Here is a 125,477-nt window from a genome sequence, read left to right as displayed (position 1 = left end):
CTAGACCATCACCGTGTTCCTGGGTGTGTGACTGCCCTTAAATCTAAATTCCTCCACACAGCGCATCTGTGTTGCAACATTGAGTGGATTTCTTTGACCCCTGGCAGACAAAGCTATGTTCTTTGATGAAGGTAGGCTTCTTCCCCTCGTATGTAGAGATGTGCCGGTCCCAATTCACTGGGCGAGGAGCACTGGTCTGCCAGAAACCCTGGGGGCTCTGCGAGGGGAGGATCTCTTAACACATGTGTGCTGGTTTTGGCTGGGCTAATTTTCATCATAGTAGCTAGCAGGGGGCTATGTTTTGGATTTCTGCTGGAAACAGTGTGGATAATTCAGGGATGTTTTTGTTATTGCTGAGCAGTGCTTACACAGAGTCAAGGCTTTTTCTGCTTCTCACCCCACCCCACCAGCGAGTAGGCTGGGGGTACACAAGAAGTTGGGAGGGGACAGCTGACCCTAACTGACCAAAGAGATACCCCATACCATATGATGTCATGCTCAGCACATGAAGCTGGGGGAAGAAGAAGGAAGGGGGGGATGTCCGGGGTGATGAAGTGTATTTTCCCAAGTCACCATCATGCGTGATGGAGCCCTGCTTTCCTGGAGATGGCTGAACACCTGCTGGCCCATGGGAAGTGGTGAATGAATTCCTTGTTTTGCTTTGCTTGCGTGAGTGGCTTTTGCTTTACTTATTAAACTGTCTTTATCTCAACCCACGAATTTTCTCACTTTTACGCTTCTGAGTCTCCCCCCCACCCCACTGGCGGGGAGTGAATGAGTGGCTGTGTGGTGCTTAGTTGCCAGCTGGGTTTAAAACCACGTCAGCATGCGGTATTCTTTCTCAGCACCCTTTGACCATCCTTTTCTAGCCACTTTGGGTTGTGATTCCCCAAGCAGCCGAACCACTGGTTTTTTACCACCAAACGGAGAAGTGCACTTAGATCCTGTTCAGCTGGAGATGACTCCTAATGGCACAGACTCTGACCTTGTCGGAATTATTGTGACATCCCACTGAGGTCCCATATTATTTCTATCTGAAGAGGTTACTGTATCTCTAGCAAAAAATATGTAGTTCCTACAAGAAAATATAGAACATTATGAAAAGTGCAATTTTGCTGGAAATATTTCTGTGTTGCTTTTTTTTTTTTTTTTAAATTGAGAAAATCATGCACAATTTTAGATGGATTTAAATCTGAAAAATTTGGCTATCATTTCATTTTTGGCTTTCGTTTATTGGTTTTGGTTTTGTTGTTTTTTAAAACCTCTCCTTGCCCTTCAATTCCCTTCTCTTTTTCCCCACAAACCCCCCAATAATTTTAAATAAGAAAAGCATTGTCTCATTTAGTTGGAATTTATTTGGAAATTCCCCCCTCTCCCCAGTATATAATAGAGCAGAAGTTTGTCACGAATTATCCAGTTTTCAAATTGAAAATAGCTTTTTAAGCCTCAACCTGTTCTACTTTACAGTTGGAAATACAAGGAGGAGTTCAGGTACCTAAAGAAAGGTGCCCAGTGCCCTGTTAAACATCCACGGGTACGGGACACCTCTACACAGAGCTGACAGATGAGAATGTGAGCCATGAGACCTGCATCCTTCTGAAGCAGCAGCTGGAGGCCGGGCTTGACACCCTTCCACATCTAAACCAGCACTAGAGACCTGAATTGCATCCACAGGGGTTAAGGTAGGATTCATCTCTCTGCCCCGTAGATGTCTATGCTGAGCTTGTCCTTTGTGCTTCATGGGGAGAGGGAGGCTTCGGCTCATCTCTCAGGGATGAGTTATCTCAGCTTAAAGCATCTGGGTTAAGGCAGGGGGGAAATATGACCCTGCCAATGCCTGTTTCTCTGCATTCACCACAATGATCTGATTTAGACAACTAAATTTAGGTGAGATGAATCTTACCTCAGGTGATGTAATTTTTCCTTTTCAGATGATATGCATAAAGACAGCCCAGGGATGACGCTATGCAAAACATGTAGGAAATATGTACAGAAAATTGTTTTGCTGAATAGCATGGAAGATATTTTCATTTTCTTGTGTCCCTTCCTACTTTTGCTGTCAGGAGAAGCTGGTTCAAATACAAATGAGTTCATCCCATAACTTTTTCTTAGCTAAATCTCATGGTAAGCACAATGGTCACCTGTCTTTTTCACACAGCTATGATGGCTTCCTGGGAAGGCTGGAGGAGATGTTTCTTATCTCTGTTGACCTCACCATCCTCACCAGCACATGAACAACTTGCAGAGGCCAGAGTCCCATAAGCAATGTATTTCCTCACCTAGGTATGGTACCATGCTGAGAACAGTAACAACATGTTAGCCTAACAATACTGAGGAAACTCCCAGTGAAGCAGGAACATTGCTTCTGAGTTTCTGAGTTACAAATGACCACTTTTTGTGGAGGAGCATTGTCTTCAGATGAACTACAAATTGGCTGTTTTTTGAGCAAGAACACTGCTTTCAGTTGAGTTTCAAGTCATCATTTTTTGTCCCAGGAAATAGAAATATTGGCCATTTTTAAGTTGCTGTATTGGTCTGCACTGCAGATACCTAACCAGCCAATTGGTCTTTTCTCCTCTTAACTCTCCTTCTTTAGTAGTCATTTATCTTTTAAATCACTAGGAGAGTGTGAGGAATTCAGCTCACCACTGAAGCCCTCCATGTCATGGATCTTGCTCTTTTCCAGTCCCGTAACCTTGGGCTTTGGACAGTTGTGCTCTCTGAAGCACAAGTGCAGGCAGCCCTCCTGCCCATCCCTGGCGCTTCGCATGAGTATTTCAGTGGTTGTATTCTGCTGTTGTCTCTGAATCTCTGAAGGCAACATGCTCAGCTGGGGTGTCCCCGAGTTATGGCATGCAGTGCTCCAGTATATGCTTTGATTTCTATTAACAGGCTAAGAGCATTTCTGCATCCAGCTTTGTGGACTGGAGGCTCCACCTTTTCTCCACTGGGCACCAGCAGTCTGGGAAGAGCCCTTAGTGCCTTGCTGACAGAGAGGATGGCCCATACACTTTGGGTTGAGCTGGCCGGGTCAGCGCGTTAGCTCACCTGAGCCTGCCCATGGTCTCTGCAGGCTCTGCTGTTTATGTGTTCATTGCTCCCAGAATCCCTTCCAGCAGCTGAGCCGCCTGGGCCAAAGCAGTGTGGGGTCAAGTGTGCATTTTGGAGGGTAGGTGTAGGAGGCAGCAGGAAACCATTCAATCAGCAAAGTTGCTTGCAAGGGGAGAGTCTGACCAGAATTATTGGGAGCATTAGACGATGTTTGCTGTTGCTAAGTTTTCCTTGGTTTTTGTTTGTGTGTAAGGTAAAGGACTGCTGTGGCTTCAGCCTGTGTTTTCATTCAGTGAACTGAGAGAAAGCCAAGCCCAAAGGTGGTTTCCCAGGTCTCCTAAGCATGCTGTTTGGTGCCTGGCCAAAAAGCCCAGGTACTGCCAAACTCTTGTTCATAGGTGGGAAAAAGCTCAAACATCCAATATCCTGTTCATATTGGAGGAGGCAAATAATATTAAAATTAAATTTATTATTATTAAAAGCAAACATTTAAAATAACATATGACAGGATAGATGGGAGTATGTTTTTGTGTGGTGTGGCTGTAGTTAGTTTTTGCACCGGGAGAGGGAAGTGTTTGCCCAGGAAATGAAGGTACAGAGTGAGGGACAGCTTGGCCTGCTCTGGGGCTGGCACCGATGCTGCTCCGCTAATGGGGAGCTGGGAGCGTGCCGCCAGCCCCGAATTTGTCACTTCATCTATTATTGAAACCATTGTTTGACACTGCCTAAAAAACGCGGGATATGTCAGTGTCATGCCAATTCATTTCAAATCGTGGGGAAAGGGACTTCATAACATTGAAAATAAACTCCTCATGATTTGTCATTTTGAATGCCTCACCTGCATATACTATGAGACATGCTGAATATTATTCAGTCAGGCTTGGAAGAAAGTTTGCTTGTTTTTTTTACAAGTCTTTTTCACTATTTCTCGTCTCTTATTTTGACAAATTAAACCATATTATCAGCTGAATAAAGGGCCATTCTAAATAAATCATGTGAGCTTATTCTAGCCCCACCTCTTGCTGTATGAAAGAAAAACAGAGAAGAGCTCTCTGAATAGGTTAAAAAAAAGGCTTTTAAACTTTAGTTTAGTAGAAAGTTTAGTTTAGTAGAAAGCCAATTACAAGTGTCCTAAGGAGATAATGCCAAAGTAAATGAAGTCTTTTTAGAATACAAATATTCCTTAAGCAAGACTGATGTTGTATGTGAACAGAGAGTAGGACTGCAAACATGATGAAAAGCAGTACAGTATAATCGTTAGTGAGTATAGCATCGACAAAGACATTTTTTTCCTGGGGTAGGAACAGATAAAGAGGAAGAACAATGTTGCCACTGTGATTCAATAACATTTTATAGCCACCTCTTGCTTGATACTGAGTATGTCCTCTGTATTTAGAACAGTGTTTGTTACTTTCTCATAGGTCTCTTGCCCAGGGGGGGTCAATGCTGAGCTGTTAGTGCTTGTGTTGGGGTATCAACAAATGAGCCTAGCAAGCTGGCTGCAGTGACTGAAGAAGTTAGCACCCCAGCAGTTGCTGTGCACCCCCGGCAGAGATTATTATTCTACAGCAATGCCAGCAGCATGTCACTTCTGCTTGCCACTTGGTGTTGCCACAGTGCAAAAGCTGACAATGTTGCTTAAAGCCATCTTCATCAACTATTTAACAGAGATGCCAAACTGTGCACTGGACTGGCAGACAAAAACTGCTCTCTGTTTTGGGGATCAGAAAGTCAATCAGAGGAGTAATGCTGCATATCTGGAAGGCAGTAATAAATTAAAATGCCACAATTGTTCTGGATGTGAAGAGGAGTCATGTTAGAAAAGTACAGCATCGATTAGGCTATGTCTTCTAGTATGTACTAGGTGGGAAGCTAAGGGAGGAACAAACGAGTTAGTATTACTTTCTTTGAAACTATTGTAAGCAAAATCAGTTTTCAGCCCAGATTTAAACACTATCACCAGCTGAAAGCCCAGATGGATGAAAGCAATTAACCACAACAGTATCTCAGAACATCTCTGTGCTCAGGGGGCAGTTGACAGTACAGAGATCCTATTACCTTATGTCAATAGGTTGTGTAGTTAGAATTAAAAAAAACTTCACCTAATCTGGATGCTATCTTTCTGAATAAAATCCTGTCCCAAGACCAAATTGAGTTTCCATTTTAACTTCTACCATTCCTACAGAAGAGTATACCTGGAGCTCTGATAGCCTCCCATCTGTAATGGCATTAGTGCTTGGCGCTTCTTTCTCCTTCCTTTGTTGCCCTCCCTTGTGGCCAAGGGCTCTTCTTTTCAACCCTCTTCCTGCCTGGACAAGGTTGCACAACATTCACTGTAGAAGGACTGGCATGAAAGGTGGGTAAATTGCCTTATTAGCCTAGTTTAAGTAGCTTACCTGTTATTTCCAAACCAGTCATGGGAAGTTGCACAGGATACTTTCATCTTTTAAACAATTATGAATACAAGCTGTACTACCTTTGGTACTTAATTTTTAGGTGGCATCCCGCCAGCCACTTTAGGTTGTTTCTGACTGTGAGATACAATTAATAATGTGTGGACTGATGAAGGAGAAATTTGATTAACACAAAAAATAGCCCCTCAGGAAAATTTAAATTACATTTTTTAAAAGTGTATAACAGAGACCCTTTCTACCTTTTATGAGTATGTTACACTTTTCACCAGAGCATACATATAACTTTTAGGTTTGTTACATCTCATGATGATTTTCTGCTGCATTTAATACTTTCTGGTTTCTTCTTGATTTTCTGAATAAATTGCTGGGGAATATATGATCCCATTCTGTCATGCCAGTTACAGCAGAAACGTTTCACCAATATTTTTTGGTGGCGTTTTTCAAATAACTTGGTAAGGGTACCTAGAAAGGGTTCATTTACCCGTATTCACCTAGAAGACTGTTTCACAGATAAATCTGAGAATAGCTGATTTTTCTACTCCTCACCTTGCATCTGGGACATGGGACTTACTAGCACAGTTGTCCTAGAATACTGCCACTCTGCATATAGATGGAAATATGGTCACAAATGGCAATGGGTGTGTGACGGTCCGATGAAACTATAGTTAATGTCTCAACTATCTGGTAGAGAACTTTAGCAAAAGAAATTATTTCTATGGAAATGCTGAGGCTGGGCAGGTAATGGCATGGAAGCATGGCTGTCCTGCAGAGGTGGGACCACACTTTTCAGAGGTGGAACTTCCCTATTTTGAGCAACTCCGTAAAGAGCCAATACAGAAGCTGTTTTCATGACACCTGTGCCAAAAGGAAAGGTCAAACAACGGTCACACCTGCAGGGAGGGGGGAGTAACTCCCCAATGACCCCCAAGCCCACTGACTCATTTCCAGAAGAATCTGAAGGTACTGTACATGTACCAAAAGCAAGGAGAATTCTAGAAGTATAAACTATGCATGTTGCCTAACTAGCCTAATGAGTCCAAGTGCCCACCCAGAGAAGGGGCAAGGAATTATAAAAGGACGCAAGTCAAAGCCCTGGGTGACTACGCCCCACTGGGCTGGCTGGACCAACGATGGAACCAGGACTGGTGAAATCTTCCTTTTTGTCTTTCTCTCTTTTCCTCTCTCCCCCTTTCTCTCCCATTCTTATTCTGTATGCCCACATATATGGCAAGGCTTGTCGGGTCATGTTTAAGGCTTATCAGGGCATGTTATAAGGTCTGCCACTAGTTGGTATAAGTTTAATGCCTATTGCAGAGGTTGCAAAGATTACTGACAAAGTTTCATGCCAATTATCTGTTGTGAGCAAATAAAAATTGAGTTTTTTGAATTGAAGTATTGGTAGTGTCGTTTCACCTTAATCCTGACCTGGGAATTGGCGAATCTGAGTTGTCATCCCGAGAAATTGGGATGTGACAGGGTCACCCACTAATGACTTTAATGATCAAGATTTAATGATCAAGACCAGGGTTTTGACCTTAGAATAGAATAAAAATGGGAGCTGAGAGCATGAAGTATGCTCTTGCAGCATGCTAAAGACACTTAATGGGCTGATTCTGCCCAAACTAGAATCCATTGTCTCCATCTACATTGAGCCAAAAAAACTGTACTATTCTAACAAGAGAGGATGATCAGACAACACACTGCAGCTGAATACCTGAAAAGGCCCAAAACCCAGGAGCTGAATGAATCCCTTTTTCGTCATTGTTTCTGCGTGGTGAGCTAGGAAAAAGGACTTTTTTTGGCCCGTGTCTAAAACTTTGCACTATTTCTATATGTTTTATTGTTATCATCATAGTTATCAACATACACAATTTTTGTATGCAAATATTAATATTCCATAGAAATAAAAGTTCATGAAATGTTTTCAAATAGTATTATTTGCTACCTTTATATATCTCTTTTGTATTTGGCTAATTTATCATCAAGATATGGGTGTCTTGAGTATCAGTTTACAAAAGTGGTTACCATATATTGTTTGTTTTATCCCAATGCAGAGAACATGTGTCATTTTTGTTGCCAAAAGAATTTATTAAATTCATATCTCTGTGCCACTAATACTGCAGAAATCTGGCTTTTTTCAAAAGCAGAGTGTCACATGTCTGTCTGCTATTTGCAATAATTGTGCTATCAACAGCTCCCTCCCTCAATCAGTAATATTTTTTGGATTATAACCTAATAACATTACTGTGAGTTCAGCAGAGAACTTGGCTTAGTTAGACATTTTTTAGCTAGAATTTCCTTGCAACATACCTCTCATTTTGAGCATACTCTGATATGGAACCCCTTTAATTTTATTCACAAGTGCTTTATAATGTCAGGCTTAGTTATTAAAGAAAGCAGGAAGGCATTTTCTGGACCACATACCTATGTTTCTATACCACAAGTGCCTGGGGTTACTTCTTTACTTTCACATCTGCCATTGGTATGAATTCTGAAGTATTCTGTTGTTCTGTGATTATGCTGCTGAAAAATGATACCATTTTTGCAGATTCAGTTCTTGTGGATTGCACTACTGAAGCTCATTCTTTCCTCGTCATCCTCTTTTTGACCTTCATTGTTAATATTCAGGTAAAATACAGCTCTGCCCAGAGAACTTGAAGTCTAGTTCAAACATACACATAAAAAATTACAAATGCCAGTGGCAGAGGTAGGCAACTAGTGCCAATTGTAAGATTTTGCAAATGAGCTTTTCTTTGAGGATAAATTTGAAGTGAGAGAACAAAGCCACTCAGCACTCCAGGCTTGGGGTGGGATGGAAGAAGACAGAAAAGTGAGAATCCCAGGAAGAAGAGAGTGGGAGTTAGTAAGATGTAACAAGGAAGCAGTGTCAGAGCCATGAAGACCTGGAAGATGAGCTTGGCCTCAATGGAGAGGGAGAGAAGGAACCCTTGGAGGAATAGAAGAGAAGCTAAAAGCAGGGAGAGCCCATCTTAGCTCGACCATTCAGCCTGCTTTGCCCTGAAATGGAAGAAAACCACCATGCTGTAAATGTTTATCCTTTGGCTGCCCAGTAGCTCTGTGTGGGGTGCTTGGTTAATGAGGAAATGATCCCTAACCGGTGTTTAGTCCAGTCCAAACAACCTCTTACTGTCACATGCATAGGCAAAAGGAAAAGAAGGAATCACCTCTTGTAGTTCAAGCTACAGAAATACAATCTGGAAGAGCCCTGCTGAGGCTGTGTAGCAGGAATTCATCCAAACATCTTCCCAAACCAAGGCAAACTATCTGGGCAAAGTCTTTAGATCAGAAGCTGTTGCTCTGTCAGCTGCTGCTTCTCTTCTGTGCTTTAGCACAGGACACAATTTAGGAGAAGGATCCTCTAGCTTAGGTGCTGCATCATCTCTATGTGCTGGTCTCATGTGTTGGTTTTCCCCAGCAAAGAATGAAGAAAAGAAAGAATGGAAAAACATGATTTTGAAGACAGACTCTGTTAAATATGTTAAAATAGGTAAGGTCTACAGCTAACAATTTTATTAAGATACACCAAAAAAACCCATGGGGAGGGCCAGAAGAGGAATTATCAAACTGTGAGTCACATCTCCTGGCTCACTTCACTAGTATGTCTCTTTCTACTTCATCTGTTTTTCTTATATTGTAAAAAACGTAAGGTCTCCATGCCTAAATGGAGGTTTGTAAAGTACCTTGCACTTTGTGGACCTGTGTTTCACCTCAGCCTGCTGCTCTCCAAATGTCATTCTAGATTGTTTGTGTGGGGGGGTCTTGTGTCACCCTCTCGATGGATTGTGGCTGGAAACTGCCAGCTTACAGCAACTGATGACATTCTTTAAGAGCCGGCTGAAGACAAAGTGGAAAATCCAGTTGTGTCCATGTGTAAATTCTAACTAGGGCATGTGTCATTGATAAACTTTGCTATCAGGGCTCTCTGTTATACTTTATTTATATCAACTTAAAGCCTGAAAGAATGTCGCCTTGGCTGCCTTTCAAAACATGAAAGCTGAGCATATGTGGATTCATTGAAAGGGAAATTAGTCACTCTTATTGCTTTAGAGAATCCAATCACTTTAAAATCCCTGCAACATCAATATGCCTCCCCATGAAATAAACGCCCCAGAGGATTTCTTGTTTTGAACATTGTCTTAGTGCAACTGACTGTCTAACTACTAAAGCACAGTTCCCCTACTGAAGTATGGAGAAGTGTCTGGAAGTATGGCTTGTTCAATCAAAACATCTGAACAGACTTGGAATCAGCACAGTGTTTACATTTTTGTCAGTTATCTCCAAGTGCTCACTGCTAGTAGAAGCCGCCTTTTTCCAGGCAGCCTCACATGTCATGCAGTACTGGAAAGAGCTGAAGGAGAGACCCACTTTCTTTTAACACTGCAATTAGTAGCAAACCTGAAGCTGTTTACTCTCACCCTCACATGCACATGCATCCACACATTCTTTCCTTAGCTTCGCTAAGGTGAGATGTTTCTCTAGATGTAAGAAGTCATTACAGGCCCAGAAGATCAAGTGTTATTGCCGTGGTGCAACCCACTATGGTGATGCAACCCAGCTCCTTTCTAAGGGCTCCTCATACTCCGTATAACCATGACGTGACAAGCAGGTTGCTGGGACTCTGTTTTGGAAAGTCTTCCCAGTCTCCCAGCAGGTGAATCAGACTAAGTGATGACAAATGACCAAAGAGAACAGCGTAACACCCACAATGGCAAAATGGCTTTGGTTGATAGCAGAGGTCTCTCTGGCTCTGAGGCTGCTCCAGAGATCTCCCTAGTCTCCACTGGGGAGAGTGGCAAACTCTCTTCCCAGTGGGGAAACTCTGCCCAGTGGGGAGGGACCTCTGGGGTCCCTCCTAGATGAAGAGCCTTGAATCTAAGCTCTTGGGCATCACTCCTATGAAAGATGTGGGAATGGCAGGCTCAGACGTATTGAGAGGAAAGAACGTGAGGGGTAAAAGACCTACGAAGTTGTGTTCCCTTGTATATCTCATAACTAGCTCTGTTCCTTCAGTAAGGCCCAGATCTTAGGAGCCTAGGCGAGAAGCACAGCCTTCCTGAGTACCTCATCTGATAAAGCCAAGGGTGATTCAGGTTTTGGGTGGGATGAGTGATGCTGTGGTGATCTGTTGTCCTTACAGAGAACCTAGCCTAAGTAGGCTTCTCTCTTAGGCACTCAGTTAAGTACCCTAAATTAGGTGGGATGGATCTGGATAACAGAAATAACTTAATGATATTCTCTATTTCTCTCATGCTGTGTTCCTAACTGGCAAGTGGAGCAGACTAGCATACTGGCAGGATGATTTTCATTCATTGCACACACCCACACTTCCTTCAAGCTGCAGCCTAGGAATAATGGTTAAATTGACTTGCTCAAGATAATCTCAGATCTGCTGCTTTTCCAGATGGCTGCTTGCTTTAGATGATTCTTACAAAAGTAAAGAAAAATCTGATCAGTCTACTCACTTTCTCTGGGACTTGGTCCTGGTCTTGAGACAGAGAATTTCTCATGAAAACTGATAGAAAACTGCATGTATCAAGAGATATATCTAGCACTGTAGTACCTGGTGTGTCACTGTGATTTCTCTCCTTGGTTAGGTGGTTCCCCAGAGTCTCTCACAAGTGTGGGTTCTTTGTGTATTCACAATCATATTACTCACAATTTCAGTTTCCTCACAACATTTGGTATTGGCTTCTTACTTTTCTTCATAATGAGACTTTAATTCTCTAACTATTCTAATATTTCAGCATAGTTACCAGCCACTGGATTTTTTATTGTTGAGGAATTTCACAATTGTGTAATTAAAATGAGAGGGTTTGTGTGGCAGCATAAGAAGCTCTGAGTCACTGAGCTGTTGTTTTGGATTTTAAACCAATCGTTTGAGCTTGTGCTCAGGGCTGTGATAGCAACAGCTTCATAAAAGCAATTCAGGAACAAGGTTTCACTAGGTCACTGTTACAGTCTGCTGAGGTTTTTGCTTTGCTCAGAGAAAGCCCCCAGTTGAGGAAGCTGAAAAGTTAATGCCTGCAACTAAGAGTCTGAAGCAAACCAGCAAACATTTAAGTAGCATCTGAGGCATGCAGGCAGCTCCAAAGAACAATTCCTAGACAAGTTCCTGTGCATTGCTGGACCTGGTAGCTGGGTAAGCAGCTGAAGGAGAGCACGTGGAAGAGTTCCCCTGGCTCCTGGGGGAAGAACAAGTTGGAGAGGGACTGGAAGTAGTTTCACTTTCTTTACTTGCCCTTTACTCTAACTGCCAATTTAAATGATACTGTGGCACATTTCCTTCTTGTTTTCAAGTTGTTTTTCTCTCACTTCAGAGTAGGTAGAAGAAAATGAGGATCTCATTACATGGAGAAATACATGCAAAGAGCCACCAAATACACAGTCCACTGAAAAAAAGTGAAAAATACGTTTCTCCCTGATTTCTTTAAAGTAGGATTAGTAACCTGAGGTGCCCCTATGCTTCACAGCAGCAGGGATGCTCAGATAACAGCGTGGTTTCTAACCTGAAGATAAAATATCCAAATGACAAAAAGTAAAATCTGACTACAGCTTTCTATCAATCACATCTTTTCTTGTTATATATAACTTACTTACTTAAATTTCACATGCAAATTACTTCTCTGGGGTACCCAAGGGAATGGTAATAACTTACCAAAGTATTCACCTGAAGGTTCCTAAGATTATTCAGCTATCTATTACACTCTAGGTAGACTATGTAGAGCCACAGGGGGCCTTTCTTTAAAACTGAGGGCTGGAAGAGTAATTTCAGTTTCAGCAGCAGCCAGCAGGGCCACCCTTTTGCAGCAGCTCTGGATCTAAAAATTTTTAAAACCTCTGTGTCTCCTTCACATGAGACAAGGGTAAATCAGAGAGAGAGGTGTTGCAGGAAAGGCCATCTGAAGCAGAGCAAAGAGGACACACAAGTCTTATCCCCGCTTTTTAAGCGGGGAGCATTTGGCACAGGGGAACCCAAGAGGTGCTGGTAAGATCTTCCTGGAGTAGTGGTGATGCTGTTGCAGCTAGTCAGTGTTGCCATATCTCACTACTCCTGCGCCCCTGTTTTCACAGATAAAGGCCAGTAGATCCTGCCTTAGTTCTACAGCGTACATGGCAATAATGAATGTTCATGGTTTTCTCTACAGATAGCATAACATTTTTGCAGAAGGGGGGGGGGTAAGGTCTATCGCAAAGAGTTCTTCTCCTAAATCCAACCCCATTACTTCTGTCTACCCACTCAGGATAGGCTCTTCATTCATTGCCTTATTTAAGGAGAAGCCGTAATTGGCTTGGTCAGCTGCTGTCTGTTTGGTAAATGAGGCAAACGGGAGTTTGAGTTAGTTGATTACAAATATCTGGTAAACTAGTGGAATTTTCTGGGTGTTTGTATTTCTAGGCCATCTTCCAGCTCACTTTCTCAAAGTATTTTGCAGGTGTTCTTGCGGGAATACTCACAAAACCTTCCTTTGGTTGGCAAATTTCATCAGCATCTGTGTGGTGAATAGTGAGAGAAACAGGGGTAAAAAGTCATTTAGACATTGATCAATGGGACCAGTGATCTGTTTAAAGCCAAGCAGAAATTTAAGTGATTTACCACACTGGGCCTTCAAATCTTTGCCAAATGTCATCCAGAAATTTGATGATAGTACCCATATCTCCTACATCTCTGCCAAGCTCAGGCTTTAACTATTATAGCAAACTACTGTTTAATTTAATAAAAAAAAATCAATAAGCTTGGAAGAAAAATGAACTGGTTTTGTGATAAACTGCTGCACACAGAAATCTTGTGTGACAGCACTACAAGATGGGACTCAATCTGGTTGACTCCCCTGGAGAAAGGACCCTAGAGACTGAGTGTGTTTGCAGAGAATCTGTGAAATAGAGGGATGGATGTCTTCTGGGTAAATTCTCTGTTGTCAGGCTACAGAATTTTTAAAATAAGAGGCAAATTTCACCTGATTTCCTGAAAGGTGAAAAACATTAAGATATCTCTAGCTTCTGTTCCCTAAACCGCAATGGCATTCAGTAATTCCCTATTAGGCATGGTACAGCCTATTTTAAAATCAGTACTTTGTTAACATTAAAGTATGTGTTCTGATGCAAGGTTGTTCTACACTAGTTTGGAAGAAAGTAGAAGGTAAATGTCAATGAGCAGGACAAAAGAAGCCAATATTCTTGGCAAGTTTTGTTTCCTGGGGCAGCCAGGCTGTCTGCCCTACAGAGTGTAATGCAAACCTCAGAGTGACCATGCTGTCTTCAGCTAGATCAACCTGAATTACCCCTAACAATGCCCTTAAATACCACAGTGTCTTTAGGTTTTTGAATGTTCAGGAAGAAGAGTACTTGTTGTGAGGCTGGTTCATCAAGAACCGATGGCCTAGGAGTCGGTCTGCTGGGTCTAAGTTGGGGTGCCTTTCCTTCCACCTACATCTCTCTAGTTACAAGGGTAACCTGATTTCTCAATTTGCTAGTGAAATGAATATAATTCTGAATTGCCCCCCTTTTCTTCTTCCCAAAAGGAAGAAAGATGCTTTCCTTGCTCACCCCATAGTGTCTATTAAGAGTCCTGGAACACATTTTACCACTGCCATTTTTCCTGTACTGCTGCATGGTGACACTCAGAGTTGCTCACAACCACAGTATGAGCACCACTAAAAAAAACTGCTTCTCCAGCAAATTCAAGAGCTGAAGAGCTACACTCACCACAATGCTCTTCTCTAAGTTTTTTCTTCCCTCTCTGGTTGGCATGTAAATGATATAATTTGGCCTGCTATATTAATTGCAAGATTAGAAGCCAACTTGAAAATCCTTTAGCTGATGTTTTAATTAATATTTTTTCAAGTGCACAGTCTTCATGCTCTAGAATTTAATCTATTTATGCCATTATACTCTCATTATTATCAGAACAAAACTAAACCAGGCCATGGTTGTCTATGGTGCTGCATGGCACTAGTAGTGTGTTTGCCAGGCACTCTCTGATGTCACCTAAACACAGGTACTGGATGCTGTGGGGTAGCTGAGATGTTCACACAAGGGTGGCATATATGACACAGCCCAAGACCATACACTTGGCAGCAGGAGAAGATGGCCCTGAGCACTAAGCACCTATGAGTAAGTGCCTGAATAAATCTCTCGTTCTCTGGGTTTGTTTTCTCAGTCATCAATCTCTTTTGAACAGAAGCAGTGACTCTGATTTTGCCCTTCCACTGGTATTACACTGTTGTGACCCCTCAGATGTGTCATCTCACATGGAGGAGAAGCACATGGTGCGTGCTCCTTTCCAGTGCCTGTACAGCCCTGATCACATTGACAATAAATAACAACAAATAATATATTTTCCTTAAATTCTACTTGTCACATATTTTGGCTAATGATCAAGGAATTAACCTGCTCTATGTTTGTTTTTTTGGTTTTTTTTTTTTTTTTTTCAGCAGTTCATATCCTTCACCTGGTTTCTTCATCTTCCTTTTAATATGTTCAAAAATTAAGGCTGAACCTTGCAAGCTACCACATGTGCATTGGGAAGTGGCTGACCCAGTGCTTGCTGGGGTCCCTGGATATGAAAACACCTCTAGCTGCAGCATCAGCCATGGTGGGGGAGCTCCCCCCAACAACTATGGTGCAAGAGCCATGCACTTCTCAGCCAGCGGTTAAACTGTCTTGCTTTGGCTCTGGGAAGCTTTTTCTTGGCTCTCCACCAGTGGAAGGGCTGTCATCCCTCATCCCTTACCCACGGTGTGAGGAGCACGGGGCCCAGAGCGTGGCCAGAGTGCTGTGGGCGTCAGCTCCAGATGTAACAGTGCAGCCTGTTACATGGTGTAAGCTCTTTTTCACTCTCTCTCTGTGCTTGGAAAGAGAGCAATATTCCTGGCTTTTTTGCCTGGTTTCACAGCCATATATTCGTACAGGGTTTTTACCCTGGCTAGTGTGATTACAAAGGAAATGGTGCAGTAGCCCCTCAAATTGAGGGAAAAGAGCAAATCAAAACACACATAAGTCTCCTTAGCCAGAATTCCAACTACCACAGAGTTGGCAAAAATGCCATGCACGTGATTTTGCTGCATGTGAAAATGAAGGGAAGGGAAATGAAGAAATATACCACCATGTCATTTAAAAATGTGTACCTACAGAGTTGAAGCAACCACGAGTGATGCTGTGCAGATGGTTTTTCTTTTGCCAGGGAGAAGTGTAGTGGGACCAGACTCTTTTAATCTGTCATATATATAACCTAAGATTTACAGTTGGAATCAGACTTGAAAATGTAAATGGGTTTTCAATTGCAGAGTCTGCTCCATCATAATGGCTTTCATTCAAAGCTTTGTCTGGGTAGAACAACAGCTGTTCTGCCTGTGTTTTTTCTTGTTTTATTCTATTTTTAGACTTTTCTCATATGTAAAATGCCAGGAGATGGATGCAGACTGGGAGACCTCATGGTCATGTCTGCTAAATAAATAAAGTGTTCCCAGTGATACTTAAGTGAAACTGTTTAAGGAGTGTTCCTCTTTATCTAACATTGCAAAACACAGATGGAGAGGGCTGATTTCAGCTAATGAAGAGTTCTGACCAGGACTTTTGACCACCTTCCCACTCCTGACATGGCTAATCTGGATAAAATGGGATGCAGAGATCCGATCTGCCTTTGAAATTAGTTTTTTGCTTGAAATCACCTGCTGGTGACTGTTGAGAGTCCCCTAGAGGCTCCGAGATTTGCCCCTTGAAGTTAAAAACCGGGGAAAGCCAGTGGTCACTCATTTAAAAATTTAAAACCAGTTCAAGCTCTTGGATATTTGAAATTGAACTGTCTCTGTTGTTCATATTCCACAATTGTCTATGTGTTTTTTAAAACTAAACTAAATCCTTTTTGTTTCAATAATTCCTCTTTTTCAACATCTGTACATTTCTGCTGATGTTTATTATGATTATTAAAGATGCATGTTTGATTGTTCATAAAGTGCACCTGTTGAAATGTAGATACCAATGAGAGTTTAGTACGGAAGTAGGAGTTACAAGCCCAAATACTGTTGTGGACCTGTTTTCCACTGCAGACATTGTTTTGTTGCTTAGAGACCTTCTGTATATTCTTGCTTTAATCTTTCTTCCAAAGTCAAGCTCTGTACTTCTAATACAGCTGGAAAACTAGAAAATATTCTGTGTTTCAAAACTTGTGTAGGAGGAAAAGGACATGTAGGAAAAAACAACCAACCACCAAAACAAAAGCCCCAACCCAACTCCCTGGAGACCTGGAGCCACCAGGAATTTTTTTTTGTGCTGGGAAAGTAGTACATGACTTCAGGCACCAACTGAATGACACGCTTCTCTTGCAAGGCAAGGATGTATTCTTTTCATAACCGAGAGTGGGAATTGCAAGAACCATGACAGTGCCCTGTTGTATTGTTTCTGAGAAGAGAGCTCCTCTGTGGTTGATCTTACTAGAAACCACGATGAGAACATCAGCGTTCATTTTCCTCCTCAATTACTCTCCATCTGTTTATCTTCTCTCTATTTGTCCCTTTCTCTTTTTCTCTGCTCCCTTTCTGTTCTCAACTCTTCTCTCTTTACCTTTTTTTCTCTCTTATCTCCCACAGTTTCTTTGAAACACCACAGGCATGCAGGGTTGCCCCTGCCCATCAGAAGATGGACTAGTGACAAGGCTGTACCTGTAGCTGTTTGCTTGCACAAGCAGATAGCACTAAGCTGTCTGCTGTTCAAATATCAGTTCATGCTGTTCTCACAGGCATTAATCCAGGAACACTATTTGCCTGCTAGAGTGGGATATTGCAATGCCAAGGGATGTTTGTCTGATTTCCACTTCCAGGCTTTTATTTTGACAATAAAAGAAAGTGGACAAAAACACATTCTTGTCATTCAGAAAAATAATTCATCATCTGTTTTATATGAGCGTGGGTAATAGAGCTGGAATTAAGGAAATGTCATCTTTGCAATATGCCCAGACTTCTGAATGAGAGGGATTCCCGGACAAACTTCTTCCAAAGTTACATTTCAGACTTGCAACTTCCACCATCAGGACCTCTGGCAAGGCTGGCATGAGCATGACTGTGAATGCGGGGAGTTTGGAAGCAGTTCTCAGAACCTGGAACACACCAATGTCTGAGCTGCAGATTTTGCCTCAGGAAGACAGATAGATCAGAAAAAGTCAAAGTCACATGTTAATCTCTGAATTGGAGATTTTAATCTCCTGAAGATCAAGGGCCTACATCTGACCTGCACTTAGATACTGCTCTGGCATAAAACTAGAATAAGTGTGTTTAAGCTCAGACCTACAGACTAATTTCTCAAGTGCCTTATAAAACGGGCCACTACCTTATAAAAAGCCAAGCACTTCTAACCTACTCTAATTCAGCAGGAAACCATCCTCTACACCAGTTTTGTTGTTCCCTGCCCTCTAGCAGTACTAGCAAGAAAAGAATATGAAAACTTCCACCATTCAGCCAGAAGCCTGGCGTGTCTTCAGATAATCCCTTGTGGGGCTGGACAGTGGGACCAGAGCCAGACTCTGTCATCAGGGCTCCCCAGCTGGTCAGAGGGATATGTTTGTTCCCAACCATCCCTTACTGCCTCTCAAGATGAATGGCTCCACACTGACCACTGCAATTGCATGACGGTCCCAGGAGAGATGCTATTTAAGCTAAAGCATGCCACTGGAATGAGTAGAAATGTGTCTAAACTGGACACTGGTTCCTAATAGTTTTTGAAGAGCAGACAAAATGATTAATGTGGCAAAGAAACCCCAGTTATTTTTAGAGTAGAACTTGGTACATTTTTTTGAGGATTTATTTGAGTCAGTAGTCTCAGCAGCCCTCTAACCTGCTTTCCTCTGATCAAGGGGTCTCTCGGTAACTCTCGGTGTCATTTGTTAACTCTTATCTACATAGGACATTGCTCTGTACTGGGCTGATGTTTCTCTGCTGTGATCACACTGAGCTCTGCTCTCCAAAACAGCAGCAGAAACAGATGCCTCCTGTATGCACGGTGATGTGGGAGAGACATCATTCTGTCTAATTTAGCACTGAAAAGACCTGCGTCTTTCCTGAACTGAGGTGTTTGAAACTTAATTTGCTCTATGCCAATGTTGGTTTCATTGGAAAAAAACACCTCTAAAAATCACCTCCCCAGTTTACGAAAACAGACCCCCAAACCTGAGACATCAAAATGAATCGCACTTTTGAAAATCTTCTTTTTCCTCCAGTCACAAAGTGAGGCTGGCAATACTTACATTCCTCTGGGAAGCCCTTTGGATAAGAAAATCTCACTGCATGCAAGATCTCTGAAAAGAACATTATTTGCCTAGTGATTTGCTTTTATTGTCCTGGTATTAAAAAAAAAATCTCTACACAAATTTTGGAGTGTTACACTGAGTTTATTTTGAAGAAGAAATCAAAGAATTTTTTTTTCATCTCTGAGCCAGATGGAAAGAAAAAACAAACGTATTCCACCCTAAGAAAGAAAACACATGAGAACTTTCAAAAAATATTTTAGCCAAGTTTTTTTTTTTTTTTTTCCTTTTCACTAAACAGCATGGAAAAAGTGAGGTGGAGATGGTAAATGAACAAACAGGCTCCGGTTTTAGGAAGGCCTGGTTTCTGGGGAACAAGAGTTTTGTCTGTAAGGCACTGTGCTTTCCCATCCCTAGATCCACAAATTACCTCTGAGTGAGTGTGGGTAAGTGCAGAGCCTGCTCCAGGGGCCACTGGGCGTTCACAGAGGAGCAAACATCTCCAGGGTGCACAGAGACGCCCGCAGAAGTGAGGGGGAAAGAAAAGCAATGCAAGTCTGGAGGCTGGGGCTGGAGACGTTCTGTTCCCTTTGGATGCTACATCTGCGTGAGCTGCTCTGCTTTTAACCAAGGAAGCTGCACTGGGGAAAAGTGGTTTTGTTTTCACACACGTGAATTGACTCAGCCGCCCTTCTCCTGCTCACTGCAGAGCCATTTCCTCCAACAGCCAGCGGCTGCCCTCGGATCGGCTCCTTGCCTTGCCAGTAATCAGAGACCAGTTCCTGCTACTTGCAAAAAACAGAGGAGCTACTTGCCAGGAACAGAAAATTAAAAGAGGAGGTCAGCCATCTGAGAGACAGAGAAATAGTGAGATCAGATTAGCCCATATAAACAGCCGATTTAAGTTAGATGCAATAATGGCTAATCTAGGGACTGACACTGCTCTACCTGAGTCAAGACATCCTTCACTTAGGGGCCCATCTGAGGTGCTATGCATGCTAGGACAGTGAACTGCAAGAGGGAATTATTGCTTCTTAAAACCTTCTTAAAGATCTTGTTCAGCTCAGACCTTTAAAACCAAGTTTCTAGCACCTAGGTGGTGCAAGAACAATACACTAAAACTGCAACTAAGGGATAAAATAGCCACAGTCATGCTTAGGACTAGGATGGTGTGAGAGGGAAGGCTTTAATGAAAATAATTTTCATCAGTTTGATTTTTAATACTGATGAATGCTTCTGGCTCCACATCTCTCTGATCTCCATGTCTTTCTTGGTTACATAAGCACGAACAGAGTAAACAACATGCACTTCCATGTCTCTGCTTACTGCTTCCTTTATTGGAACATTTGCACACATCAAAGGGGATGAGAGTTTGAGATTTATAAACTCTAATCAGCTGAAGGTGTTTCCAAATAAATTAATGAAACAAGTCAGAAATGACATTAAGAAATCCAGCACTGGATGTAAATCACAATGACCTTGCACCCTCTCTGCCTTGCCCCCCGCTTTCTTGCAACAGTCCCAGTGCTTGCCAGGGTATATGAACTTGCATTTAGTTTGATGTAAAACAAGAAAAAGGATGATGGAAACATGTACTCAGTATGCTAAGTTACAGTATTTGTGCATAACAAGGAAAGCCAAAACTTGAGCTGGGACAAAATAATTTCCTATCACTTAAAACTTTCCATACAACCTGCATTATTGCTCAAACCATACAGAAAGCAGATTTAGTGGGGATGTTTTCCAGACCCCATGTGGCAGCTCTGACTTTCATGACAACTTCTTGGCCCTCTCTGGTGTCCTGCTTGCCTGCCTGCCAACCTCTCCTTTCTGTGACAGGTTCCTGAGCTGTCTTAATGCTCTCCCGCTCCTCTCAGGGATTTCAATCTTTGTTGCCATTTGACACCTCTGTTTCTCTCCTGCAGGAATACTGGGTCAGAAGGATGGTCTGTCTCAGCCTGCCTGGCTGCTCAGGCCAGATTTTAAGGATGACTGGACACGCCAGGCACGCAACTGCAGCACCCCTCTGCAGCCAGTTTTGTCCAACAGCTACGGTCTGCTTCAAACGTGCGAACAGAGAGCTTGAGCCCAGCCACGTTTCGTTTCTCAGTTAAAGGTGGATAATTAGAGCATTATTACAGATAATTACAACCCAGCATTGAAATTCATTTTGAAATGAGTATTTAATTCATAAACATGTTGCATCCTTAAGTTGTCCTAGTTCAATGGTTATTTCCTTGCTCAGGCCACCCAACTGCCTGTAGTGTGGCACAACTGCTGTGCTAGTTTTCAACGAACAAAGCAGCTACCACTGATAAACAGCCATTTCTGTAACCTTATGCAGGCATAAGTGCAGCTATAGCTGTTGATCATCACTGTGCAGAAAACCTCTTTGGAGGGACTGGAGGACACTGGATGACTCTTGGATCATCTCATCTCTATATGTACCATCACTGCTATTACTCAAGGAAGAGAAGGATGAAATCAGGGCAAGGAAACAGTACAGCTGGGGCTTACACAGAGGTTTCTCATTAAATTATTTTGTTGACAGAAGTCTATCACATCAGTGAAAAGCAGGAGGAATGTCATTTAACATGGCAGATGCTCAGAATGGGCTTATTTCACCTAAATAAGCCAACATTCAAAACAAAGGTAGCAGTGCTTCTAATTCAGTGTGGCTTTGCAAAGCTCCACTCACCAGGGTTTGTGAAGCGCTCAGGGCAAAGTAATAGTTTTGTACCTCATTATCCAAAAATAGTAGTTTAACATTATCTCTACAGACACTGTGTATATATATGTAAACACTACAGTGTGTATCTACACACAACTCCTAGGTACAGCATGACAGGGTGTATGGCAGAATCATGTTGTATTCCAGACCTGATGAAAAAGTCAAAAGAAAAGTCTCAGGAAATCCAGATCATCTGAAGAAAAGCTCTGCCTCCAAGATGGTGACACATGGTTTCTGCAGCTGTAATACACAGACCTTTCACTTTTAATTAAACATACGCAATTTTCATGTTGTTCCTGTCTCATATCTAATATGTACCACAGGACAGATTCCCAAATGTAACATTTTGTGTATTTTCTTTAAGAAAATTATAGTTAAAATGAAAAAGCCACGGCCCCTGAATGAACACTGGAGGGACTGTGGGATGGAGGAAAGCAGCAGTCTTTAATTGGTTGGTCTTAGGAGCAATATTTGAAAATCTGAAGTACAAAATCTTGTCTCTTTCCAATAGAGCTGGAGTACTTCAATAAACTTATTTGCATTCAGCCAAGGTAAACGGCAGGTCAGGAGGCAAAGGAAAAACAACTTTCCTTCCCAAGAAGCCAAAACAACTTCCTTCGTGGTGTAGCGTGTGGCCATGCAAAGAGTATAAGAACTGGGAACTGAAACAAGGGTTTCTGCTAATGAACTTTAAGTGGTTGCTAATTTTTAAAATTCCTGATAAGCAGCGCTGCTGCCTAGACAACAGCTCATGGGACTGTGGAGGAAACTGGCTGGGTGATGATATCATCTCATTAGCTACACTGCTTTGTTTTGCAGCATATTTTATTTTCTAGTTTGTTTGGGAGAGAAGTACTGGTCCAAGAAAACAGAGAGATCGATTTACAAAGCACTTGGGAGAAGTGCAAGTTGATTAGACTTTTCTGAGTATGGCATGTTTTTCATACCAATTTTTAAAATTTGTCTTAAAAAGAAACATATTCAAGTGTGGGCAGCTCCTTTGTTTCTATTTTCATAAAATCCTTCATCTGTGCTTGACTTGCAATATGGGTAGCATCTACTGGGGTAGAATTCCTCATGAGAACAGAGAAGGAATGAAAACATTTCAAAATCATTCTTAAAAGTTGGTGATTTACTTCTGTGGCATCTTCTCATGAGTAGAAGGGAGGCAGGATGGCAGGATGCAGGCAGGCGGGAAAGAAGGCAGGCTGGAAAGAAGGAAGGTAGGCAGGCAGGAAGCCAGGCAGGCAGAAAGGAAAAAAGGAAGGCAGGCAGAAAAGGCAGGCAGGCAGGCAGACAGGAAGAAAAGAAGGAAGGCAGGCAGGTAGGCAGGAAGGAAGGAAGGAAAAGCTTTTACTAACATGGTCTTTGCATAGTACCCTGATGGAACACTGGCTGTGATCAGAGCTATAATGAGTATCTAGTCCTTAGCCAACTTAATTGTTACACATGCAGACTAGACTGCATATAATAAGGAAAACACTATCTAAAATCTGCTTTAAAAGTTATTTAACCAGAACAAATCATCTGGGAAAGTACAAATATTTCTAACTGGAAAAATATTTCTATAGCTGAGCTAGGCCTGACAGCAAACCTTAATGAATTATTAGTACCTTTATTGTTTTCTTTGGCCCCTGTGCACTATATTTGTAAAAAAAGTCAGTAAAAAAGAGAACAATTGTAAAAAGCAAATATTTTGTACAAAAATACAAAGTTTTAAAAGCTCTTAAAAGTATATTCCATATTATTGATAAGAGTTGGACTATATATATATATTTATATAAAATCTATATATTCGTGTATCTGTATAATTTTCCTACATTTGGGATTTTAGCAAATGAAACATACTGTTTACACAGTTGCTTTATATGTTTTTCTATATGAGTGGCCAACAGTCTTACTCAGATTGACAGAATGTCTTTTCTCAGAAGAAACAAGTTGCTTATGTATGTGGTTACCAGTTGGGAAGAAAATCTGTGACAGAATTATCCAGCAGTATTTCCTGATGCTGTGGGTTGAAAGGCCTTGAATAATTGCAGGATGCTGGAGAAGAGTTGCTGCTGAATTCCTTTATGCATTTAAACCAGTTTTCAGTGCTTGCTTTTGTTTGTTTTTTTTTTTTTTTTTTCCAATTTTGGTAGGCAATGTTGCTCTCTCCCAGGATTTTCTTCTTCTTTAAGCAAATTTCCATAATATGTAGGTATCTGTAAAGTCACAGCCTATTACACTCCAAATATTTGCCCTACAAGATGAGAGAAAAAAGAAAAACAAAGAGGAAAAAATAATGTAAAAACCCTGTAAAGATTAAATGCATTTCCAAAAAGAAAACTTACAGAGATCGAGGTACATAAAAAATTTAAGTGGACTCATATTCAGATCCTGTAAGTCCCGGAGAATAAATATTTGTAGACCATGAATTTTTCTTAAAATAACAAATGTATGTAGGAAAACGAGGGCAAATTACATTGTTACTTACCCACGTTCCTTCACTCTGGACATCCAAACAGAGTTATACACACACAAAGCTTGTTCAGCACTTTGTTTTGTTTTGTTTTAGGGGGGCATTTCTGTGGATGGGATGTAACTTTGGCTCTAGCTGACATGTCCGTCTGCCTTCCCTGAAATTCAGCCTAAGGGTTCAACTGGAGCAGCCAGGCACCCTTGGCAAAGCAGTGTTTAAACAGGTTGTATGGAGGAGATACCTGCAGAGCCCCACCATGAAAACAAATACCCCCTAGCTCTGTGATGATGGGGCTGGGCTCTAAGCAGCTTTGTGAACCACCTGCCCTCTGCCATTGCAGAAATGCCTGTATAACCAGAAAGAGATGCCCCATGACAATCACCTGGGTGACTGCTGGGCCACACTGGCAGTTTATGAGTCCTCACTCCGACTGCAACAGACGAGTTGCTTGTGGCCTGTGGAACCAGCCTCTCAGCCCTATGGGACATCTCCTGGCAGTGGTGGGAATTCTAAGACCTCCTTAGCAGTCACCAAGTGCCTCCTGTTGCACAGTCTCTCAAAACAGAGTCTTTCCGGTTTTTGAAGGCTGGCCCTCGAACCATCCTAAGGCCAGCTTTCCCCCTTGTGTGGCCATTGAGTCTATAAAAACAGCTTCCACTGTGGCTAGGGTCTGGAGCACATGCCAAATCATGCCTGAAATTTTAGGCATGTTTAAAGTCTACAGGAGGTGGTCAAGATGGACAGCACGCCATGACTATATCCAGCTTGGAGGCTGCTCTGGCTGAGTGCAGTACATCCAGCACCTGAGCACTGGAAAAGTGCATGTTGGGCTGGATCTGAGTAGAAGTGCTCCACGTGTGATTCCCCCTCTTCCTCAACAAGGCACTGCCATAGCATCTAGCCTGGATCTTCTCCCCGCTAGCTGTGCAAAATTTACTATGGGTAGGGTGAAATAATCAAGCCAAGCACCTTGCTTACCTTTGTCCATGTCTTTTTCACAAATGAAATTGTTAACATCTTCACAGTAGAAGTCATTCCAGAGCCCAGCATAGATCAACCCGGCGCAATCTTCCCCTGCCTCGTGCCCATGGCTCCAGTTATCAGGTTGCCCGGTTTTCCAGTTTCTTTCAATCAAAAAGCAAGAGATATGATTGCACAACACAGCACACATGGCAGTTTTTCACCACAAGAAATTAACAAAAACATCATGAGATCTGTTCTGAACGGGAAATACACGTTGAAACAAACAATACATGACTCTTGCTGAAAATGGAAAACAGATGTATTACAGAGAAGGGAATCTATTCAGCCTCAAGCTGCCAAAACTCAGGGACCTAAAATTAGACCAATGAACTTTATTTTAGTTTCTGAATGTACATGCACATACAGTGGGAGTGCTCCATGCTCCATGTGAATTACTCCAAGCCTGCAAAGCCTGCGTACTGCATTCCTGCCGGCTGATGGGATCAAGAAGAGCTGGCAGGCTCACAAGCGCTGCCAAGATGGCAGCACCCTGCCATCGCACACTGCAAAGGCACTCAACCCTCTGACTGCACCGAGGCGGGCCTCTTGGGAGGAACAGCAAGGATTTATGTGTTTTATGGACACATGCTTGGATGGGATGTGAATTTTTGGACTTAAAAGGAATGTACAAAGTATACATGTATCTTTTGAGATCGTTAGCTTTGATGGTGAAACTTAACACAGCATGTAAAAAGCTTGCAGCAAGTGTTTCCTCATCCTGTTTTTGTTTAACAAGTGAGAAAGGCTTCCAACCTCAGGATTTAAAAGCTCCATTTTCCTGAAGAAACAGGTTGTTGAAGGGAGCTTGTGATTGCTGGCTGATATGGTCCATGTTCAGCTAAAAAACTTGCCTGCCTGATACAGAGCATCTGACCAGGCACCTGGGAGGACACACAGCTTTCCAGAAGTAATGAAATACTTTGAAAGACAGTAACTGACAGCCCTGAGGTTACAACAGGGCATCTAAACCACGGTGTAGTGGAAACCTATTGAAAGCAGTGGCTGAAGTGGGAATCAGTCATAGTGAGAGAAACATAAAGAGAAACAAAGATGAAAAAGGGGAGGGAGAAAAAGGGAAAAATATTACAACTCATTTGAAATACATCTGACTTTTTCCATGTTTCTCATCAAAATGAACACCAGTGAGATCACAGCTAATAATTTCGTAACATCTGACTGACTGTAGCCTATTCTGGAGCACAGCATGCTCAACTCTATAAACTTTTTAGTCCGCTCCTCAGTATTAAAAATTTGGGTGGTTTTGCAATCTGTTCCATTTAGGACAAATTAGGTGTAGCCCTAGGATTCCTGGAAAGCTGCCAATTCAGTGCTCAGCTGGCCAAAGCGTAGACATCCTCATTTCATGCATTTTCCTTATGTTTAATGTTTTTCACTCAGATTTGGGCTTTATCTAAAGGCTGGTCATTTTTTATCAGAACGAGCACTCTATTTATAGCCAGTTGTAATGCAAATAAGGAAAATTCAAACCAAGACAGCAAAACTGTCTGTGCTTTCCATCTCAACTTTGTAATAAAAGTCAGAAGCAAATGTTTTGGCAAAGAACACTGAGCTGTGTAGTTATGTGATTCTTTCATTCAACATTCAGTTTTCTTCCTGGCAAGGAAAGAAAGCCTTGTGCATGGAGAAGAGAGAGACAAAAAAACGGTTCAACAGCACCCTCAGTAACAAATTATTTCATTGGCACCTACAACCGTCTGCATCCACTGGATAATTTCTAGATGCTGCTTTTAGAAGTGTCAGCAAGAGTGGTGGCATCTGCAGAAAATAAACACCATTGTTTTTTATTTACGTACGTGTAAACTGGTAGGGATCCATCCACCCATCTCCATTCATTTTCCTTCTCTGAATCCGTTAGTCCAATCCAGAAGCTGCCTTTCCCAAAAATCTGCTTTTTTATCCATTGCTGAGGAAGAAAGATCTTAGTCCATAACAAACACACACAATTGTCTTTGGAGTCAATAAGCTACTCCGGTTTCAAGAGCATCATTGTTATCAGAATAGGAAGGGCCAGAGAATTTTTCTATGCTGAATATATGTTTCAGGAGTTGGCCTTGTGAATCCCCTTGCCCACACTAGAATTCATCACAGTGTTTGCATGTGAAGTAGAGAGAGCTAGGCATGAAAATTAGGTTGCATAAAGTCACAGACAATGTCTTATAGATGCAAATTGAAAAAAAACCCCAAAGACTAAGCAGTTGTATCTTGATGTCCCCACTGTTATGTACACACCAAATAATATGTTGAACAGTAGTAAAAGTATAGATAAATTTATAGTTAAATTAAAAATATTTTTGGGTCACAGTAGTTTTAGGCTGCATGCATTAAATCAGACAATTTAAAATTAAATTATATTCACCACTGCAAAGAGTACATTTTGGATAATATGCAAGGCATAATGGACTCCATCTTTAAAGGTTCAAAACTCCTACAACTCTCTCCAGCCTTTCTGGCTGCTCTGTGCTCACCACCTTCAGGGTCAGCACCAGCTCTGCTCACATGGCCCTTCTGCACATGGAGAAGCTGCTGAGCAGGCAGAGGGTGGACAAAATGCTAACTGGAGTCAATCACTGTGTCTATTTCACTATAGGAATTCACGATGCTCTCAGCTTCCTACTTACCTTGTGGCTTCCACATGTTAAATAACTTCAAACTCTCTTCTTGAAAAACAAAAAGAGAAGGTAATTACCTGCTCCTCTTTGTTGTTTATGATAACCAAGTGTGATGCCTTCTTCTCACAGAATAACTTTGCCTCTTCAAAAAATTCTCTTTCACTTGAAAAGTAGTAGCACTTTTCTGTATAGTTCATCCAACGGGGAGAACAACCTGTGATGTGAATTTTTTGTGTTAAGCCTGTTACTGGTAACTCAATGGGCCAGTGGTAACTTTCTGCATAGGGCCAATAAAAAGTGGGGGATCCTGTACCCATCTACAGAATGCTGCCACCTAAAGTACTTACATACAGTTTGGGAATTTCCTTATTAGGATCCTGACTCTGTGAAATCAAGGCTAAACTGTGTGGTCAAGAGGATTATTTATTAATCATGCTACTGCTGCCTTTTCTTTAGCCATAAACATTAACTTAAAGCAGTTTCAGGTCATCAGAAGGAAGACCAACTGGTATGGCTTCACTTAACAGGGCTTTTTGTGATAAATCCCAGAGATATAGTCTAAGGTAGCAGAGGTTATTTGAACCAGTAACTAAAAGTGGTGAGCACCCTCCACTACACATATCTCAGTAGAAGATGCACGCGATGTGTTGATAGCTTACCGTTAGCCTCCGGCACTGATGTAGGTTCACTTTGTAGTGCCATTGGCATCCCTGGACCTGGTGGCCCTGGTGGGCCAGGCGGGCCCTTTGGACCAGGCAGCCCAGGGACTCCAGGTAGCCCAGGTAGTCCTCGAGGTCCTGGTACCCCTGGCTCTCCCACAGTTCCTTGCAGGCCTTGAAATCCTGGTGGGCCTTGTGGCCCAGGTGGACCATCTTTTCCTTGTGGGCCTGGTGGCCCTGGGTCTCCGCTTGGTCCAGGCAGACCCGTCTTGCCAGGAGAACCCCTCTGACCTTTGGAGCCAGGCGATCCTCTTGAACCTTTCCCTCCTTTTTCTCCTGGTGGCCCAGTTGGCCCGGGTGGGCCCTTCTCACCTGCAGGTCCTGGTGGTCCAGGCTCTCCTTTCTCTCCTTTTTGTCCTTTTAAGCCAGCGGGGCCAAGAGGACCTTGAGGGCCTCTGTCACCTTTAGGTCCCCTTGGACCAGGAGGGCCTGAAACAATGTAAGCATGCAAAGTGGGGATATGGACAGAAAACAAAACCAAAAGCCCCACATGGGGTCCTTGTTTATGTATCTCAGACCAGCAACACTGGATACTCAGTACTGTGAAAACTGGGATAATAGCTACTTTGAGCAGTGCTTGTAAAAGCACATCTTCTCAGGTGCTATCTACCTGAGCTATCTGCTCAGGTGCATTGCTCTTTCCTCAGCCTCCATGAAATACAGGATACAGAAGGAAATAATCTGATGCACCTTGTCTTGTGAACAAGACAATGATACCATGCCCCAGGTGACCAGCCAAGGCACCAGTCCCTGGCAAGACACTCTGTGCTGTTGATACATGCGGTCTTGTGTGTTGATGCTCCTGCTCCCTCACTTTGTTACGCTCCCTTTTCCTTCTAGCCCCATCTCTCTGCTCTTAGACTACAGGACTCTCTTCTGCAATGACCCTGTTTGCTGGCCTGTCAATAATGGGTTGTCAAAAAGAGACAAAACAATGGATAGTGAGCAATAGGCCAACTGTGGGAGAGACCAGAAGTACTAGTTGCTAACTGATTGGCTGTAACAGGAAAGAGAACAATACCCAGAATAGGAAATGGCAATACTGTGACGGTGATGAACAACAAAATAATTTTGGATTCTGATCCTGATCATGGATGAGCAAATGCCTTGCCAATACCCCCTCCCTCAATCTACATAATTTAAACTCCTCCAGAGATAAAGTCCTAAACTGGAGTCACTTAGGCCCAGTTGAAATGAGAAAGGTTAAGGTTACTGTAACCTTGGCTCTAATTCAGCCTTAGTTTATTTGGAGCAATGAATTTATATTTGTGATTAGAGTTTTAGGCCTGACTGGTTCACATCAGGTTGGAAATATGAGTGTTCTTTTCATTTGGGATAATACTTGGCTGGGAGAAACCTCCTGAACTTGATGCTATTTATTTCTGGAGAAAATAAAATATCCTAGGATTAAAACCTAAGCAAAGTAGGATGTTTTCTGGCAGACTAACAACTGGCTTAAAGTGAAATAGCAACTTGTTTTTCAGTAAGGGTGGACCTTTCTGGGAATAGCCATTTCCTCCTTAGCAAGGATTGGTTTCTTGAGGTTCCACACCTTCACTAGCTTATTTTAGAAACTAAATCAAAAGCAGATCCAGTCAGTCAGAATAAAATTTTGCTAAGTCAGAACCTTCTTTCCTATCATCCCCATTCTAACTATGTAAAGAAAGCATAGGAAAATCAGTAAGGAAAATTCAAGCTACATTTACATTTCCAAAGTTTAGGATTAGCTAATGGAAAACCCCAGGACTCTGTACCAGCATGTACTAACTTTCACAGAGCTGAAGAAGTAATGCAAGCAGGAATTCGACATAGACCATTATAAGCATCCTTAGGGAACCTGCATACCTTGTAGGATAGTGAAGTTCTTGATGAGCTGGCCATGTTTAGAATCTACCAGCTTCATTTCTTCCATGATTACTGACAAATTGGCAACTTCAACATCTAATCTTGATCTCATCAAATCCTGTTGCATCTTGAGAGATGCAGAGTCTAAGCGAATATTGGCTAGTGTGCTGTTCATAAAAATCAGCTCATCTGAATGTTTACTTAAGGTGTCTGTGCAAGTTGTCCTGACCTCATTAAGATTGCTAGTCAGTGTCCGTAGATGATGAGCGGTATAGCTGATGTTGCTAATGATATTGACTATATCAGTTTCGAAGACCTGGAACCTCTCTTCTAGCTGGTTGAATTTAGCAGATGTTCTGTTTTCATATTCTTTATGCTGTTCCTGGAGATCCTTTAGATTTTGTTCATTGGCTTGGGCTATTGTGGTGATGTTCTCCATTTGCCCACTGAAGGAGCTGAGCTGATTGTTCATGTCTTCAAGTGTATCATTGTTAGCTTTTGCCAATGCTGAGTTGTTGGCGGCCAAAGTCTGTAAATTTTGTACTTTCTCTTTAAGCCAATCAGTGTCCTTCCTGGCTTGAAGGACAACCTGCTGCAGATTTTGAAAGTCATTCTTGATTCTTAGAATAGCCAAGCTTGTATCTTCCATTGACTTCTGCAGGACACTGATAAGATTTCTTTGCTGTATTTGTGTCAGGTTTAAGTTGTTCAGGTTCATGATGACCACATTATGAGAATGCACTTGGTTTTGTAAGTTCGTTTGGATATTACTTGTGTCTTGTTGAAGATTGTTGATATAGCCAGTATATGCCTGAAGAGTCTTATTGACACTGATGATCATGAAAGAGTTACTATCTAAGGCACTTCTCATTTGGCTCTGTCTATCATCTAATACATTTCCAGACTCTTGTAGCTTCTCCAGTGTATCTTTGTTTCTGGTAGTTTTCTCTGCAATGTCATGAAGCTGCTGACGAAGAGCCAGAATGTCAGATCTGAAGCTAGACAGTTCAGTGTTAGTATTCATGGCTTTTTGTCCAGCTTGGTCATCTGTCGTACAGGAAAAAGATTGAAAGACTTTAGGATGAATTTTTGAAAACACAGTATAAATACACACAGTGTATTTTAAGTACAGTCAGGTTGCCAAAATGTTCTGTCAATAGAACTTCTATGTTATCTTTTCCAGAAAAGAAACCACTAAGCAAAGTTCTGCCACTAGACAGAGAAAAAATCAAAGAGGAATCAATGAAGATCAGAGGAATCAATGAAGACCTTGTATCTTGCTGAGAACAAAATGGTGATTCTGTCATCGTATATGGGAAAAACTACCATTAGAAACTGATGAGTATACGCAGTCAAGTAGTGTTGTATTCTGAATGAAAACTGAATGATAAACAGAATTCAAACTATTAAAGAGGTGTCAGTAAGTGTATGTTTTGAAGTTACAACTAGATTTTGATGAAAGCTCAGAAGTAAATTTTAGCTGTCCATATTTTCTTCCTCCTTCTCCTGGCAGGTGGAATATTTTTGTTGTGATTTAGTACATATAGTTCAATTTTTTAAAATCTTGGGTTTAGTTTTTAAAAAGTTCTAATACCTGTTTTAAAACAATCTGGGTTAGAGAAAAAAGCATTGCCAGCAGGCTACTCCAGATATGACAGGATATGATGTATTTATGTTTTTCTCTCTAATATATTACTATCGTTTTTAATGACATTTATTTTGCTGTTATTGTTTCCTTATGTTCTGAGTTTCAGCAAGGCAAAAGCTTTAATCTTTGAGGAACATCTTTGCTCTTGCTTACACTGCCCTACAGAATAGTTCTGGAAGCTTGTCTGCATATGATTAAGCTTTTGAGGCTGCACAGCTCATCAGCCAGGACATAGAAACCAAGGAAATAAGCAGTCAACACTCACTTTCAGGGAAGATTCCCTTTCTCGACCTCAGTCACTTCTCTCTCTTACATGCAGTCCATATATTTTTGTCCTCATCTAAACATAGCTATATTTATGAATTACACAGTCTGAAGTCCATCATTTCAGATGACTCCAAGAGAAAGCAGGATGGTTTTCATAAACTACAGTGAATACAGCTGTGTATGGAGCTTTCTTCTGGTGTGTTTGAATGAGTCATGATGGTGAACATCAAATGGTGGCTTGTGAGACTTCAGTCTCAAGTGTTTACGGAGTCTTTCATGGAGGGACATCTTCCTGACTACAGTTCCTCTCCCTGCCACTTGTCTTACTCCAGGATCTTCTGAGCTCTGACTCTATGTTTACCCCTCGTTATAGCTCAAATTACACTGTGTTCCTCATATAGCTCTGACAACTGCCAGGTCCACATACATAATCCCTGAAGGCCTATCTTTCATTCACCACATTGTGTTATCCTTCTGACTCTACAGCAGTTCTGTTATCTTTATGCCTCCCACACACATTGCCCTATAACTTTTTTAACTTCCTCCATGGCAAGTCCACTTAAATGGGAAATGATGGTCCTGCGTATCTCACTGGCCATCCATCCAGCAGCGTGTAAAAACGTGTGGTTGTGAATGAATCAAAGGTGCTCCAAGTTGTGAAAATATAATCAGCATAATATAATAACCCAAATATAACCCAAAAGGTTGCATGTGCTTTAAGGTATCTGCAAAAGTACATGCCTTTCAATTACCCCATGTCTTTGAACTAAACACAGTGTGCAAATACTTCAGAATCCAGCTATTTTTGAGGGAAAAAGTTGTAAAAATTTATGATCAAGCTGCAAGCAATTAATTTTTCCTAGAAATACATGTCTCAATAATGGTTTATGAAGCGAAACAAAATTTATTTCAAGAAGCACATACATGTATGTGCATATTAATATTTACATAAAAACGAATTATACAAACTATAAGTGTATGTATATATAAATTGATAATAAACAGCTCTGCTTCCTTTCCAGACAAGGAAGAAAGGTAAAAATGTACATTTAGTGAGTAGAATCCTTATCCATGATCTTTTTCTGTCTTCCTGTAAATTTAGAACTGTGATAGCACTTGGGACACCTGAACTCATAACAACCTTGTGTCCTGTATTCCCTGAGATGATTAAGAAATATTTTATGGAAGTAATCAACTTGCCTCAGACATAAGAGGTTTGAACAGCTGATTATTTGGGCACCCCTTAAAATGGCCTTCAGTTTTTAATATTAATTGCTAGAACAGCATCAAGATGACTGGGTGACAGATTTTCATTTTATCTAGAATCTCTTGTGCTGTGGAACAGCTTCTGTTATGTTTTACATCTCTGCCTCAGAGAAGACTCTCTCCTGAGGACAACCTTCAAGTGTCTGTTTATTTTAGTATAAATGATTTCAGAGTGACTTCAGTGGGAACTGTAAATATTGAACTATGCTTAAAATGCTGTCCTAAGTAGATCTGATCTTAACTATTTTTAAGCGCTTTCCCAAATACTTGAGAAATTGGAATAGAAGTAAGTGCTGTATCTTGTCATAGCCAGAGATTTTTCAGACAAATTCCTGATGCTATCTGCCAGGAGAACACCCCAAAGCCATAATACAAAGGGGCTTTGCTTGTGTGTAGATTACCTAATTTCTTCAGACCACTCTCCACCTCTGTAAGCTTTTCTGTATACCTTCTGTGGGATGTTTCCAGACCACCTGTCACATTGTCCATTTTTTCTACAACTAGGGGAAAGAAAACAGTATGTTATGGAAAGAAGAAAAGTGAAATTATGAAAAAAGTCTATAAACAATAAAGCAAACCAAGAAAACACCACTACCATTAAACAAAAAAAAGAAACCACCTTAAAACTGCCTTGCTTGTCACTAAACTCTGCTGTTGCTCTGTGAAATGTTGGAAGGATGAGCTCCTATCTGCTGGTGGGACCCAGCATTCTTCCAGTTTTTCCATCTCTCAAGTCCCCAAACATTTCTTTGCTCATGAGCAATCTCCCTCCTGAACAAGGAAATCTGTCTCTGTGGATCTTCCTTGTGTACTAAGTCCTTTTCTTTTAACAGTATTTCCATGCTCCAAGCACAGTGCTGTGTGGCAAAGGCAGACTGATTGCTAAAGGCTCAGATGCATGAGAGAAGACTTCCTTTTATTTTGTTATGAGCCATTTCTCCTTTAAAAGAAACTTTTTTTTTTTTTTTTTTTTTTTTCCCCTCGCTGTGCCTTTGAATCATTAAAAATTGCCAACTGGATAGCAAACTTTGGACTGAGATAGCAATTTGAAGATGCAATTACTAAATGTTTTGGGGATCAACTTTTAAACATTTTGATAATGGTACGGATCACTTAAAAGTTTTGAAACCATTCTGCCTCATTAAGACTGAAAGCACGGTCATTCAGCAAGTGCAGATTTATGGCTGATGTGCTATTTATTTTTCAATGTCTGAGTCATTTTCTTATCACTGAGACAATATCATTATTTGATGGAATTGATATGGAAATGGAAAAAGCAGAGCAACAAATAAAGAGTCTGAGGTGGCTTCAAGTGGCAAAAATATGAAATGCTTGCAAGGTTAGAGGCAGCCTTCAGCTTCCACACCAAACCTTGCCTAATAGGCTTTTGCATTCAAGCCACAACCAGGGGCAGAAATGCCTTCTCCTCAGAAGATTATTTAGCCCTTTTCCTACACTGGGAGCAGAATGGATCTGAACAACCCTAGGAGAGGCTACACAAGTTACTGTCCCAGCTCCCTCTTTCAAACACAAGAAATAAAGTGCTTCCTATGTCTTGAGATAGTGAAGCCAGTTCTGTAAACCTGTGTGGGGTAATGGGTACTGCTAATTCATAACCTGCAGCTAGGAAATAGCCTCATAGAAGTTGCTGTTATGTAAAGATTTGGTTTTTTATTAGAGGTGGAAATTTAGGGGATCTTTTGCTGCTCATGAGCAACCATAAGAATCCCAGACCTTTAAAGTGTAGTCCACCAAGTGCTCCTTCTTCATTAACTTTTGCCCTTGTTCTTCTGACTCCGGGTATAGCAGTTACACAGTAGGCTTTTAATTGCTTCCCCAAAACCAACAGAAGAAAAAGCAGACCAAGATTATCTCTGGTGCAATTGCACTGAGGTGAATGGAGTTACAACAGAGAAAAAGTCTCAAGGTTTTCAGAGATACCTCTGGTGAATTACCTGCCTGCTCCTTTCTATACTGCTAAGAAGTCAGTAAAACAGAGACTCTACTGTGCATGCAAAGATAGAGTCAGAGTGTGGCTTTCTGTATTTGAGAAGATGGCAGATTGCTTCCTAAACACCAGATCCAGGCTACAGTGATGGCTTTGCTTTTTCAGGGGGACCATTGCTCAGTACCTTCTGCTATAGAAAGAATTTCCTTCCCCCCAATATTTTTCACCGGTTCTTCTGCCCATTAAAGTTACTTAGCAAAATGCTGTATGCCATTTTTCCTAAATGAAGCCAGAGTTGATTCCCTGTTTGTCCTGCCCAACTGTCTTCCAGTCTGGAATGCAGATCAGCAAAGGTCCTTCAGTTACTTCTGACACTCCACTGATGTATGTATATGCCTATGCATCACATGCAGTAAGCGTGGGGACCATATTTGGCTTTTCCTTCTGGCTAGCTCTAGGCAGCTCCTTGTTCAACCTGTGGTGTTCTGCTTTGTTTATGGATAGTCAATGTGAAGGACGTGGTTCACTCTGGGCACTCAGAGAGGACCTCGTGAAAGCATCTGGATTTAGAAAGCAGGCCTACTCCAAGTGTTTCTGACGGACCTGTGCTGGACTAGCAATGTCACATCACCTATGGGTCTTGTTAATTCAGATTTAGTGTAATATTCACCTGTTTTATCCAGTCATGCAATACGCTTGGCAAATAAATATCTATTATCAATAATGAAAAGAAAATGTAGTTTCTTCCCTTTGCTATTCAAATGAATGCCAGTTTGTACTTCAGGTCTGAAGTTTGTAAAACTGAGATTTTATACTGTCCACAACAAGAAGAATGTTTTTATGGTTGAATGAAATCTAACACTGGAAACTTGGGTTAAAATATTCCCCTGAAGAGTCCAAAGCAAATGGAAACAGTAGAAATCCTATCACTATGTAGTAGCCTGTACTGGCTACTACTGCAGATGAGACTGGATGGAATTAAAGATACAACAGCATATGGTATTTTCATGGCCAAAAGTAAAAAAAAAACCAAACACCCACCCCACACTAAAAAAACTGAAGCTGGTCTGTAACTATGGACATTCTTTGTGTGGAACACCCCAAAAATTTATTGAAGCAAGACTTTAATCAGAAGCCTTACCGGTATTATTGACAATTAGCCATGATATGTGGGAAGGCCGTGCCTGGACTGTGTCTGAAAGATCACTAATGAGCACTGTTAAAAGGTCTTGCAGTCCCCAGCAGCTTGTCTCCTACAGAACATAACAGCTTTTTATTCTAGTGTGTAACTGGATGCCAGACAGCAGCCCTGGATCGGGAAGGTTCATATAACACTTAGCTGGAAGATGCTGGTTTAGAGTGGCTGGAAAAAGAAGGCCACTTTCAAATACACAAGGTACTGATTTTTGTCTATTTATTTGACTCTCAACTGGTGATGACTTACCCAGATTAACTGATATGAAGTGCAGAATTAGCTATATCAGGCAAACCATTTCCTTTATTTTAATTCTGTTTCCCCTCAGAGGGCAAGTCAGTCCTGTCATGTGAAGTGTAGAGGAGAGAAGCCAGAGCCAAGTTCAAACCACCTAGCTCCAGCAGCAGAAACAATAGAGGTCTCTGCAAACATGAACTACAGGGTTAGCTCAAGGATTCCCAGTGATGCAGGCTAAGATGAATTTTGTCATTCCATAGACAAACCAATGCGTGTATTTGCTTTATACAGGGGCAGGATCTTAGCCTCCATGGTCAAACAAATCATGGGCCTGGGGGAGTTGATGTCCTGCCCAAACTCCTTCCCCAGGCAAGTTGTAGCTTATTTTCTTTTTTGCTACTGCCCTGCAAGTGGAAAGGAGGAACTCTGGGGAGAATGAGTAGAGCAACATGGACAAAGTAGGTTTTGCTCCTCTTGTCAAAAGGGGTCATATGAATGGATATCTTATTATTGGGAATGCCTTTCTTTCCCTGGCAGTAGCTCCCACCACCATCTCTAGATGGAACCTTCAGTGGTAGGTGAGCATGTGGAGCACTCAGGAGTGGAAGTCAACCTCTGTGGAGTGCCCCGGGCTTGAACAGCCAATTCCCATCTCCTCCAGAAAAAGGCAAAAGCAAAACAGGCAGACCAACTATAATATCCCTTATGAAGGCCACTCTGCTGCTCCCAACAGTCTCTGCTCTCAAAAATGCAAAGTCTGTCTATGCCTTAAGCTTGGTTTTGGACAGCTTCACCTTAAATCTCAGCTTGGTCAGATCCCTCTAGATTGTAATCTCATTTTCTGACAAGGTCACTGTGGAAAATGTGGTAAAGACCCTCCAAAAGAAGCCAAAATTTCAAGTAGTTGCTGACCAGAACAGTGAGGACTGCATCTGAGCCACAATTTCAGAAGCAGGGAGAATATGTGCCATCTCACCAGGATGTGTTGGCCCTAGGTAATGGCAGGCAAACTGTCTAGGAGACAGATAAAAAGAAGTAGATGAAAGTCATGGTGGGCATTAGAAACTTAAAAAGAAGGACAGACCAGAGAATGAGAACTACTAGAAATTCAAGCTGAAAGCATGTTAGCTTTCCTCACTGGAGTGACTCACAGGAAGATCATTCACCTTCAATAAACTAATCCGACACTGGCTGGTGCCAGAGAAATTATAACTTAGTATTTTGCATTTAATTTAAGAAAGTATGTGTAAAAAACTACAGATTGCTTTATTAATGTTTTTAACAATAATTTAATATGTCTTCTCAAAGCAAACTAATAGTAAACTCAGCTTGTTATTCCTTCATGATCTTGATGTTTAATTCATGTTTTGGTTTCAGGTTTCTCCAACCTACTATGTAATTTTTACCACCAGTTTGGAGGTTTGTTCTATATTGACTTTGCCTCCCATTGAGCTATTTTTTTGCCTGCCACATTTAATCCACTGATTAGTAGTTTTAACGTTTTAAATCACACAGGATATCTAAATACCACGTAGGAAATTAAAGTTTTAAAAGTAGTTTTGGGCTTTATAAACATAAGTGTGGGAGGCAAATTTAATGGAAACTTAGCTAAGAGACTGAAAGAATCCCTGATGCCAGCAGAATTCCTTCTTTCAGTGTAATACTGCAATAAAAAAGACAAGCCAAACTGATGCAGAGAGGAGAGTTCAAGAGCTCTATAAAATTTTATTTTGAGTTTTGTTCTTCCTTTAAGGCCTAATTCCTTCTCAACGATCAAAAATATTGCAATAATTCCTTTGAATATGTACCGTCAGCTGGGGTTTTATCTAACTCATGTTTTCCCAGCAAATTAGCGCTTAGGCACTGTGGAGACGAAGCTCTTAAGATGCAGGTACAAAGGGCGAAATTAATGCCTGACATATGACCATTTGCTGCTTGGCATTACAGAAGGGATACCTTGGACTAAACAAGACTTTTCTCCAGTGTATGCCTCTTTTCCTTGGCATTCAGATGGAGCAGTTACCAAGTCGGTGAGTGGTGGAGCAGTGGTCACCAACATGTCTTAAGGTCTGTGAGGAGGATGTTCATTATCCACCTTCCTATGATTTTTCTGCCACTTTTTTGTGGGAGAGGAAATTCTTTTGTGCTTGCCCTGGATAGATGTGGCTTGGTACTGCTATGACAGAAAGCCTAGTCCCTGGTCAGGCACCAATAACTACTCAGTACAAGAAGGAGGTTTAGAAATGAGTGTAGCAAGAATGGGACTTCAAGATGAGAGCAAAGCCTGAGGAAAAGATGGGGCTAGAGGCCCTCATGGAGAAAGAAGCTTGAAAACTGTGGATTGAAACGAGGAAGAGAAATGCCCTCTCCCACAGAGATCTTTTGGACAGTTTCCTTATTGCTATTGCTTCCTACACACACATGAACAAATATTTGCCAAAGTAAGATACAGAGCAATGGTCCCTCCAACTTGACACACTGTTTCTGATGCCAAGTGAGGTCTGAGTCTTCTGGTGAGCCCCAGAACTGACAGCCTTGTATAAAACTCTGTTGAGGAAAATTCTGCTAAATCCCAGGTGTTTAGTGGGTGGTTTATAGCCTGGAAGGATCCCATCCTCATCTGCTGTAAGCAGATCTCTTCAGATTTATATCTGCAGAAGGCCTAAGTTTGTCCTTCCCTAGTCCATATAACCAAATGATTTTATCTTTATAGATCAAGTTTTTGAATCCTGGAAAGTGTTTTTTTTTCCTCAGAATCTGACTTCCAGAGACCAGTTACATATTCTTCAGGAGAATGTCTGACCAATTATATATGTACTGCATTTCTTTACATTGATTTCAATTTCCGACACTCTGCTTTATCATGAAAAAGGAATAGCTGCGTGTCTATATCTGTCCTTCACATTCTCTCATCTTCCTGGCTAAATCTTCCATCTAAACCAAGAAGTTTTAATTTTCTTCCCACTCAAAACTGTACCAAATGCTCTTAAATAAGTATTTATCCCTTTCTATTTTTACAATTTCCTTTTCTTTTGCTGGCAAAGGACCAGAGGTGATGTCAGCTCTGCTATGAGCGCAGCTGTTGGCGGCACAGGACGCACTGCATGCTAATCACATGAATATTTACCCAGCTTCTTGGAGGGGTTTTGAAGCTACTCTCAGAGCCATACTCAAGCAGCTAATTTAAAGCTAGTTTGGTTTTCTCCGCAACATGCTGCCATGTCCTGTTAGAATACTCACAATGATGTTATTCACTTTCTTTTTCTTATCAGAAACTCACATCTTATTTATTTAACTTATAGCTGTGACTGCACAACAAGCAGACACATCAAAATATTCATAAGAGTGCCTCAGTGGCTATAGTTAATTAGTGCTGAGGATGTATGGAAATTTTAAGCCATGCTTTCTAATGTGCCCTACCAATGACTTGCACAAATGAAATTTTCTCCATTACTGGTTGCCCAACTACCAGAATCTTTGAAATTACTGTCAAAAACACCTAAGCATCTTTGTTCATCAAAATAATTGTAGATAACTCAATACATTGGCACCTCCTGGTTCAATCTTTCTTCCATATATTTCAAAGGAATATTGATCCTACACTTTGTTTCTGTGCTAAATATTATATTAGTAAGACTATTCCTGGCTCTCCCCCTAAGAAGGACATTTATTCTGGAAAGGTGCAATATATGTAAAAGAGCTGAGTGAAATCAAGGTATAGCACATGTTACAGAGCGTTGAGTCTGAAGGAAGAACGATCATTTTGTTCTAACTTTTTTCTTTTCTTTCAAATGTCTAATCTAGTTTCAAAACTTCATAACTGTTTGAAAGTGAAAATCTAAAGTTGCAGTTTGGTTATGCGTGTTGTTATGTGTGTATGCCAAGGTATTGATATTTAAGGTGGAATGTGATAAACTGCCTGTCTATCTAATAAGTGGAAACACACTTGGATGGTTGGCTGAAAGTGAAATGTTGGGCTCGATGCATACATACCTTTGTATCCCAGAATGGCTACTGTGATTGTTAACAGGGCACATAAAATATATAATAAGATGATGGAAAACTTCAGTGCCCAGTTATTTTTACATTTGGTACATTGAGTCCCCTCCTGAATACCTGCAAAAGAAGATTTTAAGAATTTTAAAACAATGGCAAAGAACACATTGCAGGTTTTATCTCCACATTTCCCCTCCTCTATTTTCTACAGAACAAATTATTTATGTAAGCAGATGATATATGGGTGCCTGTCTGCCTATTTTGCCAGAATAGCCTCCACGGTGGTTAAAGCATCAGCTTAGTGATACAATCACTTTGGGACTTTAGCATATAGAAGAGAAGTAGGTTCTGCTTCACTGGAAAACCTGTAGCTTTCCTGAGAGACAGGACTATTTTCTGATTGTGCTAACAAGACTATGTTGAGCTTTGGAAGTCAAATGTTTATTAGCATCTCCTCTGCCAAGCATCACACTGCAGCACCTCTTTCTTAGCATTCAGTCACCCTACAGGGGCAATAGGAGACAGTAAATGCTCCATCAGAAGGAAAATACATAAATAAAACAGCATTGTGAAAACCTGATAGGAGTACAGGTCCTGCTTTGTAACCACTACCATAAATGGTGTGAACACTTTCTTTCCATAATGAGAGCGCCTTTTTTCTTTTTTTCAGAGAATGCTATTTCCACAGAAAAAAAAGGGGTGCTATACTGGTAAAGCTAGTGGTACATCTATACCAACAGAAAAATGCTGGTGAATTTCCCCTTGTGGACAAGTTTAAGAAAAAGGGCCTTAAGTTGATGACAGAAAAGAGGCCTTTACTATTTTATATTTGAGCATTTTGCAGAATGGTTTGGTATCTTTGAGTCTATTAGGGAAGCAATATTCCTCTTTTTTCTACGTGCTCCTCAGCAACAGCTCAACAGTGTTGGAAGCATTGACTAAGTTACCAAGATATTCATCAGAAACACAAATGTGTAAAAAAATGAAAACTGGACCACTATGCTTGAATGAATGCATGGGATTTATTCGTCCTTCCGATGTGCGTTAAGGCCAGGATTAATGTAGCTTTCTGTGTCTGTCAGAAAATGCATTTCTTTGATATTTTACTCTGTTTGTGTACTATTAGGGGAGTCCCACAGGAAAGCTTTAAGCTCTAATAAATTCTACGTACCAGATTACTTAACTAATCAAAACTTGCTCCATAGCTTTTTATGAGTAACTTATATTTCCCCCAAGGCCTAACCCACAGCTGATTTTGCTTTTCCCAACTCATGACCTTCTGCTGAGTGGTTTTTTATTTTTCATTTTTTAAGAGAAAAGCATGGGCCACCTCCCCTGGGTTCATGGAGGATGGGTGACTGACATATCAAGTTAAGTCAACTGTATTTCTCTGTCAAAGAACAGCATTTTCCAGTGACTTCCTTAAGCCCGCAGTACTTGAAGGAGGGATTATCATATTGGAGCAACTCAGGAAGAGGATTTATACAAAGTTTATTTGACAAGGCATTTTCCTTAATTCCCTCTGCACATCTACTAGCCGTGACTAAGGCAGAAATGCACCTCTCACAGGTCAGCCCACTTTCCACATTATGTCATCTCATGTTTTTTCTAAACTTTTCAGCAGTGACATCATGTTCTGTTGCCATGTGATGAAAGCGGTGTAATAGATTTGAGTTCCTTAGGGTATAGGCATAAGATCAGTTCGTTTTTCAGGAACAGGAACATTAGGGGAAAATGAAATGAAGACTTGTAAGCATAATCCAAGAACAGATCATATCCAAGAACAGAAACTCCAGAGGAGAAAGGCTTCTCTCCTGCCTGTGTAGGTGGGGAGGAAGGGAGCTGGCACAGAGACAGGCAGTTGCATAGCCCATTTATTGGTGACTTGGGTTTGGAGAGCAGATAACTCCTGCACCACAAAAGAAAAGGTGAAGGGTCCATAATTCATAGCCAAGTTTGCTTATGGATCCTGATGTGTGGGCTGGTTTTCTTTGTTTGGTTGACAGTCTCAAGGAGTTTGCTAATGGGGAAGCTCTGCTTGCTGAAAAAGCTGGACAGGAAAAGTGCAATTTTCTAAAGGTTTGCAGTAGGTATTCAGAAACTGATATTCACAGAATCACAGAATCATTCAGATTGGAAAAGACCCTTTGGATCATCGAGTCCAACCATCAGCCCTACTCTGCAAAGTTCTCCCCTACACCATATCCCTGAGCATCTCATCCAAATGACCCTTAAACACATCCAGGGATGGTGACTCCACCCCCTCCCTGGGCAGCGTATTCCACTGTCTGACCACTCTTTCTGTGAAAAATTTTTTCCTAATGTCCAGTCTAAACCTCCCCTGTTGCAGTTTAAAGCCATTCCCTCTTGTTTTAGTGCTAATTACCTGTGAGAAGAGACCAGCACCAACCTCTCTACAGTGTCCTTTCAGGTAGTTGTAGAGAGTGATGAGGTCTCCCCTCAGCCTTCTCCTCCTCAAACTAAACAGTCCCAGCTCCTTCAATCGCTCCTCATAGGATTTGTTCTCCAGGTCCTTCACCAGCTTCGTTGCCCTCCTCTGCACTCGCTCCAGCACCTCGATATCTCTCTCGTATTGAGGTGCCCAAAACTGGACACAATACTCAAGGTGTGGCCTCACCGCTGCAGAGTACAGGGGGACTATCACCTCCCTACTTCTGCTGGTCACACTATTTCTAATACAAGCCAGGATGCCCTTGGCTTTCTTGGCCACCTGGGCACACTGCTGGCTCATGTTCAGCTGCTTGTCCATTAGAACCCCCAGATCCTTTTCTTCCAGACAGCTCTCCAGCCACACCTCCCCAAGCCTGTAGCGATGCATGGGGTTGTTGTGGCCCAAGTGCAGGACCTGGCACTTGGCCTTGTTTAAGCTCATCCCGTTAACGTTGGCCCACCAATCCAGTCTATCCAAGTCTCTCTGTAGAGCCTCCCTATCTTCATGCAGATTGACACTCCCGCTTAACTTGGTGTTATCTGTGAACTTACTGATAATACACTCTATGTCCTTATATTGTTACACAGTGGGAACTTGTAGTGTCTGGAACACCATCTTGCTGCTGTTAGCTGGTACTAATGGGCTCAATGAGTCCCTGTGCACTGAATGCAAAGTACCTCCTCCAAAGTGTTTAAAATTCAGATTCCAATCCTGTAAGTCTTTGAACAACTCACATATCAAAAAACACAGGAAGCTTGGGGCAAAAAGCACATCACATTCACCTTCTAAATACACAAATACCAGAAAGTTTGATCCTCTCTATTTTAATGTTAATGGAAGCAGGACCAGATCCATAACTGGGAAGACTGATAGACTGCAGAGGTACAAAGCACAGAGAAAGGCAGAAATAAAAACAAAACCTTTGACAGCAACTGCACATAGAAAAGTTTCACTTGATTACAGTCTCATATTAAGATTAGTCATTTTATGACATGACCTGCTTTCTGTCACCATACTCTGGCTTCCTGTGTAGTGTAATGAGCTGAAACCTCACCGATGTCACTGGATATATTGCAGTTCAGCATCTAGCATCATGTACGTTCCAGTGCTTCACAAGGATCTTGTTTCACTTGTCTCAGTCCTCTCTATCGCTGGTTCAATAAAACAGCACTTTGGCTTTTCGGAACTTTTACTTCCAGCGTATTTCAAACTGACATCAGAACAGCACCCCAACAAAAGCCAGACCTTCCCATCCTTTAACAGTCCAGCGCTGTTGGTATCAATAACATAAACACAGTGTACTAAAGCGATCATACAGGCTAGAGTGATTCCATTAACTAAGCTGGGCTGGAAGTGTGTATCGCATTGCCTGCCGGCGCTTTCTGCCTGTCAGCTTAAAACTGCATCTGACTGCCATCGAACGCCCGCTGCCCTCATCTAACATGTCCCAGGTCCAGGGCTGGAGTAAAAAGCTCTAACAGGCTCTTTTGTTTTCCTTTGCCTAGAGATGGACACAGTAAAGTCTTTCAGAGCTATTAAATCTACTTTTTATTGCAAATACATAGCTCTTAACTCTGTTGCTACTAACAGCTGACTTTCTAGTTCACTAACCATATAAAAATTACTAAAGATAGAGGTACTTGGAAGTAAAGGTCTGGAAGACTCATTCTGATGTCTTTTTGTGCAGCTAAATAATCCAGGCTATGAGCAAAGGTAAAATCCAGGAATGCAACCCTCTCTGTATAAGGATGAATCACAGTGTAATTGGGGCTCCACAACCTCCTCAAGTATGGAGCCTGACTTCAACTTGCCCTGTTGCTCTTACCCACTACTCTGTTTAAGGACCAAGCCCAAATAAGATTGCTCTGATAGAGGAGATGCATTTAGTCTGCACTGTGTGGACATTTATTTTTATTGAAGGGTTGCTCTGAAAGGATGTGATAGCCAAAACATTAAGCAACAACAGATGGGAGATGATTTCAAACGCTCATTGTGATTACACAAAACCCAGCAGGCTGGCATAAAATCATACAGGTTTATCACAAAAGCTGAGTCAGTGCTTGAAGAAGACCGTGCTTGGGTTTTAATTTGACAAAATTTCCCCAATTTTACCCACTCGACTGCTTGCTTTCATGGTTTACATAAAATGCAGTGTTCTTCCAGGAGATGTGTAACCTCTCATCTAGAAAGCTGTAGAGTGTATGTACAGGGAAAGACCCTACATGCCCATTCCATCAATAGAACATATGTAAAAACTGCAAAAGGGGGTTCTCAGCTGAAGTCAGCTCTTCTCCGTTTGTTATTGTTGCTCCTAGTGCAGCACGCTCCTCTCTGTGTACACGTGTTTTCAATGTTGGTCTGCTCCCAGACATTTGTCACTAACTTCCAAACCCAGGGAGCCAGGGTCACTTCCGCATGATGTGCATTTCTCATTGCTGATTTGATCAATGTTTAATAAATATCAGATGGGACACAATGTGCCTCGTTTCGCTGGACACATGCTTTTTTCCATTCCTTTCCCTGACTTATTTTAATAAGAGGTCTGGTTTTTCTATCTCACTGTTGGGAAGACATCTGGCCAAACAGACAGAGACCTAGTACAAAGAGATCCTGCTGGCTCACATGCTTTGGGGACCCCCTTCTCTGCAAACCAAGATGGTCACAAAAAAATATGCAAGTGAGACATCCCCCTGTTACCAGGCTTTGTAGTATTTGTTTTTATAGCATTGCATTCCAGTGACTGAAGACTTTGTTCTCACACAGGGGGTATACATCTGCAGATTCCTTTTGGGCTCCAGATAAGCAGAGGTTTTGCTGGGGGAGGAGCTGGGGTTTTTTGTTGTTTTGTTGTTGTTGTTGTTCTGTGTTTTTTAATGGGAGGCTAAATATCTTTGCTCTTTGACATGGACTAACCACCTTACAAAATGCTTGATTCCTCATCTATATTACGCTTCAGGAGCATGTCTTAGAACACTCGAATATGACATGCACACATATTTTTTTTGCTGAATAATTTCTTTAAAAGTATTTGCCTTTGTGTCCTTTTCTTGGCTCTTGCTGCAGGATCTTAGGTGGCTTCATAATATTTCTGCTAGCAGATCAGTTTTAACATAGATGCAAGGTTCTCTTTGTAACCCAGACAAAAAATGTACTGACAAGATGACTGAAGAAATGTAGTACAGGAAACGAAAATACATATATTAGTTAAGAGGGGTTTTCCTCAGTGTGATTCATTGAAAAGAGATAACATACCTTGAATTTCAGAAGGAAGACTGCAAACCTAGTTTACAGCCTTCAAATGATAAATTTCTCATAGCTAATGTTTTCAAAATTGATGAACAGTAGATCTAATACTTATATTTAAAGGGGCCTAGGCAAACTACATCCACCTAATTCCAACCCCGTGGTCATGGGAAGGTCCCCGCATGGAAGCGGGGTTGGAACTAAATGATCTTTAAGGTCTCTTCTGACCCAAACCATTCTATGATTCTATAATTCAAGATATAGGTAGGAATCAAATACTGAGAGGTACTTAATCATGTAGAATTACAACAAGCTCCCAGTGGGTGCCTATCTTACTAAGCAAAAGTAGATGATCCCATGAGGAACCCACCTCTAGGTTTAAATAACGAAATACCTTGAACAACCTGGCTGTAAGTGCTTAAATTAAGGCACCCAAGTGTAAAATGGTAGTTGCACGCCTAGCCATTAGGAAAGTAAGTCTGTCTCTTAGGACAGAGAGGATTTTAAAATTCAGGCATATAAGCATACACACACACATATTTATGTTCAAATATATAGAAAAATACGTGTGTATATATTTTTTACAGAGAAGCTTTTGTACTGACACAAAAGCACAATTAGCACACTCAAATCAAAAGCAGACATATCTTTGCCAATAATAAACTTTGTATAGCTTTGAGATTTCTAGATCCATCCAGCCACAAAATTCAAAGTGAAATTTTTGTCTTCTCTTCTGTGTCACAGGTTATTAACCTTCATGAAAACAATTCCTCTGATCCTCCATGAATGGTTTCATTGCAATCAGCAAAACACGATTTGATGGCTCCATATGACTAACCCCACCTCAGAAAGCAATCATTCTTTATAATGGTTATAAATGACAAAAACTGAGACTGGATCATGCTTTTTTAAAGTTACTGTTTTGAGATAAATCTCCTTCCTTCAGTTTAGAGTATATTCTTACATTATAAAGGCTATTACTTGAGCTAAGTGCAAATAGACGCCCTACATTTTTCCTAGCTAATGCATAAAGGTCCATGCCCATCCCCAAGTAATTGGATGGACATTTAGCATGAGGCTGCAGCCGTGAGAAGCACAGCATGTACCAGGGCTGCTCTGAGCAGCTGCCCCTCCAGCCGCTGCACAGTGCCACAGCCCCTCTCTGGCTCTGTGACCTAAATGCTACTGGACAACCATTCCTGAGGGTAAGTGTGGTTAAAAGAGCAAACGTCATGGTTATTGCATGACCGGTCTGCAGGAGAGCACCGAGCCCTTAGGTTGCAGTTGTGAAGTGCCTGGTTTGGGAGAGCCATGCTCCTGCCTTCATTCAAACTGAGCAGTTCCTCATGTCACAGCTCCCTCACGTGTGCCCATCCATCCCCAGGGCTTTGTGGGGAAGAGCTCTTGACCAGGCAAACCAAGGCCGTTTATTGTACATTATAAAACAGGGGTGATACTACCAAATTGTGTCCGCTGTCACCCCCTTCTTCACTCCTCGCTCAGTCTCTTGCCATGATTTCCCTTTCACTTGGCCCTAGGGGGAACGTGAGTGCAAGGCTTCCTCCCACATCCACAGTCTTCGCAAGCCCTGTCTCTGCTATGGCAGTGGTCCTGCTTGCCCAGGTGGTGCAGTGCTGGCTTGTGGGCAGGTGGATTGCAACAGCCGGCTTAACTTCATTCTCAGATTTTTACAATGCCATTGGAAAAAAAATTTAGCGCAAAACCGCTGTCATTTGTTCTAGAATTTACTAGTTTTGCTTCTGGTTTTGTAATCAAATGGGGATAAATGCAAGCTATGCTTACTTTGAAAAAGTTTCTGTTTATTTACTAGGAAGCAATTAAAGCAGCGAAACTTGAAATCTAAGCGGTAGGTATGTACTCACCTAACTTGTGCCAGTTTTCCTATGCCAGGTGGAAAATCATGAAACATGGCAGCAAGACAGAGGACGGAACAGCCACTATATATTTCAAGTAAACACTGCAAGACACAGAGCTTCTTTCTTCATAATTTAATAAATAAATGGACCAACCCCAAGCCACTCCATCCTCACAGATTTCTGCAGTGTCCTGCATAACCTGATCGCCCCGTTACATAGCAAGCAGCTTGTATGAATAACCTCCAGGGAGGAAAAAACACACCTCAAAAGCCTGTTCTGAGAATTTATGCCTCAAAAGATCTGTGTGACTCCTGCCAGTGATGCCAGTACCTGTAATTTTATCCTAAGCGTCACACTGTGGGATTTCTTCTTCATGTTGGTGCCCCTTTCTTTCCAAGTGCACGGTCCTGCACCTGGGCTGGGTCAATCCCCGGTATCAATACAGGCTGGGAGATGAAGGGATTGAGAGCAGCCCTGCAGGGAAGGACTTGAGGTGCTGATGTATGAAAAGCTGGACATGAGCTGGAAATGGTGTGCTTGCAGCCCAGAAAGCCAACCATATCCTGGGCTGCACCAGAAGTGTGGCCAGTAGGTTGAGAAGGGTGATTCTTCTCCTCTGCTCTGCTCTGGTGAGACCCCACCCATAGTACTGCATCCAGCTCTGGGGCTCCCAGTACAGGAAAGACATGGATCTGCTCGAGCAGGTCCAGAGGAGGACCATGAAGATGAGCAGACGGATGAAACACCTCTCCTATAAAGACAGCCTGAGACAGTTGGGGTTGTTCAGCCTGGAGAAAAGAAGGCTCCAGGGAGACCTTACTGCAACCTTACAGTACTTAAAGGGGACCTATAAGAAAGATGGGGACAAACTTTTGAGCAGGGCCTGTTGCGATAGGACAAGAGGTAATAGTTTTAAACCAAAGTAGGGTAGATTCAGACTAGATATAAGGAAGAAATTTTTTATGATGCCGGTTGTGAAACACTGGAACAGGTTGCCCAGAGAGGTGGTAGATGCCCCCTCCCTGGAAACATTCAAGATCGGGTTGGACTGGGCTCTGAGCAACCTGATCTAGTTGGAGATGTCCCTGCTCATTGCCGGAGGGTTGGACTAGATGACCTTTAAAGGTCCCTTCCAACCCAAACTATTCTATGATTCTGTGATTCTTGCAGCTATCTAATTACAAGAGACTTTCAGTTTGCATTTTAGGAGAACAGCATATTCCTAGACTGTTAAAAAAAGAGAAGTGTGGAGGAGTTGTTCCTTAAGACTTAAGACAATAGAATAATCCAGCATTTACATGATTATTCATAATCCTGCCCCCGAAAAGCTGTTCTCACCACTGAGGGGGCAATGCTGGGGCTGGGGCAGGGGCTGGTAGGGGTCACCATGTCCCTCGTCCCTGAAGCTGGAGGGAGGCACTTTGTCCCAAAAGTCCAGGGGATTTCTGTGGAAATGGGGGCTTTCCTTCTTTGGGACACCTTGGAAAAACCCCACCCTTGATGATCTGCAGGTTGCAGCCTAAAGCTCTCCATGCAGAGGAGGCCGGGCAAATTCTTCTCCACCAGACTGAGTCTGTCGGAGGCAGCAGCCGCTTCCTGTAAATCCAAATCCCACATCTGACATAATAAAGAGCCTCAGAGGGCCAACACTATTATCTCTGGAAAGCTTTCAGCTTAAGAAATACTTTATTCTATGTAATGTACACAAACCCTTTCATTATAGGAGGGGAGAACCCTCATTTTCAGCCTGACCATCATCTCTCACTTATTTATATAACCCAGCCAGCATTTTCTCTCTGGCTTTGTTCTTCTTCACAGTAGACCAGAGATTCACAATGACTTGTCAGAAATCCTAATTATACACTTCAACAACCATCACCGTTTAATTATATAGTATTACCAAACAATGTCCTACTGTGATTAAACACTAAATATCTTAATTGAAAGGATACAAAAAGCCCAACCACAACACAGGCTAAGCAAAGACTGCTGAGTATCTGAACTGTATGTTAGGCAAATATTATGAACAGGACTGAAGGACCAGTGTGGTAAATTTTAAGAAAAATAATGGATTTGCAACAGTTTAAGGTGCAGCCATAGCAATGTGGTAAGAATATCACACTACCAGAGGGTCCAACATCCCACAGACTATTAGATTTAAAGACATGTCTAGATCTTAACTCAAACCAGAACAAAAAACAGTAAGTGCTGGTGCTTTTAAATAACTGTCTGGAACAAGCGAGATGTGTCTATCCTCAGTTACTGAAAATCAAGCAAGGGATCACTCAGTGCACGTCTCTGGAACTAAACTCAAAAATCTAATTAGGCTGTTCAGAAGATGAGAGGAAAACTAGAACAGTTAAAAGAAGATAAAAGTTATGTATGAATTAAAGACCTGTTCAATGACAGGCAAGACAGCCATGATACATCACAGCAAAGAGCGTCTCTCAAACTGTATCCCAATAGAGAAGAATTTAGACTGACTCACACGAAGGTATATAGCCAGATCTATAGGGAGATCAAAGCTAGATCTTTGGTTTGTGCAACAGCCTCCTAAGACAACCTGAGGATATTCCATTCAATGACCTAATTAAAACTAGAGTGATCAAAGCATTAGCAAAGTCACAGAAGGGATCTGTCCTTCAGAGTTATGCCAGCTGGTGAAGTAATGCCATTTCTGTCTAAGTCCAGGCACTCCATTCTGAAATAAACAAGCTTCCCAAGGAAACATAGCTCCTAATTAAGATGGTGTAATTTAATGATTAATGTACACAATTTTTAGTCTTAATTCAAACTACATTCAACTGCAAGGATCAAAAAGGTAACACACTTAAAGTGTGTATTTGCCTTAACATTCTCTGTTTTTATAACACAGTATTTAGGTGTTAGTGACCCTAGTAATGGTGTTACATTAACTGGTAGGTAGGAAAAATAGTAACTCCATGCTTTGTGGATTTTGATATATATTTCTTTAAGAGGGCAACATGATCTCGTCCAGGGCTGTGAGCGTGGTAGGTGCCGATACTGCCGGCAGCAACACCTGTACTGCAGAGTGACTCACCGCGGACGTGGTGAAGTCATCCAGAGCACAGGTGGAAAACCCATTCTCTTCATGGGAAGCTTTCAACCTTTGTTTTACTAACTTCTGCAATTTTTAACATTATGTTAAGGACAATGCTAAAAACATCGGATCACTGTTTTACAACACAAGAAAAGCTCGTCCTAGCCAAATGAAGACTCCAGCCACGCACAATGAGGCAACATTTCTGTATTCACTGATGCTGCAGCAAATGTTATTCCAGCTACCTACAGAAATTAAACTTTTTTTATGTGCCTTCACAAGTTAAATGGGAATACTCGGCAACCATCTGTTCTGCTTAAGTTTCTGTGCGGGTACATACGTGCGCACATGCACCCCTAATGTGGTTGAGACAGGTCATTCGTTTAAGCACATTATAAAATCCCATGACTCTGCAAAGTGTGCTTTTAAACTCTTGTAACTCATATGAATCTAAAACATTTTTCACTAGGCAGTCAGGAGCATACCGCATGCCCTTCTCATTCATCAGGTATTTTTGTCTCCTCCACTACCTAGTGGAGAAGAACAAAATAAAGTTTCAACCATATTTGATGGCATAAAAACTGTATTTATCCTTTTCCGTTAGGGAAAAATACAGAGCTACTTTTGATGAGGCTTTCAGCAGGAAAAAAATAATTGCCTACAGGCTATGAACAAGTATGCCCAACAGGTATGCTCAACTTCATGTGGAAAAGCAAAGTTTGAGAAAGGACTGTGATTTGTTAGCATTAAAATGCAGATGTATCTGTATCTACAGGCTTTGTTACATGTTCCAGCTGGAAAGCTGCAATGAAATGCTGACATTTACAGATTTGAAAAAAGTTAATCAAGATTTGATGTCTCAAATTAATATATAGACCTTTATCCACCCTTCACTGGATTTAGTGGTAAGGATTCTTTTGCCTTTGTTAAGAAGCATTCTAATAAAAATTGCCTCTTTTCCAACTGAAAAGTCTATCTGAGGACATTATTTGTAATTTAAAAGACTTGTGTGCACATAAAAGAAGAGGTGAAGGTGTTTCTATTTGTGCTGGGTACTTAGCAGTTACATAGGCTCCTTATTTGGAACGTGACTCCAAAAATGAAGATGGCCATGGGGAAGAACATAGTAGGACCTCACAGAAAAAAATGAGTGCAGAAAACATAGTATGGATATGGAAGCCTGCTCTACTAATTTAATTATGTCTGTGAGTGCAAATTGCCACTTCTGACTAGCTTTTTCCATGATGATATCAAGACTGCCTGGCTGAGATACCAACACCGAACAGAGAAGAAAGGATCCCTGCAGGCACCGCATCGAACATAGCTCACAGTCACAAATCCACTGGCTGTAAATGCATTCCTAGTCTCCTGAGGCTACCCGTTCAACTACAGGAGAGAAATTATGTCCAGGTATAAACACTGCTCCTCTGGAAGTGTGCTGCCTTACTCCCCTTGGCCAAATGGAGACACAGCATTAAATTACCTCCAAAGGAGAGGGACTGGCAGGGCTATGATTTATTTTTTACTTCACTGCCCTTCTAAAACCACTTTCTAAAAGTAGGGCTTTTTCCTCAGAAATATTGCAGACTTGATGGCAGAGACAATAAATTCTGTTTCCATCCTCCAACATAACCAACCTCCCCCAACCCACCTCAGTGTCTGCCTCCTTTTCCTGAATCTTATCTTTTCAAAATGGATGTTTTCCTCTGTGAAGCTGGATCTCTAGGCTAAGAGGAAGGACCGTGACTCAACGCAGCTACCATCTTCCAGTTTTCTCATTCTGTTTTCCCATTTTCCCTCTCTCCTGTCTTCTCTGTGTCCTGCAGTATCTCCAACTCCTGAGCTCTTCCCATACCCTGGCTTATAAAAACCTCACCAGCATCCAATTTCCTGGATAAAAAGCAGACTTAGAATGAATTCCTCAGGCAATCAGAACATTTTTCACATGGTTGTGCCAATGCGCAATGGCTGTATAATGTAAGGAGCAAACAGCCCTGATAGATGGACTTTTTCCACCTAATACCACCACAATTTCTGCGATTTTCCCCTGCTTAATATTCACCTGTATCTAGAGAGGAAATTTTTATTCCATAAAATAGTACGAGAAGTTTCCTGCATAGAGGTGGAAGTGTGGTTGATGAAGGCATTTTGTGTTTTCCCTCCTAATAAAACAATAAGCAAATTTACACTGTCTTGACAAACACTGGAAACTGCTGAATCAAATCTGCTTGTTACAAGTGAGGAAAGGCTATGCAGAAGGACATCCAGAGCACTGTAGTCACAGACAGGGTAAGTGACTAGCCAGGAGTATAACACACAGACATACTACCTACCTACATAGCACCTACACTGCCTTCCTAGTGTCAATGCAATCACTGTGTTAAGTAGGTGAAAACTGTACTACAATCATGGAAATACAGCAGTTGACAAATCCATTAAAAGCATTAACCTACTAAATCTGTAAGGTGTACATATGCCTTGTATCAACCTGCCATTTTTTTATGTCTTGGAAATTTATTAGACCACCCCCTAACAAAGCATTAAACATGTTGGTACGGTTACAATAATAATAGCAGTAATAATGCCTGCAATAATAAGAATCTTCCTGAAACTCCTTGCTATAATCCTTTTCTTGATATCTTACAAAATCATGGAAAACTAAATATTTGGAAAATATTTTTTAATGGAGCCATAGAGTTTTAGGGTCTCTGGCTGCAGATCAGCACATAGGGGAGGGAGTTGCCATGAGGCCAGGGGCTCCTCAGATTCCACATCTACAGACGGAGGACTCAAGTCATACCAGGCATTTCAGGCTCATTGCTACAAGTCTTGTCAGGGCATTGAGGTTTACAGTGAGAGGCTTGAATTGCTGTTCTTATCCAGAAGAATAAATTAAAAAATCAGAAGGTTTCACAACAAACTTTATGTGCTTTGATGGAGAGAAAATCCCAGGTAGTAAAAGACATTTTAATTAAGAGGCAGAAGGCATAATATAAATCTATAGCTACAAGTGGAAATTTGTAAATTTTATTTCAGACGACAAGTTGTAAGGGAGACCTGTGTTTCTTCCCTAATTGCTATATAAACATATTATTTAAAGTTCTTGAGAAAGTTACAATCCTGTGTAACAAAAAAACCCAAACCCAAATCTTTGCTTGTGTTTCAGTGAAGGCAATCCCAAGGTAATTCAAAATAATGTTTACTTCTCTGAAGGGCAACAGTTCAGGAAAGAAGGAAGAAGGGAACTGAGTGAACTCAGACAGATGTGTAAATTTTTTTATTTTGAAAAATTGTTCTTCCTGACATTAATGACAAACACTATCTGCCTTATAACTTTTTCATGGGTTTCCAATGTTCTTCTAGACTTGTAACTTTATGATATCTCTAGCTTTCTGAACAATGTTGAAGTCCTCAAATAATGGCTGTAATAATCAGGTTTCCCTATTTTGATATGATATACCACTGAAAATAAGAGGCAAAAGGTCCTTTTCTGTACTTATTGTAAAAGGTGGCAAACACTTAGTTAATAGTATTGCACACATTTGTGTCAAGCCTGAATTTGCTTTTCTACTCTTATTTTTTGCCAAATACTGAGATGTATTGGTCCTTGAAGCAAAAAAAAAAAAAAAAAAAAACCCCAAGCAAATCTGGGGTCAATATTTAACTTCAGGGTCAATACATCTTGCTTTTTCACTCCCACACAAGTCAATATCGGCTGTTATTTATGCCATACTCTGCAGCTGCTCTTTTGAACTCCAACAGAGAAATACATCACACCCCTGACCCACAGTCTTTCAACCTAAGTGTGGAGACACTATAATTTATTTGCTCAATGCAAGTGTCAAATGTTTTCAGCACTAAACTGCACTAAACACTCTTGTTCCTTATCACAATTTCAGTTACAGAACTGTAACCTCTCTGGCTTCCACCCTGTTACACGCAATTTATACCAGCGTAGGTGTATCCCTCAACCAGGGAGCTGGAAAATGTCTTATATTCCATGTCAAGCTAAAAGCCTAGAACAGAAGAGCAGGTGAAGCAGCCAAAGTAGCAGCTCAGTAGAAACTTTGGATTACAAAAATGAACACATAGCACTATAACCTATTTAAGCAAAATCCAATAAACTTCAGAATAACTCTTCCTTGTGTCTTGAGTCCACAGGCACTGAGTCCCTGTACTGCTCTAAGACTTATAAATAATAGGCTGAAAAATAATTTTCATGTATTAAGAGTAAAAATATTCCATAAAAATGTCTGTTTCTCAGCAGTTTAATTTGACTTAGAACATTTATTTCTTGGCTGGTTCCTTGTATGCCAAATTTCAGCCCAGGATGAATTTTTCCATGTCTGAACTATATACTCCTGAAAAGCGGAGTTGGAAATGCTGAAAACCATAAACTATAGCTAAAGGCACACACCACAAACAAGACCATGAAAAGCAGAGGTTTCAGTCTGAGCAGAACCTTCTTTTTAAATGAAAGATGTATTTTGTTTGCCAAGTATACTTCATGCATCACATCCTGGTACTCTGACTGAATCTTACTTGAGCCTTTCCAAGGAAGAAATGTTTGGACACATAAGATGTAGCCTTTGCACATAAGAGACTACTGTTTTTCACTACTTTGCACGCTCTTGTTGTTCTGCACTTCTGGCTTGATCCACAAGAAAAGTGGTGTCCTGTTTGCTCATTTGAATGACACACTACTCTAAACAGCTTAAATAAGACTTTCTTTAGTGCTGCGAAAAAAACTTTCCAAAACATTCTTAAAGTGAATGAATGGATTCAGCTCCTTCGTATCCTATTACATGAATACTGTTTTTTACCAGCAAGATCAACATCTGTACAATTTTAGAAGTTGTTGTTGCACAGTTGTGCACATAATACAAATGCAACCCTAGAAGCGAGTAAACCGCTCGATAAATGTCGTGGTAGCTCTTTATCAAAAGATGAGAGAGGATATGCCCAGCAAAAGTGTTACACTCCTGTAGAAATTGTAAGGGTAGTCCAATTTGTTATGCAGGTTCTTCTCTCTTCCACTCCTTGTTTTGTTGAGAGCTTTGTTAAAGAAAAGTTAAAGGTACTAATGGAAATTTCCTCCAAGTGTTCTGCCAAGGTGCATGAGCAAACTCAGGTCAAAATTTTGCTGTACATGGACAGAAGCCAGAGGACAGAAGAGCACTTCATTTTTAATCATTATTTCATTAGTTACTGCTTAGCTGCTCCATAATATTTTGTACTGTCTGAAAATGGCATCCAGGTTTGTGGGAGATCCTTCTTTGGCCTCTCTGAGTCGTGGACATAAACTTTGTAAGGTTTCCAAAGGAACACAAAACTTAAAGCATAGCTAATGGTGAGTACAGGGCAGGCATTCAAGCAAGTTGAATCACAGGATAAGCTGGGACCATTTACAGAAAAGTGAACATCAATGTAGCTAAGAGTATGGTGGGAACAAAAAGCATAAACCCTGTGTGCTGTGCTTGGAGAGCAGTGGCTCCAAAAAGCATAACAGGCGTGAGATGACAAGAAAGCTACCAAAGACTAGATGTTAGGGCAATAAAGGGGAGATCCAACTTCCTGTCTTGCTGCAATGAGCTGGCAGTTGGACAGGTCTTGGGCATTGCAGCATTGATGGGCACCCAGTTTGACACAGGGACCCCAAAAGCCCAACTCACAGCCTTCTCATGTTGGAGACAGACCTGGAACCTGGACAACCTTGGACAAACTCAGTGTCTCTGGGCCAGGCTGGTCATGTAGAGGTCAAGAGAAAAGGTCTCCTGGGGCTGGTGAACAAGGGCAGCTCCTGCTGGGGTGAGAAGTTTCGAGGGCCAGCAGCTGCAAGGTAGCACATACGGGAGGGAGCTGCTCTTGAGCTTCTCATGTCTGTAGGGGCAAGGCTGCAAGTCTTACCAGCCATTTTGCCCACTACAGGTCTTACAAGGGGACTGGGGTTTACAGAGCAAGGCATAAATTGAACCAAATGCTTTTCTTACTTGAAGAAAACATTTAAAAAAAGGAAAATAGAAGACTTGGCTGCAGACCCTAGGTGCTTTAATGGAGCACTGGCACTAAAGGACACTTTTATTAAGAGGCAGAAGGAGTAACTTACACCCCTGGCTACAAGTTGGAGGTAGAAAGATGGCTCTTGGAAATGAAGCAAAAATTCAAGCAGTGGGGGTGATTACAACTGGAACAAATTACGATCACAGGGGATTCCCTGTATTTTAACATCTTCAGATCAAGCTTGACTCCTCATTTAAAAGATATGCTTTAGCCAAAAACAAAGTCATTGGACTTCATACAGGAGTAACTGGATAGAATTGTACAGCCTATCATACACAAGAGGTCAAAGTATTTAAGTGTTTTGGCTCTAATCCCTACAAATGGAAATAGGTGTGTCTCTGCTCTGGCCTGCTGCACAGAAAATACATGTCTTTAGGGGAAATTAATGGTGATGACAAGGCATCTTACTGCCCTGAAGGGGACATGCTTTTCAGTTCCAGCTGCGCTCAGAATTAAGACAGGGAGTGAGCAGATAACCCTCCCAGATGTTTTATGGCACTGGATGGGGACAGCAGATGATAAGGGTCAGCATAGCTCTGTATGCTGGAACACCAGAGATTTTTTTTTTTTTTCTTATAAAACATGTAGTAAGTCTGTTTGTTCAAGAAACACAATAGAGTGAATCAAAAGGAATAAAGGCTGGAGGCTAATTAAAAACTTGTTTCTATTAATACAATGGGAGAAACTGCTCAGGGACAGTCCATTATGTTGAATCATGGCCCTGTAACGCTGCCAGAAAATGCTAAGAGCTTTGGTGACTTATCTTCAGTCCTGTTTGTGAAACACTACCACTGAGAAATCACTCTGTTGCTTTCCCTGAGAGTGGGCACTATCTCCAGTGTGCAACCTGGCTATCCTCAGCCAGGGTCTCCTGTCATTCGGGTACTCATCTGGAGAGGCAACAACCAAGGCAAGTATATGTCTCTTACCTAGGGGTGAAAGGACACATTTCTCATCTTGACCTTCTTTTTTTTTTTTTTCCCCCTTTAAATAAACGTACTGAATCAAAGTCCTAAAGAAGGTCTGCAGGAATTCTGGAGGTAAGCTCTTTTTAACAAAGTGCCACTTTTTCCTTAAAGTGTAGAGAAAGCATATGGAAAAGTATGAGGGAAGAACGTTTCAGTCAATTAATACAGATTGGGAAAAGATAATAGTACTAAACCTCACGTATCGTGATTACACAAATCAATGAAAATTTGATGACAATGCTAGTGACTACTAAAAGGTACAGTATGGAAAGTAAAGTTTTAGGACCAGAATCTGAAACAGGAGCATTCTCTAGGACACTGGAAAGTGCTAAATTTGACAGGCTTGTAGAAGCTATTTACTGAAGTACTTTTTTAACATGGACCTCACTTGATATTCACAGAAAACTACTGAGACCCATCTGGTCCCTACAGTCCCTATTCTGAGCATACTTTCTGCTGTATTTGCATCCCTTCCTTATGGCAATAAAATTAAATGCTGCATTTCAGGATTGTTTGAAGCAATCAAAAAATATAATGAATGATATAATAAATGATATACTAGAAGATTGTTAGAAGTACTGCACAACTGTGCATGAAGGCTTAAGTAAGTTTTCTTGTAAACTTTCCTTTATCTGCATCTGTTGGGATGGTTCCTGCAACTTGCAAGAGAACAGAGACAAAAATTATTTTTTTTGTCAGCTTTACATGGCATAATGGATAATCAACCCATCAGTCTTTTACAGACAAGAAACCTGCCTCCCTGTGAGCTTTAACTTGAAGCATTCACCACATTAGTCACAGCCAGGGGCGGCTGTGCTCTGCTTGCAGCCACGACTCTGCCACGCGGGGAGAAGGGGTAAGGGCACGTTTGGGAATCTGCAGCACGGCAGTGACTCTGTCATCGAAGGGGGACAGTCGCTGCAGAGAGTGTGGGGCAACCTCCGCTTCAGGGCTACACACTCGAGGGACGTTCACATTCATGCTGAGTTTTTCTGCAGCCTGTAGGTCTATTACTGTTTTTTCACCTTTTTCATCTAGCAGGCAGCAGAATGTGGAAAGCTGAGTGCCCAGACATACTATGTTATCCAGTCTGACACCTATTAACAGATAAAATGCCACTGTAGTATTGAAGGTGTCCTAAATTAACAGTGTTGCATTTCAACAAGGATGCTTAATGTGTTGCAAAAAGAAAGACTGAGGGCCTGTGTCTTCTTAACTCAGCTGAATAGTAGCTGGCAATTTTACAAAGTGAAAAACATTGCCTTGAATTTTCATTAAGGCTCAGTGTTCAGGTTCAGTGCCAGTTCCCATTGGCTCACTCTGTCTTCAAGATAAATTGCAGATTAATCTGTGTTACTTTGTTACAGTAGCGAGGCCAAGTTATCTTTGTACCTGCTCCAGTGGAGCCTCACAGAGTCAATGTCATCACACAGACAAAGATTGGACCAAAATTTGGTATGCTGACTGTTGCCCGTTCCCTGCTTTTCAACTCTTTTTCAAAAAAAGAGGGCAGCCCATCCTTCAGTTGTGTGGGACAAAGAATGGTACCAAACATAATGCTTCTAAAATTTGTATTTTTACTTTGCTTGATCAAGACTTTATTTTGTGAATGTACATTTATTTAAGCAGATTGAATTTGCTTAGAGCTATTACAGACTGAAACTCAGCTCTAAAATATTACTACCATGAATTAAGGTAATTTTCTGTAGTGTAAATTCACCTCATAAATCAAGTCTGGTATTCATATGGTCTTGCAGATGCGCCAACTCACTTGCAGCTGTAGGCACTCAGAAATCGGCAGAATTTGTCTCTAAATCTGCAATTGTTTGATGAAACAATTAATGTTTTATGACTTTAAAGAGAACAGATTATTTAAAGATTTTTTATAATACAGTTTCAGGATATCTAGCACAAAACACCACTGCTGGTAAAAATGAGGAGAAGGTGGAAATTATTGGGTTTTTCTAGTTCTATCCTCACTGCAGTTTTCAAATAGATATTCCTCTGCCTCTGACATGCTAGTCAGCAGAGCAAGCATTTCTTCAGTATTGATACACCATTTAGCTCTATGTTGAATATGAAAAAGAGATGGTCTTGCGCCACAAGAATGTAAAGCACTTCCAGGTTCAGGGGAGTTACTAAATAAACAGCCTACATTTCAAAATCACCTGGCAACTCCTACTGAAATTGGGACCATTCATCAAAGAAACAGTTTAACATTAAATACATGAGTAGGAGGTTAACTGAAGTTGCTGGTGGTTCAGCTCTTTTGAAATTTGGTCTATTATTACTACTTAGCAAGGGCCTCTGTGGCCAAGGTCCCTGTTTTGAAGACTCCGGACTAATCCCACTTCCTTACTCATTTTTGTCAATCAAAAAGTGACTGGAGTTCCTGATATTGACTGAGCAGACAGAGTGAAACAAAAGCTCTAGGAAAAGAAACCTACATGTTTGAAACAAACATTGAAGTGTAAGGTCTTGCACCTGGAAAAACAATCCAGGAGTGCAGCACAGGCTGGGATCTACCCAGCTGGGCAGGAGCAGTGTGGAAAGGGACCTGAGGGTCCTGGTGGACAAGCTCAACATGAGTGAACAGTGTGCTGCAGTGGCAAAGCAAGCCAACAGGATGCTGGATTGCCTCAACAAGGGCATCACCAGCAGAGATAAAGCAGTCATTATCCTACTCTACTCAGCGCTTGTCAGGCCACACCTGGAATACTGTGTTCAGTTTTGGTCCCTGCTATACAAAAAAGATGTGAACGGGCTGGAGACAGTACAGAGGAGGGCCACAAAGATGATCAAGGGACTGGGAAGCCGACTGTATGAGGAAAGGCTGAGAGAATTGGGTCTGTTCGGTCTTGAGAAGAGAAAAGCATAGAGGAGACCCTTATCACCATGTTCCAGTATTCAGTGGGTGGCTACTCTTTTTACAAGGAGTCACATGGAAAAGATGAGGGATAGTGGGTACAAGTTACACCTGGGGGCATCCCAATTGGACACAAGAGGAAAATTTTTCACAATGAGAATGATCAGCCACTGGAATAATCTCCCCAGGGAAGTGGTGGATTCCCCAACATCGGACACTTAAGATTCAGCTGACAGGGTGCTGGGCCATCTTGTCTAGACCGTGCTTTTACCAAGACAGGTTGGACCAGATGATCCTTGAAGTCCCTTGCAACCTGGTATTCTATGATTCTATGAATTCATCAGAAAAAATATCTATGATTCAGCAACCACAGAACAGAAACAGAAGAAATTATTTTTTCTATAATTTTGACATCTTTCCATTAGAAAATCCTTTAGTCACAAAAATTTTGTCTCAAATTTAGATTTTTAGCATAACCCAATTTTCAGCCCTAAAATATGCCACATTCACTAGTTCTACAGCATTCTGTTACATTTGTTGGAGAAATTTTGACTATGCTTTTCAGCATTTACACCTTTGTCCTTTAAATACAGACTGCCAGTCATGCTGTTCACCTTAAATACCTAGAAGGTAGTATTTTGAAATATCTGGTCCCTCTACTACTGAGATACACCAAACAAAGTCATAATCACAGGTTCTCCACGAAATTTTCTACCTTCCTGAGGATATTTTTTCTTCTGAATCTAATTCTTAACTCTTACATCAATGCAAATCCAGGATAACTCCAGGGTAGTAATTCTAGATTTAAATTGGTACAAGTGAAAACAGAACAGCATGAAGTATTTAAGATATTACTTGTTGAAATAAATTGTAGAAGCCATTACCAAAAGCTCTGGTCTTGTTTTTTAAGATATTTTCTGGGATATCCAAAAAGACTTCCAACGAGGGGTCATCAATTCAGAACAAAAATTGTGTTCAAAATCAACTTATATCTTCCCAGGACCAAATCTTTCTGTAGTCCCTCCTGGTTCCCTGTCAAGTCACTGTTTCCATGAACACCACTGGGGACTCTAAAAATATACAATATAAAGTCTGGTCTGTAGGGAATAATATCACTAGGACAAATAAATGCAAAGTAGAGTTTCTCTGCAAGATCACCATGCATGGTTGTAACACCTCCTGTACTTAAATTATCTTCCTTCTTTATGCAAGTTGTACAGGTGAAAAATCTAAAGGCTCACTTAACAGGTTTAGCAAGAGATCTGCATTCAGAATGCCTCGTCATTAACAGCACATCATTTAGCCAAGTGAGTTCTTATGAAAGCGTGAGGTTGAAGAATAATGTGATCCCAGCTCACATGCCTCCATTCTGACCTAGCTTCCTCGCTACTCCAGTCCCAGGCCTCTCTTTTAATTTAGCTAGTTACTTCAGTAGATACCAGAGAAATAGGATTCAGGATGGGATAAATTAGCCCTCTGAAATCAGGCTTTGAATTTTAGCCAGATGAGGTAAAAACTGAGTGACTCACATGTGGTGCAATAACTCACTATTCAGTTATCTTCAGTCTTCTTCACATATCCCTATCTCCCCTCTCATAAACACTGAGAGCTCTGCAGGTCTCTGACACTTTACTGACTACCTATCACACAGCTAATTTCCCCTGTATGAACATATATATACAGCTAGATATTATACACCACTTCTGTTGGTATCCTGCCTGCCTGTGCAGGATATTTCTCACCCGCTTAGCAACTCCAGCTCTCCCTGTGATAGCTAAAGCCTTGTGCAACACGAGATTAGAACTGCCAGAAAGCCTTCCTATAGGTATTTACAACGTGTTAATTTTCCATGTTGTTTCAAAGGGGTGCATATCAACAGTTCATTCCTTGCTGGTTTTTGAATAAATCTCAGATGTTTAACTCAGGCTGAAGCTGCAATTAAGTCATACATGCTCCTTCTTTAAAAATTTCTACAATGAGCTTTCTCCAAGTTCTTTCTGCTAAAATTTGGGACCCTGGGTTGCCCACACCTTGATTCAATGAATCCCCTTGCCACCCGATTCTTTACATTTCTTTCTGACCTCTTCCAGAAGAGCTCTGAGGCAGTTGCTACTTCCCTTTCGCCCCTCTTACTTCGTCGTATTTCTTGCATCCCTCTGCTACGTCCCCCTTCTCCATCTCCACAATACACACATGGGCCTGCCAGTCACTGCAGAGGTCCGTTCCTAGCCATCCTCCCACTCTTAATGTCTCTCTTCTGACACCCTGGCCTTTCTCTCCCCCTTTAACTTGTAAAACTTCAGACAAGCAGCAGGAAGCTGGGTCTGCTTTCCATCTCCCATGAGCAGAGCAGCACTGGGACCTTGTGCACAGAGCCCCAGCCCTGCTCCATCACCTCCTCCTCCCCGCTCCTCTCCTGCAGAAGTCCCTGGTGCCCTAAGATCCAGCAGCTGCACTGCACACGCGTCTGCTGCCTTCTGGGTTTGCTCATGTCATCTACGTCCCTGTCTTTAACCTGGAAGCAATTCTGGGCAGGGACTCTACTGATTATCTTGCAGTTTGGACAGTGCAACCTAAAGTGTATTATAAATGTCTTGGTGAATATAGTATTATAGCTACTCCACCAGGTGTCTTGATGGTGAGGGCTTTTGAAACACCACAGAACAAAATTCATTTAAGAAATCCCCTGAACTCTCTAACATCTCCCCTACCGCCCACGAAAGAGCAGCATAGAAAGAAATCCACCCGTTTCCACGGCAACCACTTCAACAAAGGCTGAGAAGAATATCTGCTTTCCCCAAATCACATCATGCCATGTAAAGAGGCTGCCAGAGAAACAGATGTTGATGGTATATCAAAAGACAGTTACCACTGTGCTGATAAACTTTTTATCTGAAGGCTGCAGTTGCCAGAAGGGCTTTTGTACTGACCTCAAGCCCACCTGGTTGTTGAAAGAGGACACATCAAAGAGGCACCAAGTCAGAAACAGCCTGATGCAAAACCCATATTCAGCATCACATCCTTTCAAATGGCAATATAATCTCCAACAAGATATGTGAGGAAATGGAGAATATGTCTGCACAACATAAAATATCTGGCAACTGCAGTGGGTACTTAGCAGGGTTCAGCACAGTCTGTGGGTCATGGCTGAAAACCCCACCAGAGGACACAAACTTTGGAAAATACAGATGAGTCAGGTCTACAAAGCAGCTCAATTGTGAGGCAATTGACTTAACTCGGCCAACATTGTCTATTTTTAAAATATTGCTAACTAAATATAAAAACCAAGAGTCTCATCACGTAGGAGGGATTGGTGACTGTGTTTCAGCAAGCGGTGAAGGCAGTGCGGGTAACCATCAGAGCCTGACAGTAGGGAACCCTGTAACTGAGGAGAGAGCACATGCAATGGCTGGGTATATAAGCAAGATTACTCATGGCGTAACTGTGTCTGGTGATGCTGCTGGAATAACGTACGCCATTTTTGCATGCACTCGTTGAAAAACTGAAATGCAGCAATGGGCTGGACAGTACAGATAAAAGGATGATAAAAACCTGCTTAAAAATGAGGGGCTAAAGAACCTCATTTTACTGAGTTTATCAAAGATGAGGCTAAGCTGACTTATTCATGTTTTGTGCATAAAAGAAACCTTTTCTGATAATACAGGGCTTTTTAGTAAACAAAGTCATGATAAGAGTCAGTGCAGTGGAGAGTGAAGTTAAACATATTCCTAGTAGACACAAGCTGATTCTTATCAGAGAAGATGATTAACAATGGGAAACCACGGAAAAGGCATTTAATGGATTCTCTCTGTCTCATTAAGTTCTAAAATTAAGACTGGATGTCTTTTTAAAAGATATGCCTTAGGTCCAGAAAAAAAATTATGGGCATCATTCAGCAATTACTCTGTCTTGTACTATGCAAAAGGTCAGGTTGCATGATCAGAATGGTACCCTCTAGTTGTAAAGTTATGAGTCTATGCGTTTTTAAAGCACTCCAAGCTCTTGAAAACAGTTAATTGCACCAAACTATGTGATTATAAAAATGAATCACTGTCTAGATGGAGAGGCTGAAGAGGGTATCTCGCAACAGCTAGTAACCAGCTGCTACGCTTATAGGAAACGGACTCAACTGCAAAAACAAACATATAGATACCACATGGATGTCTGCGCAAAAGATTCCCTGAGGGCACAGCGTCTGCCTGAGCCATGCTGGGTTCTTCTTTGGGTTGAAGGAGATCATAAAGGAAAATATTAATAATATATTATGCTTGTTCCCTTTGTGCATTTGAAGAGATTTTTATCTGAACTCAGTTTTCCTGTTGCACTAGTAGTCACCCTGGCTATCTCTCTCTCATATTTAGTAACTGTTCTTGAGTTGGGACTCGTGCTTGCAAAGCAGGTTGGTCAGGCCAGTCACATTCAGACTGGCTGGGCACGCAGGACTCAAGTGTTGCCAGAGCCCCGTAGTGCTGGGGCCTCCCAGCCTGAAGACTTGACTGGCTCCTTCCACCATCAAACCAGTGGTGAGCTCCCACAGTGTGTATAACCACAGCACTGGCAGGTGCAGCCTTCAGATAGGTTGCTAGTGTCACAGTACAGACTGGCAGGCATTGCTCAGGAGGAATCAGTGCATTTCTGTTGGGAAATCTGGGACAAAGCAGAAACTGAAGAAGCACCAGACACATATGGCAACTGATGAGCCCCAGTGCGGTTTGGTGATGTCTTCTCATTTCTCTTCCCCTCTGGCCCCTCAAAAGAGGATGGGGAGAAACTTTTCCTCTTCCTTTGCTGTTTTAGGAAAAAGGTTTTTTAAAGTACTCTGAGGCATCAGGGTAAGACATTTAAAAGAGAACTTCTTAACAACATACAGAAAAATTGTTTTTTAAAAAAAATCCATCCCCACAACTATTCCAGAGAGTTTCAGAGGAGTCACTGTGAATAAGTGAGGTCTGCAGTCACTTTTCTTACTATATAGTTCACTCTCTCCTTGAACAATGAAACAGCTTTCACCTCACCTGTCAGTTTGCTGGGAACTCTTGTAATTGAGAAAAATATTGACATGTTCTTTGTTTTTTTAAATAATGCCAAAAGATGCAGTTTCTTTACTTTACTCCACTTGTGCAGTATTAGCAAAACTCCAAACCTCCCTGAGAAAGAATGGGTGACCTTTGGTAAGAACCTTTGACTCAGGAGACTAACAGATTTCCTTTGAGACCTTGCAAACGTACCATCCTACAGGACTGCTTGTGTATCTATCTTGCTATCTTGTGAAACGCAGTGCTGAGAGCCTCAAGTTAACACTGACCCCATCCCTGGACTACCCCTGGGACATATCCAAGGACATATCCCTAGACTCAGCTATGCCACTAAGCAGCACTGCTGCACCAGTATGGGCACAGTAGTTTAGCACCCTTGTTTTGTAACCTGCTGTCTGGTATGATGAAATGCATCCTTCAACAATTAGGCACCATTTAAATAAAAAAAGGACTTACACATACGCAAGTTTTGAGAAAGCTTTTGGAAAGACACTGGCATAACGTAAAATGGATTTTGAAATGATACAATATTCCTAATCTTGCAAAATAATGTTCTGCTTTTGCCTTTAGGTTCAAACTCACAGAAAGTTTTGCCTACAGTATCTCACTAGCCCTCACAAGAACTGGTTTAAAACAGTATAACCTTCATTGAATACAACTGAGTCACTCCCCTGCAAAAAAAAAAAAAAAAGCAGCTTTAATGATCTTCGAGTATCAGGCTTTCTAAGAGGACCATAAGCCAAAATCTACTTGACTTTCCCCCTCAGCCTCCCTGTCTTGAAAAGCAAACTTCACATCTGCTTGTTATCAGTAGTTATCTCACAGCACGCCTCTGAATCATTTAGAAAACTGAAAGCACATGTTTATCCCTGCTGAGGAACCAGTCATTATGATGCTATTTACAGGCCCTTGGTGACCCAAGCTCACTACATGGTGTAGAAAACTGCCAAAGATTTTGTCTCAGGGGTTCTTGCTGCTGCTAGGTTTAATTACTTACCATCAGCTTTTCAGCCATAAGGCCGCACTCCCTCCTTTCAAGCAGCATTGAGGCATGCCTGTGTGAGGACATGTGGGAAAGCTAAGATAAATCAATTAGACATATGAAGCACGTTGGATGTGAATTAAAGCAACTTAAGCCCTCATGTGGTTACTCTTATTCAGGAGAATAAAAAGGCTTTCACTTTCCTGCGTAGACAACTTCAAAGGTGTGCCATTTTACAATTGTAATGTGTTGTGAAAAGCAATAAGGGGCCAGGAAGAGATGCCAGTGGTCTCAGGCAAATGCCTTCACATCTAAAAATGAAAATGTGGATTGATTAGTAATGTGGAAGGATGATATGTCCTCCTGAGATCAAAGTCTGCTTCTCACAAAGCATGGTGCACACAAAGTCCTCTAGGGCCTTTCTGCTTAGATGGCCAGACGAGCCTTTTATTCCTCTTAGCACAAGGATAAATAGCTACATCACTACAGGATGCTCAAAGTAAGCCTACTTTTTCTGCGACATGAAGTTTGATGCAGGACCAAGCCACCAGTGATGTTCAGAGCCTCAGATCCAGCTCAGGCCATGTGATAACTGTGCTGAGACAGCAGCTTTGCTCAGTATTTTCAGTGTTCAGGAAAGCCATTTAAATGTCTGATCTTACAGCCAGTATCCAGCTTGCAACTGCTTCTTACTATACCAAAGAGAAAATTCCCAGTATCAAATCCAGACCTTTGCCATTCTTGAACAAAAGGCTAAGGATATTTATTGATTTCTTCTTGCGTAAAGAGAGGAAATCTCTTCATATTGTTCTTCTTAACCCTCTTGAAAATCTGTGCAGGGCTAACCCTGCATTTAATTTTTCATAATTTTGAGTCAAAAGAGAGCCCTATGTTTTTTGCTTTCCAGTGAATACTTTCAGCAGTGATCTATTTCTACCTTTTTTTTTTTTTTTACCTAAAAGTGTTTCAACAAGTTAAAAAGTTCTTTTAAAGTCTCTGTGAAGATGAAGATGAAACATCAAGAATCCCAAGACTGCCTCCTTGTCTCATTTTGATAAAGAATATTTTAAAAAGGTGGCATCATATGGGGATGTTGTAGCTCTCACTGCATTCAGAGAATGTCTCTGTGAGGGGACATACAGAGAAGGGACCTACAATTCCAGACTCCAAGTCTTACAGTATGCATGTGAAAACTCATCTGAAGCTACTTACTGCAGCATATCTGCGTGATGTACCAATTACAGACAGAAACATCCACTATAAATTCTATAGAGAAGTTATAAGGTGTCTGGCATCTTTCTAATTTAACCAAAACCCCAAAAGAATTAAAAAAAACCCCCAACAAACCAAAATACTTCAGCAGATTGAAAACAGCTGAATGTCACCGAGATTTCCATTTCTTCATGTGGAGAAGTATCTGTAGCTGACAACTTCAACCACACGTTCTGCACGCCACCTCATTTCACACTGTTTATATAGCCACTCACAAGCGGTATGTTCTTTAATAACATAATATAGAGAACTAAAAAAGTTTAAAGAGAAAGCACTTGGGTACAGATAGGTCAAAACCAAAACTAAGTCTAACTTAACTATGCCTCAATTCTCATGTTCCTGTTACCAAACTAGTATAAAATTTGACTACAGTTAACATTTCTGGCTTTATCTTGAGAAAACCATGGAAACTTGGGGTTGGATTAAAAAAATGTTTCAACTGTATCACAATGTGACACTGGGAAAAAAGTCTAGAGGCAATACAAAATATCTGTCATGTAAATAGATATTAAAAGTTTAGTGGTTTATCATTCCACAGTGGTTTGATGGAACAGACTTTGAAGAAATCAAATTAGAAATTAAAAATGTGTATGCAATTTATTTTGCACTTCCTAGTGCCACTGGTCCAGTTCAGTAAGTGCTGTGGGGCTGCCACATTACTCAGAAGTGAAATGTGTAGTTTAAGTCTGCCTTCATTAAAGCAGTGCAGTACAGTTTTCTTTACTTCTCCAGCTTCTGGCTTGCACAGGGACTTCGACTGGACTGATTGATTCTTTTTGCTGAAGCTTGATCTGGGATGAAATGCCGGAGGTGTACATCACTGACATACAGGAGGGAAAGAGAGTGATGGACTGGAAGGGGTGGTTTCTGCTGCTGTTGAAGACCGTCATTCTCCTTTCATGCAAGAAGCTCATGATTTGGAAGTGGCACCATCCTCCTGGTTAGGTCCCTATATAGTATTTGCTTCACTGAAAGCTTTAATTCACTGAAGGCTTTACAACCTGTACTTCAGGCCCAGGTCCTGCCATAGTTAACCAAAGCTCCACGCCCATTTAGTTTTTCTTCAAGATGTAATTACTGCAATGCACTCAAGCTTCGAGCTACCCCTGAAGATCACTCAGAGGCAACAGCTGGCACACACTGTGGCTTCCCACTTGCGAGGAATTGCTCACCACAGACGACATGTCACAACAACTCTTTCAACACACTGTACAGATTTGCATCTCTCATGTTCAAAGCTGCATTAATCTAGACTAGCTGAGATGCGGGGAAGCTGGTATCTTTACACTAGCTTGCTGAGCTTGTAAAACCAAGGGCCTGACCCACACAAAGCTTAGGCAGCATCTCACTTTTGCAAACAGTGAATTTCCAAGCCTTTTAGAGATGAACCTTGCTGCTTCTGCCCTCTCCTTTGCTGCTTCTTTACTCCAGGATCATTCTGGTGCCTCCTTCTGCACAGACCTCATCAGCAGGCTCCTCCGGTGCTCCTCTGCCTTCCCACTGTCTCTCCTTGCTGGGCCCCTGTCACACGAGGATGAAATGCAAGCTAACGTCTCTGCAGAGCTGGCTGCCTGCACTGCGCTCTGCTCAGTGTTGTGCCTTGTTGGACTGAGCAGGAGCTGGTGAACTGTAACTGAGGCTGCATGTACCTTGCTCACCTTGGGAAATCAGGATACTACTCAGAGAAGGCACCAGGTTGACCAGGGATGCAGATGTGATTGCATGAAGTTGCCACCTTAAAAGGTGGAAGGTGTGTACCAGGTGGTGGTTACTGGGGAGGTATCATGCTGGAAATCGGAGAGCCAAAGCTGAGGGACAGCTTCTCAGGGCTGTACTCTAATCTCCAGTTCACCTAACTGCATCTCCTAACAGTAAACACCATAATGGAAAGCCTGACATAACTAAGCAGGAACAGGGTCTTTCAGACTACAACCAACCTCTTTTGCATAAGAATGCAACCACAACTGTTTGAATTTAGCTAGTCCTTGTTTTGATCTGGACACAGCCTGTTTATACCGCCTAATTGTAGGCATTCCTGTGGCTTTGTTTGTTTGTTTACAACAGTACTTGGGAGTTTGGGAAAATGTTGCAAAAGATTCAAACAGCAAAAATGGTAGTCATTCTTTAACCTAATGTTTATAGTTTATAGGAGGGCTTTAACATGCATTACAACATTGCAAAACTCCAGAATGCATAGTTTGTCAGTATAAATCTGGGGACAATTTATGCAGTGCTGAGAAACAGCTATTTCTGGTACAGTTGTGAGCTCTTGCAGTATCAGGCACACAAGAAAAATCACCTATTCAGAGATGATGCGAACACTACCAAGAGATTCAAATAAGTTCACTATTAATTAACTTCTACCATTGTGAAAAAACTGTATAAGTTCTGAGGTCATGAAAAAGAAAAGGAGGTGGCACCACCCTCCCATTATGTCCCCACACAGTATTTGTATCAATGAAGGATTTACAGCAGTATTATATATTTCCTTTTTTCCAGACTCAAATGGGCTTTCTGAAGATGTCCTGAGCTGAGTTTGTATGCTACATTTCCCATACTTTAGTACATATATTCCAAAATTGTCCCTTTTTCCAGGATTTGTTAATCTTACTGGAGTCTCGACCTTCTCAGGATGGTTGGAGATGGTACAGTTCACCTGAAGCAAAGGTCTGGCCTCTTATTTACCAAGAATCAACGGTCCAGCTCAGGAAGGGGGAATTTGAAGAGCTCTATGATACTTACGAGCTGCCGTCCAATAGACTTTTATAGAGGATATTTTGTTTCTACATTCATTAGATATGTACACTTGAAAATTTTCCTTGCCTTCCAATGCCAGGCCCTAAAATCTCCAGTTCTGGTACCATGAGACTGAAACAGTTCTTGAGGTGGGACATCAACAGCCTTCTTTCTTTTAACAGCAGTTAAGTGCTCTGACACATCCAAAACCACAGGAAATTTCTAACCTACCTCCTTGTGGACACTGTCAGGTGAAATGCTCTCTTCACATCCTTTGCTTCTCCTCCAGCCCTCGCCTACATTAATAGATTTACACAGTGCAGTATAACTTTTTGTTGTGATGCTGATGACATTCACTTATTGTGCATGGTGTATTTTCTGGAAGACATGAATATTTAATTCAAGATGTCTGTTCTCTGTTGCCGGAACCTGAAATTTTTGCTCAGAGTTACCCAGGGTTTTGCTTTGCTTCCTTTTGTCCTTTATTTTGTTGAACCTCAGTGTGTTGAGATTTGCAACCTCATGTTCTCCCTCAGAATCGAGGATTACTCTGGCTTGTGGTGAAATATCCATTTTACATATTCTTCCCTCTTTGTTCACATCTGGAGCAAGGCATGATGTCATCAGTATGGTATGTCATCTGCCTCATCTCCCCTGGTAAAAATGAGGAAATTTGCTTGATGCTCAGCATTCATTCATGAGTCCTAATGCAACATGAAGCTGCTCGGAGCAGCTTACCCGCTCTGGCTGGTCTGATTTATCTGCGCCATCACACAGCTCTCTGGGAGGATTTTAACAGCCATTGCCTTGCCCTCTGAAAAAAATAACTCATCTCATTCACGAATTCTCATTCCTCTCTGCCCTTCCCCTGGCCTCGAATCCCATTTCTGTGCCTTTAAAGGTGAATTATTTTTTTGTTTCCCTTTCATTCCAGCAGAGAGATGGCCCCTTTTCTGTTTCAGTGGGATCCGGGCCTTCCTGCTGCAGCTGCTCCCTCCTGGCTGGCGGCCGACTCTCTCATCCGAGCTCACTCTTAATGAAGTTTATTTTTCTCTGTCTTGCTTGTTTCATTCTTTGCCTTTTCTTCAGGCTGGACCTCTCTTAATCAATCTCAGTCTTAGCCCTTTTCCCTTTCAGTTCAGCCTTTTCTGCTCTGCTGGGTTTGGGGTAAGGGAAACAAGGCTTCCTTGAAGTGATTTGCTTACTCTCTTTTTTTCCGATTTCCTTACTCTTCTCTTCCTCTGCCAGGGAGGTCAGGCGAGCTCTGACCTTGGGTAACAGTGCAAACTGGAACATTTGTGGGTGCAACAGAAACAATTCTTTAATTAATTAAATGATCCAGAAGTTGCAGTATGAAGCCAGCAGAGCTCTCCTGCCCACTGAGACCCATGGTACTGCATCTTACAGCACCTTCCAGGCTGAAGCTCACACTCAGGGAATAAAACCATGACACTGATACCATCTCTCCTTGTCAGTCAGCAGCAATACAAGTCAGACATATTTATTTATGTGTATTTATTTTTACCTTTACTTTTTTTAAAAAAAATTAACCCTTAAAACTTAAGTTGTGTTGTTGTGAACCCTTTTGTTGCTTCATGTGGCTTTTGTTTATATGACTGAAGAGTCACAAAGTTGATAGACTGGAAATATCTGAAGGATTCTATAAGAAATGATGATATCAAATCTTTATTGGAAAGAAGTAGTGCCTATGTTTGCTCCTATGGATGGCAGTAGGCACACAGCATTGAATCCCATGGAAATAGAACGCAGCCCTACAGTTTCCATCTGAAATGTTTTAAAACCATATTGGCCTGAATGGGGTCTTAGAATTTGTCCTATATGTAAGAGAAAGAAATATTCTTTAGTCCCTTACAGGAGACTTTTTCATCTGCTTAACATGTGTTCATAGAGATCGAGCCACATTCTCTAGGAGTGCTGGGGTCACTGAACCAAGTGAATGATTTAGGGAAAATAGGGGGCAATGGCAAAACACCATTTGCTTCCATGGAGGAGGGTTATCTGACCAGCTCTCAAGCATCTAAGTTTTAGCAGTGTCAGCTGGCATAAAATCTAGGGCTGACCATTCGGATATAATACCATAGTGACTGGAAATCATGAATAATCCATGGAGAAACTATCCTTAATTAATAATCACATTTCTTTAGAGCCTCAAGTTTGCCATGTAGTGTTCAGTAGCCTCCTTTTATGAGAAGCCACACTTTACTATGCCATCTGCTGAAGAAAATAACTGCATTTAACAGAAGTCTCTCCTTATTTAGAGCTGCAGGGGGAACTAATTAAAGGTAACTGAAACCACAGCTGCTAAAATAATTATATGGCATCTAAACTATTTTGGAAAACTCTCATTGTTTCTCAGTGTGACATATGCAGAACGACTGGAAACCTACCATCACCTTAAACAACATAATTGTGGCAAACGATGTACCTAGAACTCTATAGGATACTACTTAACATAGATATGTGTAACATTCAAGTATGTTTTATTTGTATGTACGTACAAACACATGCTGTATACATGGACCTTTTTTAGTACTCTTACTAGCTGCATATACTCTTCAAGACAGGAAAGAGAAAGATGTATTGGCATTATAAAACTGTAATAAAGAGATGCCCACTTTTTTGCAAAGCAAAGCATTTTATCATCACACATGGAACTGATTGTTTTGAATTAAATACATTAAACATTACTCAACCAGTCTTCAGTTAAGAAAAAATTTCTTTCAATCATTTTCATGTAACAAAAAGGCTTGCACTTCATATATATACAAAGACTGGCAGTACTGAAGCTTGGAAAAAGAGTTTCAGATGAGGTTTGAATTATTCCAATCTCAGCGCTCAGTGGGGAGCTCAGATTTTACATCTGCACAGGGATGCAGCTGTCAAAAAGAGGTAAAATCAATTGACAGAAAGCACTAATCTGATTTTGTCATTTGGACCTTATTCAAAATAAGTTATTTAAAATGAAGAAGAGGAAGGATGTGCAGTTGAACTCCCTTGCACTTTAACTGTTTCCCTCCAAATGATGTTCATCATCACAGCATTTCAGTCTCTTTTTAAATTGATTAATACAGTCATGTCTGCAAAAGGCAGGCATTATCACAGACTGATCCAAAGTTGGATCTGGCTTTAATTTTACAAGCACATTCTTCTCCTTACATCCTATCCAATGTTTGTTATTAATCACACTAAATATTTTGGGGTAACACTGTTTCCCCAATAAAGCCATGACAAACTTGTGCGGGAGTGCAGGGCACTCGCCCAGGGGTGCGCACCCTCCTTAGCCGTTCCAAGACCAGCACCTTGGGCCTTTCTGGAGCAATATCCCCATATCCTTCTTCATTAGTTGACTTGCACTTCACTCTTGGGGAAAGAGAAGTGTGGCAGGCTATAATACACTTATCACAAAGTTTATGAACTGTAAGCTCAGTTTTGCTGATAGTCCTGCTCTTCTAAGTGACAGCCCAGCCAACATGCAAATATCTAAGGAGCATTCCACATCACAAAAACAAAGTATTAATAGTTTGTTATTAAAAAAATCTAATTAGAACCTTCATGACATCTTAGTACAAATATTACTTGCAAATAAGAATGAATACCAGAAATTAAATCAATTCCATACTTTGAAAACAACATACTGTCCCCCTGCAGATGGAGGAAAGGAGATGAGGCCACAAATTGGCAGGACAAGAGCTGCATTTACCATTTTAAACAATATATGGTCAGCAAACATCTGTTGCTAAAACACCAAAGAAAAAATCTCCAACTCAGATATTACTTTTGTCATCATATGTGGATGTGAAAGATGGAAATCTGTCAAAGAGTCTGAATGCTTTTGAAAATAAACACTTGGGAAAAATACTAGGCACTAAATGGACTTCAGGGACTTCTGGTATATACCAAGATATACCAGAGCATCCAACAACTTGTTGTCTAAAGTGAATTAGAAAAACACCTTAATGAACAAATGACAGGCAAATGGTGAGGAAATATGTAAAGAATGAAGCTGATTTGTTTGCCATAACAGGCATTGAATAGGGCAGTGGATAAACCCTCAGAAGGCCTGACTAAAAGAATTCTCTCTTTCAAGCCTGCTGGGAGGAGGAGAGGGATAGCACTTAACAACATGCTCAGCATGAAAGCAGGAGTTCCAGTTAGTCAGGGGCTGCAATGACTCTTAAGTGCCCTAAGAAATGCCAGGTGGCTTAAAGAAGGATTCAGACCCAGACATGATGATTTTCACAAAGAAGTCATTGGCCTCATTAGTATTTTTTTGTAAATAGTTTAATTTAAATTTTCCCCATTGCCCTCTTGTGCCTCACACATTTTCCTTGGTACAGCCAAGGAAAACCAGCCCAGGAGTCTGGATGTTGGCTTGGAATGGACAATGCCCTTCCACTGGCTTCTGCTGGGGTTCAGAGTAAGTCATGCAGGCACAGTCTCTTAAAAGCACTATATAATCTAAAGATGCAGATGCAAACCTTCTGCAACTTTAAAAAGTGCCTTAACAACTAAATCCTGCTGAAATCAAAGAAGCATTAAAAGACAAGCAAAAACATCACCTTGCGACATTGAAAGCAACCATGAATTAAAAATGCAAAATTTCTGCAGGATCATTTAGTCAAATAGTCTGACAAAGCAAAATATATTCTGTACAGTTTCTATTTTTTCCCAGAGTTGTTTCTCATTGTTGTTCTAATGGACCCTGTATGAAACCAGGAAGCACACAGGCCTAAAAGAGGTATATGAAAGCTATAGATAGACTGTATGAGGCCTGCTCTCAATTACAGCAGATCTGGAAGGAGTGCAAATGAAAACCAGACTGACAGTCTGGGTATTTTATGTCTCAACGAGACCTGCAAATTTAGATAGTTTCAAGAATATCACATCTGAAGTTTGATCGATAAAAGGCTCAGAGACTGGATGGTCTCAACTTGTGGTCATCTTCATTTTGACTTGATTGAAAACATCATTCCCCAGCTCAGATGGTATGTGGGTCACATCAGTGGAAGGAGATTAAGTTCACCCTGTTGGTGCCCTTTCAGATCAAATGTGTTAAGAATGACCTTGACATGCCAGAAGTGTTGACTGACAGTCTCTTTCCCTCAGATGCTGAAGAGGTTATGCAAATCACAGTGTTTATGAGCTGCTACACAAGACCTGAGCCAAGTTTGGTAGAAACCACCCCTCCATTTCACTGGCTTATGAGCCCACCCAGAGGAGCTGGAAACCTAAGAGAGTGTTCCTTTCTTACAGAATGAGAAAATGCCACACTGAATTTGAGAAACTAAAAAATAGATTGACTTGGACTTCCGTGCCAAGATATTTATGTTTCAAATGCCTTTTTAAAGTAACAGCAGATAGTAGTTTCCATTTTCCTTGAAGCCATTTTCAAACAGGAGAAAGGTTCTGAAGAGTGAGTTACAGCTTGTGCCAGCAGAGAGGATTAAGGTTGTCAAGATACTATGATAAGAATTATGGTACTTTCACATCAGGATTTGGGATTGGAAGTATTGAAAGAGGGCCCTTGCAGAGAAACTTGGAGGCTGTCCTCATTTTCCCTGCTACACGCTGCTCATAGCTGCCCCCCTTCATACTACAATAGCCCTTAGAATACAGAAGCTGCAGATTTTAGTTTGGAAATCAGCTCTAAGGCAAACCAATATCAAAAAAAACCAAGATGTAGTTGAATACATTCTCCAAATTCCTAAATGTGGAGAAAAATTTCCAGTAGAGTGTTAGCACTGAAATGAATGCATGCCCTCTTCTGCAGAGGTAAGGACTGGCTTTGCTCAGAAAACGGCTGGCAGAGGACACACATTTGTTGTACAAAATAAAGCCATATCTCATCACTCAGCCCTGCACTCTCTTCATCTCAAACTCATCTCATTTTTCCTTGTACTTCACCTACAGCCATACAATGCTTGATCAGTGTAATGTCTTACTTTAAGTGATAGAGTGATAACCAACAGTCCTGTTTATTTGTCTTTGTGTGAGACTGAGGTGGTTCACTACAACGCTATGGAAACGTCTGGGCATCCTCCATGCCACTTAGCCATGCACACAGGGAATAATCAGTCTCTCCATCAGTCTCAGGGCAGCACGCTATGAAAAGCAATGTTCTTATTCTGGAAGTTCTAACCCATGAGCTCCCATGTATCTGCTTAAATATTGAAATGCATAACCAAAAGAGGAAGTAAGAGGAAGACAAATCACACTTAGTTATTCAAGGCTTCATCTTTACAGCAAAGAAAAATGGGCATGAATAAAGCAGGAGGCTGAACTTGCTCCCACATGGACAGTCTGTGGGTTGCTTGTAGGCTCTACGTGAAGAGTGTGTTGGAGTGTGTTGGTCAGCATCTAGCTGGCTCCACGAACAGAGACACTGCAACAGACTCAGGCCTCAACCAAACTCAAACCCTATGAATTACCGCAGGCAAGGATGATGCTCCAAAACTTTCATCTACATGAAAAGAACAACATTCTAAGTCTCCAGAAAATAATCTACAAACAAAAGGATGTTCTCTTGTTGAATGTCAAACTGAAGCTGGGACCCTGCATGTGTGGGTAAATTATTAAAACAATCAAAAGAATTGAACAATTCAATTATGAAGTCAGTCATACAGTTGTATGTTTGAATACCACATGCATTCAGAGGGAAATATTTCTGAGTAAAGAGTAAAAATATTGCCAATATTTCTCAGTAAATAATTTCTAATTACTAACTTGACCTGTAAATTAATTCCATAAAAAAAGTGATTTGGATAAGCTTGGAAGTCAAAGGATGAAAAAGAAGCATGCAAAAGCTTGGCATTTAAACAGACTCATAAATACTCATAAAGACATGTGGCTGTAGATGAACAACAAATTCCTTTAATGTGCTGATTTTCTAAAGAGAAAATAGCTGCAGATATTTTAGATGTTTTCAGGACAGGTTGCTATGGTTAGGGTCTTCATTTTTGCAAAGTAAAAGAAAAGGAAGACATTGTCTAGAAACACAGCATTATTCGGATGAAGCAGATTTAAGAGTGGAAATTCCTCTTGCTATTGAAATTATTAGTGTCTTACACACAGAAGAGAATATAAACTCGAAAAGCATAACTTCCCATCAATGCACTAAGTGTAAAACAGCTGGCAGGATGCGCCAGGCTTATTTGCCCTGAACCATCTCCCCTGGGTCTCCCACCCCGCACCCTCACCTGTGGGCCAGAAGCACCAATAAGGTGAGTCCTGGGACCCCTGTCATGACCAGGGCTATGGCATCTCCTTGCACCCAGTCCGCACTGATGACTTACAGGCTGGCTGCTCCCAGCACTTTGTCTGTAGCCATGGGCTTGCTAGAGGGCACAGGCTTGGTACATTAACTGCCCACATGTGTACTGCACCTCATGGGCATGAGAGAGTGGGGTCTTGCCCACCCAGATGAGTGGTAGGGCTAGAAAGGGGCTCTTGAAAACTTGGTCTTTCCCAGCTTAAATAAGAAAGCTAATTAAAAAAGCAATAGAGACTCTAATATATGATAATAATTAAAACATATTCAGATGGTGACAAATGAAAAGGGATGTTGAAGGTTAGAGAAGAAGCATAATTGTAAGGCAGTAGCTGAGCTTCCGCTTACAAAAACAAGAGAGACACTATGAAGGATGCCATATTGCACTTGGCTCCTGTCCTAAAATAATTCCACATTATAAATATTTGACGCAGCACTTAAGACTATTGCCTCCACAGGATTTAATGTACTATAATGTAATACATCTGTTTGCTACCCACATGCTATGAAGAGAGTGAATGGGTAAGATGTGAACAAAAAATGCAAAACCATATTGTATACTATTACTTCCACGTTGATCATGCTGCGCTCATTACCTGTTGAATTAAGATGATGGAAAATGTTTCATAATACCTGAACAACGTGATCTCATTGGTTGTTTTTTGATCTACAAGACTACATCAACCCTGTTCCTACCTTAGCTTTCTGTACTCATGAAAAGTACCACGAAAAGTTGTGACTTGCTTGGGCACTGCATTTAATGTGAAAAGTTGGAGGACCTGTATGAAAATGCAGTAGCATAAGACAGATAGGGTCAAGTAACTTGGGGAAATATGCCTGATTTTTATGTCTTCAATTTGAGTACCAAAAATCTATCATCACCAGCTTACACTACCTGAAAAATTGTATATTGAAGATACATGTGTTAGCCAAGTTAATAAACCTTTCCATCAACCACATTGCAGCCAAGTGACACTTTCTTACTTTGAAGAGTTGCAGGTTTGCCCTACTTTGACAGTTATCTCCTGTGTGAGTTCCTCTGCTCAGCATCCTTCTCGCTTACAGGGGAATCTTTCTTAAGGGTATTTTTTTAAGAGAATCTTACAGTGTATCTTCCTTAAATTGTAAGTGCTATAGTCAAACAAAAATATTAAAAGCCACAAGTCACATTAACAAGTAAACAAACTAATATGTGGACAACACATAGGGGGTGACACACACTTTCATGACTGCAGGTCTGTCAGTCTTGTGATAACAAACTCCACGCCAGCTTTTTGATTATCTTCTGATGGCAGCTTAGACTGTTTTGAAAAGAAGGCTACACTGAGAAGTAATTACAGCACAAATTTTTGGTTTCCACATGGTGCCATGATCAACACGTGCCAATCTGTGATGCACCCAAGCTTGACAGAGTTTAAAAAAGTTTTTAAAAAAAGAAAGAAATTCTTACTGTGGGACTTTTCCAGCCCCAGAAGGTGGAGTCTCTCTTCACTCATGTTTTACTTTCATCAAAGCATTTTCATGTGGAGGTAGACCCAATCAGCATTTTCAAAGGTGCAAACCAGCTTAGATGTCCTTTGTCCCTTTGGAAATGTTAGCACTGATCTCTGGAGAGACCACGCACGGTCTGTGAAGGGGCACAGTTCTATGTGCCTATGCTCCAGCACTACCTGCCTGGGCAGCCAGAAAGTAGGAGGTGTCCAGGAGACATAGTTTGGCCGTGAGCTACAGCTGTGCCAGGCCAGGAGACATGGTTCAGCCAGGAGCTACAGCTGTGCCAGGCTCCCAGGTCCCACCAACACTGACTGACCCATTACTGAGACTTGTGGGAATTCATTACTTTGGTAAGCTCAGTATCTCTGTGACAATCTTTTCCTATGTCTGCACCACAACATCTTGTTTTCTCTGAAAGATGCCAATGAAGCAAACACTAGTTTTTTGGGAAACTGCTTTGGCATCTCTCAGAATATCAAAATGGGTATATCATTTAGCAGAGAAAAACAGATTTAGGCTCAGTTTGGCACGCCATTATTTTGACTCCTTTACTATGTAACTTTTCATAACTGTGCCTCATCTGGGAAAAGACACAAATCCATCTTTTGTGGGAAGCTAGATAATTAGTCACTCTAAATAACAACTTATGAACTACAGACTGGTAAACAGGAATTACAAGACTGTGATTTTTGCTTCTTTACCCAGAGTTTCATACAGATGAAATAAATGTTCAATTCAGCCCTTTTCTAGCAGCGGTTCACAAACCAGAGGTGGTTAGTGAAAACACACAGCTTACTATGGAACCATATTAAATCATAACATTTCTCAGTTCTGTTTGCCTGAACTGGTCATCCTCCCTCAAATTTGGTATTTACTAGTTCATTCGTCCACAGCTTGGAGATCTATAGGTTTCAGTCAGGTCAACCTAACAACCAGAAATATAGCCAACTGTTTATAAACAATTTTGGGCTCAAGTGCACAAGAGTCTGATTCGGCAGCCCCTTAAGCCAACAGCACTCCTCCTGCAAGAGCCAAGAAACCAAGGTAACAGCATCTTGCATAAAGTGTTAATTTTTTTACACTGGACAATGTTTACATTTTTCCTTGGCAAATAACCCATCCATATGTACTTGGTTATGGACGAATTTCTGATTTCACACACACTGTGGGCAAACACTGTGGTCAGAGGTTGCTAGGAACATATATGTGTATAGCTGTTAGTCATCAGGTTCTCCTATCTTTGTAGAGGACATAATTAAGGGTATATCATTCACCTCTCTTGTTTGCATTATGGATGGACCTGGCTGAGAGCGGCAGGAATGAACTCAAAACCTGGGTCATGAATGTGGATCATTACAAGAAGGATCTCAGCTAGCATATTTGATCTCTTGAGCTTGGAGGACAACTAGAGCAAAACTGAACAGCTTAAGTTTTTCTTTAATTAGTCTCCAGTCTGCAATGTATGGGGGTTCAGAGCTTAAATCAATTCTTACATAACTCACAGTACTCTTTTCTTTTTCCATCAATATTACTATTTCCATTGAAAAATATTTAGTTTTTAGAAAGGAGGGAAATGTGATAGTCATTTATTGCCCCCACACTGCTAAGAAATTCCATGCTTTTATGTGCAGGAAGCATTGTGTTGATGTTGGCTTCCCCATGAGTTAAAAATCTTGTTTAAATGTTGCAGAATCTAAATGCTCTTTGAGGTTTTTCTGTGTTGTTTTATGGAAAGGCTTCTGCCTGATTATTTACAGATGCTGTCTCTGAGAAAGCCAAAAATAGTCCTTTACTAATTCAAAATTTAAACTAGAAATTTTTATTATTTTATTGTGTAACCAAGAAACTCTGCTCTGGGGTCCTCAGTTCAAAGAGAAAAACGGAGCACTTCAGCTCACTGTTGGCATCACAGGCAGCAACATTCCCGTTTAGCTAACAGCAGCACCAAGCCTTGGCAGACTGTAGGGTGCTCTCCAGCAGAAGTGCAGCCTCCAAAGCATCTTGCAGCACAGACTCCCCAAGTTACATGATCATGAAGGACTTGAATTGTTTCAAAGGTTACTTCTCCCACAGTAGCGCAGGGTGTTTAAAACAATTTTAGGAATTACAACAGCCCTTCAAGCCATGCTGCTTTTCTGTGGCCACCTTGGTTGAGCATCAGTAAGGGATTTTTTTTCAACAGTTCATGTAATGATAAGATATATCTTGAGCTCAATAAGCAAGAAATGTTTCTCAGCCAGCTCAGCAAGCAAGCGTTTCATCAGATGAAACACTCCTGCAAAGTTTCTCTTCACTTCTCCAAGGTTAAGGAGAGTAGTGCACACTAACAAACAGGGGGACTAGCCTTGTTAAAGAGGAGCCAAAGAGCTTGGATCTCATCCTTGTCAGTCTCAAGACAGATTTTACTCTTTATTCTTTCAGCAACCAGCAGCAGAAGAGTTGCACTTCCCTTGATGCCTCAAGTGACTGCTCTTCCATCCTAGGTCCTGTATATACCTGGTCCAGGGATTGTTCCACTAATCCGGAGACCATGTGTTAGACTACTTCCATCCCATGGATATGGCAGCTTCAGCGATCCCAGGAAGGAGCTGGGGAACAGCACAAACTAGCAATATGGGAGGTGGGTTACCAGAACATTATTTCTGCCTCACCAATAGCTACAGTAAGTACATGGCTCATAAAAGCCTTCCTGACCCAGATGAACTCATCAACCTCTCCAAATCCCTGCGTTGTGCGATGGTTAGGAGGGAAAGAGATGTATCAAAAACTCAGCATTGAAGTAAACAAGAATATACACTACTGTTATCATTACAAAATGTTCCACATAAAATACTGTTGATAAAACATTTACAAATGTAATTTTCTGCCTGCCAGCAGGTATTAATACCAGCTGAAAGCTGCTCCTCAGTCTGCACAAACACACACTTCCCTACTACAATGTGGCCTGGAAACAAAACAGGAGCTGTTCATGAATCACCATTAATTGTTTCAATCCACAAGTGAAGTAACACACAGGTACAGGACAAAGTCTGTGGGCCTACATGCTAGACCTAACTGTCTTCTAACAGACCGGCCTACAATCTGGATGATATCTTTCAAACACAGGGCTTGGGAGGTGTGTGTTTATTTCTTCCAGTCTAACTTCTTATCTGAAAATAGCATTATGGATTTTCTGAAAAGAACAGCAAACCCCTCTCAGCTGATTTCTTCACAGACTTTTTTAGTTGGTGCAGAATGTGTAGTTGTTCTGCAGCTTCATTTAAAAAAAAAAAAAAGTAAACTGGGCTACCCCTACTTCCTGCAGTTGAAAATTTCCTTCACCTCAGATAGACACAGCTACCACAGATGATTGGAGAAGTTGGTATGCTGACAAATAAATTAGGTTCTTATTTGGATGCAACAAAATATTATCACTTATTCTGAATGGCAGAAACCTCTCTAGAACAATTAACATTTTAAGGTTTTAACTTTTTGCAAACTGTAGATTTTTCCTAGATATGAAACCACTTGAGAACCAAGATCACAAAGTCAAATTTGATCTAAAATTGAGCTCTGATCTTTCCTTCCTGAAACACAGTGAAGCTTGGATTCCTACAGTTCTGGCTGGATGCAGCTCATCTCTAGCACTGGTACAACTAGCATCTGCTCCTTCTGAATGTGCTGTCAGCTGAGACATGGGGCTGAACTTACGGATTAAATACAATATGTTGAAGAGGGAAGAATTCCTTAAGGACATATTCCAGAGAAGCTGTTACATATTTATTTAAAATACATTGTTCTGCATGATATAATTAAAGTACAACCAAGAAACTCTGATCTGCGGCCTAGGACCTTTTGGGTCATACTAAGGGTCATACACTGGAAAGACCTGTACGATATGTTTAGTTCTGTAAAGTTTCTTAGCCACAGCACAAGCTGGCCATATAGTTATTTCTCTTATTTCTTGTAACTACATTTTGAAATTTAATGTTCATGAAAGATAATTTGCACTACTATGCTACTTTTCATCCAAGGATTTTACAAGCTTTAGACATATGTATAAATTTCTTCAACAGTGCCATTCCCCACCATTGCTGCAATTTAAGAACCTCCCAAAGCAACACTAAACTAGTAAGTGTCCCAAAACTTCTCACACTTATCTCTTAGGGTACAAGTTCATTGTTCAATGTGTTTTGTGTTTTATTTCAATACTGGGATCATGGATCTGAGATATATTTGGGTAAAGGTAACTAGATGACCTCCACCAGCCTTGCTTTGTCTCCAGCTCCCTTGCTTTCTCCTGAGCTCTGTGGTCTGCTGTTCTCAGAGATGGAGAACCACACAAACTCTGTAAAGTGTGTTTTCTCCTCCTTACCTTTTCAGATGGACATTTAGTGAATTTTCCAACACAACATAGGTATTCCCACTAGAGCTAGAAGACCATCAGGATGTCCTGACTCTCCTCCTGCCCTGTATCAGAGCTCAAATTAATTACTCCACAGGTTCCTCAGGAACACTGATCTGCCATGACTGCAAGTAAATTCCTTGCCTCGGTTTCGGTCTCCTCTCATGTACCAAATGGATGATGACACATATTTCCCTTGTTGAAAAGATCAGTGATCACTGCAAGATGGCCAGTGAATTCTACTGTTGTTGAGGAAAAGATTTTCATGAAAACTCTTCATCTTTCCTCACCTTGTTGATGAATATGCAGTTTATCAATGACATGACATACAAGAAACCAAAAGATTTGTGATGAAGACAGAGTGATTTCTCTTTTTCTAATAAAAAAGAAGAGTGTCTAGCAAAAATTTCCTTTGGCTTCAGATATCTTTAATAAGTCAAATGGATGTGCAAGATGTAACTGAGCATCTTCCTCTGTGAGTATATGCTGTGAGAACGGCGTTTTCTGAAATATGACTGGGTAAAGAAAATCCCCTAATCAATTCTGAAATCCAGTCCTGAAAGAAAAAGTGTAGGATAATGGCCTCTGATGAAACAGTAATAACAAAAATAATAACAATAATCAGGATATTTCCCTAATTCTACTAGTATTATTTTCATCATCATTGCATTCAGTACTTGTGCCTGTTGGCCCTAACTCCTATGCTGTTTCACTCTGTTGGAACATGTGAGGTATAAAAGTAAACTCCACAGCTATTTCGTTTCTTGCTTATTAAAAAATCAGGAAGCTTCTTTTAACAACCATATCAACAAGGAAAGCTTGCACAATTGATAGAAAATTTGATCATTTTTATGGTGGAATAAAACTGCTACAGTTGGCCCACAGTATTACACTGACATCAAGAACATTAAGTGGCAAATCAAGTGCTTCTCTTTTGAGGATTTTCTCCCCTAACCTTTCAGCTTACACATTTATAGGTCTCCAAGTGCTAAGAGGAAATTTGTGCAAAATTAGGTACTTGAGCACAGTTACACTGGCAAGACTCACATCTAGCCAGAGCCTAAAACTGCTCCCTTATAAGAGCACCTCAGCAGTCTGAATTTATTAGCAATCTGAGCCTGGGTGAAAACTGCACATTGGATGCAAGTCAGTCAGACAATGGGCTCCGTGCTTGGTCAGGTTGGGTTGGAGATTAACCAGCCTGCCTTGGACACTACTGCAGAAACTGAGCAGCACTACCTTGGATGCTGTTGGTACTAATTAATGTGTGTTTGTGTGCCCCTGCATTCCACTGCCATTACACAAAGCAGACTTGTGAGTGCAGTGCGGGCCACCTGCATGATGAGCAGTCCCTGTTGGGGTCTGCTGATAGTGATCTGGCTGGCTCCTACTGCTTTGTCACACAGGGCCAGAGGATTCCCCAGGACCTTCACACCCATTCCTGTGACAAAGCAGAGGCACCAGCCTGAAATATATTTTGTCTCCTTTTTAGCACGTGCTCACTAGAGACCACAAAAGTCTCCTGTTCTGTGCTAGACCAGGTTTTATTTGTCATTAGTCAACTTCTGTGTAATCTCAGTGTTTCTCTCTCATACCTGGAGAGAACATTAAGCCAAAATTAATGACCCATGGCTAACATGCATCATGGCTAATATGTCATCAGGCCTGTATCTCCACAAGCAGCAGTCTCTGCTGAGCATCAGTCCTCGTCTTCCTGACTCTGCCATACTCATCCGTGTAGCCTACTAACTTGGATTACGTATAACATCTTTTGTTGTTTAACACTAATAGGATCCAGTTGAACTATGCATAATTACACCCAGGTCTCCTTCAACGGATGGCTTGTTCCCTCTGTCAATGACCTAATAAGTAGAGAGACATACCATAAAATGGAGAATGAGTAATGCACACGGAGGTGATTATTATGCTGTGGTGCTCATGCTAACAGCTGGAAGAGATCATGGATTACTGAAGCTACATGGGCTTTGGGATAGCCCCTGCAAAACATTTTCAAGAATCCAGAGTTTCTTTCAGTGCCCAGGTTAACATATCTTTCCACGCTGCTTTATCCTTCTTCCAAATGACTGTTTCCTTCACCCCATTTCCTGCATCCTGAGGAAAGTTATTTAATCTCATCAAGGAGATATCCTTGTGAAAACTGGGGAAAAGTGGAAAAAGTCTGCAGCTCACAGTCATCCTTAAATGATAGTTAATGGAGGATCCAGAACACAAAATTCTCTCTCATCAATGCCTCAAGTTCAGTTAGCAGTGATAAAACTAATCAATAGGCATAAGAGCCTGATGCTGGAAAAGTTAGATTGGTGAGATGGATCAAGTGAAAATTCCCCAGTTTGACAGGGTTAGGGGTCAAATGTGGGGGTAGACCCAGAAGCAGGGCTCCAGGACCCCCACTGCTGACTGCAGGCATGGGGTCGAGCTGGAGGCGGTTAATCTGCCACCCACCCTGTCAGCACATTGTCCAGAGCTGTAGAGGTCCATGCACTGAACGCTGCCTGGGGTATACACTGCGCAAGTCTCAGAAGTGCTATCACCACCCCAAAAGTGCTCTGAATAGAAAAGGAAATGGTGCATGCCACCTCCTCCCCACCCCAGCCCCCCCTGCCTCCGATTCCATGGGGAGGCAACAAGGGTTTAATTTACATGGAATTGGGCCATGGGCTAAATAACTTGGTATTATGCCTCTAAAAAAAGAAGGAGCCATCACAGGAACAGGGTGATGCAAGGGGCACTCTGCCAGTCACAAGAGCCAGAAAGTGAGTTTCCATGAAAAAGCCTGTTGCGAGCAGGGGAGATGGAATGGAGCGAGAAGAGCAAGCCCCAAGGTTGGAGAGAGCTATGAGTGCTCACACTGGGTAGGGAGATTTCTCACTCACTGGCACAAACCTGCAGCACATCTGTGGGCAGAAACCAGGGCGCAAAGGCTCAAGCAGCACCATCGCCCCAGGGTAGCTCTTCTTCCCTGAAGAGCTCCATCCCCCCAAGTTATCCAAGGGTGAATCAGCCCCTCTTTTACTACCACATGCACAGCCAAGGACAGCTACACTTCATTAGCCCTCAGCAGTGAGCACACTCTAAACTGACTCTAAAAACCTTACTTGCAATTTAATCCCTGGCCACCCTGGCAATTCCCTAGCTCCTCTAAGTCATCCAAAAGCTTTTGGAGAGGAATACAGCAAGTCAGACTCCTTCCAGACTTCACCAGAAAAACCAGAACATTCATCCTGTTCACATTTTGGGAGCTGGGGCACACAACACCTCAGCCATAATGCTGCAGCTCACCAACGGATTTGCGGCTGATTCCTGGACTGCTCTGTAATGTGCCACAGGAGCCTTCGAAGCTGAGCTCCCTCTGTGGAGCCGAAGCTCTCACAGCAGCCTCTCCCAGAAAGCAAATGCAGTCAGCATCCACCTGCAAACACCCATCAGGATGGGCTGCAAGTCTCCAAAAACCTGCTGAATATCAGTATAGTAAGTTATGCCATCATACAGAAGCATGATCTGTCCAGCTTGCTTTATTACACCTGGCTACATTGCGATCAACCTAATTCAGACAAAAAAACCCAGACAGAGCTGATGGACTCAGCTGCCTGAATAATCCAAGGGAAGACTTTCATTGGGTTCAGTGGGCACCCTGTCTGTCTCCACAGTTGCAAAACAAAGATATAGTTGAATATCATGAATTTCTGTCAGGAAGAACTGCATGAGGGTCAGATCTCACTAGCTGATCTCTTCATTCATAATAAATTTCATTTTTTTTATTTCTGCTGAAAACAGTCTAACCACACGAAATTTGTTTTTTGATGTGAACACATATCACAGTAATAAAAAGTGGCCCATGCCATCATTTCAGATGACAAACAGAGTAAGTTAAATATCAGAAGGTGCCGTTAACTTCACGGTTGGTTTTTCTTCAGAGTAAAAATGTGTTTTCAGCAGGTTCCATCTTCTCTGCCTTTAGAGCCTTTCAGGGAAAACACTATCCCTCTTTTCTGGACAGGTCACACTCCTGCTTTGCCACAGCTGTGTGCACCGGTACCACCCCTGGAATTTGTACAACCTGAACTGGTTTGTTTATATTTGCTTATAAAGAGCCGAGTTAGCTCTCACAAATGCTGATGTGGAAGCACAGTGATACCACAGAAGCCTCAAACTTGCCTAACCCCTGCCAGAGACATGCTGAATTAGCTGTAATACCTTCCATGATGCTGCTGCAGCAAGGAGTCTGTCAACAAGTTCTTTTGCAGCATACAACACTCTGGGCAAATACGGCCCTGATCTGTGTGGGAAGCTGAGCAGTTTTGTAGCCACAACCACATCAGTCAATGCTAAACCTTTGCTGAACTGATCAGAAGAAATCGGAATGCTACATCCCTCCCCATCCTCCATCCCTGTGCCCTGTTCTCCAAGATTTAGAGAGGTTTTTATTCTCCAAAGCATATTTTGGATGCACCTAGAAACAACACTTTGAGCTCTACTACATATTCTCTTGGTGATTTTTTGACTGCGCATAATAAACTCACATTGTATTATGATACTCAAACCAAAAAAACCCCCCAAAAAACCCAGCTGAAAACCTCTAAGTAAAATGTCCCTGGTTTACAGAATCACAGAATCGTCTAGGTTGGAAAAGACCTTGAAGATCATCTAGTCCAACTATTAACCTAACATTGACAGTTCCCAACTACACCATATCCCTAAGCGCTATGTCGACCCTACTCTTAAACACCTCCAGGGATGGGGACTCCACCACCTCCCTGGGCAGCCCATTCCAACACCTAACAACCCATTCTGTAAAGAAATGCTTCCTAATATCCAGTCTAAACCTTCCCTGGTGCAACTTGAGGCCATTCCCTCTTGGCCTATCGCTTATTACTTGGTTAAAGAGACTCATCCCCAGCTCTCAGCAACCTCCTTTCAGGTAGCTGTAGAGGGCGATGAGGTCTCCCCTCAGCCTCCTCTTCTCCAGACTAAACAACCCCAGTTCCCTCAGCCGCTCCTCGTACAACATGTGCTCCAGACCCTTCACCAGCTTCGTTGCCCTTCTCTGGACACGCTCGAGTAATTCAATGTCCTTTTTGTAGTGAGGGGCCCAAAACTGAACACAGTAATCGAGGTGCGGCCTCACCAGTGCCGAGTACAGGGGTAAGATCTCTTCCCTGTCCCTGCTGGCCATGCTATTTCTGATACAGGCCAGGATGCCATTGGCCTTCTTGGCCACCTGGGCACACTGCTGGCTCATGTTCAGCCAGCTGTCAATCAACACCTCCAGGTCCCTCTCTGACTGGCAGCTCTCCAGCCACTCCTCCCCAAGCCTGTAGCGCTGCTGGGGGTTGTTGTGGCCCAAGTGCAGAACCCGGCATTTGGCCTTATTGAAACTCCTACAGTTGGCCTTAGCCCATCGCTCCAGCCTGTCCAGGTCTCTCTGCAGAGCCTCCCTACCCTCGAGCAGATCAACACTCCCACCCAACTTGGTGTCATCTGCAAACTTACTGAGGGTGCACTCGATCCCCTCGTCTAGATCATCAATAAAGATGTTAAACAGGAGTGGCCCCAAAACCGAGCCCTGGGGGACACCACTCGTGACCGGCCGCCAACTGGATTTAACTCCATTCACCACCACTCTTTGGGCCCGGCCATCCAGCCAGTTTTTTACCCAGCAGAGCGTGTGCCCATCCAAGCCACGAGCAGCCAGTTTTGCCAGGAGAATGCTGTGGGAAATGGTGTCAAAGGCCTTACTGAAGTCAAGGTAGACAACATCTACAGCCTTTCCCTCATCCAATAAGCAGGTCGCCCTGTCGTAGTAGGAGATCAGGTTTGTGAAGCAGGACCTGCCTTTCATAAACCCATGCTGACTGGGCCTGATCATCTGGTTGTCCCACATGTGTTGTATGATGGTACTCGGGATGAGCTGCTCCATCAGTTTCCCGGGCACCGAAGTCAAGCTGACAGGCCTGTAATTTCCCGGATCATCCTTTCGACCCTTCTTATAGATGGGCGTCACATTGGCCAATTTCCAATTTGTTGGGACCTCCCTGGTCAGCCAGGACTGCTGGTAGATGATGGAAAGTGGCTTGGTGAGCACCCCAGCCAGCTCCTTCAGCACCCTCGGGTGTATCTCATCCGGTCCCACAGACTTGTGTGTGTCTATGTGATGCAGTAGATCACTGACTATCTCCTCCTGGAATGCAGGGGGGTCATTCTCCCAGTCTCTGTCCTCTGGCTGAGGAGGCTGGATTCCCTCAATACAACTAGTCTTGTTATTAAAGACTGAGGCAAAGAAGGCATTAAGCACCTCAGCCTTTTCCTCATCACTTGTTACCATGTTTCCTCCTGCGTCTAGCAGGGGATGGAGGTTCTCCCTGGTCTTTCTTTTGCTGCTGACATACTTATAGAAACATTTCTGGTTGTCCTTCATTGCTGAAGCCAGATTAATTTCCAGCTGGGCTTTAGACCTCCTGGTTTCTGCCCTGCATAGCCTCACAGCATCTTTGTAATCATTGTGAGTGGCCAGCCCTTTCTTTCAAAAGCTGTAAACTCTCGTTTTCTCCCTGAGTTGCAGCCGTGTTTGTTCTAGATGCTGAAGTTTAAATGAGATGAAGGTGATCAACACATAAAGACCCTCCTTGGCTTGTAGCAACAGACCTAGATGTGTTAGATGAAACAACCCAAACAAGTAAAATAAGTGTGTATGAATGTGCTTGGATAATACTTCAACCTCCTGTTTACAAACAGGCCTAGAAGCAACTGCCTGTTCACAATAATTTTTGTGGAAAGCAATATAGATGAAAATATGTGTTTATATGAGAACTAACAAAAGAATTAATTTATTTATTGCTCATAAAGACTTGAGGATTCAGTCATTCAATGGGGAGGCTCTCCTGGAATCATGGATGCTGCTGAAGTGCTACCTCAACATTCACTGAACTGTACTGTCTTTGCTTCTCACTCTGTTCAGATCTCAAGCCTAGAAACCTGCAGAGCGGACACGCTAATTGCTGCTATCACATCCTTCCCTTGCCTTGCAGGTTATTACCCACTCCTTGCTTATCTCAGCTGCTGAGACCACAAGCTCTTTGGTACAGTTCTTAGCATGGTTAGCAGCAGATGCTACGGAAATAAGCACCATGAGTACCAGCAACAGCCCATCATTTAGACACTGGAAAGAGAACACTTGTTCACTGCAAGCACGAAACATTTCAGTCGCTTCTCAGATTTTCTGCACATATGAAATATATAGTTTCTATAAATGGAGGGGCAGTCTGTAACATTTTTTAGAGCAGGGCGCTGCTGATTAAACCATAGTGAAGAATGTGACACTTTTTTTTTGGAAATTAAACTCAGTGGAAGTTTTCAATAGAATATTGTGCCTAGGGGATAAGGCAGTTCCATCTGAAAGATTTAATTTTACAAACATTTTCAGATTTTTCTTTAAGGAAAGCTAAAATAAACCGTAGATAATGTTTAGATTCTGGACAAATTGTAATGAACAAGCTTCAAAACATTCTGTAAAACTGAAAAATTGCATTACTCAGTTGAAATGTGCTTATTTTGAGGTACAAAAAAAGGAAACAACTGGATAGTATTTCTAAATAAATCACTGTGATCCCCATGCATTGATGGTTATGGAGCCCAGGTCCTGGTGAAAACTGAGACATTTATCTAATCTGTTTTTCCCATGAAACAAAGAAACAAAGTTTAAAATCAAACTGGAATAAAGTGGAATAGATCAGTTGTTTAGGAATTCTGAAATTGCACTTCAACTGAAGACCTCAAAGTAAAGCAGTCTAGGCTTTTCCAGGATGATCCTTTCTACAACTGCCCCTTGTTGGTGGGGGAGGCGGGGAGCAAATCATATATTGTCTTTATTCAGAGCAACAAAACAAAAAGTTAAAATACCAGAGTTTTCTCTGGGAAATGGTCAAAAGTTTTTTACAAACTCTAATATTAGAGCAATACATCAGCATTGCATTCTCTCTGAACAGAGGTATTTCTGTATAAAACAAACTAATATACTTGGAATTTAAGATGAAATTCAGCCCTGTACAATGCAGTCATATTTGCAGTATGTAATCCTCCAAATGAGATCTAAATGACAGAAGTATCTGGTGCTTAGAAACTTCCATATCACAAATATATGGGACATAAATCATGGTGAAAATAGACTGAAGAAATATCTTTTCCACCCAGTCTTTCACTAAGTTCCTGAATTCGCTGCTAAAAGTGATGACGTACCAAATAAAAAGTCTACAGGTGAAGCACCTACTTGTACCAATCAGTACAGAAGCTCTGTATCTTCACCTTTTTGTGTTGAGGTCAATATCTAAGTCACAGCAGCCCAAAGGGGCAAGTTATTTCATGTTTCACTGATGCAAAGTATCTTATACCTTAACGTACTTGGTCACTCGGTGACAGCGACACTCAGCAAAAGGATGCTGCCCTGGATGGAAAGGCTTTGGTCTGCTCCAGCAACTTTTGCACTGAGTGAACAAGGGGAGCAGCACCCACAGAATAAAGCCCACATGTCAGCACTTTGTGCACTGACATGAAAGAAGTGTAGAAGAACATGTATCCTCCCCAGGTAAATAGGACAGAAGAACTAGAGACAACAGACATGGGGAAGGATGAAGTATTCAACAATTATTTTGCCTCAGTTTTCAATGGTAACTACTCTTCCCACATCTCTCAAGTCCCTGAACCTTAAGGCAGGGACTGGGGAAATGAAGTCTGTCCCATTATAAAAGAAGATTAGGTTCAAGACCACCTGAGGAACCTGAATATACACAAGTCTATGGGACCAATGAGATGCATCCCAGGATCCTGAGGGAATTGTCTGACATGGTCACTAAGCCACTCTCCATCACATTTGAAAAGTCGTGCAGCAAGGTGAAGTTCTCAGTGACTGGAAAAAGGGAATATTGCACCCATTTTTTAAAAGGGCAATAAGGAGAACCCTGGGAACTACCAACCAGTCAGTCTCACCTCCATGCCTGGTAAGATCATGGAACAGATCATCCTGGAAGTTATGTTGAAACATATGGAAGACAGGGAGGTGATTCAAGACAGCCAACATGTCTTCACCAAGGGCACATCATGCCTGATTAATCTAGTGACCTTCTACAATGGAGTGACTGCATCAGCAGACAAGGGAAGAGTTACTGATGTCATCTACCTGGACTTCTGTAAGGCCTTTGATACAGTCCCCCACAACATTCTGGCCACTAAACTAGAGAGAGATGGGTTTCACTGTTAGATGAATAAGAAATTGGCAGAATGGCCATGTTCAAAGAATTACACTCAACTGCTCAATGTTCAAGTGGAAACCAGCAATGAGTGGTGTCCCTCAAGGGTCCATGCTGGGACCAATACTATTTAATATCTTCATCAGTGACAGAGCTGGATTGAGTGCACCCTCAGCAAGTTGGTAGATGACACCAAGCTGAGTGGTATAGCTGATATGCTTGAGGGAAGGGATGACATCCAGAAGGACCTTGACAGGCTTAAGGAGTGGGCCCGTGTGATCCTCATGAAGTTCAACAAGGCAAAGTGCAAGGTCCTGCACCTGGATGGGGTAGTCCTCAGTACCAGTACAGACTGGAGGATAATGGATTGGGAGTAGCCCTGCAGATAAAGACTTGGCGGTACTGGTGGATGAAAAATTGGATATGAGCAGGCAATGTGCGCTTGCAGCCCAGAAAGCCAACTGTATCCTGGGCCGCATAAAAAGAAGTGTGGTCAGCAGGTCGAGGGAGATGATTCTCCCCATCTACTGTGCTCTCATGAGAACCATCTGGATATTGTCCATCCAGTGTCCATAGTACAAAAAAGACATGGACCTGTTAGAGTGGGTCCAGAAGAGGGCCACGAAAATGCTCAGAGGGCTGGAACGCATCTCCAGTGAAGACAGGCTGAGAGAGTTGGGGATGTTCATCCTGGAGAAGAAAAGACTCAGGGGAGAAGTTACTGCGGCCTTTCAATACTTATAAGAAAGATGGAGAGAGACTTTTTACCAGGGCCTGTAGTGACAGGACAAGGGGCAACAGTTCTAAACTGAAAGAGGGTTTAGATTCGACATAAGGAATAAATTTTTTACAATGAGGGTGGTGAGACACTAGGAGAGGTTGCCGAGAGAGGCTGTGGCTTTCTCATTATTAGAAGTGTTCAAGGTCAGGTTGGACGGGGCTTTGAGCAACCTGATCTAGTGAAAGATGTCCCTGCTCACGGCACAGGGGTTGGAACAGATGATCACTGAAGGTCCCTTCTGACCCAAACCATTCTATGTTCCTGTGTTTCTATGATTCTAGATACCCCAAAAGGTACCCAAGCACTGAGAGAGTGGGGATCTGGTAGGATTCCCATTACTTGGATGTTCTGTGGCATCATGGCTACAGGTTTAGCTTTTGGGAACAAACTTGCTTTAAACCATCAATTACTGTCCAGTTAAACCTTTTCTCATTTATTTGATACATCAGCCAAGGAAAATCTCTGATTTTTCCAGTTTTACAGGGAGCCACAGGGCTGGATTAATCAGGCTTTGGAAAATCAAATTCAGAGCATGTAATGAACGTGTACACAAAGATGAGGGTTACTGCACAGATGACAGGAATAATGCAAATCAACATCTGGGTGAGGCAGGTGGTTCATAAGAAGGAAGAACAGGGCAGTTTACTATTTAAACACGAAAACTGCATTTTGAGAAAGTATCTTCAAAGTAGTAGCTAATCAGAGGTAAGGACCTTTGATTGTATTTGCTTTCTCTAGGACATGTGATAAATACATATGCATTTTTTTACAGATAGATCGAGAGTATACAGACCCTCCAAAACAATACCTGAGTTGCCTGATGGGTATCTGATGAAGACATCAGCCCATAAGCCTTTATTTGTGAAACCTTGATGTCAAGAGAGTGAAAAATGCAATTCTTCTAGGAGAAACTGTGGTAAATTAGAAGAATTTATCAGCAGTTGCCTCCTTCTTGTATCTGAAAAGCTTTTGCATTTACTAGTACAGTTTTCCCAGTAATTTTCCCCTTTGTTACAGTACTCTCTACCAAGATCATCACTGACCCCCAGTTATGCTCGAATGGCTTGACTGTAAAAAATGTTTGGTGTTTAAGAGGAGAACTTGGTAGAGGATTCACCATTTTAGTTGCGCTTTATGAATAAAGGCTATTGAGGACCCCAATTTGTAGGTATGCATGAAGATCTTCCCACAGGTATGGTGTGGCAAGGGCATCCTCGGACCAGTGGGCACGAGGAGCTCTCTGCTATGTAGACAGCTGGATGAGCAGTTGACATGGATCCTTCTTTGCCCCCTCTCACCAACCATTTGCAACTCTTGCTCTGGGGTCCTGAACTTAGGCCAAAACAAATGGGGTGAAAAACAAAAATCCACATTTAGGGACAGAAGGATAAGAGAGAAAAATTTCTCTAGATATTTTTTCTTTTCCTTGGCAGCCACTGGACGTTGCTCACAGGTTTGGTATGTCAGACGTGGTCCCAGCAGAGACGGCCCAGCACACAGGCTGCAGGTGAGACAGCTGTTCAGCCAGGGCTGCCACCACCACAAACATGTTTCACCTTTGCAATCCATTTGGTATTTATTTGTCTTCATTATGCTAAACACAGACAATATTATAAAACAAACAAAATCATATTATTAATATGTTTTCCAAAGCCAGTGATTTATTGTGACCAGAAGTCTGTAATGAGGATCCTGTTTGGCCAGTCCTGCCTTCACAGTTCCTTTAATTGCAGTGTCATGAGAGGAAAGTACATCACACCTCCTATTATCTTGACTTCTTACATAACAGAGGAAAACAAGCTCAGGCTCAAAATAACCCAAGAACCAAGGAAAAAAAATATTGAAAAATTAACATTCCACACATTTAAAGAATGTAAACAAAAATGTCACCACACAAACATACAGAAAACTGGTGTTACTCAAACTGAGCACTGCCAATTCTCCTTCTAATGAGTTGTTGAATCCCAAGACAATCAGAAACGGCTTGTGAGAGCTCAGTGAACAACAGCATTTGTTTTTCCTTCTGATTTCTTCCTATTAAAAGCTACAGGGAAATCACTGAGCTAGAAAGACTACCTCAATTACTCATAATTGCTGTCGGTTCTGATTAGCCCAGACCACAGTGATCCTGCAACGAGCAGCACAGGAGACAAAGCAGGTGCTTTGTCTCTTCACAGCGCACTCCCTCTGCTTGCAATGGAAATGCCATCGAGGGAATGGATATGAGCTTATGATTCAGAGAGGCTGGTGATATTCATGACCACATTTCATCTTAAAAGCAAGGCTGTTTTGCTCAACTCCTCAGTTTTTAGCTATGCATTTTGGGCAGCATTCCAAGTAATCTTATGAACAAAACCCCAGGTGCACCGCATGGTGCTTGGCAGCCCACCCTTGCCGAGCAAGAGGAGCGCTACTGCTCAGGTGGGAGCGTGAACATGGCTGCAGCAGCTCATCTACTGAGCAGGGACATGCACATGGCCTGGTGGGCCAGTTACATAAAAGCAGTAACAAACATTTTTCTAAAATGAAGATGAGGACAGAGGACTGCCTCAAGGGAGCGGAGTGAATATTGATGCTTTTTTTGAGCAAAACAGAGGAAGTAAGATAAGCCTAGTTCTTGCTATTTTTCCTTTGGTGTATATTTGCAAGTCAGTTGTGGCATAACAAGAAGTAACTAATATTCCTCAATACACAGCAAGAAATAAAGATAGTTGAGTAACAGAGCTACAAGGTGGCAAACTCTGAGTTATCCAGCTAAGAAAATATCACAAACATAGAGTGGGAAATACATATTATCAAATATAGATGGAGATGGATATAGTTTTGAAAGATAAAATATCATAAAACCAAGTTTAACTGTTAGCCCTTTTCTCATCCAGTCATCTAGCACCACATTCAACATCTCTTTTATTCATTAAAAATGAATAATACAACAGTGAGAATATAGGAACCTCCATCTCAAATCAGCTTGCAGTAAATACCAGCTTATTAGGTAAGTAAAGGGAAACAGACTCTTTTAATACTATTGCTTGTCAAGAAGATCCAGTACTGAACAAAATGTTATCTTTATAGATCCCATACTGACCTGATGCAAAACTTCATGTTAAGATTAACTACTATTCCAAAAATTTAAAACATTCACAGTGAGATGCAATAATACTTTGATGCTATTCAGGTTTTAGAAAACTCTTGCTTATGAATTTATATTGTGTTCTTGAACTAGGGGGTGGGGAGAGAGGACCCTATGTGACTTACTAGATACAATATCATAATAATGTAAACTATCCTCATTTTTACAATATGTAGAACGAAATAAAGGGTGCAAAATTAAACTGCCCAGGTACAGATACACAAGGTATTTAAGATCTTAAAACATACTTAGCTTCTGCCTTAGTTTCTGCAGAAGGCACCACAAGCTCCTCTGACATGTGTTAATGGATGGCATGGCAAATGCAATTACGGAGGAAACCAGTTCTGTTCACCGAGAGCTCAGTAAATACAGTGCAAATAAATGATGAGTCTTACTGTGATTTAAAGCAACGTACTTATTTAGGCCTTTCAGCTGGCTGCACAAGTATCATTTAATTCCCTGCCTTCCAACAGTGGGATGACACAAATATAGTCGTTTCACACTTCAACACTGGCAGAGACAATGCTGCTTTAATCAGTGAAGTTGTACCTATTTATAGCGGATTTGTCTGTGACCTAGGAATGTAATTTGTGAGAAATGGTCAGAAAATTCTCTGCTCTCCTCAGATTTTTAAAAGCCATTTAAAATTATCATGAGAAAATGATGTTACAGACAGCTCCCGTGAATTTATAAAAGAGCCTGAAGCAAGAAATCCCAGAAAAAAACATTTCTTTGCCTACTGTACTACAGCTGATATGAGTAATCAGTATTTTAAGGCCTGGGAAACAAGCATGGAAAATCCAAAATCCTCGTAACAAACCATAACCTGAAGAGAATGGTGGTCTGCTGTGGGTATCTCATGTGGACAAGGCAGAGCTGCAGATAAATTACAGATTGTCCTCCTGTCCACCCCATTGTTCACCAAAACCCTCCCCATGCCACTGTTCAAATATTTCAAAGAAGCCGTTTTGACTTAAATATCTAGTTTACTGGAAATCTGCTGGCAACATTCTCATGAGTTGGTTGAAAAACAAGCAATGTAATCTGCAAAGCTATAAACCAGTGTATTTTGAAATGGGGAAGTTTGCTGACTGCTTTTTCTCTCTTAGTAGTGGTCAGTTCTGGCAGTGAAATACTTTAAAAAACACAGAGGCCATGCTAGAAAAAGATCAAAAGTGGATCAGATGGCAGGGCCAGCTCCAATCAGTCTTGTAAGAAAGAGGAGAAAACAAACAAACTGAGAAGAGCTTTTCTTGCTGTGCATCACCCCATGCCGGGCTTTTCCTTGCAGTGCTCCCCTTCACTGGGCTGTCACTCCTGGGGAAGGGAAGCAAGCCTGGGGCACTGGTTTACCTTCAGTATCAAACAGCGATTGGGTTCAGGGTGACGGTGACCCTTCTTGGAGTCAGATAACTGATGCACATGGAGGGCCTGGGTGTCTCTGAGGGTGGGAGATGAAACACCATGGGGCTGTGCCAAGAGCGAGCACCGCCCAGTCATGGCACAGCTCTCCCTTCCTGCTCTCACCACACCACATGTCATTTTATTCGTTCACATTTGCAAGAATACACGGACTGTGCTGTGCTAAAAATGTGCAAAAGAATGTGGTTAATGCTCTTTTTCCTTTAAGAACATTAAGCCTTCTAAAAGGTAACACAGAAAAAGAGTCCTGACCCAGAGTCTTAAATGCTATACTCATTTTCTATGGGATTTTCCTAAAGGGCCGTGTTGAGACCCATATAAAAAGCAATGAGTTATGTTTATAGCCCTGTATATCCCTTCTAGACAGGCGCACAACTGCAGCTGATGGGTAAGCACCCGCTTCACCATCCGCTCTCCTCCTCTCTGCCCAAGCATGCAGGCAAAGGCAGTGAGCACCCACTTGATTTTGGGGCAGACCCGTCACGGCTTAACCTGTAAATCAATAAAGCCTCTGCTGGGATTTTGGTGGCTGGTCGTGCCGATGTGAGCGGCGGCAGTGGCGGTCTGTGCCCTGCTGACACAGCTGGGCCTGGCTCAGGCTGGTTTGAGGGCGAGATTGGGTTACAAGGCAGAAATCATAACAAAGGCAGGAAACAGATCAGCACTCCCTGGGTTTAACACCCTCTCCAGGGACGCTGCCGGTTTCCAGACTGCAGATGGTTTTAACCCTGTCCTGAAACGCACCGTGTGGCATGCTCCACTCTGATGAAGTCAAGCCTGCTACATAAAAATAAAAGCAATTCAAGGCAGCGCAGGGACGGCCCCGAAAGGCGCCAGTTGGAGCAGTCCGAAGGGTTTTACATCGCTTTCTATGAATGGGCTTGGAAACATGAACCCTGCTGAACAGCGTCCAAATAATAGTAACCAAACTGTCACGACGAGTCCCTCTGCTAACCTTTGGGACGACCCCCTCCCCATTGTTTCCTGCCAGTTCTGGGTGGTTTTGCCACGCTGAGGCCAGGGATCAAGCCTCCCCACAGCCGCAGAGTGTCTCTGTCACCTTGCAGTCTGGCTCGCCATGTTTTGCTGCTCTTAGCACTGCACTTCCAGCACGGGGCAGGAGGAAAACCCTGGCTGACCTCATGCAGCTTTATTAACTCGAGCACCAAAAAACAGTTGTGCCCTCGACAGCTTAGCTTTGGCGGCTGAGTTAATGCAATGTAATCCATCAGAGAGGGGATGTCTTTCATAAAACAGATCAGCTCTGCAGGACCTTGAGTATTTTGTTTAAAATAGCTCGAAGGAAGTTGTGTGAATACATCACCGATTCCCCCAAGTACTGATTTGCTTTTAGGTGTTGGTTTTTCAGTTAGCAGCAGAATGCTTTAGGAACAAGTCCTACCTGTGACATGAAGTGCTGCTCAGCATGGGGGAGCAGGGGAGCAAGCTACACGATCTCCAAACTGAAGGTGTTTGGGGAAAAGAGGACATTCCTCATGAGACCGTAATGAGCACAGCACTATCCTTGGTCCCCACTGGGAACTCTGATGTTCTGGAAATAGCAATCTCAAAAGGTGAAATACGGCCACTTAGAGGTTACGAATCTGTTTCGTATACAAATCCGATAGCAAAAGGAGAGACAAGTGCCTGCCAAAAAATCCTTGCTGGGAATTTGCCCGAGTGAAGGTTGCAGGACTGGAGTGGGATCATGGCTTCCTTTCAGCAGAACTGTCCAAAGGGCCCATCAGCAAAGGTGGTGATAGTCCTATAATACATCACCCTACAATGCTCCCGTAACTGGTGGAATAAGGAGGAGTTTCTTAATTCAGTTTCCACTATATTAAAAGCACATGAAAACTATTAAAAAAAAAAAAAAAAAGACATATTATAAAAACCCAAACAAACCTCAAAACACACCCACCCTGGAAATGTCTCCCATTCACAGCTTCACTGAGTATTTTCTTTTAACTCACCACAAGTCTTCCCAGAAGAACAACTGAAAAGACATTAGACATTATTTATTTTTCTTTCTAAAATACTGCTTTAGAAACCTCCCAGAAGGGAGAAAAATAAAATAAAATAATTATAGTGCCACATCAGCACAATCAGCAAGCTCAAAATGAAGAGGACTGCAGTGGTGTAAGTGTTCCTTTGACGTAAGATGTTTTTTAATTTCATAGTCAGCTCTTCTGCTTCCTTTTACAAAGACACTTCCACTTAATCTCTTCTAGTCCACCTTGAACACCCACTGGACATATACATATTCTTGGTAGCTCTTTTGGTTATTTTGCAGGGTTTTTTTGGTAATCTGGTTTCACGCATGTGAAAATTCATTCTCTGTGCAGTAAATGAAAGGCTTTCACAAGGGGTCTTCTTTCCATTGGAGACATTATTAGAGGCTCAATTGCTATTCAAACCAAGTGTAATAAAAAGGGCTTGTTGTGGAGAACACAGCTCCATTTTTCTTTATTAAAGCACAGAACTACTCACAGTAACCTCTTGCATAGACAGCTGAGAATAAAACCAGCTCCACCATGCTGTATTTCACAAAGCAGCTTGCCAAGACTATGAGTTTCTCAGGAGTTGGGATGCAGAGCTGCAGCAGAGGAGCAGATGTGGCTATTGCTGTAAAGGTGGGCCCCAGCCAACCCCCTCCCATCCTGTGTGTCAGCAGGCATGGCGGTAACACGCTGGGCAAAGGGGTTAAAAATCATGCTGTCTCTTCATCTGTTCCTGGCCCAGAGTCAAGGTTTGCTGAAGCAAGAGGCGAGCTGTGAAGTTCATGGGGTTTACAGGGTGCTGATCGCCCTCTGACAGTGGCAGGCATTTCCTGCAGCTACCAGATTTCCCTGCTGCTTCCTCTTGGTGGGCTCAGTACTGAGCCTGAGGCCGAGACGTGTTTTTTGCCTTCTGCTGGACTACTCCAGACCTAACCCATACGGGCAGAGGGAATGGGGGGGATAAGGGACAGACTTCCAGCTAAACAGAAGAAAGACAGGACCCATCTCTGCTTTGCTCCTGCTACCTCTTGAAAAGAAAAAGAAGAACATAGGGTTCCCTTACGGCACCACAGACCAACATCTCCACAAAGCATGTTGTTTTCTGCACCTTGATGAATGAAAACTTGAAATGTGAACAGCACACAAAGCAGAAGGATCTTCCATAGATGTGGCTTCACACACTGTTTTGGGCCCTGCAGAAAGGACATGTCTGATCCAGGACCAACAGGGATGGAGCAAAGAGGGGTTGAATTACGGGTGTCTGAAAAATGATCTTTACTTCAGTTCTGTTTGATGACAAGAATGATCCCAAGAGAGAGACGACAAAGACATGCCTACTATTCCTCCTCCCTCCTGTGGTATTTCAGCTGATACAGACCCTTGCACACACCAAACTCATTACTTTGACACCTCAAAGTTTTCTCCTAATTTTAGCTAACCTTGACCAACTAGTTAAAAAGGCACCAGTTTTAAAGTTTTCAATATTTTGAAAAGCTTTTTCAGCTCCTCTGCAATGAGCAGAAGAACCGGATTTTGGTTTGTTTGCTTCCCCTTAAAACTGAGTCTGGCTGCGTGTTCTCCAATCTTTGCCTTTGCTGCTTTCTGCAGGGCACTTAGCAAAGAAATTTTGCATAACATGGAAATATGCATATGGTAATTTTTATAAATTTGTAAAAGAGGTTAAACATGTAGTATCATTAATCAAGAAGAAACCTATTTTCTTAAGGAGACAAGTAATGGAGCAATGATTAGCTGTCCTGTTTGAGGTAGCAAGAGGACTTGTGACTGGGGACTTGGAACCGGCTAAGGACAATAATCACCTTTCATATTTTTGGCTTTCCAGACCTGGGGAACAATATGCACAGGAATGCATTTGGAGCACAAATTTCCAGATGGAACCTACATGCAATCTAGTTCATGAGTCTGATGTTTGTATATTTGAAGTCGTGCTGTTAGGTAGTCCAACATACTGACCCAAATCCAGATTGGATGTATTCATATGAAATGGAGCACTTAGGTTTAATTATAAACATCTGCGCACACAAGCAGTGACATGCAATAACTTCTGGGGACAAGTGAATTTAGCTGTGCACAGATGTTATGTTGAAACCTTGACAGTGGGTGTTCGGATTATTCTGGCTTCAGACCGTTCAAATTATTAATTAAGGATAAGACCTCTCCCACTCCAAACTTGAGTCTTACAGGTCAGATTTAAAATTAAATCATCAGTTGTGTAGCACATTATATGCAGTATTTTCACCTGAAGCAATTAACTTCTAGGGAGAAGGGAGGAAGGAAGAAAAATATCCCTTGGCTCTATGTATTATTATTTTTTGTAACCAGATTGTCCTCCACTATATGATAAAGCAGAAATGTATGTAAGGAATCTTTCAGTTACCAGTTGCCACTACATACACAGATGGTCTGAAATCATACTTTAACATCTTAGCAAAACGTAAAAGGCAAGTATTTTTTTCTACCATTGAGCATTACCGAATGTAGGTATGTTGACCTTAACAAGCCTCGCAAGTAAAAGCATCCATGCCCATACCCGGGCTAAATCAAAATATAAAACTCAGTAGAATTTTCCATGTTCCTAGCCAAGACCTTGGTAACAAGCACACAGACACCTGTTACATAAAGCAAATCAATAAGCATTTTCCAAACTTATAAAATTTCAGGCTTTTAAAGATATGCACCGGAACCCTGTTAAGCAGACCCTAGTGCCCAGACTTCCTTAAAAGAAAACTGATCTGCCTTGCATCTTCATAGCATTATGAAATGGTTGTCAGAAAAGATACTATGAAGTCCTGTTACACTAGTCCTGAATGTCTGCACAAGACTTTTAACACACAATCTCCTTACAAGCCTTAGCTGGGTTGAAGAGAAGTGGATCCCTGGGTCTTCCACTCCATCTCCTACAAAACCTCCAGCTGCCTCCATTAAGAGTCACAAGATGAACCACAAAAAAACACATTCACGTTTTATTTATTTAAGGCATCGATATCTCTCTCTCTCGCTGTGTGAATCTTCCAGATGCATTCCTGATTGAGCTGAAGAGTATTTGCAGGACACAAATCTCTCCATGCACCCATTGCACAACACTTGTCTGTGCCGGCTCTGGGCACTGAGCAAGACTCCTTCCCGCTCACGTCTCCCTCCCGACCCCTCTCCACTTTCTGGAATCTCAGCCCACTCACTTAACCCTGGCTGAAACAGCACAAACAGAAATTTCTTGGCTCTTGGATGATTCACTTAGGTTTACCCATATGCAGAAGGTTAACTGAGACTGGATAAAATTTTATTCCAGCTTTCCTTTGGCTAATCTGTTGTACTGCAGCACAGTGGAGCTTGAACTGGTTTTGACATAGCAAAGCAACATACTGTTCCTTGTTAGTGTCTGCAACAGACAAAACCAGCCTTAAATACTCATAGATTCCTTATTTGCGCTATCCCCATTACTGTTCTCTCTCACAGGCTTCTTTAAACATTTATATGCTTTCCCCAGAATTTATATAGGACATAATACAGAGATCTGGAGTTGCAGATCTCTATGTAGTAACTCAAAATGACCACGAATGTGACGGTCTTGCTCAGTATGGAAGCCCCTTCACTTAGCATTAGCCTCTCATTGCTAAGGATGGGTGTCTTTAAAGAGGTAGATGTCTAGGCTCCCTAAAAGTAGATGAAATGACTCCCACACTAAGCCGTATATTCAGAGTTCATATGGAAGTCAATCTTCAGATGTAAAATTTTCTCTCTGAAAATCATCAAGAAATTTGCCAAGTACAACAATGTGATGTTGTTGACACTGCATCTGTGGTATCACCTGTCCCAGGACACTGGCTGGGCTCAGGGCTGCTGAGTGTGATGATGGAGGACAGAAGGGACCGCTGGGTCTGGGTCCAGGTCTAAGTCCAGCTCTGGGTTCGGGTCTGAGCCAAGCTGGTGAGGATTCACACCTTCCTCGCAGTGGCTCCCCTGGGATTGTGGGAAACCAGGAGCCAGCCACACAGAGGCAGGGAAGCTTGATGTAATATTAAACGACATCTTATGTCAAAACATCATGGCACTTTTGTTCTAATGCTTCTGAGAGTTCAGTAGACAAAACGCTGTACTAACCACCCGATCTTTCCCCTTCCTTGGGACGCTGCTGAAGTGAACAGCAGGAGACAGAGCTGCTCCTTTAACTGTAGCAAGCAGGAATGACTACTGGGGCTTTTGAGCAAGCCCAAGGCAGAAAGGCTTCCTGATCTGACAGCGAGGGGCTTATTGTGTGAGGTAGTGCATGTATCTATCAACATGTCTGTCAAGTTAACTTGTACCAACTACTTGTCTTGATAGCTGCTAATTAAAACACACAGCTCTTCACTGTTAGCATACTTGTTCATAAATTGCTGAAAAATTAATGGCAGCACTGCTTCATGCAGATGGCACGTTTGTGGGCCTGATGGGATGCTGAGGAGCATTTGCAAAGGGCTCAGTGCCCTGTAGAATCAAGTACAGGGATGTCACCTCTGCCATGTCACTTAACAAGGGTGTTAGAGCTCTGGGACATTTTGAGGAAATTCCCAAGAAATGAAAGGAATCTAGGGTACGAATGTAAGCAGCACCTGATAGGTATGTGTTTTATTTGCGCATGTTGTTAAATATCCTCAAGGGAAAATAGCACCCCCTTTCTCCTGAGACACCAGTGTGTCTGTGTTGCTGTCAGTAAGCACAGCGCAGTGGCTTTCTGATGGGGAATGACTCTGAAGTAGGCACAGAAAAGCCAAAGATCAATTAGACACATTTGAGCACTTGCAAACTTACAGTTAACAGCATGCAGTAAAGAGTAGAGTACAATAGCATCTGGCTACAGATGCAGACTTGTATTTTGCATAAAACTTAAGAGGAGTTCAGGAGTAATGCTGGTGTGTGCTACAAACCCACAGCCACGCCGAGGGAGTCCATTAACAGGTATTTCCAACTATTTTTTTCTTCCTTCTTGTGATGGTTTTTTACCCAAAATGTTCATTTCTCCCACAGTTTTCCTGTGTTACTCCTTTGCATGGGAACATAATGGTACCAAGTGCTGAAAATACAATGTTTAGTTTCCTTCCAAGACATTAATTTCATGGGTAATGAAGTTATGAAGTTGAACAGCCCATAATACAGCCTAGGTGTTTTGGCAGCAAGCTGATGTTACCAAACATCATTATTTGTCCAGCTAGTTTACAGCGAAATAAATACAAAATCCCCAGGTGTTGCTTACAGTGTAGCCAATGTTTTTCATTCCATTCTTAAATACAGTGTGCTGTTCAGCCCACACACCTATTTTATAGCTCTAATGAAAAATAGAGAGCAAAATTCACACATAACAGTGACCACACTGCCTTTCAACGCACCTCTGTAAAAAACAGAGATTCATCAAACAGGTATTGCTCCAAGCATGCAAATGCAATATATGAAGAAACATGTCAAGAATTTTAATTGTACTAGATAGAAAAAACCCGTAACTAAGAGAAAATAGATTGCCTACATAACAGTACACAGCTGGAATGACTTTAGTCCCCACAGCATTGCTAAGAGGCCTCTTTATGGGTTTGGATTAGAAGGAGAAGTGCCTTTAGCCAGGCACAGCAGGACAGGTTGGAGAGGGGCAGCTCCAAACCCATAGACCTGAACGGCTCTTACAGCTCCTGAGTAAGTCAGCACAGCACACACAGATCTGATAACTTTTTGGATCTTGCTATTACTGCCTGACATGGATGGATTTATCAGGGTGCACCAACTATTTTCCATCTTTAGGAAGATTGGTGGTTTTAAATTCGTGGTTTGGATCTACCAGCAATAATCCATTTATCACCCCTGCCTTTTACATCTCAAGAGACAGCAGCTACTGGCAGAGGAGGGACACGCTGGCGGGATGCTGGCACTTTGACAGCTTGCGAGCACCTTGATGTTCCTCTGCAATGGCAATACTGCACACACGTCAGCGTTTATTTATTTATCGAGACTTCAATTCCATGCCAACTGCCCCAGTACTCTGAGTATGTACTGGAAAAGAAATAAAAGGCAAAGAAACCCTTACATAGGCAGTCCCTCCACATGCAGCCCCTGATGCATGAGGCTGAAGCCCCAGCACAGACCCAGGACCCCCGAGGGCGCTGGGCTCTCTCCACTGCTCAGGGCTCACCCCAGGAGAGGGCAGGCTTGGCCCCCTTTCACTTTACTGGCCATGGCAAGTAAAAGGGCACCTCTAAATGAAATTTCTCAGCCTAAAATGAACAGCCACACAGGCACCGCCATTCAGTGGGGATTTAATTACCCCAGGATGCACACAGGCAAAATCCTCATCTGATAAATAAGGCCAGATCAGTGAACTGGAACCAACATGCCTGACTTTCCTCTGGCTTTGTGAGTATCGGTGACCCTGTGACTTTTTATTAAGCCATATGATTACACGCTGCAGGCATACATGTGAAAGAATGCCCAGGGAGGGATGTGGCTTGTGGCACCTGAAATCCCTCACTGGTCGTTTAAAAACCATAAAGAAAAGTTGACAAATTCCTAAAGCTTAGAATTTATTTTTTTTTGTTAGGGGCTTAAGGTTTGTGTGGATATAGCACACCACCAGACTGATGCCAGACATTTTTTTTGTGCATGTTATTATAGATGTGAACAATGGCCTGGATTTATCTAGAGATAAGGACTAAAATTGTTCTGTCTGTGCAGTGTTAATGAATAAATGCTATTCCTGAACTATCACAAAATTCCAAGCCATGAGTTTTGCTTACCATGACCATGTTTGACCTGTTATTTATAGTCAGAACAAAACTGTATTTTTTAAACCTTTTTCTGAAAAAGTTTTCTATCTCCGTTTTCATTTTTTTTTCTGTAAACCATTCATAAGGCTTTTATCAATTGTTACACTCCCAAAACTCCCCAGTTGTATCCTAGCAAAGGTGGAGAAATAATATATGGCTTCTTACTGTATAAAATATTATATTATAATATATAGTGAGAAAACAGTTATTAAATGAATCTAGTTCAGCTGCTTCCAAGACATTCATTGGGGAAAAAAAGAATATTTTCCAAATATGTTTTTAAACCAGAGGTTATTTTCCCCTCACCTCTTTTTAGTATAGCAAATTTCATTACTGCATGGCAGGATGATTCATCCATTTCTGGTCCAGAAATTTCTAGATTTAATTCTTATACCTGGAATGACGCTCAGGAGCTAGATTGTCATAACCGCACAGAAGGGACATCCTGACCCAGTCATCTCTTGCATACCCTATGGAAGACACCTAAAAAAGTACCTACCTTACTTGAGGGGGACCGCAAGTAATTTTTATCCCTCCTTCCCTGTCAGCTGTTGATATACAGGGTGTGGGGAAGACTGGAGGACTGGTGCCTTAGTGTGCACCAGAGACTCCCAGGGACACGAGGGACTGTCCCCTACCCATGGCCCAGCCCTGTGGCAGGGGAGTGGGAAGGTGAAAGCAGGGAGGATGCAGACTCACAGTCTAGAGTGTGGGGGTGACCAAGATGGGTCCTACTATGGAGGACAGGCTTACAGTCTCCAATTCTGACTGTGTTTGCCAAGGGCAAAGGGTAATTATCCTACACAAGCTGTTTAGTCTTCTACTAATCTGTAGTGTACTAGTCTTATCTTTTTTTCCTTGGAAGGTTTCTCTTCATCAGCAGGGCTTTCAGCTCATTTCTTCAAAGTCCATTTTCTAAAACTTTACACATGTGCTTTGCAACAGTTCAAAGACCATCCCCTTTGCTTTCAGCTGTTCCATATTGTACTGTAGCTTCAAACTATGCAATGAATAACTTCGCATTGAAATTTCTTCATTAAATATTCAGTAAAGTGCAGGTTTTAAGTTCTAAAACATTAACATAAAGAAACAAAATTCACAATGATCTCTACATCTATTACCTGTGAATGCCACAAGTTAGGAAGACCAAATCTGCTGCCTCAGAGTCCATTAGTTCCCTTCAATTCCCTTGCCTGTGGCTAATTCTGGAGCCCAAATCTCATAGGAAAGAGTCAAAACCCCACTGTAGAGATCTCATCCTGCTATCTACCATCTAGAAACTAGTCTGAACATTTAAGTCTGAGATTTAGCATCCCAAAAATGCGCAAGATTGAAAAGCAAGCTTTGCCCTTTCCTCATTCTTTCTTTCCCAGAGCGGGGTGTGCATGGGGTGGTGCAAACCAATGACACTGATTGACAAAAGAGTTAACATTGGTGGCAATCTGGTAGAGAAAAACCAGTGGAGAGGCATAGCTTGTTATCTAGAGCAGATAACTTCAAAGCAGCCTGAGCAGTGACTGATGGTGAAGTAACGGTGATAAGAAACACTCTTCCTCACGTGCTTTCTCACTGCAGCAATCTGGAGGCATTGCAGCTGAGCATTGCACTTCTGGCAGCACCCCTGCACATCTGTAGCATCCATTGAGAAGAAGTAAACAGCATCAGTCAGCTGGAAAGAGCACTTTCCTCAACCTCCCTGAACCCCTGCAGCAAATTTGTCCCAAGCTCAAAAAAGAAAAAATGCTGGTGTGTATTTTCCTAGCATCTTGGAGTTGTCTGCATCTCTATTCATTGTTATTTAATGTTAGCGTGTTATGCTTAGTATCTTTGGCTTAAGAAGAACAGTTAATGTTCTGCTGACTACAAAATCAAGTAGCATGATAAATTCTCAGAAATTAACTTATGTGAGGAGGATGAGGGATAGAAAGATTCAGAAAAAGAGGAAGTGGTGCAGGACACTGTGTATTCAGTCCTCTTTTCAAAAGCTTCTTCCCCAAAACAAGAATTGCTGGACAATGCCTTTCTCCCTCCCTCCCTCTGCAGATCTCTTCCTTCCTTGAACCAAACTACAGGCTCCAGCAACAAGGGAGCTAATAATAAACTCTTCAGATGAACTCTAGGAAAGCAGTTTGGTCAAGGCTTTGCCTGCCAAGTGCTGACCAACACATGTTGCCAGCTGCCAGAAGTGACTCACCACAAGCCATGTTTTCTACAAACCAGTTGTGCTTTAGCCATCTCCCCTCAGAGCACGTTTTGCTCCAAACAAGGCCTCACACTTCCAAATGATGGAGTCAAAGGCACTTGAGTCATGGTCCTCCTACCATGTCCCACGTCAACAGGGCATACAGGGGCTACTCCAGTCACAATATATTAACACAACTGCTCTTACACCATGGCTCCTGAAACAAAAAACCTACTGCTGCTTTTATCACTGCCCACTCCAGCAGGCTGTACATGAAGAGCACTGGGGTTTCTACAGCAACAGCCAGCAGACAGGACAGGACTCCTTTCAGAATGACCTTTTATCAGGGGTCTGTATAAAACTTGGTTCTTGCCTTGGGCTTCCCCCATATTGCCTTCTCTTACCAGTGAGGACGCAGGGACAAGAGGGAACACCAGTTGGGACAGCAGGCATAACATTTCCTACTGGTCAGGCAGGAGGCTGAACTACTTGGCTGCATTTCGGCTCCAAGAGTAGCCTCTGGTGCTTCACTGGAAATGCCGACCCAGCTGGCCAGTGAATTTTGAGTTTTTAGAAAACATGCATGTCGCCTTTCTGAATGGAGGAGCCTGGTGCCAGGTAAAGCAGCCAGCGTTGCTGAAGGCACGTGGCTCCCAACCCCTCCAGAGGTTGCTCAGAGACTGCCTGGAAATGCAGCAGGGACTGTAGAAATGGGAATGCACTGAGTCAGGTTTTCTGAGGGAGGGGAAATAACCCTTTTAGGGACCACAAAAGCGTAAGCACTTGCAGGCAAACAGCATGCATCCTGGTGCAGGGATGTATGGAAACCAGGTCAGCCAAGCTCCTCCCTGTGCTGCCCCATGATTCTGGGAAAGATGCAGAAGGGGGTATGGGAGGAAGTTTGGGCTCAAAAATAGTATGGACAAAGAAGGCTTCTTGGATCAGAACACTAAATTACACAACTCTAATCAGTGCCAATGCTATGGCTTCAGGACCCTATTCCCCCTTTAGCTGAGGCTCTTCTACTATACTGCAGACATCTGGGACACCTCCCTGACCACAGCGACGTTTTCATGAAGGAGAAGGTGATTACATTTGTTTCCTAAGGGTGGAACTACTCTGTCTCTTCCTTTTGTGGTGAAATCTCCTCCTTCTGCCACTGCCAGACTGCTGTCCCTCTCCTCCCTCCCTGTCACCCCACCAAGTGCAACAGCATGAGCATTTCTGGAAATGCTCAGATAAACCCTGCATTTCTAAGAGGAGAAATAACTCATATTGGTAGTGCCACATTACCCAGGAGAGAGAAAGAAATCAAAGCAAGTTAACGCCCAAAAATCTCATCATGCCACAACAGTGCACTTACTATTGGGATAGTAAGGATAGTGGGGTACCTGCTCCTTGCTAAAACCTTTCACAGTTCACTGCAAGAGCACGCTGACCAGGGATAGCTAGGTAGTGGGCAACACAGAGGGAAGCTGTTTTTATAGGTGTTAATAAATCCTAATATTTTTTACTCAGCTGGAGGTGACAGAAATGAACAGTTAACATTTCTTCCCATTTCTCAAGACTTTTTTTCTTTTTTGCTATTCCAGGGCCTAATCTGGAAAAAAAAAAAAAAAAGGAGTAGGAAAAAACCCTGTGTGCAGCCTTATGGCAGGACTTTCCAAGCCACAGATGCTGGCTCTGTGGTTGGCTGACCTATCCAAAATAAAGCTCAACAGCAGGGAGCAGTGGAGTAGTTCAGGGGGTAGAAGAGGTCATGCGAATGTGATCCCCACCTCCCAAACGCCACATCTCCTTACGCTGCCTCCCCCTGATCCTTTTGGGGTGGAGGGAATTGTTGACTTATTTTTTATTTTCAGCCTGCCTTTCCTATCCGTTTGCCAAGTGGGGATGTTGAAAGTGACTCTTGTTGCAGTCACTTTCCCAAGAGAGAACAAATAAGGTGAACTTTTATCCTGATGGCTTACAGTTGAAAAGGCAGCCAGCAGCTTGGATGATGAGCCCCTTTTGCTGCTCCAACACAGAGTTGGTGCTGTGGAAGCTCAGAGACCGCCATGTCACCTCCCCATGGCTGTAGGGATAGGAGTCAGCCTGCCCTGGGAGAAGCTGTCAGCTGCAGAGACTGAAACATTCCCCAAGGGAAAGAGAGTGCAAGAGCCTTGAAAAAAGCCCAAAGGCTGCTGATCCCTGTGCAGAGATACATGGCATTGCCTTCCTCACACGAGAAGGCCATTTTCAATGAACAAACATCAAAAAAAGGAAAGAAAGTGGAAAAAGGAAAGAAAGTGATCAACCTCATTTTTAATAATTTTTTACATCAGAATGTATTCATACCATATACTTCTACTTCTTTTTTGAGAGGAGTGCACAGCATATGCCCTGGCTCAGCTGGCAGTACAACTTCTCTGAGTCTACAGGCGGTCCCACGCCACCGCTCTCAGGAACACCTACAAACTCTGCTGCACATCAGTCTGTGGGCCGAAGGAAAGCTCAGCTGGGTAAAGGACATGTAAGAGGTGTGGACCCTTTGCTACAGCCAGCACATTCATTTCTGTTCAGGTTTGGGCTTCGTCTTCATAATGCTAATGACCAAATAATGAAACCAACCACTTCTTGTTTCTGATCAGGGTTATTTCTGAAGTGTTACGTTTGCCAGGAAAATAAACTAAGTCTAAAAATCACACCTTTCTTTGGGTATTAGACTGAAGTGGATAATGAGACTGTACCTGTATGTGTTGATGCTGCCAGCAAGGGGTTTTCATAGCAAGTGTTTGACTCACCCTAAGCACTACACAATAGCGAGCTGAAAGACCTGTTGCCACTTACCAAACCTCTTGTAGCCGAAGGACTGCACCTCCTCCTCCTCTGCAAAATCGTCTGGAGAAACAAAGACACAGCAACAGATTATTACTATTACCACTGGAAAAAGATGGGAAGAAGTTTGTACAGGTACATGTTCATAAATTAATTTACTTGCAAGTTTAATTGATTTGTAAGACATGTTACTGATCTTCCACTCCATTGCTCATATCCCACCTCTGTCCTCAGGTGGAAAAGGCAGTTCAGAGTCTTTCCCTCAACTAGTATCTCCAGCAGAAATCCAGACTACAAATGGTTTATCACCTGGCAGCTATCCTGAGGTCTGCTTGGCCACCTAAGTATAGACCAGAGCAGACATGTCCCTTATCACAATGATGGCCAGAATTGTCACCAGCGTGCCACTGGGGCAGGCTCACCCAGACCATGGCACTCGCTCCAGCCCGCTGCCTGCACCATCCAGGCGCTTGGGATCAGGTTATACATGTACCAGCCGTGTCATTTGCATAAAGTGCTACGTGTAGCTATGCCGAGTAAGGAGAGAGGAGTCAGAGAGGATGGCTGTCTGTCCATCCACCACCTCCCACGGGCATTGTCTTGGCCTGAAGAGAGAAGATCTCATAAAAAATGGGAAGCAGAACTGACAAACTCAAACAGATGAGAAAAATGAAAACCATTTAAGCCCTTTTGTTCTCATCTTCACCAGCTAGCAAATAGTAAAATGCTAATAATCACAATTCTATTTTGTCAGAAGCTTAATTTTTCTCCACTTCCTTCTAGTAGCAAAGGAAAAGGCTGGCATCAGCAGAAGAAATATACCCACGACTTCTTTAAAAAAAAAAAGGATATGTTTGTGTTTGTGTGTTCAGCCTCCTTCTACCAACACAACCCCTCTTCCTGCTGAGTCAGGAAAGGCGAGAGCCCTGCCTTATCACTAGCACCAGCCTTTGCATCAGGGTGGGAGGCACAGCCCAGGCTGCTCATCTCCTGCTTCCCTCCTTCTCGGGGGGGGGGGGGGGGGGGGGGGGGAGGGAGGCGGGGGGAGAAGAGGAGACCCATCTCCTACAAGCATCACTTCACATGGGGGGAAGCCTCCACAGGGCTCTCTTTAAACAGGACCTAGGATACAGCTTCCCTGCTCTCTGAAACCTGGGTACTCCTTGAGCTTTCGTTAGCATCGCAGCGGCAGGGAGGCAGACTCAGCACCCCGGGGGAGCTTCAGTGGCTGCTCACCACCTTGTGTCACCCTTCCAGCACAGGATGCTGAGGAAGCTCACACACTTGCAACCTCTCCACCCACATTATTCCGTGACACACGGGGAGAAGGAAACAGAAGCTCAAAGGCCAGTCAAGGGATTCACCAGAAGGCAATATTTAATGAGTGGCAATAGAAAAGCAAGCCTGAAGCAGATAAACAGATGTGATGGAGTGAGAGGTCTGTGCTCGGTTAGACTTTTGTTGTCCACAGACTTACTGCACATGAACCGGCTGCTCTGCATCATGAGACTGGGCTAACTGGTGCCACAGCTAATTCGGGCCACAACAGACCCTTAGGGGGATGAATTCAAAGGTGAAGTAAAGATACAGTCCTCATCCAGGATCAGCAAAGTATAAATCATTTCAGTGTATGTCCACCAACAAATCTGCCCAGCATCGCCTTCTGACCAGTCAGTCAAACCTGAAGTTTGAGGAAGGTGTTGCCTGAAGCAGCAAAGAAGTCCATGAAATGTATTATTCTGCAGAATGTCACCCTTTACTCAGGCAGCACTTTTCACAAGACAGCTCAAAACTCATATTCTTCACCAATAACACAAATTTTGTTCACTGCCAGAGGCGCTCCTGTCCACATCTTAAGCTAGACCTCCCAGTTCAAAGGTGCATTTAAGACATGGAAGAACCAGTGGACACTCCTTAGGCAAAACAAACACATCCTGGTTTTGAAGGCAGAAAGAAACCTTTAAAAAAACAAACCCAACAAACCCTCACAATTGTACCAAATGTTATCTGAAGACAAGGTCACCCGACAAAACGTGACAAATACTAATAAACCATGAACAGTCAACAACCAAGCTTTTCATTCCAGCAGTGAACTACTCAGGAAAAATCTTCCCCTCTTGCACAAAAGATAAAATGCTGAACAAAAAAAGATATCAGCTTCAGAGCCCTTAGCTTCCTGCCCTCTCCTGCTATCAGGGCCGCAACACAATTGCCTCCTTTGTTTCTCAGGAGTGTAACCTGGCTTATCCAATGCATATCTGACATATGCAGCCAGGCCATGTTTAAATCCTGTGGTTTCATCCTATGCCACATCTCCAAGACCCTCCTCCCGGGCTGCTAGCCTCTTTTTTAGTCGTTTGGTTTTTCATGCTTAGCCCAACGGCACTGCCCTCTGGCCATGCATTTATAATCATATTTCTGTTTCTTTGAACTTTTTTATATTTGCAACATATATACGTATGTTTTATATACATATATTATGTATATTATATACATAGTTATATACACACTTAAATACTTTAAAAATATAGATATATACCTTTTAATATTTTCAACACTGCATTCTGTGCTTGCTAGAGATGATTTTTTTTTTTAAGCTTTGAATACTTTATAAGTATTCATTATTCTCCTAATTTTGAAGAGCGCTTGTGGCATTTGAAATGGAGACAGGCAAGGACAGTTTTGTCAACAGGTGACTTGGCTCCTGCTCACTAAAATCTAAAACATCAGATAGAACCTTTTTTAATTCCTGTGAGTTGATCTAGCAACAGGCAGTAATGTATTTTAGGGGATTTATTCAAATTATTTAACAGACTAAGCTTAATGGTCTTTCAGTCACAACTGCCATTAGGCACTTTGCTCAAATCATGTGCAAATATAATATTTTACAATATTAACTGCAATGTAACATGTTTAAGGAAAATAAAGATGGGAAGAAGAAATTAATAAAAGAAGGTTAGACTAAATGTTCAGAAACGAACATCATTAAGTCCTTTGGAAAAAGAGTCTAGGATGGGTTAAAAGTCCTACTTCAAAAGAAATCTCTGTTTGAAATATTAAAACTGAAGTTGACAAACAAGCCTATAAATTTAAGTCCCGAGGCAAAGCCATGTGTCCCAGCCTGCTCCTCCCATGCCTTTTGGGCAGTATTGCGCTCCCTGGAGGTCAGCCCTCAACTCCCTGTTCCAGTGCTGAAAATGTTAAAGTTTTGTCACAAGTTTTACAAAAATCTCAAAGCTTCATGATATCTTTGAATCAGGAAAATACAAGAAAACCCAAGTTTTCACTGAAAAGGGAACAGCTTTTCTAGAGAAAACGATGAAAATGTGATCTGTGAGGAATTACAGAGGTTAAGAAAATACACACCATGTAGAAAAGCAAATAGTAAGAAAACCTCCAGCATGTATTTATGCCTTATGCTTTTAAAGGCAGTATCAGAAATTAGAGTGGAAGAAATTCATGAGTTTTGATCACCAGTGGCTGATATTACAAAAGGAAATTTTGTGCTTTTACATCAGTGGTGCCCATACACTTGAGTGGGGCTACCACTGGTATAAGAGGGTTTTGTTTGACATTGTGAAAGTTGTAAGTTAGAAATATTTTTCTTCAGTTTAAATCTAACCCTTCTCAGTTACAAACAGGACTGGAATGAATGCAATATTTTCATTACATACATATACACTTATATACAGGCAAGGCTTATTTTTCTGGGTGAAAAATATGAAGGGCAGACTCCTCCTTGAAGCAGACAATAAAGTAGAATCGTTGTTATGTCCCAGATGGAAGAATTAACTCTTTAGTACTGGAAAGAACTGAGCTCTCTGTGTGAGCCAAAAGATAGGGAATCCAGAATAAGAAAGACAAAGAAACACGAAAAGCTGTTTAAAACGTGATTTCTTATTCCACTGGCTTCTACTGAGCTGTGTGAGAAGGAAGGTCCATTGAAAAGGTGAACTTTGGGAAGAACAGAAACACATGTGAGCAACCAGCTGTATTTAACCGTGTAGGGGAAGGACCACCAGAGATCTCCTGTTTCATCAGGTTTACAAGAGTTGCCTTGGAGGCTAAAACAGGTTGTCATGAAGAGCTTACAGCAAACCGCTAAAAATGAGTGGCTTGCTGTAGCTGAGCAGCAGTACATCAAATATTTTAGGGAGTCAGTACAAAACAAGAGCTCTGGTCCAAAAAAAAGGCTTTGAGATATTTTGGCAATATCCACACCCCCACCAAGTACCAATGCCAAATTCTGTTTGCCCTCCAGTTATAAATTATTACTGCAACACCTCTAATAAATACAGTTGTAGAGTTAAATAAGTTACAGTACAATGCTTCAAGGGAGTGGAAATTATAAAAAGGCAGTTCAGCTGGGGATTAACACAGCGAACAGAGGGAATTCATTTAATCTAAAACAAATTAGACTCTCATTTGATTAATTTGCTAGAGGCAAAGAAAAAATCTGTGGAGTAGAACTGTGTAATTTCTAGCTCTTGTTCTTAAATCTTAAATAAATTAATCATGGACCACTTATAAGTCACTCTGAGGTCAAGTAAGAAAAAGCTGGACTGGAGCCAAATAGGATGCCAAACCTGCCCCAGGACTATACAGGGCCTATAACCACTGCTCCGCTCAGTCCCTTTGCTGGAGCAGCATCAGATCTGAGGAGCCTTTGGTGCAAGGTGATTTTAGGGAAATTGTTTCCATTTTGCCCCCTGCCTTTTGTGGGTGTCATTGCTGGCATACAGAAGGTGTTACAGAAAGCTGCTAAAGTACATGTCCAGCTGTCACCTTTTAACAGTACACCCTTCTCAGCCATTTAAACATAATTAACTAATGAAGCAAACTAGACCTCAGAACCATTAGAGATTCTGGGTCATATGGTGGCTGCAGACACGTTGTATCCAATATTTCTAGAACGTGTGCAGTAAACATGGGTTTAAAGTCTTTGTTTAAAGACTTTGTTTGAAGTCTCGAATTAAGAGAAGACACCAGTATTCTACACTGCATGACAAAATCTGGGGAAATCTGTTTCAGGAGAGAATGAGGCATCCGGGCTGAAAATTGTCACGATGAGTTTCAATTCAGATTTTAGAAGTTCCTTTATAACTCCCCTGAAAACTCGATTTACAGTACATTAGAACTTACCCCTAATTACCACACTGGGAACTCAGGCCTATAAGATTAATTTGTACTAACAATGACATTCAGTGTAAGAGTTTCCTTTAAAATAAATCTCTCACTCAAAGAGCTTTAATAGTCAGGGCCCTGCCTTTCCCACTGACTTAATGGGAACTATATAGTTATATCCCAGTGCAACTCTGTAAAATTCATTTTAATATTATCAAGAACAGATTTTTTTGGTGCCATTTGGAAAGATGCTGTGCCGATTAGTTGAAAATTATGCTGTTCCTCTCTTTAACCCATAAACCAGCATGGATGTAGAACTCTGCTCCGAACTGTGTAACAAGTGCATCTAGGATCCATCCGGAGGGACCACCTGCAGGGTTGAAAAAGCTACTTCTGCCTGCTCTCATCTCAGCCCTCTCAGGGAATGGCACAACTTGTCCACTTGTGAGGTTTCTGTAATATTAACAACTGTTCAGACAGATGAGAACAGTGAACACCAATATATTTCTCATATCACATTTCAAAAGCTTTTTGAGCAGCCACCAGATTTATATGCATTTCTGGTCACTATTAACCGGTTCTACATTCAAAGTGCTGACCTAGAGGTGAAACTGAGCCAGCAGAAGCACAGCAAGCAGCTGCGGCCTTCAGATGTTGATGACTTCATCAGTCTAATTGGTTTCCACTGGGTTTCATAGCTTTTATTCTGGACAGTCTCCTGCTTGTGCTAACAGGCTGCTCATTTCCCTCTCTCTTCACAGATGCTTTGTTTCACTTGTCCTCTTCTTCTGCCCTTCTCTGCTAGTTTCTCCTTATAGCCCCTTTTCATATTCAAGTCTTTCTCTCTTTGCTTCTATTTTGGTAAGCCCTCCCTCATAAAACCCTACCCCATGCTTAAAACCCTTCCCTACTGATGAGGTCCCAAGCTGACACATCATGCTCACAATGTCCCTGATGCCGGCTCTGTGTGTATCATGCCCACCTGGTCCTCTGTCCAACTTGTCACGCAGTAAGCTCCTTCGGACAGGGATTACACAGATCCTGCACTTTGCAGAGTATCTGGTCTTCAGGGGAGCCCTGGCAGAGGTTCAGCTGAGGCAGTCTTGGAAGTCAGCCTACCTCCCCACATCCCGAAGCATCATTTGGGATGTTGTTTGAGCCTGGATTCTGGCAATGAGCCTGAGGCTTTTCCCCACCTCTGTCCTTCAGGCTGCTGATCTGGGAATTTATCCCCCTTCAGTATTGCAAGAAACCAAGAGGCAAGGTCCCAGATCATAGATCCTCTCTTGACACTTATAATCTAAGACTAGGATTGTGTCTCTCATCACCTAACACATGCGTAAAACAAAACAAAACAAAGAATCATGACAAATGGGTGCATTTTAATATTCCAGTCTCGATCTACCCCCACACTGCTATGCCTGAAAAATGTGAGAGCTCACGTTAAGAATGCAGAGAAAGACAGATTAAGAAATTCAAAGGTATAAGAGTGATGGTTCTAGTTTTGCTTTTTAGGCACAAAATGAAGACAATAAATAGGGGTCTTTCTTGAACAAAACTTGTTACTCCCTAAGTGCTGCAGAGCACTGCTATGGTACTGGGGTCAGGACCAGCTGCACGGTGTGGAGGGTCAACCTTAGAAGTTAAAAGTTTAAATCATATCGTATTTCAGCATAATGATTTAAGAGCAAACAGATCTGTTCTCATTAGTGCGCTGAAAAATCGTGCCTCCCTGTCTGTATGTTAGAGGCGGCAATTAACAACAGCATTAAAATGGCATACACATTCCCAACAACACACGTCTCTGTTACCTCCCATAACTCATCCACTTTGTTCCCCAGCGACATCCCAGTCTTCACCTCAAATTTATGCACCAAAAGGGACTGCAGTTTTAGGAGGAAGCAGTCAAACTCCAAGGACAATTCATCTTAGGTTGATCCCTCACTCGTACAAACCATGCTCACATTATTAGGAGGATCAGGTTCACTTTCAGTGCCTGGTAAAAAGCGTCTTTATTTTGCTTTCCAAGGGGGAGGGCTGGAAGCGGGAAATCTCTGTTCTGACACACAGAACCTCAGGATAAGGAACGTTTTGTGAAGCTGAAGATAACTGGGCATGCATCCTTTGCAGCACCGAACCGCTTTCATCCTTGACATTTCTTCCAGCTCTTTCTCTTTATTTTACTCTGGTTTTCCTCTGCAAGGCCTGATCAGCTCTATCTCTCCACAAGATTACCTTTCCCTCCTTATCCTAGCAGGCAAAGGTGTTTGTTTGAACCTCTGGGCACAATGGTCTTTGAGTGTGGATCTAAGCAAACTGTTCAGCGGTTGTGACAAAAAAGGGCTCTGTTCAGCTCTCAGCTGTAGCGAAATCAGTCTAGAATAAATTTATGTTATCCAAAGTAGCAGAAGAAAGAGCCACAAGAGATTTTAAACAATTCCCTTCTTCACAGGGATAGGCTCACCGGTGCTATTCTTAGCCTGACGTGGCTGGGAAAAGTAGAATATTGAAAGAGAAGATGAACAATTACAACTTCTTACTGAAAATACTTCTGTCATAAATAGCTTATATGCTAACTCTACTCAAGATCCATTGCAGTTGTACAGTAATATTTCTATCTGTGCAATAACAGATTTCTCTTGTACTTTCACAGCTTCTAACACTCTGTTTTCCTGTTTTGCTAATAAGAATATCCTTTGACACATGCTTGCATGATCATCTTTCTCATCCATATGTTTAAAATCCTCTGTGCTACCAACCAATTCAGGATACACACTGACTGTATAGTAGCATTGCTCAGGATTTGTTCTGCATTGTATCACACATTTATTATAACTGCTCACGTCTTTGAACTTCTGCGGTAGGGTCCTGTGACATGTCCAACACACACCACTCAGAGCTCCTGCATATGTTTCATGTTTATGTCACTATATTCATATAAGCTCTGTTATAACTGGACTAAGTAAAGGTTACTGGATCACTCCACTTCTAATCCTTGGTTTTCAGATGCTTTCTGGCTTCGGCAAAATGCTCTGGACTGGATTTTTTTTAAATTTGCAGTTTGAAGTTTCTATCCAGGAAAGACCTATTTGCAGATGACTGTTCATTTGATTTTGTGCACATGAAGATTAGAGAGAGATACCCTTTTCTCCAGTCTTAGAAAATGAGAATATTCCTTTATTCTTTACAAATAGTGGTGGCATCAAAACAGTTAGAGAGAAAGACAAAACCTGGCAAGAAGGTAAACATCACATAAATAGATTATTTATTTTAAGACTTTTCAAGGCAGCCAAGAAAGAGCAACTGAATTTGTGTGCGCACTCAGCATTTGCAAATGGAGGCTTTACCTGCAGATTATATCTAGGCTCCAGGTTAAGACACAGAAGGGAGGATTTTAGCAATGTGGGCTGATACGTCATTAATTGTTTGTTAAAGTGTACACTGTATAAGGCAAACTTGAGGTAAACTGAACTGGCATATTCTGTGAAAGCTCAATGTACTCTATGCACTGAAAACTCTGTACTTGGTACTGAAAACTAGAGCTGCCTTTGAGGCAAACTGGTCAACGCTAAGAAAGCTGGGTGTTCGGACTAGACCATTCCTCAGGCAGTACCGGCTTCACTGATTTCAGTAGAGCGCAACCAAGGACGAACCCGCCCTACCATTCCACTCTGTGCATCTTTTTTCATTAAATGAGAGGAACTGCACAGGACAGGGTATTTGGCCACATTCCAGTTCTCAAGCACAAGACACCAGACATTCTGCCTGCCAGCACTGTCACTATACAAGCGGTACACAGCAAGGTGTCTGCGAGGGCAGAAAGGAGGGAGGAGGAGGACTGGAAAGAAGAAGCTGAGCGGTCTTGGGTATCGTAATTAAAAGCTTCTCTGTCATCTTGGAGTCCCAAAATGATGACCTTGACTTTGTCATTGCCCGATTTTAGGCATTAGTATTAAGTCGCTATCCAAACAATGCCCACGTTTCAGACAAAAATACTTATCACCAGCACTGCCATGACAGTAGTGATTACAGATACAGTTTAAAGTAATAATTACAAAATATATCACAGATATATAGGAAAAAGTTCTCAGTTTTAACAATGCTTGTCCCTGTCTTAAATTAGGACCAATGTTTTTGAACATGTGGCGGTGTTTGACTATGAGGAAGCTGTTTTCATTTGTTTCCCAGGCAACAAATACTCCTTCATACCCCAATAAATAACTACAACTTAGAAGTATCATTTGACAAAGATACATCTGACTCTAAAGGAGTCAAGTCCCTTTATAAATCACATGAATTATTAATAAAAACTATCACAGTTTGTGAGCTCAGTATAGTTTGCTGGAAATAAAACTGCCAGCATATTAAACATAAACTTCAATTTGTTTTACTGATTTAAAACATAACACATTACAAATACCAGCAATGGAAAATATAATTTATTCCTTACAGATATTTAGTGATGTAATTATTTAGATATTCCTCCGTTCTCCAGAGAGGGTAGATAGAGAGACAGCTGCAATCAACAGATCATTTTGTTGTTATTGAGAAAAATGTGTAACTACACCAAGATCTACAGTCCTACAATTATCATCACCATCAAGTTTAAAGAGAAAATATGAAAAACCAAGACTGTATCCAGAAAAGGAAAACACAGTCAAAATTTGGTTTGGCTCTCTGACTTCCATAACACTGGCCATGGCACTTGATGTGATGATTTCTTTGAAGTCTCTCAATTTAAGGGTCCTTCGCATGTTTTATTACTGATTTCCGTAACTCCGCGGGGGAAAGAAATAAGACGGCTGTGATTGCTCTTAGGGAAACTGAATGGTAAGGACTAGCAACCAGAGTGAAGTTGGAGTGGGGGACACCAACATGTGCTCCCAGCAGGAGTAACATCTTCCCTCCAAATGCCACTTCTCCGGTTTGCAAAGAGCGATGGAGGCAGAATGGAAAGAGATGCAAGGCACATTATATGTTATTGCCATCCTCGGTCGTTTGCATCCTCCCTCCCCCCAAAATCGGCACAGCCTCTGCCCCAACAAAAATAGAGCGTGAGGTTTTCAGTGATAACAGACATGGGTTTATATTACTGGATCCCCATTGTTTTGGTTTGTTCCTGCCATTACCCTTATGCTGATAATGACAAGCTGATGACAAAACTTTTGGCACGAGTACTCTATAAATAAAGAACATTATAAATACATTATTTTTAATATGTTGCATGGCCCTGTAGAGACACCATGTCACAGTGCCAGAAGTAACTTAAATAGCGTGTGTGGGCTTGCAAAATTACACCCCCACCCCCCCAAAAAGCTTCTCCTCCCTTCGGGCAGCTAGTCTGGCAAGTGAATAAATAGTCACATCATTTGGTGTCCCAGACTCTGGAAACTAAGTGTAACTATCATGATGTTTACTGGCCTCCTGGCATCTGGAATCAAACTCTGCAATCCAAGCACAGGCACACTGGTGCCCAAAAGCAATTTTCTTACACATATTTTTTTTCCTTTCACCCTTCAAGTTTATTTTTGCCTCTGAAGAAAAACTAGATTCAACTCTCACAAACTCCCAACTACTTCCTAAACTTTCCATTATGTCCTTTGATTTTTTTCATTGTAACTATTCCCCAGCATGTAAAGCCTCTGCCTCTTGCTGTAAGGCTATCAATTTTCATAAACAGAAGGCTTTCTTGCAACCCCCCTAATACATCTTTCTAGGTTACAGTGTAGCAATTTGGCAATCTGATTCTTTATTCGATTTTATAAGTGTATTATTATCTAATACCTCTCAGTCACAACTTTGTAGGACGGGGTCAACCGGTAGAAGTGGCATGTTTCACCCATTTAAAACAAAAAGAGAGGGAGGGGGAAAAAGAGAGAAAAAGGAGAAGAAACAAAGTTTCAGTTTTAACAGATGCAAAGCAAAGACCAAATATTTTCCAGTCGGTGGATGTTGAGAAGAAATATGCCAAATACATTTCACAAGCCAGTTAAGCCTCAACTGGCACCTAATCACTGCCAGATGTTTAGAAGCAACAACAAGAACATCGCAAAACGCTGGCAAAAAATAAACAAATAAATTAGGGAGAAATAAAAGTCTTCCTCTCGGGACGTCGGGGAGGGGGGAGATAAAAGTTGGGTGCCGAGAGAAAACGTCCCGGGGAGAGCACACACGACGGGGGAGGGGGGGGGGGGGGGGCACACAAGGACCCCCCTCCCCGGACCGGGGCTGACCCCCACAAGCCAAGACCCGTGCAGCGGGGCTGCCCCGTTTGCGCCCCGGGGTCGCGGGGAGACCCACACCCGGCCTCTCCCGGCACCGGCTGCCCGCGTCCTGCCCGCACCCGGCTTGCCCTGCCTGCAACCTGCCTGCACGGTGTCCTGCCAGCAGTCTGCTTGCAGCCGCCTTACCCTGCTTGCACCCCTACCCGCATACCGCCCTGCCTGCACCCTGCCCGCACCCCACCGATCCTGCCTGCACCCTGCCCGCCGCCTGCTCCCTGCCCGCACCCTACCGATCCTGCCTGCACTGTCCGCTGCCTGCTCCCTTTCCTGCACCCTACCGATCCTGCCTGCAGCCTGCCCGCCGCCTGCTCCCTGCCCGCACCCCACCGATCCTGCCTGCACCCTGCCTGCACACCCCTCCCGCATCCTGCCCGCACGGTGCCCGGTGCCCGCCCCCTGCCCACCCTGCCCGCCCCGCCAGCACCCTGCCGCTGCCCGGTGCCCGGTGCCCGGTGCCGGCGGCGCACGTGTGCGGGCGGCGGAGGGGGCTCCCGGCTGCCGTCCCTACCTTTCATCTTGGCGCCGGGGCGGGTCTCATAGGACGGACGGGGCGCGGCGGGGGCTGCCGCCGGGAGCGGGGGGGCGGGCGGCGCTCCCTGCCTACTGCCGGGCCATGCCGGGGGCCGGGCGCGCCCCCGCCGCGGGCCCTGCTGCGCTCCCCCGGCCGCTGCCGCCGCCGCCGCTCGCCGTCGCTCCTCGGCCGCCGCCGGCCCCGCGCTCTCGCCGCCAGCCCCGCGCCGCCCGGCCCGGAGCCGCGGCCCGGCCCCGCCTCCCTCCCTCCGCCCCGGGGAAGGGGCCGCGGCCGGGGCCGCGCGGCGGGGGGCGGGCTCGGGGCCCCGCCGGCGGCGGCGGGAGTTGGGGGCGTCGCGCCCCGCCCTGCCGCGTCCCGCGGGACCGTGGGCTTCCCGGGGTGCGGCGCCGTGGGCGGCAGGGTCTGCCCGTGGGGAGCAGCCCGGGACAGGACTCACAGGGCACCCGCCAGTGACCGGGGAGCTTGAGTGGGACGTGGGAGGGGGAACCGTCCTCTCCCGGCCCTCCCCACGCACATCGCTGGCACCGGGGGGCTTTCGGCTTAAGCCGTCCTCGAGAGCGTCGCACCACCCAGGGTCGCCACAGCCGCAGGCCTCACACAGTGGTGCGACAGCACGTCTCACACCACCGTACAACAGCGTGTCCCACACTGCCGTACAACAGCACACCTCACACCACTGTACGACAGCGTGTCCCACGCTGCTATCCAACAGCACACCTCCCACCACCGTA

General features: G+C 42.2%; 1 protein-coding gene across 1 annotated transcript; it reads right to left on the bottom strand.

The window, feature by feature from the left end:
• Nucleotides 1–18,843: 18,843 nt before the first annotated feature.
• On the bottom strand, nt 18,844–124,908 carry COLEC12 (collectin subfamily member 12). Its single transcript, XM_074879121.1, has 10 exons — nt 124,723–124,908; nt 112,819–112,869; nt 40,684–40,806; nt 33,712–33,810; nt 30,130–31,176; nt 28,225–28,713; nt 27,643–27,779; nt 26,750–26,859; nt 24,891–25,036; nt 18,844–23,693 (listed from the first exon to the last, which is right to left on the bottom strand). The coding sequence occupies exons 1-10, from the start codon at nt 124,727–124,729 to the stop codon at nt 23,674–23,676; spliced, it is 2,229 nt and encodes a 742-aa protein (XP_074735222.1). The 5' UTR covers nt 124,730–124,908; the 3' UTR covers nt 18,844–23,673.
• Nucleotides 124,909–125,477: the final 569 nt, after the last annotated feature.

This window comes from Strix uralensis, chromosome 1 (assembly GCF_047716275.1).
Source record: "Strix uralensis isolate ZFMK-TIS-50842 chromosome 1, bStrUra1, whole genome shotgun sequence".
Lineage (NCBI taxonomy): Eukaryota > Metazoa > Chordata > Aves > Strigiformes > Strigidae > Strix > Strix uralensis.
The sequence above is the reverse complement of the archived record's forward strand: the minus strand, read 5'-3'. Positions and strand labels throughout refer to the sequence as shown.

What these genes read in the sequence shown, in the direction of transcription:
- COLEC12 (XM_074879121.1), bottom strand. An exon ending in ATCAGTGCCGGAGGCTAACG is followed by an intron (nt 27,780 to 28,224) that starts GTAAGCTATCAA and finishes TTCACATCACAG; the next exon opens with GTTGTTCTCCCCGTTGGATG. An exon ending in GGATCCCTACCAGTTTACAC is followed by an intron (nt 25,037 to 26,749) that starts GTACGTAAATAA and finishes TTTGATTGAAAG; the next exon opens with AAACTGGAAAACCGGGCAAC.